This window comes from Capra hircus, chromosome 11, assembly GCF_001704415.2.
Source record: "Capra hircus breed San Clemente chromosome 11, ASM170441v1, whole genome shotgun sequence".
Classification (NCBI taxonomy): Eukaryota; Metazoa; Chordata; class Mammalia; order Artiodactyla; family Bovidae; genus Capra; species Capra hircus.
In genome coordinates, this window is record NC_030818.1 from 22,841,307 (window position 1) to 22,985,485 (window position 144,179).

Below are 144,179 nucleotides of genomic sequence, written 5' to 3' on the forward strand. Positions count from 1 at the left end.
GAATATCAGACCACCTAACCTGCCTCTTGAGAAATGTGTATGCAGGCCAGGAAGCAACAGTTAGAACTAGACATGGAACAGCAGACTGGTTCCAAATAGGAAAAGGAGTACGTCAAGGATGTATGTTGTCATCCTGCTTATTTCATTTATATGCAGAGTACATCATGAGAAATGCTGGGCTGGAGGAAGCATAAGCTGGAATCAAGATTGCTGGGAGAAATATCAATAACGTCTGGTATGCAGATGATACCACCCTTATGGCAGAAAGTGAAGAAGAGTTAAAGAGCCTCTTGATGAAAGTGAAAAAGAGTGAAAAAGTTGGCTTAAAGCTCAATATTCAGAAAACTAAGATCATGGCATCTGGTCTCATCGCTTCATGGCAAATAGATGGAAAAACATTGGAAACAGTGGCTGACTTTATTTTTGGGGGCTCCAAAATCACTGTAGATGGTGATTGCAGCCATGAAATTAAAAGACACTTACTCCTGGAAGTAAAGTCATGACCAACCTAGACAGCATATTAAAAAGCAGAGACAGTACTTTACCAAAAAAGGTCTGTCTAGTCAAGGCTGTAGTCATATATGGATGTGAGAGTTGGACTATAAAGAAAGCTAAGCACCAAAGAATTGATGCTTTTGAACTGTGGTGTTGGAGAAGACTCTTGAGAATCCCTTGGACTACAAGGAGATTCAAGCAGTCCATCCTAAAGGAGTTCATTGAAAGGACTGATATTGAAGCTGAAACTCCAATACTTTGGCTACCTGATGCAAAGAGCTGACTCATTTGAAAAACCCTGATGCTGGGAAAGATTGAAAGTGGGAGGAGATGGGGATGACAGAGGATGAGATGGTTGGATGGCATCATTGACTCAACGGACATGAGTTTGAGTAAACTCCGGGAATTGGTGATGGACAGGGAGGCTTGGCGTGCTGCAGTCCCTGAGGTCACAAAGAGTCAGACACAACTGAGTTAGTGAACTGAACTGAACTGTGTAAATGTAATCAGTATCTTCTCTGAAATGATTGAATTGTTTCAATTTAACAATTATTGAATTGTTAAATTCCTATTAAATTTATTAAATCCATGTGACAAGTTAATTCTCAAATTTATACTCACTAGAACATTTTATATAATTACATTCTTTTTATCTTTCATAGAATCTCTTTTTATAAGTTTTGCCAATGAAAATATGACTGTTCTTCTCAAATGCATGGTAAACATCTAATCAAATGGTTCAATACAAGAGATGGATATGCTAGTGGAAGCTATGCTTATTCAAGACAGACTTAAGCCAAATAAAGTAATACACTAAAAGTTAAAAAAATTAATGGCTTCTTTCATTTATTTATCTATGCATCCATCTAACCATCCACCATACCTTCCAGTAGGAGACATATTCATTATGTATTCAAATGTATTCACCTTTATTTTTTTGGTCACATGTCTTACAGAATCTTAGAACCCTGACCAGGAATTGAACCTAGGACCCCTGCAGTGGAAGTGCAGAGTTCTAATCACTGGACAGCCAGGGAAATCCCAACCCATACTTAAATATGTTTCTCATCCTGGCTCTTTTTGAACTTGGTAAATTTTTTGCCATTTTGTATTACCATGAACAGTACTACCTATGGATATTTTGTTTTGAGGTTGTGGTGGGAGGTGTCTTCTGAGAAAATGTGTGTTATTTTCTGTGTTATAGGCATACTGATTTCAGCTAATGATTAAGGTTTTGTTCAGATTTTTGTCTTTTGTCAGTTTGTATACTATACATTTTTCTTAAAATATGTGTTTCTTTTTCTATTAGCATCTGGTGTTAAATATCAGTTGTTATTTTCTTTTAATCTCTGCTATTTCTGTGATTATTACACTTTTGATATCTAACAGCTTATTTTCGGGTTTTAATCTTTTCTAATATAATCTATATTATAAAGTCTTTAAGCTTTCTTCTCTGGACAACTTTAGATGCATATCAAAAGTTTTGAGATATAATATTTTATTATTAATTATTTAGAAAGTTTGGCCTATCGGTTAGAATGTTTTTAAAATTTCTCAAGTGCATATTTTCATTTTTTTACATTTTTCATTCTCATATCTAACCCAACTTCATTCTTACTGCAACTCATATGATACTGGTGTTTGAAAAATGTTGAGACTTCTGTTAAGCTCTAGACTGTGACCAATATTTATTCATTTGCCTGCATGCCTGAAAAAAATATTTTCAAATTGTTTGGCACAAGATTTCATGTGTCTATTAGATCATGTTTGCTAATCATATAGTTCACATACTATGTACTATTCCTGGTTTTTCTGTGTACAGTGTCTATAATTGCTGAGATAAGTATAATAAAATCTCTGATCATACTGTTGTACTTTAAAATTTGCAGTTTAATATCTTGTAGCAGTTTTGAAATTATTTTTAATATGATTCTTATAAACCTCAGTATTCTTGTCTGGAAAGCTTCTTTGGACAAAGGAGCCTGACAGGGTACAGAACATGGGGTCACAAAGAGTCAGACATGACTGAGTGACTCACACACACACTTATAAACCTCATATCTCAGGAAAATATTCAGTCTGACAATTTTGTTTTGTTTTTCTCTGAACTGTATAAATTTGTTAAGATAAAATGGTACTGGATTTTTCTCTGTCTTCTTACTTCTCTCCTTTTATTTTTTTCTACTGTTTAACTTTTTTCTTTTTCGCATCTCTCTTTTTTTTTTTTGGCATGGTGTGCTTTTCTCTTTATTTGATTCATATATGCCTCTATTATTTTGGAAAAGTAAGACAATTTAAATTTTTTCAGTATTTATGCTGAAAATTTTACATGCATATAGAACAATATTTCATAGCTAAACTGACAGGGCAAAGACTAATAGAGTTTTGCCAAGAAAATGCACTGGTCATAGCAAACACCCTCTTCCAACAACACAAGAGAAGACTCTACACATGGACATCACCAGGTGGTCAACACCGAAATCAGATTGATTGTATTCTCTGCAGCAAAAGATGGAGAAGCTCTATACAGTCAACAAAAACAAGACCAGGAGCTGACTGTGGCTCAGATCATGAACTCCTTATTGCCAAATTCAGACTGAAATAGAAGAAAACAGGGAAAACCGGTAGACCATTCAAGTATGACCTCAATCAAATCCTTTATGATTATACAGTGGAAGTGAGAAATAGATTTAACGGCCTAGATCTGATAGATAGAGTGCCTGCTGAACTATGGAATGAGGTTCATGGCATTGTACAGGAGACAGGGATCAAGAAATGCATGGAAAAGAAATGCAAAAAGGCAAAATGGCTGTCTGGGGAGGCCTTACAAATAGCTGTGAAAAGAAGAGAGGCGAAAAGCAAAGGAGAAAAGGAAAGCTATAAATCTCTGAATGCAGAGTTCCAAAGAATAGCAAGAAGAGATAAGAAAGCCTTCTTCAGCGATCAATGCAAAGAAGTAGAGGAAACAACAGAATGGGAAAGACTAGAGATCTCTTCAAGAAAATTAGAGATACCAAGGGAACATTTCATGCAAAGATGGGCTCAATAAAGGACAGAAATGGTATGGACTTAACAGAAGCAGACGATATTAAGAAGAGATGGCAAGAATACACAGAAGAACTGTAGAAAAATGATCTTCATGACCCGGATAATCACGATGATGTGATCACTCATCTAGAGCCAGACATCTTGGAATGTGAAGTCAAGTGGGCCTTAGGAAGCATCACTACGAACAAAGCTAGTGGAGGTGATGGAATTCCAGTTGAGCTATTTCAAATCCTGAAAGATAATGCTGTGGAAGTGCTGCACTCAATATGCCAGCAAATTTGGAAAACTCAGCAGCGGCCACAGGACTGGAAAAGGTCAGTTTTCATTCCAATCCCAAAGAAATGCAATGCCAAAGAATGCTCAAACTACCACACAATTGCGCTCATCTCACACACTAGTAAAGTAATTCTCAAAATTCTCCAAGACAGGCTTCAGCAATACGTGAACTGTGAACTTCCTGATGTTCAAGCTGGTTTTAAAAAAGGCAGAAGAACCAGAGATCAAATTGCCAACATCTGCTGGATCATGGAAAAAGCAAGAGAGTTCCAGAAAAACATCTATTTCTGCTTTATTGACTATGCCAAAGCCTTTGACTGTGTGGATCACAATCAACTGTGGAAAAGTCTTCAAGAGATGGGAATAGCAGACCACCTGACCTGCCTCTTGAGAAATCTGTATGCAGGTCAGGAAGCAACAGTTAGAACTAGACATGGAACAACAGACTGGTTCCAAATAGGAAAAGGAGTACGTCAAGGCTGTATATTGTCACCCTGCTTATTTAACTTCTATGCAGAGTACATCATGAGAAACGCTGGACTGGAAGAAACCCAAGCTGGAATCAAGATTGCCGGGAGAAATATCAATAACCTCAGATATGCAGATGACACCACCCTTATGGCAGAAAGTGAAGAGGAACTCAAAAGCCTCTTGATGAAAGTAAAAGAGGAGAGTGAAAAAGTTGGCTTCAAGCTCAACATTCAGAAAACAAAGATCATGGCATCCGGTCCCATCACTGCATGGGAAATAGATGGGGAAACAGTGGAAACAGTGTCAGACTTTATTCTTTTGGGCTCCAAAATCACTGCAGATGGTGACTGCAGCCAAGAAATTAAAAGACGCTTACTCCTTGGAAGAACGAAGTGCCAGTCTGTGTTCGATACAGGATACAGGATGCTTGGGGCTGGTGCATGGGGATGATCCAGAGAGATGATATGGGGTGGGAGGTGGGAGGGGGATTCAGGATTGGGAGCTTGTATACACCTGTGGTGGATTCATGTCAATGTATGGCAAAACCAATACAGTATTATAAAGTAAAATAAAGTAAAAAAAAATAAAATAAAAGTTATGAGCAACCTAGATAGCATATTCAAAAGCAGAGACATTACTTTGCCGACTAAGATCCATCTAGTCAAGGCTATGGTTTTTCCAGTGGTCATGTATGGATGTGAGAGTTGGACTGTGAAGAAGGCTGAGCGCCGAAGAATTGATGTTTTGAAGTGTGGTGTTGGAGAAGACTCTTGAGAGTCCCTTGGACTGCAAGGAGATCCAACCAGTCCATTCTAAAGGAGATCAACCCAGGGATTTCTTTAGAAGGAATGATGCTAAAGCTGAAGCTCCAGTACTTTGGCCACCTCATGAGTCGGACAATCCTGAGTGACTGAACTGAACTGAAATGAAAGTAACAATTGTAATCTAACAGAACTTTGATAAATGAACTTACCTGCTATCTGTTAATCACTACATGTCTTCAGCATGGATCTAATCTGTCACTTTTTTTCAGGTTTGATTCATTCTTTTAACAAATATTCCATATAGATGAAATCTAGTGTGTCTTGCAAGTTGGTCCTAAACATTAGAAAATGCCAGACAGTGTTGAACTTAGGGCAGAATGATAATGGACTGCTAACTGAAACCATTTTTCCAAATAAACACTTATTTTAAGACTTCAAGTATAAAACAAATAAAAGTGTAATTGTAAACGTGTAATTGCTCTGTTTGAGGCGAATCCCCTGTAGTGCTGGAGCTCCAGAGAAAATTATTTGAAAAATTACCATGTATAACTCTTACCATGAATGTGTCCAGTGTAGCAAAACTTTTATTTTCTCCTCGTTTACTTTCCGTTTGACTAATTCCTAATTGATTCTGATTTAAAAGAATGTTTCAAATTTTTCACCAGAATGGTGACTGTTTAAAGCTAATTCTTCCTAGAAAATGGAAATTACATATTTTTAATAGTTCACCAAGAAGGAAAGAAAAAAAAGAAACTGGAAAGAATAGTAGGTTAAAGATGGAACAGTTGAAAGGAGAAAAAAAGACTCTACTGTGGTCTATTATAAAAATGTGAAACCACACAGCAAATCTGATTTATACCTATTGGACGAATGAGCAATTTTTTGAATTATTATTTTCAGGGATGCATTGCTAGGTTTTCAAAATCTGTCTTCTGAGAGGCACATCTAATGCATCTCTTCAGTCTTACTTCTCCAATAGAGGGTTTATGCTCCAATAAAGTAAAGTGATGCTTTCCCAACCTACCTTTGATCAGTTGACCTTGCACACCTGAGGTCTTTTTCTTTCTCCATTCCAATTATTCCTACCCTTCAAGAACTTGCCCAAGTCTCAGTTTCTCCATACGAATCTCACCTTCTTTGAATTCTCGTAACATTTCCAATTTGAATGACAAAGGAGAACGTTAAATAACAGAATGTCTTGTAAGGATTGCCACTGCTTTTTCATAGCAGATAGTGCTTTTCAGAGATGATGAATGTCAAAGTTTATCTCTATGGCCTTAGGGAAGTTTTCTGAAAGATTTGGCCACAGTTTACACATCTGTCAAATGAACTGGAGAAGAGGTTTTTTTTTTTTTTTATTCTACCCTGAGTATGGGAAGAACAGAAGTGGTGGTGGAAGATAGAAAGAGGGAATTAAGAGATGCAAACCACCATGTAAAAAAATCAATGAATTACAAGTATATAGTACATAGCACAAGGAATATAGCAAATATTTTTACAACAACTATAAATGGAATATATATATATTATTGAGGTATAGGTATTATGTAAGTTTCAGGTATACAGCATAGTGATTTACAATTTTTGAAGGTTATGTTCTTCCTACTGGTAATCTCTAGTTTGTTCTTTGTATCTGTGAGTCTGTTTTTGTCTTGTTATATTTATTTATTTATTTATTTATTTAATGTTTAGATTTCACATATACATGATATCATGCAGCATTTGTCTTTTTCTGACTTATTTTTTTCCTGGATTGAAAATCTTTGTTTTAAGATTCCGTTCTATTGCATTCTTTTTCCCATTTTTAGAACAAAGCAGACTTAGAAATATCAAATATAAATAATTGACACTGGCATTACATTGGTTGGAACAAAATGGTTTTGTCTGTTTAATGTATTTATTTCACATGAACACATACCTATAAACACTTTTACTCAATGAGAGAGAAATCAAGCCATACTGTACAGAAGGGGAAGACTTTAGATTGCACAGCTATTTAAGAATTGTGTTTGTGTTTGCTGAATTAACAAATACTGATTGATGTGGGTATGTGTGTGTGTATACTCTCTGTATATGTGCATATGTGTGTATGTGTATGTATCAGTTCAGTTCAGTTCAGTCACTCAGTCGTGTCCAACTCTTTGCAACCCCATGAATCGCAGCATGCCAGGCCTCCCTGTCCATCACCAACTTCTGGAGTTCACTCAGACTCACGTCCATCAAGTTAGTGATGCCATCCAGCCATCTCATCCTCTGTTGTCCCCTTCTCCTCCCGCCCCCAATCCCTCCCAGCATCAGAGTCTTTTCCAATGAGTCAACTCTTCGCATGAGGTGGCCAGTACACACTCTATTTCTGAATACCCCTGTGAAAGTCTAATTAGAAACTTCAGTGTTTTCTTTTGGGGCTTCCCTTGGAGCTTAGTTGGTAAAGAATCTGTCTGCAAGGCAAGAGACCCAGGTTTGATCCCTGGGTCGGGAAGATCCCATGGAGAAGGAAATGGCAACTCATTCCAGTATTCTTGCCTGGAGAATCCCATGGACAGAGGAGCCTGTCAGGCTACAGTCCATGGGGCCACAAGAGTTGGACATGACTTAATGACTAAACTACCACCAGCATTTTCTTTTTAGATTTTTTCTTTTTAAATCAGAGTATAGTTGCTTACAATGTTGTGTTACTTTCAGATGTACAGCTCAGTGAATCAGTTGTGCATATACATAGATCCACTCTTCTTTAGACTCTTTTTCCATGTAGGTCTTTACATAGAACTGAGTAGAGTTCCCTGTGCTATACACAGTAGGTCCTTACTAGTTATCTATTTTATATATAGTAACATGTATATGCCAATCCTAACCTCCCAGTTTATCCTTCCCTTTCCCCCTTGACAACCATAAGATTTTCCATGCCTGTAACTTTATTTCTGTTGTGTGAATAAGTTCATTGTACCATTTTTTTTTTAGATTACACAAATAAGCGATATCATACAATATTTACCCTTCTCTAACTCAACTACGTTCAGTATGACAATCTCTAGGTTCATCCATGGTCCTGTAAGTGGCATTATTTTGTTTTTGACTGAGTAATGTTTCATCGTATATATGTACCACATCGTCTTTATCCATTTCTCTGTTGATGAACATTTAGGTTGTTTCCAAGTTCTGCTATTGTAAATAGTGTTGCAGTGAATATTGGGATGCATGTATAGTTTTGAATTATGGTTTTCTCAGGATATATGATCACAAGTGAGGTTGCCAGCTCATATGGTAGTTCTCTTTTAATTTTTTAAGGAACCTCCATGCTGTTCTCTCCATAAACAATGTAGAAGGGTTCCCTTTTCTCCACACCCTCTCAAGCATTTGTTTGTAGATTTTTTGATGATGGCCATTCTGACCAGTGTGAAGTGATACCCCATTGTTTTGATTAGCTATTCTCTAATAATGAGTGATGCTGAGCATATTTTCATGTGCTTCTTGGGCATCTGTATGTCTTCTTTGGAGAAATGTCTGTTTAGGTTTTTGATTGAGTTGTTTGGTTTTTTGCTATTGAGCTTCTTGAGCTGTTTGTGTATTATAGAGATTAATCCCTGTTGATTGCTTCATTTGCAAATATTTTCTCCCATTCTTTGTATTGGTTTTTGTCTTGTTTATGATTTCCTTTGCTATGCAAAAGTTTTTTCATTCAATTTGGTTCTATTTGTTTATATCTGTTTCTATATTCATTACTCTAGGAAGTAGGCCAAAAGAGCTCTTGCTGCCTTTTATGTCAGAGAGTAAAAAGAAAATTAGTAAAAGAAGGTGTGATATATATAATAAAATATTACTCATACAAAAGCATGAAATAATGCCATTTTGTAGCAACATGGGTGGACTTGGAGGGCACTGTGCTTAGTGAAATAAGTCAGACAGAGAAAGACCAATATTTTATAATATCACTTACATGTGGAATCTAACATATACAATAATAACTATCTCAAGAAGCAGACTTGAGAGGTAGAAACTACTGTCTATAAAATAAGCTGTGAGGATATATTGTGCAACACAGGGAATATAGCCAATATTTTGTAAAAGCTATAAATGTTAAAGGTTATACTCCAATTTGTGAATCACTATATTGTACACCTGTAACAAATATTGTACAACTATAATTCAAAAAGATTAAAAAAAATAAAGACAAGCCCTCATCCCAACAACCCCTAAAAAAGAAACTTTAAGAATAATAGTGGAAGGGAATGGATGGATTTATCCAGACCAGTAAATCCTCATCTAAAATGCTTGACATCCCAGAGGTTTAGAACAATCCCTCAGTGATTTCAGACTGATATCATGGTTGCTGAATGATCTTTAGAAAGCTTCTAATGTGATGAATTGTACCTTTCATGGATGTGTTAAAAATCCGAAGACCATGTAGTGTGTTCATTCTCTAAGCTTTTCCTGGCAGGGATTGTGAAAACTGCATGGGCTATGGTTCTTCCCCAGAAAATAGACTAATACATGGACTAAATGTTTACAACTTCTAGAACAATACTTCATACTTATGATGAATTAATTAGTTTGGGCTTTCTACATTTTAGCTTATTTCAATTAGGGTGAGATTCATTTTAACCTGTTACTGTAAAATATTTAGAAATTAATATGATGAATTCATCTAACAGACTTTAGTCTTCAGATGACAATGGAAAATATATAGCCACTGAAATGTCAAAGTTATTTGTAGTTGCCTGTTAGAACACTACTGGAGAAGACTCTTGAGAGTCCCTTGGACTGCAAGGAGATCAGACCGCTCAATCCTAAAGGAAATCAAGTCTTAATATTCTATGGAAGTATTGTTGCTGAAGCTGAAGCTTCAGTACTTGGTCTACCTGATGCAAAGAGCCGACTCATTGGAAAAGACCCTGACGCTGGGAGAGATTGAAGGCAAAAGAGGAGATAACAGAGGGTGAGATGGTTTAGTTTAGTTCAGTTCAGTTGCTCAGTCATGTCCGACTATTTGCAACCCCATGAATCGCAGCACAGCTTCCCTGTCGATCACCATCTCCCGGAGTTCACTCAGACTCACGTCCATTGAGTCCCTGATGCCATCCAGTCATCTCATCCTCGGTCATCCCCTTATCCTCCTGCCCTCAATCCCTCCCAGCATCAGAGTCTTTTCCAATGAGTCAACTTTTCGCATCAGGTGGCCAAAGTACTGGAGCTTCAGCTTTAGCATCATTCCTTCCAAAGAAATCCCAGGGCTGATCTCCTTCAGAATGGACTGGTTGGATCTTGCAGTCCAAGGGATTCTCAAGAGTCTTCTCCAACACACACTTCAAAAGCATCGATTCTTCGGCGCTCAGCCTTCTTCACAGTCCAACTCTCACATCCATACATGACCACAGGAAAAAACATAGCCTTGACTAGATGGACCTTAGTCAGCAAAGTAATGTCTCTGCTTTTGAATATACCATCTAGGTTGGTCATAACTTTTCTTCCAAAGAGTAAGCGTCTTTTAATTTCATGGCTACAGTCACCATCAGCAGTGATTTTGGAGCCCCCCAAAATAAAGTCTGACACTGTTTCCACTGTTTCCCCATCTATTTCCCATGAAGTGATGGGACTGGATGCCATGATCTTCATTTTCTGAATGTTGAGCTTGAAGCCAACTTTTTCACTCTCCTCTTTCACTTTCATCAAGAGGCTTTTTAGTTCCTCTTCACTTTCTGCCATAAGGGTAGTGTCATCTGCATATCTGAGGTTATTGATATTTCTCCCGGCAATCTTGATTTCAGCTTGTGCTTCTTCCAGTCCAGTGTTTCTCATGATGTACTCTGCATATAAGTTAAATAAGCAGGGTGACAATATACAGCCTTGACGTACTCCTTTTCCTATTTGGAACCAGTCTGTTGTTTCATGTCCAGTTCTGACTGTTGCTTCCTGACCTGCATACAGATTTCTCAAGAGGCAGGTTAGGTGGTCTGGTATTCCCATCTCTTGAAGACTTTTCCACAGTTTATTGTGATCCACACAGTCAAAGGCTTTGGCATAGTCAATAAAGCAGAAATAGATGTTTTTCTGGAACTCTCTTGCTTTTTCCATGATCCAGCAGATGTTGGCAATTTGATCTCTGGTTCCTCTGCCTTTTCTAAAGCCAGCTTGAACATCAGAGAGTTCACGGTTCACGTATTGCTGAAGCCTGTCTTGGAGAATTTTGAGCATTACTTACTAGCATGTGAGATGAGTGCAGTTGTGCAGTAGTTTGAGCATTCTTTGGCATTGCATTTCTTTGGGATTGGAATGAAAACTGACCTTTTCTAGTCCTATGGCCACTGCTGAGTTTTCCAAATTTGCTGGCATATTGAGTGCAGCACTTCCACAGCATTATCTTTCAGGATTTGAAATAGCTCAACTGGAATTCCATCACCTCCACTAGCTTTGTTCGTAGTGATGCTTCCTAAGGCCCACTTGACTTCACATTCCAAGATGTCTGGCTCTAAATTAGTGATCACATCATCATGATTATCTGGGTCATGGAGATCTATTTTGTACAGTTCTTCCGTGTATTCTTGCCACCTCTTCTTAATATCTTCTGCTTCTGTTAGGTCCATACCATTTCTGTTCTTCACCGAGCCCATCTTTGCATGAAATGTTCCCTTGGTATCTCTAATTTTCTTGAAGAGATCTCTAGTCTTTCCCATTCTGTTGTTTTCCTCTATTTCTTTGCATTGATAGCTGAAGAAGGCTTTCTTATCTCTTCTTGCTATTCTTTGGAAGTCTGCATTCAGATGCTTATACCTTTCCTTTTCTCCTTTGCTTTTCGCCTCTCTTCTTTTCACAGCTATTTGTAAGGCCTCCCCAGACAACCATTTTGCTTTTTTGCATTTCTTTTCCATGGGGATGGTCTTGATCCCTGTCTCCTATACAATGTTATGAACCTCATTCCATAGTTCACACTAGGACCACAGCCTTGTCTAACTCAATGAAACCAAGCCATGCCTGCGGGGCAGCTCAAGACGGGTGGGTCATGGTGGAGAGATCTGACAGAGTGTGGTCCACTGGAGAAGGGAATGGCAAACCACTTCAGTATTCTTGCCTTGAGAACCCCATGAACAGTATGAAAAGGCAAAATGGTAGGATACTGAAAGAGGTACTCCCCAGGTCAGTAGGTGCCCAATATGCTACTGGAGGTTAGTGGAGAAATAATTCCAGAAAGAATGAGGGGATGGAGCCAAAGCAAAAACAATACCCAGCTGTGGATGTGACTGGTGATAGAAGCAAGATCTGATGCTGTAAAGAGCAATATTGCACAGGAACCTTGAATGTCAGGTCCATGAATCAAGGCAAATTGGAAGTGGTCAAACAGGAGATGGCAAGCGTGAACATTGACATTCTAGGAATCAGCGAACTTAAATGGACAGGAATGGGTGAATTTAACTCAGATGACCATTATATCTACTACTGCGGGCAGGAATCCCTCAGAAGAAATGGAGTAGCCATCATGGTCAACAAAAGAGGCTGAAATGCAGTACTTGGATGCAATCTCAAAAATGACAGAATGATCTCTGTTCGTCTCCAAGGCAAACCATTCAGTATCACAGTTATCCAAGTCTATGCCCCAACCAGTAATGCTGAAGAAGCTGAAGTTGAACAGTTCTATGAAGACCTACAAGACGTTTTAGAACTAACACCGAAAAAACACGTCCTTTTCATTCTAGGGGACTGGAATGCAAAAGTAGGAAGTCAAGAAACACCTGGAGTCACAGGCAAATTTGGCCTTGGAGTGCAGAATGAAGCAGGGCAAAGACTAATAGAGTTTTGCCAAGAAAATGCACTGGTCGTAGCAAACACCCTCTTCCAACAACACAAGAGAAGACTCTACACGTGGACATCACCAGATGGTCAACACCGAAATCAGATTGATTATATTCTTTGCAGCCGAAGTTGGAGAAGCTCTATACAGTCAACAAAAACAAGACCGGGAGCTGACTGTGGCTCAGATCATGAACTCCTTATTGCCAAATTCAGACTCAAATTGAAGAAAGTAGGGAAAACCGATAGATCATTCAGGTATGAGATGGTTAGGCAGTGTTATCTACTCAATGTACATGAATTTGATCAAACCATGGAAGATAGTAGAGAACAGAGGAGCTGGCATGCTGCGGTCCATGGGATCAGCGATGACTTAGCAACTGAACAGTTAGAACACTGGATTCTTGCTTACAAAGTGGCTGATAGTGAGGACAAGGGTCTTCCTGTTATGTGAGACTTGGGAGTATAGTTCACTAACCACCTCCCTGTAGAGCCTGGGCCTCTGAATTCCATTTACTGAATGTCATTTGGTTTAGAGTCTGGACTATTGTCAAATGTCAGATGTCAATGTGTGGGGAAAGGCTTGTGGAAATTTTCCACAGCCCCCACTGGTGGGCACCCATCCTTGCTGACACAGTTAATATATAGTATAGTGACTTCTGCACTAATTATATGACGTGGGGAAAGTTGTTTAATTTTCTGTGCCTCAGAAATTTTTTTTCATTGTGTTTTAATGGAGATAAAAATGAGATAGTGGATGTAAATTGCTTTTCCCAGAGCTCAATAAATTATACATATTTTACTTTATATATACATGTCATATATAGAGTGTTTATAAAAAGTTGAACATTTTCAAAAATATGTTGCTCAGGAAGAAAGTTATGTAAAAATGTGTAAACATGTGGCTAAAACCAATTTTAATACATTACCACCATTATTTCCATAATCTTATAAATAAATGCCCCTTAAGTTATTGTTATAAAGGTTGCCTCAGACTTGTGGCTTAAACCAACTAGAGAGGGGGAACTGTCACAAAATCATATAATGTCGTGTCTGGGATTTGGCTTGTCACTATCCCCAAGGCAGGGAAGTGTGTTTAATGTTTAGAACAGACTGTTGCACAGTAGAGCAGTGTGGAAAACATTCAGGAAGGAACTGTATAATGGGAACAAAGCAGCGTTTTTCTGCTACAAAATGAAACTATCAGAGACCCAGTGGTAGAGTGGAAGGGTATCATTCCACTAGTAGGTCTAAATATATTATCATTGTCACTAGGCCTTCAAAATAAAAAATAGAGCAATAATTTAAGTGTATAAAGACATTAAATTTTGCAAATCCCCTATGTGTTCTGTTGTCATAGAATGCAGTTTAATAAATTCCATCACAAGGTCAGAGATGATTAGAATTCTAAGGGTACTTCTATAGTTTGGTGCCTACTACCTATCCACATATAATATGAATTCTGAAAGTAATTTAAACATATATAATAATAACCATTTAGTTCAGACTAAATACCTAGTGTTCAAGGAGCATGTTTTTGAGATTATTTTCCTTTTGTTTTTGAAACACTAACAAGAAGAAATAGAAATCCATATAATCTGGTGAAGGTGCTGGGTCAAATTCTAAATTCTGAACCTAAACCTTGATTGTTGGGCAAAAACCGGGAAAGAAAACCTATGTTGGTTAATAGGAAAATAGATCTCTTTAGGAATCACAAATTAATTTGATCTAGTGATGCTGTGTCATCAGCTTGAGGAAGTTGATCAGCAAGGAAGGTCATGTTTAAGGTGGAGCATTTTGGATAAAAAATGAGTAAACCGAACTGGAAAGTTTGAAGATTCATGGAGCAGTTGGCCACTTAGAAGTAGGGCCAGGGAATTGGGAGGAAGTACACAAATGAGAACCACAGCTGGGGAATAGGGTATTTTCCTTCCTGTCTCATACAATCTGCTGCTGCTGCTAAGTCGCTTCAGTCGTGTCTGACTCTGTGTGACCCCATAGACGGCAGCCCACCAGGCTTCCCCATCCCTGGGATTCTCCAGGCAAGAATACTGGAGTGGGTTGCCATTTCCTTCTCCAGTGCATGAAAGTGAAAAGTGAAAGGGAAGTCGCTCAGTTGTGTCTGACTCTTTGCGACCCCATGGACCGTAGCCTACCAGGCTCCTCTGTCCATGGGATTTTCCAGGCAAGAGTACTGGAGTGGGGTGCCATCATACAATCTAGTTAGAATCTAATGGATATGTAGCAAAGAACAGCTACAGTTGTTATTACTGGTTCAGGAATATGATCTCTCCTCCCACTTCAGCATAGGTTGAAGAGGAAAAATTTCTTTTGAAACCCTAGTTCTATTTTCACACCCCCATTAAATCTACATCACATTTTTTCTCCCCTAGTTGATTACCTTGTATTTCTTAGTATCTTCCACAGGTTCCAGTTTCCTAGTCACAATTCACATTTCATAATGTTACATTCACAGGTTATTGGTAAAAATGAACTAAAGTGGGGCTTTGATCTTGCCCTGAGGGCTCCATGAACAATACCATTTACCCTCTTTCTTTGTTTAGAATCCCTCAGCCTCTGCTGCTTCAAATTTAGTTGTTACTTGTGTTAGTCTCTCAGTCGCTCAGTCGAGTCTAACTCTTTGTGACCCCATGGACTGCAGCCCACGAGGGTCTTCTATCCATGGAATTCTCCAAGCAAGAATACTGGAGTCGGTTGCCATTCTTTTCTTCAGGGGATCTTCCCGACCCAGGAATTGAACCCGAGTGTTCTGCACTGCAGGCAGATTCTTTACTGTCAGAGCTCAGGAAGCCCAACCTGAGGCCAGTTTGCTGTCACTGTCTGATTTGTACAATAATCCTTCAAGTGCTTATGAAAATGTGGATATTGCTTATTCTCACCAATTACAACATTCATAATCATATCTAAATAGCAATAAGAATTTCATCTTAGTTTGCTTTCAGTCCATGTGTTATAATTTCAATAATTGCCTCTCACCCTGTATTTAAGAGATTTTGTACTTAGTTTTGTTAGAATTTTCACATTTTTCATTCCTGAATTTCTGAGAGTTCTTGGTAGGCTGCTGCTTTGTTTTCCTCTGGGTCCACATAATAGGTTGTCATTAGCTTCAGAGGGAATTGAAATTATATTAAGTGTTTAGTATTCATTGCACTCTTAGTCTCAGCAACTGTGGACACTTCTCTAGTTTCTGTTCCACATAGTAGGACTATCAAATCTGTTCAGGCTAAGACATTTCCTCCAAACTCCATTCCTCTGAAAGTGTTTATCTCAATACTTTTTTTAAAATTACTCATCCATTCTTGGTTACAGTGACTGAATAATTCTCTTTTCAGTCATGGTTTAAAGAGAGTTAAATAGTTTTCTACCATATCACACTTAAGATTTATTTTGTCCAGATCATGATATCATCAGACACCCACAAAGGATTAAAATATCGATAGTCTCTGCTGATCTTTCTGACTAGAAAGGCAGCCCTCAAATTAAGAAAATGGGTTAAAGAAAAGATATTTTCTTCTAAGCTTCTCCCTCTCTCTCCTCCAGTTATTGTGAGTATGTAAGTCTTAGGGTTGCCAATTTACCCATTAGTACTTATCCTATGAAGACCCTAGAGAGTTGAACACACTAATAAAAGGAGGTCAACTTGGTATCAGTTACCCTAGGAGTATAAGAGAAACCAATGGAGAACTGTAAGCAGAGAGACCTGTTACTCTGATGTCTGAGCTTGAGCTGGTACAGGTTAAATGAAGTCTCTGCCCTGTGGACGGAGAAGGCAATGGCACCCCACTCCAGTACTCTTGTCTGGAAAATCCACGGACGGAGGAGCCTAGTAGGCTGCAGTCCATGGGGTCGCTAAGAGTCGAACACGACTGAGTGACTGAGTGACTTCACTTTTCACTTTCCTGCATTGGAGAAGGAAATGGCAACCCACTCCAGTGTTCTTGCCTGGAGAATCCCAGAGACAGGGGAGCCTGGTGGGCTGCCGTCTATGGGGTCTCACAGAATCAGACACGACTGAAGCAACTTAGCAGCGGCAGCAGCAGCCCTGTGGAAGCAGCTGCTTAGAAGGAGGAAGCCATGATAAACAAGACTGGAAATGAGCAAAATACACACTCCAAAACAGATGCTCTAGATTTATACCACCTTCTGTGTGTCTTTAGGCTTCCCAGGTGACTCAGTGGTAAATAATCCACCTGCCAGTGTAGGAGACACAGGAAATGTGGGTTTGATCCCTGGGTTGGGAAGATGCCCTGGAGTAGGAAATGACAACCCACTCCAGTGTCCTTGCCTGGGAAATTCCCTGGAGAGAGGAGCCTGGTGGCCCAAAGTCCACGGGGTCATAGAGTCAGACACAATTGAGTGATTGAGCACCCATGCACATGTGCAAAGTGTCTCTTTAACCTTGGCTATCCTTTAGCTTTCAGCAGATTCTTTGAATGATCCCTTTACTCCAACAAAGTTTCAGTTTGAATATATTTATTTCCAAACTTGGATTAACGTGTTTAAATTAAAGAAGAGGAATTAGAAGTCTGTGAGTGCCAGTAGGAATGAGTGAGTATTCACCAGGAGATGGTGAGTTTCCAGAAAGAAACTGGTTTTGGGAGGTGTAATTTTCAATTTCTACATAGCAATTCATTTCTAATGTGCAGTTTGAAAGTTCTGGGACTCATTTTTATTATGAAAAGAACTGTGATTTGCAGAAATACAGTTTTTTGAAGGAAGAAGACACCAGGTTAGAGAGACTGAGAGGCAGCAGGTTGAAATTGTTACAGACAGATGAATCCTTTCAATGAGGAATGCTATCTCAAAGTAAAACATTCAAAGAGCACTCTGTCAGCGTGTTTAGGCCAATCTGAAAAAAAAAATCAATATATAAAAGATAAAAAAAAAAAAACCTGTTTGGAGCACATGCACATTATTCTCACTCCTTTTATGCAGCTTCATCTTTTTTTTTTTTTTAAATTTTAAAATCTTTAATTCTTACATGCGTTCCCAAACATGAACCCCCCTCCCACCTCCCTCCCCACAACATCTCTCTGGGTCATCCCCATGCACCAGCCCCAAGCATGCTGCACCCTACGTCAGACATGGACTGGCGATTCAATTCTTACATGACAGTATACGTGTTAGAATTCCCATTCTCCCAAATCATCCCACCCTCTCCCTCTCCCTCTGAGTCCAAAAGTCCGTTATACACATCTGTGTCTTTTTTCCTGTCTTGCATACAGGGTCGTCATTGCCATCTTCCTAAATTCCATATATATGTGTTAGTATACTGTATTGGTGTTTTTCTTTCTGGCTTACTTCACTCTGTATAATTGGCTCCAGTTTCATCCATCTCATCAGAACTGATTCAAATGAATTCTTTTTAATGGCTGAGTAATACTCCATTGTGTATATGTACCACAGCTTTCTTATCCATTCATCTGCTGATGGACATCTAGGTTGTTTCCATGTCCTGGCTATTATAAACAGTGCTGCGATGAACATTGGGGTACATGTGTCTCTTTCAATTCTGGTTTCCTCAGTGTGTATGCCCAGCAGTGGGATTGCTGGGTCATAAGATAGTTCTATTTGCAATTTTTTAAGGAATCTCCACACTGTTCTCCATAGTGGCTGTACTAGGTTGCATTCCCACCAACAGTGTAGGAGGGTTCCCTTTTCTCCACACCCTCTCCAGCATTTATTGCTTGTAGATTTTTGGATCTCAGCCATTCTGACTGTTGTGAAGTGGTACCTCATTGTGGTTTTGATTTGCATTTCTCTAATAATGAGTGATGTTGAGCATCTTTTCATGTGTTTGTTAGCCATCTGTATGTCTTCTTTGGAGAAATGTCTATTTAGTTCTTTGGCCCATTTTTTGATTGGGTCGTTTATTTTTCTGGAATTGAGCTGCAGAAGTTGCTTGTATATTTTTGAGATTAGTTGTTTGTCAGTTGCTTCATTTGCTATTATTTTCTCCCATTCAGAAGGCTGTCAAGCTTCTGCACAACAAAGGAAACTATAAGCAAGGTGAAAAGGCAGCTTCATCTCTTAATAGTCCTGGAGTTCTATTAATTAACATTAGACTAGATACAAATGGTAATTTTTTATCTGGCTTAAATTAAACTAAAATCTTACTTTAAAACACTATTAAATACTTGAAATCATCATAGCATAGTGGTTAAAAATGCTGTTAGTCTTTCCTTTGCTCTTCGTTTCGACCTGTTTCCACTCTTTAATCACTGTTCTTTTGTGCAAGTTATTTAGACCTCTGTGATATGCTTCTTCTAGAGCTTAGATGGTGGGGAATCTGCTTGCAATGCAGGAGATCTGGGTTCAATCCCTGGGTTGGGAAGATCCTCTGGAGAAGGGAATGGCAACCCACTCCAGTATTCTTGCTTGGAGAATTCCATGGATAAAGGAGCCTGGCAGGCTACAGTCCATGGGGTCGCAAAGAGTCAGACATGACTGAGTGACTAACACTTTCACTTTCATTTTTTCAGAGCTTATTTCACACATCAATTTAAGTAAATGGGTTAGGAAAATGCCAGGTACTTGGTAAATGCTCAGTAGAAATTGGCTGATATTTTAATAGCAGTTTAATTATATTTTCCCTCATGTATGTGAGTTCATTGTGGCTCATCAGTAAAACTCTATGCATGAATAATTGTCAAATGAAAGACTTAAAACAATCTATTCCTATATTCTTCTTTAATATAAAGATATTCATTTAAATTTTAATGTATTGTGTATAATTACATGTGAAAAGGGATATATGAGGTTATTAAAAAAAATGGGCCACTGAGACTATGTGTAGTTTGATGTCCCTTAGACATCTCAGTTTTTCAGTGTCTGCTTTTGGAACAGTTGAAAGCGAGATATAGCAAGATGCTGCTTATTCAGAGAGATATTTACTAGAATGTAAGTTCTATGAAATCAGGATCCTTTTCTGTTTTTTTCTTTTTTTTCACTGCCCTATACCAATGCCTAGAGAAGTGGCTGGTACAGGAGAGTGATCACTGAATATGTGTTATATAAAGAAGATGTAGTATCTTTAAGACTGTGTACTGAAAAGACCATCAGTGATTTCAAATAAGAGCCATAAATCAAAGTCTTACAGGCAGATGCTTTGGCTATTTTGGAGATCTGTTTTTCAAAGGGGCAACTCTCAATTTAGCATATTCCAGGTGGAGCTGCAGTGGGTGGCAAATGTGTACACAATAGTGAATAGTGATTTTTCCAAAAGATACTATTTATAGAGAGTACAACCTTAAGGAGAGCTTCCCAGGTGGAATCTTTAGATGTGCTTACATTTCTTAGCACTGTCATCAGGAAAGGCAGAAAGAGATCCTTGAATTGTAAGGAATAGAATAATAAAAGTAGGGTAATATAGATATTTTGAGGTAGTAAAATATGAATACCAAATAAAGAAGTTTTTTTTATGCCAAAGAAAGAAATAATAAAAGTGGGGATGAATATCATAGCTACAGGGGATTTTTTTATGTTGAATGACTGGCTTCCTTAAGTTTTTCTCCTTATGAAAATGATTCAATATTATAGAAAAATAAAACTTGGAAAATAAGAACTTTAGAAAATTTCCTTTGTGCTTTTATTAGGTATTCAAAGAGAAGCATAAACAATCTTAGCAAATTCTTTATGCATTTGTAATTACTAATATTTTCTCAGAGTGTCATCTTTCATTTTGTTCTTTCTTTCATGACCCTCATCTGCAAAGCAAAAAAAAAAAAAAAACTTTAATAGAAAAAAAAAGGGCTTAAAACAAAAATTTCTGAGAATAGAGTCACAAATTGGTTACATATCACAAAAACTCAAAGAAATACTTAGTAATAATATATTTGCTGTTTATCAAATTAGCATGACTTCAGAAACTGCCATTTAATCATAAGTGTGATAATATAGGAGATTTTCCTGGTGGCTCAGACGGTAAAGCATCAGCCTACAATGTGGGAGATGTGGGTTTGATCCCTGGGTTGGGAAGATCCCCTGGAAAAGGAAATGGCAACCCAATCCAGTATTCTTGCCTAGAAAATACATGGACGGAGGAGCCTGGTAGGCTACAGTCCATGGGACCGCAAAGAGTCAGACACAACTGAGAGACTTCACTTTCACTTTCACTTTCATGATAATATAGAAGCATTTATAAATATTATGTAAGAGGGAAAGCTGATACATTTATTTTGGAAATCAGCATGAGGATATGTATGGAAAGTTTATAAAACAATGCTTCTTCATTGTTCTTTGTTTTTAAATTTTTTTAACACTAAATATATTTTGTATTGGGGTATAGCCAATTAATAATGTTGTGATAGTTTCAGGTGAACAGTAGAGGGACTCAGCCATATACATGTATCCATAGTTTCAGGTGAAAAGTGAAGGGACTCAGCCATATACATGTATCCATTTTTCTTCCATCTGGGCTGGCACATAACATTGACTTGCATTCCATGTGCTACACAATAGATTTTTGTTGATTATCCATTTTAAATTTAGTAGTGTGTACATGACCTTCCCAAAGCCCTTGACTATCCCTTTCCCCCAGAAACCATGAGTTCATTTTCTGTGAGTCTCTTTCTAAAACAATGCTTCTATTCTTCTAGAAAATTCATTTTTATTTATCCATATACTAAGGAAATAATCAGGGTGATGTCAAAGGTTTTGTACAAAGACATAATAACTTTATATGGGTGACTATTTCAATATAAGTTAAAGGGTAATGATTAAATGGTATATTCATTTAATATTTATTCTCAGATTATTTTCTTGTTGTTGTTCAGTTCCTAAGTCATGTCCAACTCTTTGCAACCCCATGGAGTGCAGCCCACCAGGCTCCTCTGTCCTTTACTATCTCCTGGAGTTTGCTCAAACTCATGCCCACTTGGTTGGTGATGCCATTCAACCATCCCATCATTTGTTGTCCCCTTCTTGTCCTGCCCTCATTGTTTTCCAGCATCAGGTTCTTTTCCAGTGAGCCAGAAGAACTTAAAGCAAATGATGATTAAATTAAATGTAGCTCATGCACATGGTGGATATTAGTGTATCTTGAAATGACTTTAAAATATATGTGTATTGATATTGGAAAATGCTTTTATTAACTGAAAACTTTAGGAATCATAGTTTGATGTATCATTAACTACAAAAAGAGGATAGAAGAAAATAATAGGTGGAGAACAGATTCTAGAATGGTAAAAGCTATTGCTTTAGGTGAAGAGATTAAGAATGATTCTCTAGAGAACACTCCATGCAACAATACCATGGGAGGAAAACAAGAAAAGTATATCGTGGGATGGATATATTAATTATCTTAATTTGTGATTATGTTTTATGGGTGCATACGTGTTAAAAACATAAAATTAACACTTTAAATATGAGATGTTTATTGTAACACAATTATGTTTCATTAAGTGGGTTAACATTTTTTTTTGTAAGTAGCTATAGGTGGCTTAGATGGTAAAGTGTCTGCCTGCAATGTGGGAGACCTGGGTTCAATCACTGGGTCAGAAAGATCCCCTGGAGAAGGAAATGGCAACCCACTCCAGTACTCTTGTCTTGGAAATTCCATGGACGGAGGAGCCTGGTAGGCTACAGTCCATGGGGTCGCAAAGAGTCGGACGTGACTTCACTTTCACTTTCATAATGTTCTTGGAGAGGAACAAAGTGAATGGGTTTTTTCTATCCAGAATTTTTATAATGCTACTCTAAATAAGACAGCATGATATTCATGTAAAGATAGACAAGTAAAGCAGTGGAATAAAGTAGAGATCCCAGAAAAAGACCCAAGCATATGTGGAGTCTTAATTTATAAATAGAGTGCTACTCCAGAGCTGGGAACAGAAAATATTTTTCAATAAATCATGCTGGGATACTTTATATCCATAAAAATAAAAATGAAATTTGGCTTCTACTTCATGTTATATAGAAAACTGTTTTTTATGTAAAACATAAATCAAAATACAAAAAGAAAAGCAACAAAAAAATCTGGAGAACAATAAAGGAAAATATTTTCATGATCTCAGATGAGTGAAATAAATATATATCTCAAACAAAACAAAAACTCTAAAACAGGAGATTACCCTGAATACATTTGAGTACATTAAGATTGTTCATCAAATGACTCCATTAAGACAGTGAAAAGGCAAGTTCTTATCTTGGTGAAGAAACTTTCAACACATAAAACATGGATATATCTGAAATCATTCAGAAAACATAGACAACTAAGCAGAAAATCAGTAACTGACTTTAAGAGGCACAGGAATATTAAAAATAGCCATAAATATTTGTAAAGTGGGCAAGCTCAATGGTAATCACGTAAAATGGAAAATAAGATCAAATTAACATACTATGGCATGCTCTCTTGGATGATTAAAATTACAGTTTGATACATAATGGGAACTCTCATGTAGTGTTGGTGAGGATATAAATTGGTCCTATTAAATTGGAAAACTATTTGGCATTATTTTCTAAAGTTGATCATGTACAAATTCTAAAATCTGGCAATTATATATAATACATTGTCACCCTGCTTATTTAACTTATATGCAGAGTACATCATGAGAAACTCTGGACTGGAAGAAACACAAGCTGGAATCAAGATTGCCGGGAGAAATATCAATAACCTCAGATATGCAGATGACACCACCCTTATGGCAGAAAGTGAAGAAGAACTAAAAAGCCTTTTGATGAAAGTGAAAGTGGAGAGCGAAAAATTTGGCTTAGAGTTCAACATTCAGAAAATGAAGATCATGGCATCTGGTCCCATCACTGCATGGGAAATAGATGGGGAAACAGTGGAAACAGTGTCAGACTTTATTTTTGGGGCTCCAAAATCACTGCAGATGGTGATTGCAGCCATGAAATTAAAAGACGCTTACTCCTTGGAAGAAAAGTTATGACCAACCTAGATAGTATATTCAAAAGCAGAGACATTACTTTGCCGACTAAGGTCCGTCTAGTCAAGGCTATGGTTTTTCCTGTGGTCATGTATGGATGTGAGAATTGGACTGTGAAGAAGGCTGAGCACCGAAGAATTGATGCTTTTGAACTGTGGTATTGAAGAAGACTCTTGAGAGTCCCTCGGACTGCAAGGAGATCCAACCAGTCCATTCTAAAGGAGATCAACCCTGGGATTTCTTTGGAAGGAATGATGCTAAAGCTGAAACTCCAGTAGTTTGGCCACCTCATGTGAAGAGTTGACTCATTGGAAAAGACTCTGATGCTGGGAGGGACTGGGGGCAGGAGGAGAAGGGGACGACTGAGGATGAGATGGCTGGATGGCCTCACAGACTTGATGGACGTGAGTCTGAGTGAACTCCGGGAGATGGTGATGAACAGGGAGGCCTGGCGTTCTGCGATTCACGGGGTCGCAAAGAGTCGGACACGACTGAGTGACTGAAATGAACTGAAAGTGATATATTTAATATATGTGCATATACATAATTACATATACATATCTTAGTATAAAAGTCTATGTGCTCAAATCAGCTATTATTAGCTCAGAGAGCCAGCAGTTAAATTTGTGATCTGACTTTTACACCAGTGGTAGCTTGAAACTGTTCGTTAGAATTTTGTTCAGTGCCATATATTGGGTTTCATTTTTCCCCATTAGAGAACCAATATATGATATGTACATAAAAGTACATATAAAGCAGTGCTTATAGTAGTTATTTGCAGTAGCCTAAAACTGAAAACAACTCAAATATCCATCTAAGGTAGAAATGATACGTAAGTTGTGGTATGTCTATAATATTAGGGGCTTCCGAGGTAGCTCAGGGTAAAGAATCCACCTGCCAATGCACGAGATGCAGCAGATGTGGGTTTGATCCCTGGGTCTGGAAGATCCTCTAGAGGAGGAAATGGCAACCCACTCCAGTATTCTTGCCTGGAAAATTCCACAGACAGAGGAGCCTGGCAGGCTACAGTCCACGAGGTTGCAAAGAGCTGGACATGACTGAGTGACTGAGTACACACACACACACACACGTCTGTACATTAGAATATTTTACGGCAATAAAATAAATTAACTATAGGTATGTATAATCATAGTAATTATTATAATTATAAGAAGTACAGACAATATATTTCATGTACACAAAGCCATATCTCTCTCTCTTTAAAATATTTATGTATGTGTGTTTATGTCCTTAGGAAAAATAACATGAATACCTATGAAATGCTATCTTTGTGTGATGGCATTATGTTTACACTTTCTTTTACACTGATAAAATATTACCTTTAATCAAGAAAAAACAATAAAATTAACTTTGTTTTAAAAATAAAATATAGGATAGTAGTCATGGTAGTGGCGTGTAATTGCTCAGGTAATACTGAAATAGAAGCTAGTGTCAGATTTTATTTGAAATCTGGTGTGTATCTTGCAAGGTGTGTAACTCTGTAGATGTTATTTAACTGTACTGATACATATTGTCTTCAACTACAAATTAGAATACAGATATTGACTAAGAGAATATTTATGAAGATGAAAATATCTGTGCCTTGATATTTAGCAGCACAGAGTAAGAGTATAGTTATGTTTTATCTAGTGTATTGGTTTTTTGTTATTTCCCATACCTTTAAACAGTTCTTAACCTATTAGAAGATCTAAAATCATTTATTTGGGCGGTGATAAAGATGGAAAACCTTTATAATTAATAATATACCATTGTTGTTCACCTTATGGACACAGGTGATAACACTTTAATAGTAGAATTTCAGAGTTCCTGAGGGAGTGTTTAGTTGAGTTGTTAACTTGTACTTGAGTTTATTTGAAGTATTTTTACCATTTTATGTGTGTGTTTGATTTATTTACCTGCTGTAAGTCCTTGAAATGTGAAAGCATTATGTTCACAGAAACTTTTATATATGACTTTGAGGAGTGACCCATTTCTTTATCAGCTCTCTCTTTATCAGCCAAGTCTCTTTTTATCTTCCCTCTATAGCTATTTGTTTTGAACAGACACACCCCATTCAGTGAGCTTAATTGAAGGGAGAATTCCCCATCACTGTCTGCAATTTAGGTTTTGTTTAAGTGTGAGCTCTGATTCATTAAATGTCACAGACTTGCTTCACCTGAGTTCATTTCTCTTTAATTCATCAGTGAATTGCTAACGAAACCTCCTTGATCTTTGTCATAGAAAAAAGATCTAATTTTGTAGTGCATCTTCTAATTTTGTAGTGTGTCTTAATGATCATTACCTTGAACTCTATATCACGTACATAGCTTATCTCCACTTTGTTTAGCTTTTTTTTTTGTCCTCTTCTTTCACTTGCAAAATATTCCTCTCTATACTCATTTTGCCTAATTCTTTGTGTTTATTTGTATGTATTAGATAGCTCAGCTCAGTCCCTCACTTCAGATCAGTTCAGTTCAGTCACTCAGTCATGTCCCACTCTTTGTGACCCCATGAATCGTAGCATGCCAGGCCTTCCTGTCCATCACCCACTCTCAGTTCAGTTCAGCTCAGTTGCTCGGTCGTGTCTGACTCTTTGCGACCCCATGAATCGCAGAACGCCAGGCATCCCTGTCTATCACCATCTCCCGGAGTTCACTCAGACTCACGTTCATCGAGTCCGTGATGCCATCCAGCCATCTCATTCTCTGTCGTCCCCTTCTCCTCCTGCCCCCAATCCCTCCCAGCATCAGAGTCTTTTCCAATGAGTCAACTCTTTGCATGAGGTGGCCAAAGTACTGGAGTTTCAGCTTTAGCATCATTCCTTCCAAAGAAATCCCAGGGTTGATCTCCTTCAGAATGGACTGGATGGATCTCCTTGCAGTCCAAGGGATTTTCAAGAGTCTTCTCCAACACCACAGTTCAAAAACATCAATTCTTCGGTGCTCAGCCTTCTTCACAGTCCAACTCTCACATCCATACATGACTACTGGAAAAACCATACCCTTGACTAGATGGACCTTAGTCAGCAAAGTAATGTCTCTGCTTTTGAATATACTATCTAGGTTGGTCATAACTTATCTTCCAAGGAGTAAGCATCTTTTAATTTCATGGCTGCAATCACCATCTGCAGTGATTCTGGAGCTCCAAAAATAAAGTCTGACACTGTTTCCACTGTTTCCCCATCTATTTCCCATGAAGTGATGGGACCGGACGCCATGATCTTCGTTTTCTGAATGTTGAGCTTGAAGCCAACTTTTTCACTCTCCTCTTTCACTTTCATCAAGAGGCTTTTTAGCTCCTCTTCACTTTCTGCCATAAGGGTGGTGTCATCTGCATATCTGAGGTTATTGATATTTCTCCCGGCAATCTTGATTCCAGCTTGTGTTTTTTCCAGTCCAGCGTTTCTCATGATGTACCCTGCGTATAAGTTAAATAAGCAGGGTGACAATATACAGCCTTGACGTACTCCTTTTCCTATTTGGAACCAGTCTGTTGTTCCATGTCCAGTTCTAACTGATTTCTCAAGAGGCAGGTCAGGTGGTCTGGTATTCCCATCTCTTGAAGACTTTTCCACAGTTTATTGTGATCCACACAGTCAAAGGCTTTGGCATAGTCAATAAAGCAGAAATAGATGTTTTTCTGGAACTCTCTTGCTTTTTCCATGATCCAGCCGATGTTGGCAATTTGATAGAGTTTACCCAAACTCATGTCCATTGAGTCGGTGAAGCCTTCCAGCCATCTCATCCTCTGTCGTCCCCTTCTCCTCCTGCCCCCAATTCCTCCCAGCATCAGGGTCTTTTCCAATGAGTCAACTCTTCCCATGAGGTGGCCAAAGTACTGGAGTTTCAGCTTCAGCATCAGTCCTTCCAATGAACACCCAGGACTGATCTCCTTTAGGATGGACTGGTTGTATCTCCTGCTGTCCAAGGGACTCTCAAGAGTCTTCTCCAACACCACAGTTCAAAAGCATCAATTCTTCGACATTCAGTTTTCTTCACAGTCCAACTCTCACATCCACATGACCACTGGAAAAACCATAGCCTTGACTAGACGGACCTTTGTTGGCAACGTAATGTCTCTGCTTCTGAATATGCTATCTAGGTTGGTCATAACTTTCCTTCCAAGGAGGGCAGCAGCTAAGAGGAGCTACCCCACGTCTGAGGTTAGGAGGGGTGACCTCGTCCAAGGTAAGGAGCAGCGGCTGCGATTTGCTGGAGCAGCTGTGAAGAGATACCCCACGTCCAAGGTAAGAGAAACCCAAGTAAGACAGTAGGTGTTGTGAGAGGGCATCAGAGGGCAGACATGCTGAAACATAATCACAGAAAACTAGCCAATCTGATCACACAGACCACAGCTTTGTTAATGAAACTAAGCCGTGCTGTGTGGGGCCACCCAAGATGGACGGGTCATGGTGGAGAGGTCTGACAGAATGTGGTCCACTGGAGAAGGGAATGGCAAACCACTTCAGTATTCTTGCCTTGAGAACCCCATGAACAGTATGAAAATGTCCCTCAGTCCTGTCCAATTCTTTGTGACCCCAAGGACTGCAGCACTCCAGGCTTTTCTTTCCATCACCAACTCCCGGAGCTTGTTAAAACTCACGTCCATCGAGTTGGTGATGCCATCCAACCATCTCATCTTCTGTCGTCCCCTTCTCCTCTCACCTTCAATCTTTGCCAGCATCAGGGTCTTTTCAAATGAGTCTGTTCTTCATGTCAGGTGGCCAAAGTATTGGAGTTTCAGCTTTAGCATCAGTTCTTCCAATGAATAATACTCAGGACTGATTTCCTTTAGGATTTACTGGTTGGATCTCCTTGCAGTCCAAGAGACTCTCAAGAGTCTTCTCCAACGCCACAGTTCAAAAGCAGTAATTCTTTGGCCTTCAACTTTCTTTATAGTCCAACTCTCACATCCATACATGACTACTGGAAAAACCCATAGCTTTGACTAGACAGACTTTTGCTGGCAAAGTAATGTCTCTGCTTTTTAAGAGTTTGTCTAGGTTGGTCATAGCTTTTCTTCCTGGAGCAAGCGTCTTTCAATTTCATGACTGCAGTCACCATCTGCAGTGATTTTGGAGCCCCCCAAAATAAACTCTGATACTTTCCACTTTTTCCCCATATATTTCCCATGAAATGATGGGACTGGATGCCATGATCTTAGTTTTCTGAGTATTGAGTTTTAAGCCAACCTTTTCACTCTCCTCTTTCACTTTCATCAAGAGACTCTTTAGTTCTTCTTCACTTTCTGCCATAAGGGTGGTGTCATCTGCATATCTGAGGTTATCGATATTTCTCCCAGCAATCTTGATTCCAGCTTGTGCTACATTCAGAGTGGCATTTCACATGATGTGCTCTGCATATAAGTTAAATAAGCATGGTGACAATATACAGCCTTGACGTACTCCTTTCCCAAATTGGAACCAGTCTGTTGTTCCATGTTCAGTTCTAACTGTTGCTTCATGATCTACAAACATATTTCTCAGGAGGCAGGTTAGGTGGTCTGTTATTCCCATCGCTTGAAGAATTTTTCATAGTTTGTTGTGATCCACACAGTCAAAGGCTTTAGCGTAGTCAATAATGCAGAAGTAGATGCTTTTTCAATGATTCAACACATGTTGGCAATTTGATCTCTGGTTCCTCTGCCTTTTTAAAATCCAGCTTGAACATCTGGAAGTTCATGGTTCACATACTATTGAAGCCTGGCTTGGAGAATTTTGAGCATTACTTTACTAGCATGTGAGAGGAGTGCAATTGTTTGGTAGTTTGAGCAATCTTTGGCATTGCCTTTCTTTGGGACTGGAATGAAAACTGACCTTTTCCAGTCCTGTGGCCACTGCCGAGTTTTCCAAATTTTCTGGCATATTGAGTGCAACACTTTCACAGCATCAACTTATAGGATTTGAAACAGCCCAACTGGAATTCCATCACCTCCACTAGCTTTGTTCCTAGTAATGCTTCTAAGGCCCACTTGACTTCGCACTCCAGAATGTCTGCCTCTAGGTGAGTGATCATACCATTGTGGTTATCTGGGTCATGAAGATACAGATAGCTGAGAAAAGAAGGGAAGGGAAGGCAAAGGAAGGCAAAGGGAAGGCAATATACCCATTTGAATGCAGAGTTCCAAAGAATAGCAAGAAGAGATAAGAAATCCTTCCTCAGCGATCAGTGCAAAGAAATAGAGGAAAACAATAGAATGGGAAAGACTAGAGATCTCTTCAAGAAAATTAGAGATACCGAGGGGATATTTCATGCAAAGATGGGTACAATTAAGGACAGAAATGGTATGAAACAGAAGCAGAACATGTTAAGAAGTGAAAGTGAAAGTGAAGTCGCTCAGTCGTGTCCAACTCTTTGCGACCCGTGGACTGTAGCCCACCAAGCTCCTCTGTCCGTGGGACTCTCTAGGCAAGAATACTGGAGTGGGTTGCCATTTCCTTCTCCAGGGGATCTTCCTGATCCAGGGATCGAACCCAGGTCTCCCACATTGCAGGCAGATGCTTTAACCTCTGCAACACCAGGGAAGCCCCTATGTTAAGAAGGGGTGGCACGAATACACAGAACTATACAAAAAAAGAATTTCAGATCTTCATGTATTAGATAGATCAGTCATGTTTTCCAGTCTTAGAGAAGTGACCTTATGTTGGCGACTTCCTATGGAGCCCAGCAGCACATTTCCCTCTGGTGACCAGTGCTGTATGCTGTAGGGTGAGCCCTCTGTGGGCTGTGTGGGCCCTCTGTTGTGGCGAGGTTGACTACTGTGGGCACACTAGTAGGTAGGGCTGGCCCCTGGCCTAATTGACTGCCAGTCCCTGCCTCATGTGGTGCCTGCCAGCCTGCTGGTGGGCAGGTCCGTGTCCCAGTGTGGCTGCCTGTCAGTCTTGGTCTCAGTGATCCCAGGGCTGGTCCTGAGCCACTGGTGGGTGGAGTCAGGATCAAGGGCAGCTAGCTGTGGGGCCTCATGGGCCTAGTGCTTGTGCCAACCTGCTGGAAGCAAGTAAATCTGACACTATTAAGCAAGATGGAAGATTCCAAAATGGTGTTTGCTAGCACCACAGTCCTAGTGGTGGAATGGGCTCTCACTAATGGCTGCCACCAGCATCTTTATCCCCAGGTTGCCTCCTGCCTTTCTGGGAGGCTCTCTAAGATCAGTAGGTTGGTCTGACTCAGGCTCCTTTCAAATGACTGCTTCAGTACTGGGTCTCAGAACTTGTGACATTTTACACATGTCTTGTAAGAATAGTCTCTGTTTCCTATAACCCTCTGGCTTTCCCATACACAAATGCTGCTGGCCTTCAAAGCCAGATGTTCTGGGGACATGTCTTCCCAATGTAGGACTCTTGGACTGGGGATCCTGATGTGGGACTTGAATCCCTTGTTCCTTGGGGAGAACCTCCACGATTGTGATCATCCTCCCCTTGTGGGTCACCTACCTGGGGGTTATGAATCTTGACTATATCGTGTCTCTGTCTCTCCTTCCTGTCTCATTGCAATTCCTTTTTATATCTTTAGTGTTGGGAAAACATTTTCTTCTAGACTTAATGTCATTTGCGTAGATAGCCACTCTGTAAATAGCTATAATATTTGTGTGCCCATGAGAGGAGGTGAGTTCAGGTCTTTCTTCTCTACCATATTGGCCACACATTATTTTTTAATGGGAGGAATTAGTACAGTATAATGGCTATAAGGCTACCTTCAGTTTCTTGATTATCTGTTCAAATTCCAATTTTACATTTGAGCAGAGTGACTTTGATAAAGTTATTTCATATCTTTGTGCCTCAGTTTTTTCATGTGTGTTAATTGTGAGGAACCAGTATAAAAAGCAATTTGGACAAATCAAAGAATAAATATAAAGCCGTTAGGACAAATCAAAGAAGAATAAATTGGCTTTCAGCCACAAACCTGCAAATGGAATATTAGTAATTTAGACATTCCAGATATTGACATTGTCTCCCTCCAAAACAAATTTGATCATATGCAACTTCTGTGTTTTTCTTTTCATTTTAGTTTTTCTATATATTGTGTACTTTTATTGCTGAGCTTGTGTGCTTTTGAAATTTATATAAATGGTATAATACTATAACTAATGTGTATCTTTCTTTTTACATCCAATGATATGTTTCTAATATTCATTCATTTGATGTATCTAGCAGATCACTCATTTTCACTATTATATAGTGTTCCCAAAACATATCTATCTATACATAAATATAGTATATGGTCATTTTGAGTTTTTTCAATTTGATGTCCGTTGATGCCAGAAATATTTTCTACAGGTCCCTTAAGACACAAGCTTAAGAGTTTTCTAAGATATTCATCCAGAAATGGCTTCCAAGTCCTGAATTTGCAAATATAGAACTCCATGAGATAACACTAAATTGTTTTCCAAGTACTGTATTAATTCAGTCTCCCACCAGTTAGCATGTGGCAGTATCAGAACTTCCTATTTTTTAAAAAAATGGTGGGTGTAAAATGTCATTTTACTTTGACTAAAATTTGCATTTTTAAAATTATTAATAAGGTAAAACTTTTCATTTTTGTTTTGGCCCTTCAAGTTTCCTTTTCTGTGAAATATCCTTTAGGTGATACTGGGATTGCATTTATATTCAATGTCTTCTCTGTTCTTTTAGTTTATATTTTAATATATACTAAATTAAAAGAACTCCAAATTAAAAATTTCTAAGTAACAAAGAAAAAAGATACACAAAAGTTGAGTATATTGTGGCTATTTTTATTACTAAAGGGTTTTTGCCATTGTATATTAATACTTTTAGGCAGAACATAAAATCTGACTTATAATTGAGTTATGAATACTTTATAGAAAGTTCATTCTTTGTAGGTGAGCTTCATGAGGAATCAACTTAAAATCATTGTAGGAACTGAAATAGAGCAGGAGCTCAATATAAATATTTTCAGATTAATCAACTGACTCAATTTAAAACATGAAGAGCTGTGAAATAATAAACATTAATGAAGTTAAGCTTAAACATTCTTCAATAATATCCACAAGTGGGACATTGTTTCTCAATTTATATAAATATTATGTTTAGGAGAAAGAGGTAATATTGTATAATATATAATACCCTGATGAAATAGATCTGTCTAGATATTTAGATGGACCATTTAACAGTGAATAAAAAATACTAGCTTTTCTCTGATTTCCCATCATGCCCACTGTAGAATATTTTCTGTATTGGAAATAGATGAGAATTTGACTTTAAATAGAAGTTTTCTTCCTTTTTTTAGTGTCATTAATGTAATTTCCTGGGCAGTGAGTTAATGAGATAGGCTTAGAATGACCAGGGAACCTATGTAAAAAGACACTTTCACGTACTTGGACAATAAAATCACTCTATTGAGAGAAAGAATAACTTTAGAATATCAAGATTCATATCCACAAGGCATCTGATTCACATATCCTCAGTTTTTCTTCTATTTGGCATGAATCAATGCAAAATAGTATTCAGTTATATTAAAGTTAATCTTTAAACTTTCATATTTAAACAATCTACTATTCCTTCTTAATCACATGATGTACCGGGATTTGGAAAAGAGATCTTGGCAATATCTGTTGGTACAAAGCCTATAGTCATAAATTACAATATTTCATACATTTATTGAAGCAATTTCTCCCTAGTACATTTTACTTATAGTTTGACAATGACATTTGTGTTTTGAGACTTAGCAGAAAACAATAGTTGGATTACCACCTACAACACTAAAAATCTTTAAATATTTGATGTGCCAATTAAAAATTTTTTTAAATTTAAGGATAATTTCTTTACATAATCTTATTGTTTGCTGTCAAACATCAACATGAATCAGCCATAGGTATACCTATGTCCCCTCCCTCTTGAATGTCCCTTCCCATCCCACTGCTCTAGGTTGATACAGAGCTCATATTTGAGTTTCCAGAGACATAAAGAAAATTCCCATTGGCTATTTACTTTACATTTGGTAATGTAAATTTCCGTGTTACTCTCTGCATAAATCTCACCCTCTCTCTCCTCTCTCCACGTCCATAAGTCTGTTCTCTATGTCTGTTTCTCCTTGCAAACATATTCATCCATACCGTCTCTCTAGAACCCATATATATACATTAGTATATGATATTTATCTTTCTCTTTCTGATTTACTTCACTCTGTATAATAGGCTCTAGGTTCATGCATCTCATTAGAACTGACTCAAACGTGTTTCTTTTTGTGGCTGAGTCGGCAGCAGCGTCCGGTGCACTAAGCACAGGCCAGCGGAGGTGGCTGGTGCACTAAGCGCAGGCCGGCAGCGGTGGCCAGCGCTCTAAGCGTGGCCGAGAGCTACCCCACTTCCGAGGTCAGGGGCGGTGGCTAAGGGGAGCTACCCTGTGTCCGAGGCCAGGGGCGAAGGCCGAGAGGAGATACCCTGCATCCAAGGCCAGGGACGGCGGTCGGAAGGAGCTACCCCACATCCGAGGCCAGGGGCGAAGGCTGAGAGGAGATACCCTGCACCTGAGGCCAGGGGTAGCGGCCAGGAGGAGCAACCCCACGCCCAAGGAGTGGTGGCTGTGCGGGTGCAGGAGGGCCTAGAGGAGCCATCCCACGTTGAAGGTCAGAAAGGGCAGCGGGAGGAGATAACCCTCATCCAAGGTAAGGCGCAGCAGCTGTGCTTTGCTGGAGCAGCCATGAAGAGATACCCCATACCCAAGGTAAGAGAAACCCAAGTAAGATGGTAGGTGTTGAAAGAGGGCATCAGAGGGCAGACACACTGAAACCATACCCACAGAAAACGAGTCATTCTAATCACACTAGGACCACAGCCTTGTCTAACTCAATGAAACTAAGCCATGTCCGTGGGACAACCCAAGACAGGTGGGTCATAGTGGAGAAGCCTGACAGAATGTGGTCCACTGGAGAAGGGAATGGCAAACCACTTCAGTATTCTTGCCTTGAGAACCCCATGAACAGTATGAAAAGGCAAAATGGTAGGATACTGAAAGAGGTACTCCCCAGGTCAGTAGGTGCCCAATATGCTACTGGAGGTCAGTGGAGAAATAACTCCAGAAAGAATGAAGGGATGGAGCCAAAGTAAAAACAATACCCAGCTGTGGATGTGACTGGTGATAGAAGCAAGATCCGATGCTGTAAAGAGCAATATTGCATAGGAACCTGGAATGTCAGGTCCCTAAATCAAGGCAAATTGGAAGTGGTCAAACAGGAGATGGCAAGAGTGAACATTGACATTCTAGGAATCAGTGAACTAAAATGGACTGGAATGGGTGAATTTAACTCAGATAACCATTATATCTACTACTGTGGGCAGGAATCCCTCAGAAGAAATGGAGTAGCCATCATGGTCATCAAAAGAGGCCAAAATGCAGTACTTGGATACAATCTCAAAAACAACAGAATGATCTCTGTTCGTTTCCAAGGCAAACCATTCAATAACATGGTAATCCAAGTCTATGCCCCAACCAGTAATGCTGAAGAAGCTGAAGTTGAACAGTTCTATGAAGACCTACAAGACCTTTTAGAACTAACATCCCAAAACACATGTCCTTTTCATTCTAGGGGACTGGAATGCAAAAGTAGGAAGTCAAGAAACACCTGGAGTCACAGGCAAATTTGGCCTTGGAATGCGGAATGAAGCAGGGCAAAGACTAATAGAGTTTTGCCAAGAAAATGCACTGGTCATAGCAAACACCCTCTTCCAACAACACAAGAGAAGACTCTACACATGGACATCACCAGATGGTCAATAGCGAAATCAGATTGATTATATTCTTTGCAGCCAAAGATGGAGAAGCTCTATACAGTCAACACAAACAAGACCAGGAGCTGACTTAGATCATGAACTCCTTATTACCAAATTCAGACTGAAATTGAAGAAAGCAGGGAAAACCTCTAGACCATTCAGGTATGACCTAAATCAAGTCCCTTATGATTATACAGTGGAAGTGAGAAATAGATTTAAGGGCCTAGATCTGATAGATAGAGTGCCTGATGAACTATGGAATGAGGTTCGTGGCATTGTACAGGAGACAGGGATCAAGACCATCCCCATGAAAAAGAAATGCAAAAAAGCAAAATGGTGTCTGGGGAAGCCTTACAAATAGCTGTGAAAAGAAGAGAGGCAAAAAGCCAAGGAGAAAAGGAAAAATATAAGCATCTGAATGCAGAGTTCCAAAGAATAGCAAGGAGAGATAAGAAAGCCTTCTTCAGTGATCAATGCAAAGAAATAGAGGAAAACAACAGAATGGGAAAGACTAGAGATCTCTTCAAGAAAATTAGAGATACCAAGGGAATGGGAAATAGATGGGGAAACAGTGGAAATAGTGTCAGACTTTATTTTTTTGGGGCTCCAAAATCACTGCAGAGGGTGACTGCAGCCATGAAATTAAAAGACGCTTACTCCTTGGAAGAAAAGTTATGACCAACCTAGATAGTATATTCAAAAGCAGAGACATTACTTTGCCGACTAAGGTCCGTCTAATCAAGGCTATGGTTTTTCCAGTAGTCATGTATGGATGTGAGATTTGGACTGTGAAGAAGGCTGAGCATCAAAGAATTGATGTTTTTGAACTGTGGTGTTGGAGAAGACTCTTGAGAGTACCTTGGACTGCAAGGAGATCCAACCAGTCCATTCTGAAGGAGATCAACCCTGGGATTTCTTTGGAAGGAATGATGCTAAAGCTGAAACTCCAGTAGTTTGGCCACCTCATGTGAAGAGTTGACTCATTGGAAAAGACTTTGATGCTGGGAGGGATTGGGGGCAGGAGGAGAAGGGGACGACAGAGGATGAGATGGCTGGATGGCATCACTGACTCGATGGATGTGAATCTGAGTGAACTCTGGGAGTTCACGATGAACAGGGAGGCCTGGCGTGCTGCGATTCATGGGGTCGCAAGGAGTCGGACAAGGCTGAGCTACTGAACTGAACTGAACTGACTATTCCATTGTGTATATGTACCACACTTCTTTATCAATTCATCTGTCAATGGACATCTAGGTTGCTTCCATGTTCTAGCTATTGTAAATACTGCTGCATTGAACACTGGGGTACATGTGTCTTTTTCAGTTTTGATTTCGTCAGGGTAAATGCCTGGAGTGGGATTGCTGGGTCCTATGGTGATTTTTTTCCCCTAGGTTTCTAAGGAATATCCATACCGTCTTCCGTAGTAACTGTATCAATTTACATTCCCACCAACAGTGCAAGAGGATTCCCTTTTCTCCACACCCTCTCCAGCATTTATTGTTTGTAGACTTTTTGATGATGGCCATTCTGACTGGTGTGAGGTGATATCTCGTTGTAGTTTTGACTTCCATTTGATGAATCAATTTTTATGTTCTTATTTTAGTTTCCACAAATGCACTATGGAAATAATATTACTCATCTCATAACTTCTTTTGTGAGATATTCAGAGGATAGACACATTTTTAAAACATCTGGAAGTAAGGTAGATGATGTGCAATTTAAGTTCACAGAGTAAGAGTAAAATAGTCACAGTAAAAGCTGCAACAAATTGCAAGTGGCTTTTCAATTTGCTCTCACTTAGAAAATTTTAAATTGGTGACAAAGAATTTCTTGGCAGTTTATAAAAGGGAAACTAATTGTAATGATTTGCTTCTTAAAGGTAATTTTCAATAATAAAACCAGCTGATAAACAAGTTTTTCCATCATGGTCTAGCTGCTAGAAAAATAGCTTAAGTAAGGTTTTTTTTCTGGTTCTTTTAGATGAGGTGACATTTCTTGTAGGTCTATGGAAACCTTTTGAATGTATCTGTTGCCAGAAACTCAAAATTATTTAGTTCTGACCGTAATTGCATCTTGGAGGAGATGACTGACAGCATGTTGACTCGTTTTGCCAAAAATAAACATTTTAGGTTTCCTGAGAACACGTTTTAAAATACTGGTGTTTGCTTGAAGATTATCTAGCTTGCCAAAGTATTCCCTTTTTAAAATATAAAATGTATTTCCAAATGTGAGATGTTTGTTGAATTTTCTTTAAAAAATTTCCAGTAATGGAAGCTAGGAAAATTAGAAGGAAAATGGTTTAAAAGGATTACCAGTTTGGTTAATCCTGAGATGTTAATTTTCTCTGAGCATCATTTGTAATTGTTTCTTTTGCAAACAAAAATTTCAAAGTCATCAGAATATTCAGATCTATGTAAATCCAAAAAAATGAAGGCAATTTTTTGGCACCTTATGTCCAATATGTTTTCCTGTACAATGGTAAGCATCATAATCTCTTTTTTTCCTGATGACTTGTATGTTTTTGTATCAGGGAAACCTACTGATATTAATGTCTTAATGTTAACTGTGTCATGTTTATAGTTTGCATTGTTTACCCATGTAGGAAAAAAGTGCATAATCTTTTAGATTTTATAGTGATTTATTTATTGTATTTAATTTTTGTTGACAAAGTCAATCATTCCCTAGGAACTGGGAAGAAATCAAGTCATCTATCATCATCATTTTCATTGAAATGAGTGTATTTTCATCTTGAATCCACTTATTCAATATAGCTGTGAGTCATCCTTGGTAATTTTTTGGTAGGTACAAAGTCACAGAGATAAATTTGGAAGCATAATTTTTCTTTAAAACCATGTTTAGACCTGGAAGCTAATCATAGAGAGCCATGTACAGACTATATTTCAGTACTTCAGATTCATATCAGGTGGTCAAATTTATTTTGTTTTACCATATCGGCTCTTTCCGCTACCTTATAATTGTATATAACTTATGTTTAAAATCATTACCAGAAGTAAGTAAAACATTTTTTTGACATTAGAGTTTTCTGAATTTCATATTATTTTTAGTACGTTATTAAAATCTAAAGACTGTTTGTTATTTTATGTCCTAACTAAACTTTAGACTATTACCATTTTGTCTTTAAAGATTTATTCAACATATGCCCACTTTTCTGCTTTTCCAAAAGCCCCAATATTGTATCCCAATTCTTTTCCAGTTTCTTACATACTGTTTCAAGTTCTTTTTCTGTCTTCTCGTATAAGATTCTAAGTGATTTCCTCAGAACTTCCTCCTAATTTTCTCTTCAGTTGAGCTTAATCTATTATTGAATTTAGAAGTATTTTATTTCAATTTTTATCTTTTATATCCACAGTTTCTAATTGGATCTTATACATTGCTAACTGGTCCTATTCACTTTTTCTTGCATTTGTACCATACTTTCTTTGGCTTTTGGGTGAATGTCACTCCTTCATTTATCTCTTATAGTGTCTGAAAGAGACTGATTTAAAAGCCTTTCTTCTCCCCAGGTTGTTCTATAAATGTGCTTTTAATCTGGAGTGACTAAGTGTGACATTTTTGTATTTACTTTTTTAATATTCCTTTGAATTTGTGAATTGTGCAAAGTAGTTCATACAGAAAATTGATTGCATTAAAGTCCAATGTACAGTTTAAAGAACATCTTTAAAGTAAATGCCCATGAAAACAATCAAGAAATGGAAATATAACTTGATTCTCTCTTCTATTAAGTCAGAGAGGAAAAGAAATTTCTTCAAAGTATGTGTAACTAAAGAAATATTCTTCTATGAGTTTGGGATTTTCTTGAAAGCCTGATATAGAATAAACATTTGAAAGTATTTCATGTGCCATTCAGAAAAACATGTTATAGAGTTCTATATATTGTTTTAAACTAAAATCTTAAAAATCCGTGTCCCCATCTCTTTTCTCTCTCATTATCTTTCCCTCCTGCTGATTTTAATCTAAGTTAATTGTGGGTGCTTTAGAATGAATGTTTATAGACTTAAAGGTTTAGACAAAATTATTAATTCAACAGATTGGAATCATAATTTTGTAATAGAGTGTGACCCTAAGCAGGCCTTAGCATGTGGCCATTGCTGTATGCCATTATCTCCCACCTCATCACCAGGTAGCAGTTACACAAGGCTACTAGTGATCCGACTCAGCCATGGGTCAGCACATCAGTGGGCCCCTCCACCAAGTGAGTAACTGTTAGTGAGTGATCCTTAGGGGGCCCATTCAGTCAATGGTCAGTGGAGTGGTGGTTGGTGGTCATCTGGCAGAGAGGTAAGAGGTGGATGGAACCTGGCCTTCTCTCTGGGGCCCCCAAACTCATTTGCTGGTCTGAGGCCAGGTGAACTGGGGGGCTAGGTCACAGGCTGGGTGCAGCGTCCTGCAGGGCTCCAGAGCCCTCATCAAGGCCACCACTGGCTTGGCTCAGGCCTTGAGGCAGGGGTGAACCTCTCCCCATCTCAGTCTCTGCAGCCTAATAGCAGTGGCAGTCTGCCTGGGTCACAGTCTGCGGGAACTGCCCTCTTCCATATGGGTGGCCTGAGGAGCCTAAGGGCCAATTGGGTTGGATACCTGGCTCCCTCAGTGATGACACCTGCACAGGATCTGGGATCCTGGCCCTGAGAGCACCACCAGCTGAGATCTGCCTCCTCTCAGCCAGGACATGGACCTCAGAGGGTATTAGTTGTGCTTTGGGACCTGGCCCTTTCTTCTCAGGATAGAGAATAACATTCATCTGATAGAGATTTACAGGAAGATGGTGATCTGACCATGACCTGACCTCAAGAATAAAGGATCTGACACCAAGAAGTTTGCAACAACTCACCATGCCCCTCTGTTACCTTTTTTATAAAAGGGTTTTGCTGAAAGTTTTCAGGGAGTTTGGGGTTTTTTAGGCATGAGCCACCCATCTCCTTGCATGGCCCTTAATAAACCTTTCTTTGTTCCAAATTCTGATGTTTTGATACTGTTTGATCTCACTATGTGTCATGCACATGAACTTGCATTTAGGTAACAGTTGGAAAACAAGCATGTAGTGAGAAGGATATAAGATAAAGTACTTGCTGGACATTCTTCACAGATAATACAAACAAATCATGTGGAATGATCTCTGTTCCTTGCCTCTGACAGTAGCTTCAAGACTGCAATCAGCTGCATTTGCTCATGTCCCAGAATCGCATGACAAACAAGGGGGTATGGTGGGGGGATGCCAACTCTGTATATAAATATGTACAGACCTGAATTAGGAGCAGGGCAGATATGCTGTATTTAGCTCAATCACAAACATAAAAAACACCTTATTTTGCATATTTGCACTGTTGTACCCTTTATCTTATTGGTGATTAACATGAAAGCTGCTCCAAGACCTTGGATTTCTTTCTAAAAGAATTAACTCTCCTCTCCTTCCTTGGCTCCCTTCTCATTATTTTAGAATTTTTTTTTTTTTTTTTTTTTTTTGAGCTTCAGTTTGGACTGTGGTCTGCATGCAGTTCCATTGCTGAGGGTACAAAGAGAAATTGGATATCTTGGCTATGGTGCTGAGCAGTTTTGGTTAGTGAGCTTGGTCTTTACTTTTCCTTCTGAAATTCTTTTTAAAACCTTGTGCTCGTTTTCAGTAGACCTATTTGTTGTGTTTGTATGGGTATCCCCAAGACCTCTGTAGTTCTTTCCAATTCAGTGTGGAATGCTTGGAACTTTCTCCAGACAGATAATCAGCTTCAGGTGTTGAATGTCCCTGTTCTACCTGCCCCCCACCCAGCAGCTCTTCCCAGTTAGGTGAGTGAAATGATAGGTAAGCACATGGGTTTTGGCTGTGACAGTGTTCTGCTGTAGTGGAGGATTTCCCTTGGTGCGGCTATGCTCGCAGTTCTCCACTCACTTCAGAGGATGTGATCTTATTCATCAGATACTCCCCTCCTTTCTTTCTGCTAAATCTTTAAAAAAAAAATCATTGGGGATTATTATTTCTATTAAGATTAATAGTTTTCCTCCCTCTACTTTGCTTCTCACTCTGGAAAAAGCCAGTGGTAAGCCATGGCAATTTTTTGACTCTAAGTTACTAAGTTGATCCAAGACTGCTTCTTCAATAAAGGAATTGTCTGCATAGTTTCTCCTAGCTTTCTACTTACCCTTCCATTAACAAACTGGAGAATTATTAATGAGGTTTTTAAATATATGTGCACTTATCCTCACCTCACCTATGTATTCTTTTTGAGAACAGATATGGGGAAAGAGTAGCAAACCCTGGAATCTTCTGCCCTTATTTCCCCCTAATGACCATTTTCCAAAGATTATAGTATGGAAATTTTTTTTTTAACTGCTAGTTCATAGTAACTAATACTTTTCATTTAAAAACTTTTGAGGAAGAGTCTTTGATTTAGCTTTACTTGATTATGTGAATTACCAGTTTTGAGTGGACTTTGAAAACGTGCTTTTGTGGCATTAAGCATAAATGTCTGACAGTACCCAATCATCCAAGTTCCAGAAGTGTGACAATCAGACATCTGAGAATGAACTTGATAGCACTTGCCATCATATAATTCTCTCATCTGTGATATGATGCTCTGCTGCTAAGCTGCTAAGTCATGTCAGTCATGTCCGACTCTGTGCGACCCCATAGATGGCAGCCCACCAGGCTCCCCCATCCCTGGGATTCTCCAGGCAAGAACCCTGGAATGGGTTGCCATTTCCTTCTCCAGTGCATGAAAGTGAAAAGTGAAAGTGAAGTTGCTCAGTCACGTCCGACTCTTAGCAACCCCATGGACTGCAGCCTACCAGGCTTCTCCGTCCATGGGATTTCCCAGGCAAGAGTACTGGAGTGGGGTGCCATTGCCTTCTCCACTGTGATATGATAGTACATGGCAAAAGAGAGTTACAGATGTAATTAAGGTTGCTAATCAGCTGACCTTTCTTAAGACAGGGAGGTAATCTGGGAGGCCAGGCCTAATAAGGTCGGCCTCTTTAAAAAACAAAAAGTTTTCTGTGGCTAGCGACAGAAGAAGTCAGAGAGATTTCAGGCTTGAAAAGGACTTCATGGACCATTGCTGATCAACAGCTAGAGTAGTCCAAGTGAGAAGGAATTCAGGTAGTATCCAGAAATCAAGAATGGCCCCTAGCTAACAGCCAGCAAGGATAAAGGAACTTCAGATCTACAACCACAGGAGCTGGATTTTACCAAGAATCTGAATGAGGCTGGAAGTGGATGCTTCCCCACAGCTTCCACAAAAGAGCCCAGTTTGGCCAAAACTTTGATTTCAGCATTGTGAGACTCTAAGCATGCAACCCATTGAGCTCACCTGGACATCTGACCTACAGTTTTGTGAGTGAATAAATGGGTTTTGTTTTCTGCCTCTAAGTTTGTGGCAATCTGTTCTGCAACTGTGAAATATGAATTCAAGGCACATTCAAAACAGCCTGCAGGGAAATATGCAAGGCACACACCTATCCTTGTAGAAATAGTTTAATGTCCAAAAGATGATGCCATTTACCACATTTAAGAACCTGTTCATTTTCCCATGTGATCACATTTACTTCTACTCCTCTCTAACTTCCAACTCTCTTTCTGAATCTGTTAAGAACTCCTCTGCCACTTAGCTCTCCACCAGTCTCTATTTCCATCAACCCTCTGAACAGATTTGTACCTCACTAGGATCTGGTCCCATTCTTTCTCCTCCCATTTTTGGCCCTGGTCATCCATCTGTCTTGCTTATTCTTTTTGTTTTTTTTTTCTGTGCCTTGGCTCTGTTAAATAAAAGGGAGTGCTAAGTTAATTTCATTCCTTTTCCATAAGTTTCATTCCTTTTAGAAATAATTAATCTTGTATTCTAACAGTATATACAAAACAACTGCAGATATTTAAAGAAAATGGCAATTGAGCCCAGCATGTACTACTTTTACAAACAAAGAAGAACTTTCTAGCTTAAAATAAATGTCTCAGTGACAGATCTATGTACAGTGAATTTTATTCAATAAGAAAGTACTTCAACATTTTCAATAGGTATTTAGGATGTTCCATGTTCCTAACATGCTTAGGATGTGTTCCACACATCCTTATCATTCTTCGTGTCTGTGCTATTTATTCATATTTCCATAGTTTCTTCTTTGATGCAGATATCATACTCCAAGAGAGTGTTTCTGAGTATGAAAGAAATTATAATTAAAATAAAGCAAAGTAAACATGAATTTATCACATATCTGATACTTTTCTTTCTGTTTCTTCCAGTATAGCCCAAAACATTTTAAATAGGATGTGTGAAGGCTAAAGATCACAGACAGATATATGGGAAAAGAAGAAAGAAGCTATAAGGAGAAAATATTTTTATTTAGTACCCAAAATTTGTCCTGCCAAGTTTAGAGATTGTATCCTTAAAGAAAAATTAAGATATCTAATAAATAATCAGGCATATGAGATAAAGTGAGGCTTCTGTTAGTCAACTAATTTTTGAACTCAGTTTGTGTAAACAAAGGTTATTTCATGTATATTTGACTCTTTAAAATTAATTCTATCTGATTCACACTCAGATAGATGTAGAAACATGGCTCATTTAAAATAGCATAATTATATCTTACAAAAATAGCATTCATTTATTCTTTGTTTTCCACGGTTATGATACTGTTAGAGTCACAGGATTATGTGAGGCTCTATGGGAAACATTTTATAGGGATGCATACGGACATTCTGGTTTCTCCCCAGTATGTCCTGTACTATCCCAACACCAATCTGTGATAAAAATTCAGAAAGACAGACTGTGTTGACAGAATAGTACTTAGGAAGGAAATTTAGACATGTGAAGTACAATTTGTGTGGAACAAAGACATTTTGCAAAGTAATTTTAGTTGGTACAAAAAATGAGAGAAATTGGCAAACTTCTCTAAAGACTTCTGTCTTATAACCATTGACTATGGAAGATGAGTAACTTAAAAATCACTAAGATGGTGCCTCGTATATGCAGTGCAGTCTAAATTACCTGCAGCAGACCTCCTACCGCACAACTGCACTCATCTCACATGCTAGCAAACTAATGCTCAAACTCTCCAAGCCAGGCTTCAGCAATATGTGAACCGTGAACTTCCAGATGTTCAAGCTGGTTTTAGAAAAGGTGGAGAAACCAGAGATCAAATTGCCAAAATCTGCTGGATTATCGAAAAAGCAAGAGAGTTCCAGAAAAACAGCTATTTCTGCTTTATTGACTATGCCAAAGCCTTTAACTGTGTGGATCACAATAAACTATGGAAAATTCTGAAAGAGATGGGAATACCAGACCACCTGACTTGCCTCTTGAGCAATCTGTATGCAGGTCAGGAAGCAACAGTTAGAACTGGACATGGAACAACAGACTGGTTCCAAATAGGAAAGGAATATGTCAAGGCTGTATATTGTCACTGTGCTTATTTAACGTATATGCAAAGTGCATCATGAGAAATGTTGGGCTGGATGAAGCACAAGTTGGAAGCAAGATCGCGGGGAGAAATATCAACAACCTCAGATATGCAGATGACACCACCCTTATGGCAGAAAGTGAAGAGGAACTAAAGAGCTTCTTGATGAAAGTGAAAGAGGAGAGTGAAAAAGTTGGCTTGAAACTCAACATTCAGAAAACTAAGATCATGGCATCCAGTCCCATCACTTCATGGCAAATAGATGGGGAAACAGTAGAAATAGTGCCTGACTTTATTTTTGGGGGCTCCAGAATCACTGCAGATGGTGACAGCAGCCATGAAATTAAAAGACACTTGATCCTTGGAAGAAAAGTTACCAACCTAGACAGCATATTAAAAAGCAGAGACATTACTTTGCCAACAAAGGTCCATCTAGTCAAGGCTTTGGTTTTTCCAGTAGTCATGTTATGGATGTGAGAGTTGAACTGTAAAGAAATCTGTGCATTGAATAGTTGATGCTTTTGAACTGTGGTGTTGGAGAAGACACTTGAGAGTCCCTTGGACTGCAAGGAGATCCAACCAGTCCATCCTAAAGGAGATTAGTCCTGAGTGTTCATTGGAAGGACTGATGTTGAAGCTGAAACTCCAATACTTTGGCCACCTGATGCAAAGAGCTGGCTCATTTGAAAAAACCCTGATGCTGGGAAAGGTTGAGGGCAGGCGGAGAAGAGGCCAACAGAGGATGAGATGGTTGGATGGCATCACAGACCCAATGCACATGAGTTTGGGTGAACTCTGGGAGTTGGTGATGGACAGCGAGCCCCGGCGTGCTGCAGGCCATGGGATTGCAAAGAGTCAGACACGACTGAGTGACTAAACTGAACTGAACTGAGACCTCCTACAAATCCAAAGTACTGTGACCTATCACACACTACTTCCTAGTAACCTTGAAAGTCTTTTTCAAAATTTTAAATGTAGGCACTCTTTCCTTACCTAGGGTACACCGAAGAGGAAGATTCAGTGTGGTTATACCTGAATCAAAATAGAGCAAAAGCACTTAAGAATCTACAAGAAATAAGTCATGTATTAATTAATGCCTTCATTTATTTAGCACTCCATCAGGCATCCTGATTACATGGGTAGTTCTGTCATCAGGAATTCATGAATATAGCTGAAAAATGTGTTTTATTTTCCTCTTATATTATAATCTCTACAAAGATCAGTTGATTCAGGTTTGTCCAGATATAAAGCTCAGCAGGAGTGTTCAGTGTATATGTGTGTGTGTTACTCTGTGTTACATTTTAAATTTTTTGCTTATATGTTGTTATTCACCATCAACTTTAATTTTCTAAAGGACAGAAAGGTGTCATGATGGAATGAAAACCCATTAAGTGATTTTCTTGTTTTTATTTATTTTATTATTTTTAGTAGCTTTGGGCATTTTAGAAGCAGAAAAATTATCAACTAATGAAGTTTTGATACTGTTGTCTTTAGATAACAGTCAAGCTTTTACATAAATGGTAGTCTATCTAATTAAATTCACTGAAGATCTTTCCAGAACAAATGTGTAGTCATATTTCTGGCATCTGGCATCTGGCATCTCTTCTCTGGTTGCCTCTGATGGCTAGAGACATAACAATAATTTCCTTATTTGAGGTCTGATTTATCTCTCCTAATGTATTTCTCTTTTAACTAAAACTGCATAAAGGTGAATAGAATATGCTTGCTGTTCTTGAAAATTGCATAGACCAGTGAGGGAAGACAAGTTACTATAATGGGCTTCTCTGGTAGTTCAGACTGTAAAGAATCTGCAGGCAATACAGGAGACCCAGTTTTGATCCATGGGTTGGAAATATCCCCTGAGGAAAGTGAAACTTGCTCAGTCGTGTCTGACTCTTTGTGACCCCATGGGCAGCCTTTCCCTCCACCAGGGGATCTTCCAGGGATTGAACCCAGATCTCCCGCATTGCAGGCAGATTCTTTACCAGCTGATCCACAAGAAAAGGCTAAGAATACTGGAGTGGGTAGCTTATCCCTTCTCCAGTGGATCTTCCTGACCCAGGAATTGAATTGGGGTCTCCTGCCTTGCAGGTGGATTCTTTACCAACTGGACTATCGAGGGAAGGAAATGGCAATCCACTCCTGTATTCTTGCCTGGAGAATTCCATGTACAGAGGAGCCTGGCAGGCTAAAATCTACGGGTCACAAAAAGTCGGGCATGCCTGAGCAAATAACACACATGAGCAAAATGAACACTAATCATGGGGGCCTTTAATCTTAATGCACTGTGACTAAAATATAAGCCACATGACTATTGGAGAAGAGAGTTAATTTTCCACATGCTTATATATTATTTCACTTATTTAGAAATTCCATATTGTTACCCTTTCACCAATGTCCCTTTCCTTGATTAAATTGAGATGATTTATCTTTATTCCTTTTAGAATTGGCATTCACTTTTAATGCATGTCAAAGTTTTTATTGAAAATATTCTATTTCTCAGAAAAATCGAAGCACCCAATGATACATTCTGAAAATATCCTCATTTATTTTAAGTTTAGAGATATTCTTCAAATTAAAGAATTAAGTCAAAAATATTATAGCAGAACAAATAAACATTTTATTTATTCATGTAAAATGATAGATCTCATCTGGATGGTGTTTTATCATTCATCATATTACTTTGATACTTTCTCTAAGAAGCAAACTTCTTGGAAAACTGTGATGCAATTTTTGGTAATGAGTTTGAGGTCAAAGAAATAAATCAAATGCTTATTTTCTCTTTCATTCTCTTCCTTTATTTCTCTTTCTCTCTTTATGACCAGGTTTCTCTCTTTAAAGCTTTTAGCTTTTCCTGCCTTCATATATCTCAGGCACCCCTATTTTTCTTTTAACATTATTATATAAATTAGACAACTTTATCTTTCTCTATTATAAGAGAGATTTAAAGCACCTGAGATGAGAAGGAGATAAAACTTGGTTGAAAGAACTGGATTTAAATCACAACTTGGTCACTCTTTTCCTCTATGGAACAGTGAACTGTTTGAGTCTGTACTCTCCAGTCAGACTGCTTGGATTTTAATTCTAGTCATGTAATCTCACTAACTAACTGATCTTGAGCAAATATTACCTCTGTGTTTCTCAGTTGTTCCATGAGTAAAATAATTAGAGTTCATACCAGCTAGAGTTTTTATGAGGACTAAATAAATACATAATATAAATTGCTTAGAATAATACCTAGCATAGAATAAAAAACACTGTCTTTGCTAGTATTATTAGGCTATTATTATTTGGTAAGTCATTGAATTTTTATATTTCAACAATGGCAGATATTGTGTTCTACATTGGAAGTCAACAATTCAATAAATTTTTATTGCAGGTAAAGCCAAACTGAAGGTATAAATGTAGTATAAACTGTAGGTTACTGATATTTTAGAAGTGTTACCAATAGAATAAACTGTATTTGAAGTTAAGATGAGGTTGCTGGGCTAAGTTCTTATTGTTCCCCAAGCTGAATTCATCCAGTGTTGCTGCATCTCCAGCTCATTTGTCTGAGAGCTAAGATGCAGAAAGGACAGACTTCTATCATGGGGAGGACTGGTTAATAGGCACAGCTCTGCTCCCCAGTTGTTACATGTTAAGTTGCCTGGCTTAGTAAAGGAGATATACCGAAGTCTGTAATTTAGGCTTCCTTTTGGAAGCTACTCTGGTTACCAGTCGTTCACTCAACAAACCATGTTCCAGTGCATCCTCTAGGCCCTTAGGAATAGAGCAAAAATATTAGAACTTATAATCTACCTGGGGAAGGCATATAATAAGCAAAAATAAATTATGAATTATTCAACTAGTGTAATAAATGGTAGAAATTCAGGGGAGGAGAGGAAGAAGCACCTGGAGCTGAGGGCTATAAATTTATGAATCTAGTGTTGGGAAAATCACTCTAACTTTTGGGCAGATACCTCTGAAGATAAAAACAGTGTTCCATTTGACTAAGGAATGGGCAGTTTCAAAAAGTACATGATGTGGGGTGAAAAAGCAAGAATTTGGTTAAGCTTGAAATACCTGTTAGACATCTGTGCAAAGATGTTGTATAAGCTACTAAGTATCTCAATATGGAGAAGTGGGGAACAGTCCCGGCTGGATATATAAATGTAATAGTTATTGACATATAACTAGTACTCAAAGCTATGAAACTAGATATGATTATATAGGGGGCAATGAAGTTAAAAAAGAGCATCAAAGAAGGAATAAGCAAAGATAAAATAGTTTATTTTTCTTATTCTTAATTGACTTAATAGACTATTTGTTTAAAATAATAATAGTCACAATGCTTTTGATTATTCATATGTATATTATATATATGTGCTTAAATATAAGAAATAAATGACAAAAGATAGTACAAGGGACAGAAAATAGGAGTATTTTGTTACTGTAAAATACTCATGCAAACTGTGAGTAGGATAGTGTTATGTGAAAGTTGATTTGAATTAGTCATGAATGTATATTAGCAAACTCCAGGGCAACTACAAAAAAATTTTTAAGTGCGATTAGTATGCAAAGAAAAGAGAGAAGGGGAATTATGTAAAATGTTCAATTAAAAACACAAAAGGAAGAAAAAGTAGAGGACAAACTGGGAGAAAGGAACAAGGTAAACAAATAAAGAATAAAAACAAATACGGTATATAGTAAGGGATTGTGGGATCTACGGTAGCTCTATTTTCAGTTTTGAAAGGAATCTCTATACTGTTCTCCTAGTGGCTGTATCAATGTACCTTCCCACCAATAATGTAGATGGGTTCCTTTTTTTCCATACCCTCTCTTGCATTTACAGTTTACAGACTTTTGTTGATGGCTGTTACCAGTGTGAAACGGATAGAGAAGATGTGGTGCATATATACAGAGGAATATTACTCAGCCATAAAAAGAAAAACTAACGCCATTTGCAGCAACATGGGTGAGCCTAGAGATTCTCATATTGAATAGAATAAGTCATACAGAGACAAATATATTATATTGCTTATATGTAGAATCTTAAAAAAGGCTATAAATCTACCAAACCAAAATAGAGTTACAGATTAGAAAACAAGCTTACTGTTGCAAGGGGGCATGGAGGAGGAAGTGATAAATTGGAAGATTGGGGTTGATACATACACACGACTATATATAAAATAGATGCCTAATAAGGACCAACTGTATAGCACAGGGAACTCTACTCCATACTCTATAATGGCCTGTGTGGGAAAATTACATAAAAACAGTGGTGTACGTATTTGTAAAACTGATACACTTTGCAGTATACCTGAAACTAACACAACATTGTAAATCAGTTATACCCCAATAAAAATTAAAGACCAAGAAATCCACTTTAAATGTAAAGAAACATAGATTAAAAGTTAAAGAATGGAGAAAACTGTACTGTGCTAACATTAATGAATAGAAAGCAGAAACAGCCTTATTAATTTCAGAGCAAGGAAAGTTATCAGGGATAAAGAGGAATGCAACATAATAATAAAAGTGTCATCTTCAAGAAGAGATAATTGTTAACATGTATTTATCTAACAATAGAGAATCAAACTAGATAAAGCCAAAATGGACAGGATTTTAAGTTGGATACCTCACTACCCCTCTCTCACAAATGGACAGATCAATTTAGCAGGCAGAAAAAGCAGTCTTTGCAGGAGTGCTGGACCAGTTGAATATCTACACACACATGAACATACATGAACACATGCACACATACAGAGAACCAGACACTTACCTTACATCCTTAACAAAAGTTAACTTGAAATGAAATGTAGATCGAAGTGTAAAACTCAAAGCTTCTTGAGGATAATATAAAAGAAAAGTTAGATGATTTTGGATATGGTGATGACTAAGATTCAGCACAGAAGGCCTGATCCATAATCTGGACTTCATTAAAATTAAAAATTTTATGTTCTGAAAAAGACATTGTTAAGAGAATAAGAAGATATTCAGATTTGAAAGAAATATTCTGAAAAGACACATCTGATAGAGAACTTTTATCCAAAATGCTCAAAACACTTAACATGTAACCATATGTAAATAAATAAACCAATTTAAAAATAGGTTAAAAATCTGAATGAACACTTCAGATATATAGAAAAGATACATAGATGGCAAGTAAGCGTGTGAAAACATGATCCCCATCATATGACATCAGGGAAATGCAAATTAAAATAATGCGGCACCACTACATACCTGTTCAACTGGACATAATTAAGAGCAACACCAAATGCTGACAAGGGTGTGAAGCAACAGCAACCCTCATTTACTGTTGTGGGAATACAAAATGATATAATGGTATTAGAAAGACCCTCATGGTGGGAAAGATTGAAGGCAGGAGGATAAGGGGACAACAGAGGGCAAGATGGCTGGAAGGTGTCACTGACTCAATGGACATGAGCTTGAGCAAGCTCTGGGAGACGGTGACGGACAGAGAAGCCTGGCGTGCTGCAGTCCATGGAGTCTCAAAGAGCTGGACATGACTGAGTGACTGAGCACAAATTAGGAGACAGTTTGGCAGTTTCCTACAAAACTGAACTTACCATGCCATCCAACAATTGCACTTCTTGGTATTTACCCAAAAGAGCAAATTCATTGAAAACTTAATGTCTACACAAACAACTATGCACAGATATTCATAGTAGCTTTATTCATAATTGTCAAAACTAGTTAGCCAAGTTGTTTGACAGTAGCTGAATGGTAGTACATGCAGATAATGGAATATTGGTCAGACCTGAAAAGAGATGAGCTATCAAGCCATGAAAAGACATGGAGAAATCATAAATGAATATTAGTGAATAAAAGAAGTCAATCTGAAAAGGCTAAATACTGTATGGTCCTAACTATTGGCATTCTGGAAAAGGCAAAACTATGGAAATAGTGAAAATATCAGGGGTTGCCATGGGTTAGGGGAGAAGGAAGCATAAATGCACAAAGCACAGAGGATTTTTAGGGCGGTGAGACTACTGTGTTTGATAGTAAAATGGTGGATTCGTGTTATTATGCATTGGACCAAATTCGTATAATGTACAATGCTAAGAGTGAAATGTATGGCAAACCGCGGCCTGTGGGTAATCATGGTTTGTCAAGGTAGGCTCCTAAATTGTAGCAATGTACCATTCCAGTGGGAAATATTCATAATGGGGAAGGATATGTATATGTGAGGATAGAAGGCTAATGAGATATCTTTGTACCTTCCACTTAATTTTCCTGTGAACGTAAAACTACTCTAGAAAATAAAATCAATTAAAAAAGCATACTAGATGGCCAAATATTTAGAGTCAAGGCACAGGGTATTCAAGTGATAGAATAGATATGAAACACTCATAGTTTTGTGAAAAATCCATTGAAAAGCATTCATTGACTATATTTGTATTGACTTTGTATGGTCATCCATGTTTTAATATTGAAAGCTTCATATTTTTGTATGGACAACATAAAATATGCTATTGACATAGACATTAATGAATAATATCTTTAATAGAATTCAACAAGTGCTTTAAAAAAAGAAAAAAAAAACTGCATAACTTTATAGCTTAAGGAACTAGAAAAAGAACAAACTAAGCCCATAGTTAGTAAAAGAAAGAATAAGGATCAAAATGGAAATAAATGAAATAGATATTAAAATGACAATATAAAAACAATGAAACTGAAGTGATTTTTTAAAAAATTAACAAAATAGACAATTAGCTAGACCTACCAAGAAAAATAGGACTCAAATGTATAAATGAAAGAAAATGTATTTCAACATACCACAGAAATACAGAAGTCATAAGAGACTATATGGCAACAAATTGCAAAATAGAGAAGAAATGGATAAATCCCTAGAAATATACAACCCGATCAAGATGGAATCATAAATAAATAGATCAATTCTAATAAAGAGAAGAGACTGAACCAGTAATCAAAAGCTTGGAACAATGAAAATATTAGGAACAGATGACTTCACTGGTCAATTCTATCAAACTTTTAAGAACTAATACCAGTTCTTCTCAAACTCTTAAAAAGATGTGGAGACACTTTATAGTTCATTTTAGAAGCTCATCATTACCCTGATACCTAAGTTAGGCAGAGACACTGTAAGAAGAGAAAATTACAGGTCAATATTCCTGATAAATATAGATTCAAAAATCCTCAACAAAATATTAGCAGAGTTTGAATTTAGTAATACATGAAAAGAATCATACACCACAATTTACTCTAGAGATTCAAGGATGGTTCATCATGTGCAAATCAATATAAATGATATATAATATTAACAAAATAAAAGGTAAAGATCCTATGATCATCTCAATAGATGGAGGAAAGCTATTTGACAGAATTTAACATCCATCATGATTTAAAACAAAAAAAACAAAAAACTCTCAACAAAGTGTATAAAGCAAGCATTTCTTGCTTGCAAGAGCCCGGCACATCATGCAAACCACTTCAGAACTGTAAGTTGAGGTTATTTCTTTGGTGTGTTTAAGGAATGAAATCTTACCCTGTTGCCGGTGACTGGTTCCTGCTCCTGAAAATCACTCTGCTGATTTCCTGCTAAAACTCAGTTCAAAATTCCAGTATTCTTTCAGAGTTTACTAAAATCAAGATTGTCCCAGTAGTTTGATATTTGTACATTCCCACATTTTTTGACAAGTCACATTTTTGTTCTGTGGCTGACAGATCACTGTGTTTAATATCTTCGCTAGACCTACTTTATCCTAATTAGGCCATCCTTGTGGCAAGACCCAAAGCACATGTCCAGCATCTATTACTAGGAGGATGTTATCTAGAAAAGAAAGGGAACATTTTTTTTTCACAAGCTTTCTATTGTTGGTTATTTTCTTCATTTTGGCTGCTAATGTCCTCAGTGAGGTGATATTGTTCAGTTCAGTTCAGTTGCTTAGTCATGTCTGACTCTTTGCAACCCCATGGACTGCAGCATGCCAGGCTTCCCTGTCCATTACCAACTCCTGGAGTTTACTCAAACTCAAGTCCATTGTGTCAGTGATGCCATCCAACAAGTAAAATTAACTTGAGGTCTTTATTTTGGCCTTATATGGTTCTCTTCTGAACTTTTTTTTTTTTTTCAAATAGATGTTTATCTTACTATATTTTATGAGTCTGTGATTTTGACAAGTGAGGGACAAAAACCCCACAAGCAAAATAAATTGCTGTAATATCATATTTCACAAGAGCAAAAAAAAAAAAAAACCCAATACACAACGTTTTAGAGTGTCTCTCTCTCTTTTTTTTTTGTCTTAGGACTTTAAATTTGTTCTTGCCTGGAAAATCCCATGGACGGAGAAGCCTGGTGGGCTACAGTCCATGGGGTCGCAAAAGAGCTGGCCATGACTTAGTGAATAAACAACAACAAAACATGGTTACCTTAAGGGTAAAGGATTTTGATGGGAATCTACTTTTTCCTACATCTATTTTTTTCCCCTCAAATCCTGTGGATTCAGTAATTATGTTTTGAAGAGAGGAGGTAGTTTCAGATATTATTTTAAGATAAACTTTTGCTCTATTTTGGCTTTTCTGGTGACTCAGATTGTAAAGAATCTGCCTGTAATGCAGGAGACCCAAGTTTGAGTTCTGGGTTGGGAAGATCCCCTGGAGGAGGAAATGGCAACCCACTCCAGTATTCTTGCCTGGAGAACTCCATGGACAGAAGAGTCTGGTAGGCTACAGTCCATAGGGTTGCAAAGAGTCAGACATGACTGAGCAACTAACTAACACTGTTCTGTTTTGTATATAATACTTTAATTAATTTAATTTTTAAAATTCTTCAAAATATCAAAACACTGGCCTAGTTCATGCACATTTTCTGACTCAGAAAGCCTTGCCCTGTGACAGTAATAACCTGCGCTGATAAAAGGACTTGCAGAAAACTTAACAAAACACTGCCATATGGTTAACCTGACCTCGTTTTATTTGATCTGAGGTTTCCCAAAGTAATACAATACATGTTTTCTATGATTCAAAACGACTCAAGGTTTATTCCTGACTTGGGTCCAGGTCATGCAAGACACTTAAAGAAGGGAAAGACAGATGAGCTACTTTCAAGATAATTATAAAATCTTTTAAAGCTTTGGATTCTCGTGTCATAATTTTACATTCTTTTATTTGCTATAGTTTTCAGAAGTATATGCTCTTGAGTTGCTGTTGTGCAGCCACTATTCCCACTCTTTCAGTGGTCATTAGCGAATTCCTTTAAAAATACAATTTCATCTGTTAATTACCTAGATAACCAATTAAATAAATACAATTATATATAATGAAATATACAGTAATTATTAAACAAACCATATCTGTGGATTAGGGTTATAGATAATTTTTATCTCTTCATTGTAAATTTTTATAGTTTCCAAATTATCAACAATTAGCATGTATTATTTTTGAGATCAGAAAGAAATGATGTTTTGAAACACACTTCATCATAAATATGGGACTTAGTATGTTTCTAAATATTCATATTTTCAAATAGTATTCAAGGACTATATAAGAAAATAATATGCAATTAATAAATTAAAAATAGTTTATTTAGCTCATATATTGTTATGGAGCCAGATTCTAGAAAGCTGTTCTTAGGTGTACATTTATATGATTTCTTTCTTTCTTACTCTTATAGTGATAATCACCAATATTTTACATAGAAAATTGAATAAATATATTTCAAGAAGAAATTATTGTCAAAAATTATCATAAAGCCAGCAGCACATTCACAACAGAATCAATCTTGTCATCACTTGTTTAAAAATCCTGCATCTTCACTGGTTAGAAAATAACATTCAGACCTTTTTTTTAATGCCATTTGCTGTCTGAATCTAAAATGTTTCCCCAGTACATCATCCCAAATGATCTCTTCGCACTGGCCTTCAATCCCATCACATTTCCCAGCAATTTATAAGCCCAAACTATAGAATCAAAAACTAGTAAATTAAATATCTATAATACAGAATATAACATTTCTTGCCTTCTCATCTCTCCTTAAAATGCCAACACTTTTCTCCTCTTTCCTCATTCTTATATGATGACTTCTCTGAGAAAATAGATGACTTCTCTGAGCAAATGATTTCTTTGAGCAAATAGAAACCATCAGAAGAGAATTTTTCAGTCTTTCCATTACCAAATCCTCTTAGGATCTGCATTGTTACCCTCCATATTTCTCAAGTAAAGGGTAAGCTCTCCTTACCCCTTTCTGCTTTTCACCTTTTGACTGGATCCTATCTATTTCTGGAGATAGAAACATTTCTCCTGCAACCATCCACTCCCTTTACATATACATCAGGGATCTTTCCTTCTTTATAGAATTGTTTTCACTGGAAACAAATAAAAATGTCTTTCATCTTTATATGTCTCTCTGGAGGGCATATCCCTCTCAGTTACTGCCCTATTGCTCTTGTCAAGGGAAAAAAAATAGTTTAGGTAACTCAAGTATCAGTTAAAGGTTTTATTCACCTGATGCATATCAAGGACTATCTGAAGACCAGGTAACTTGTTGAGTCAAAGCAGGATTTTATAGGGGGAGGAGCAGAAAGGGAGAATTGTGGTTTCACTCACATAGCAGTTTCCACCTCTTACTCTTGTGAAATTTGCTGTTGGTTCGGTTGAAAATTGTTCCACTTCTCCATTCCTTCTACTTGGTATTCTTGGCACAATGACATCCCAGTAACTGTCAGAACCATTTTTATCAACAGCTGCTTGCTAAGCCTGTGGTTTTTCAGTTAGACAAGGTTCAAGGGTGGGAGATTTAGCAAAACAGGAGGAAAAGGGGAAAAAAGGGAACAGAAGCAGTGGTTGAAGCAGAGGTAACTGGAGGCACTGTATCACATCTGTTTTAGTCCTTTATATTCTGCTTTCCTTTTAAAGGAAAATTCCATGAAATTGTTTTCCATACCCCTTATTAAGTGCCCATCTCCCATTCTCTCTAATCAAGCTATCTCCCCCACCTAATCAAGCTTTCTTCCCAGTACTCCAGTGAGTACCCTCTTGTCAAATGTTTTCAATGATTGTCATTTAAAAAATCAAATCCAATATTAAACACCAAGTTCTCATTTTACTTAAAATTTCAACATCACTTGATGTTGTACAATTTCTCCCTTGTTAATAGATTAACATCCCCCTGGAAGATAATCTTAGTTCAAATTATATATGCAAGCCACCCAAATAAATCTTTAGGTCACCAAGGAACTCATCACTGCTCAATCCAGTGATTGAGTCTTTATCTCACTTGATATATTTGACCCGGTCATCTGTCTTCACCTGCCTTGTGGGATTCCTCCCTGTCATGTTTTCCCTGGAGATTTTCTGAACTAACTGTCCACTTCTTCTCAGTCTCTTTACAGTAGCTCTGCTTTTTCCTCTAGACTTTGTATGTTATGCAATATCAAGGCTCACACTTTCTCTATTTCCTGTTTGCATTCTCTCGTTTCCTAGATGATCTTATTCGGCACTGCTGGTTTTCAAATGAAAATCTATAGATTTCTATAGATGTTTCTGTAGATGTTTCACTGTCAAAATTGTATCTCTAGACCCACAATTTACCTTGAAATCCAGTCTCTTTCACTTTAGAGGATAAGGGTTTCAATTGTCTGGTTCACCCAGCTCTGTTATTAATTAATGTCTGAAATAGTCCCTGACATATGGTTTATACATTTCATACATCAAAAGTATACTCTATACTTTTTGTTGAATCAATGAATGAATAAATTCTCTGTTATTCTTATAGCTGTGATGTGCTTAGTCGCTCAGTCATGTTAGACTGTTTGTGACCCCTGGACTGTAGTCCATCAGGCTCCTCTGTCCATGGGTTCTCCAAGCAAGAATACTCCTCCAGGGGATCTTCCCAACCCAGGTATTGAACCCAGGTCACCAGCATTGCAGGCAGATTCTTTACTGTCTGAGACACACAGCCTATTATCTATTCATAACAGTTTCATTGTGGAGCATCCTCTTACTCCTGGAGTGGTAATTTTAACTACTTCTTTTTGAGAGATCTTCTAGATCTTTCCCAAGCATGAGTCAGTTAATTGATCATGCCTTTGTCATTCTGTACCATTTTGCACATATCCACAATATCATTATTAGATTGGAGAACTTTATAGTAGTCACTTGTGTATGTATTGGTACATCCTGCTGCTGCTGCTAAGTTGCTTCAGTCGTGTCCGACTCTGTGTGACCCTATAGACAGCAGCCCACCAGGTTCCCCTGTCCCTGTGATTCTCCAGCCAAGAACACTGGAGTGGGTTGCCATTTCCTTCTCCAATGCATGAAAGTGAAAAGTGAAAGTGAAGTCCCTCAGTCATGTCCAACTCGTGGCCCTGTGGACTGCAGCCTACCAGGCTCCTTTGCCCATGGGATTGTCTAAGCAAGAGTACTGGAGTGGCTTGCCATTGCCTTCTCTGATTGGTACATCCTATTAGGATGTAAATTGAAGACAGGAATCATGTTTTGTGCACCTTTTTGTTCCCAACACCTAACATCGTGCTTGGCATTTTATGGATACAATGATATTTTTGTTGCAAACGTGAAACTATTTTCTTCAGTTTGCATAATCAGAAGTTAAATTTGTTTCAAAACTTCCTGAAGTTTCTCTTTTTTCCTGACTTATCCATGAAGTTATCTACCTATGTCTATAGATTCCACGGCCAATTCTTTTGTTTATAACAAAGATGCTCATTCCATCATCCTATTGGCCAAAAGTGTTCCATTATAGTCATTTATGTCTACTAATAAGAAAAGAATAATCATTTTGTCTTGGATTCAATCCTGATTTAAAGGCTTTTTAAGGCAGAAATAACCAAAGCAATCAGTCCATCCTAAAGGAAATCAGTCCTGAATATTCAGTGGAAGAAGTGATGCTGAAGCTGAGTCTCCAATACTTTGGCCACCTGATGTGAAGAACTGATTCATTTGAAAAGATCCTGATGCTGGGAAAGATTAAAGGTGGGAGGAGAAGGGGATGACAGAGGATGAGATGGATGGATGGCATCATTGACTCAACGGATATGAGTTTGAGTAAACTCTGGGAGTTGGTGATGGACAGGGAAGCCTGGCGTGCTGCAGACCATGGGGTCCCAAAGAGTCGGACATGACTGAGTGACTGAACTGCACTGAACTGAACTGCAGCAATCAAAATACAAGTGAGTGAAGTGAAGTTGCTCAGTCGTGTCCGACTCTTTGGGACCCCATGGACTGTAGCCTATCAGGCTTCTCCGTCCATGGGATTCTCCAGGCAAGAATACTGGAGTGGGTTACCATTTCCTTCTCCAGGGGATCTTCCCGACCCAGGGATCGAACCTGGGTCTCCCGCATTGGAGGCAGATGCTTTAACCTCTGAGCCACCAGGGAAGCCCTCAAAACACAATGTGGATGTGAATTTGGAGGTTTGGGACTTCTTTATAAATACAAATTAATTTCTTTTTATGTGTTTTTTATTATTTTTCATCATCAACTCAATGTTATTTACATATCTGTACATGTATGGATGTATAAATATATCCACACATACCTGTGATGGAAGAGTGAGAGTTCAAATTAGAAAGAATTACCTCAAAATAATAGTTTTCTCTGAGAGATGATTTTTATTTATATTTTTCTGTATTTTTCTTTTTTATATTTTCAAAATTAGTCCAATCATCTTATATATTTTGTCTCAAAAATATACTAGTCTAAAACAAAAGGAGACCTACAGAGTTCTCAAATCTTTTAATCAAGTAATAAAATTAGTTTTGAATATAATATAAAAATTTTCATTTTTTAAAGGAATTTTTCTCTTGTGTCTCAAAAGTGATAAAACTAGTAGAATATAGCAGTGGATGGAGTGGTAACCAGAAAATTCACTGACTCAGAAAACCCTGATCTTGGTTCTCACTTTTTCATAAATTAAGTGACATTTAGAAAAGACATCTTTTCTGACTGTAAGTACCTCCATCTCTGAACCTACAGGGCTGGGGCAGGTGACCTTTAAAACTCCTTCTCTGCACTCATGTGTTCGTTATCAAAATACTGTTCTAAAGACCCACTGGAGAAGACTCTGATGCTGGGAGGGGATTGGGGGCAGGAGGAGAAGGGAACGACAGAGGGTGAGATGGTTGGATGGCATCACCGACTCGATGAGTTTGAGTGAACTCCGGAAGTTGGTGATGGACATGGAGGCCTGGTGTGCTGCGATTCATGGGGTCACAGAGTCGGACACTACTGAGCTACTGAACTGAACTGAAGAACTATTTTGTACCAGGTTGCTTAATTTACATGAGACTAATTTCATGTGTTTCTGGGTGCTGTTTGAAATAATGATCTCAAAGTGTCTGAAATTTAGAAAATATCCAGTTCTGCAAACCACAGTGTGGTAAATATGGCAGAGTTCAACATCAATCTTGAATCTTCAATTGAGAATTTCTCATTTAAGTTTCTTGTGAGAACCAACCCTTGCCAACAGATTATTTTTCTATAACCATATATGGTTCCATTATGATTCTGAAATTTCCTAGGTGCAAGCTACACTTCTAACATCTGGGAGAATATTCATTTTGGACATCATAAGTGTAATTTCAAACACTTCCTTTAAAAAACAGGAAAAAAAGAATCTGAAAACATTTCTATAAAATGGGCTTCCTTGAATATGTAGAAGTTATATATGTGCCAAATTGTGCATGAATATATTAAGACAGGATACAATTGATAAATGCTTATCTCATAGCCCTAGGCAGGTGGTTAAGAAGCAGTTAAAGGAATTATAAGAATGCCTGAGGAAAAATTTAAACTCCTGCCAGCTGACACCTTGGGGCTCCTGCAATGTGTGGGAGAGATGTATGGTAATGAATGTGTGTGCCAGGCGAACTCTGTTTAAAAAAAAAGAGTTTTATCATGGGCTAAATCCAGCTATTTTTACTAAAATTGCTACCTTGATTTGTTCTTGGGAGATTTCCTGCCTGATTGCCTCCCTCCCTGGGGACTGACCTGTGAAGAGCAGGGATGGTAAGGTCCTTGAGAAAGCAAGGAAACTGGCCACTGTAGGACAGGGATACAGCATGGGGTGGAAAGCAAGGGGAGGCTAAGTGCCGGTGGGTGGAGGAGGGCGGGGAGCGGACAGTGTGTTGCGACCCACCCACTGCCTCCAGAAAGGCAGCAGCTCAAAACAAGGCTCAGTCTTAACAATAGCTTTAATAGTAGTAGTATTTATAAAACATATTTTTCTAAAGAACTCAAAGCACTTCCCACTTCCAATCTTACTGTGGCTGGGGAGGCCCAGTTACTCTACCCCAGTTAGTCAGGGAGTATAACAAAGATAATCTACTGGCTTTTGAGGACCATTGTTCTTTCCTGTAGCGTCTAGAGCCCAGGAAAGCAGGAACTATGGAAGCATCAGTACCTTTCTCTTCATGATTATTATTATTTTTGTTCATTGTACTCCTCAGGAACAGAAAGAAACATTAAAAAAAAATCACTTAGCTTTGCTAAAATTTTGCACTCATCTTGCAACTTTGCAGGAATAATTTTGTCATTTCTTAGCCTGTTTCTCCTCTTCTTAAAGTAACTTCTCTTTTCCTGGGTATGATTAGCCATCATTTCCTTTTTAATGGCCTCAGATACACAAGGCTCATTATTAAAAAAATCATTTGGATTTTTAAGCTAAATTTCTTGATTCTCATATACTGTATACTATATTGGCCACTTTTTAAGCATGATAGAACCAAAGGAAAAATCAGCCTTAAAAAAGTTCATAATAATCATAAGCAGTAGCACTAATATGGGGTTTCCCAGGTGGCACTAGTGGTAAACAGCCTGCCTGCCAATGCAAGAGATATAAGAGACCAGAGGTTTGACCCCTGGGTTCGAAACATCCCCTGGAGGAGGGCATGGCATCCTACTCCAGTATTCTTTCCTGAAGAATCCTGTGGACAGAAGAGCCTGGCAGGTTATAGTCCATAGGGTCACAGTCAGACAAGACGACAGTGACTTAGCATGGATGTATGACTTCTGAATACTTCAATATTCACATCATCTTTAAAAATGAAGTAACTGTTTAATATTCACTATCTGGATTGATCTCACTTTAGGATTGATCTCCTTTCGGTCCAAGGGACTCTCAAAAGTCTTCTCCAACAACACAGTCAGGAAACATCAATGCCTCAGTGCTCAGCCTTCTTTATGGTCCAACTCTCACATCCATACATGACTACTGGAGAAACTATACCTTTGACTATATGGACCTTTGTTGACAAAGTAATGTCTCTGCTTTTTAATATACTGTCTATGTTTGTCATAACTTGATTATCTTCTTTTCAAAACTTAGTATGTATACATCTTTCATGGGGGATACCCTCAATGGGTAGTTTGGAAAATAAATAATGACAATTATGGGACATGCTGAAGAATTGATGCTTTTGAATTCTGGTGTTGGAGAAGACTCTTAAGAGTCCCTTGGACTGCAAGGAGATCCAACCAATCCATCCAAAGGGAAATCAGTCCTGAATGTTCATTGGAAGGACTGATGCTGAAGCTGAAACTCCAATACTTTGGCCACCTGATGTGAAGAGCTGACTCATTTGAAAAGACCCTGATAACTGGGAAAGATTGAAGGCAGGAGGAGAAGGGGATGACAGAAGATGAGATGGATTGATGGCATCATGGACTCAATGGACATGAGTTTGAGTAAACTCCAGGAATTGGTGATGGACAGGGAGGCCTGGTGTGCTGCAGTCCATGGGGTCACAAAGAGTTGGACACAACTGAGTGACTGAACTGAACTGAACTGATGGGACATATCCTGACAGTGTCTTTTGTTCCAAGCTTGGAGGTAAAATATTAGAGAACACATAAAATAAATAACATTTGAAGATTTTCCCACTCACAAACAGCTCATGCCTATTACCTATTTTCAAATTATGTATACTGCCTGTAAATGTGATTTTTTTTATATTGAGCTAAATAAAAGAAACAAGGGCATATTGTTTTGGAACTAGAAGAGGTTTTGAAGAGCTTGTCAAAAGCCTTAATTTTATGGAAATTTAGATGTCTTGCACAGAAAATTGCTCTTCTGATAGAAATGTCTGTCTCACCACATGCCAAGATTCTCTACCCCCACAATGTTCTGTGGTTCATGTAGCCACAGGAATGTTGGTGTGAAAATATATAGTTGTATAATATATGTTGTACTGAGCCATCTTGGGAAATTTTAGTAACACAACATTTCTTTATCATGGGAAATAGATGGGGAAACAGTGGAAACAGTGTCAGATTTTATTTTTTGGGGCTCCAAAATCACTGCAGATGGTGACTGCAGCCATGAAATTAAAAGACACTTACTCCTTGGAAGAAAAGTTTGACCAACCTAGATAGCATATTCAAAAGCAGAGACATTACTTTGCCGACTAAGGTCCGTCTAGTCAAGGCTATGGTTTTTCCTGTGGTCATGTATGGATGTGAGAGTTGGACTGTGAAGAAGGCTGAGTGCCGAAAAATTGATGCTTTTGAACTGTGGTGTTGGAGAAGACTCTTGAGAGTCCCTTGGATGGCAAGGAGATCCAACCAGTCCATTCTAAAGGAGATCAGCCCTGGGATTTCTTTGGAAGGAATGATGCTGAAGCTGAAACTCCAGTACTTTGGCCACCTCATGCAAAGAGTTGACTCATTGGAAAAGACCCTGATGCTGGGAGGGATTGGGGGCAGGAGGAGAAGGGGATGACAGAGGGTGAGATGGCTTGATGGCATCACTGACTCGATGGATGTGAGTCTGAGTGAACTCTGGGAGTTGGTGATGGACAGGGAGGCCTGGTGTGCTGCGATTCATGGGGTCGCAAAGAGTCGGACATGACTGAGCGACTGAACTGAACTGAAACATTTTCTGGGATGCTTTTCAGAAGTCACCGCTGGAGCCAAAGTTGCCATTGTCTTTAGAGTTTTCCTGGTGTTCAGCAAATAATCCTCTGAATGTGAGCATGAGTTTTTATTCTAATACCCATTTCCTTGAGTCAATTTGGATGAAAAAGGAAAGAGAACAAAATTGTTCCAATATGTTATAAACACACTCGTCTTCATGTGGAAATTCTTATTTAAAAATCCTGGAGCCATAGTTTTGGCAAAAAAAATAAAAAGAGAGAGAGAGAGAAGATGTAAAAGAGAGAGAGAAAAGATAGCAGAATTCTTTCATCTTGATTATGATATTAGAAAATATAAGTAGCTTATTTTTTGTCAGAGCTTCAGATCATGATTCTTTAATTAGAATCAACAAAATGTATTTTCAGAGTTCATAAAAAAACATGATTGTTTTTCTCCTGAAAATAATGTGCAGTAATCAATATGATTTTCCAGACAAGATCACAATAATTTCTTGGCTTTCATCACATTAATCCCTCTGTGTCAATAACAGAAGCATGTTTCCAAGCACTTTTTACAGAAGGGCTTTTCCAAAATACTTGCTGTGCTAGTAAGTTAAAAGAGTACCTGTCTTACCTCTTCTTCTCTCCCACCCCATTTTCCTGGCTCTTGACACATAGCAAGAAAGACTTTTTACTAATATCTTTAATCTTTCTGTTTTGTTCTTTCTCTTTCTGTCTTTGTGTCTGCTCCCCAGATATATATATGTATATATAACTGTTGGGTTCCTCTGTCCATGGGATTTCCCTGGCAAGAATACTGGAGTGTTTGCCATTTCCTTCTCCAGGGGATCTTCCCAAACCAGGGATAGAATCAATGTCTCCTGTGTATATATATTATGTGGGCTATATGCAAATAGATCTATAATTGTTTAAATTACATTATAATTTACATATATTACCATGCAGCATGTTATATTAATTATTGAACAATGTTAAGACTATTTTAATTTTCTTGTCCAAGATGAATCATTTTTTTAGAAGTAAGTTGCCATGGCAATTTTGAAAGAGTTTGATTTATTCTATTGAAACACATAATTCTCATGCTTTCACAGTTGTTGATTTTCAGACAAAGCAGGTAAAATTTCAAAATTGAATTATGCATCTTACATGGAAGACAGATTTTTAGCTAAGACTAAGCTCCGCCCTGAAATTCAATGGCACAATCTATGCAGTTCATTGATTTAAATATGTATTAAAATTTTTTTATTGAAGGATAATTGTTTTATGGAATTTTGTTGTTTTTCTGTCAAACCTCAACATGAATCAACCATAGGTATACATATATCCTCTCCCTTCTGAACCTCCCTCCCATCTTCCTCCCCATCCCATCCCTCTAGGTTGATACAGAATCCCAGTTTGTTTTTCCTGAGCCATACAGTAAATTCCCGTTGGCTGTCTATTTTACATATGGTATTCTATGTATGTCTATTTTACATACATTCCATGCTACTGTTTCCATACATCTTACTCTCTCCTCCCCACTCCCCATGTCCATAAGTCTATCCTCTATGTCTGTTTCTCCATTGCTTCCCTGTAAATAAATTCTTCAGTACCATTTTTCTAGATTCTGTATATGTGCGTTAGAATACGATATTTATATTTCTCTTTCTGACTCACTTCACTCTGTATAATAGGTTCTAGGTTCATCCACCTCATCAGAACTGACTCAAATGTGTTCCTTTGTGTATATGTGCCACAATTTCTTTATCCATTCATCTGTCAATGGACATCTAGGTTGCTTCCATGTTCTAGCTGTTGTAAATAGTGCTTCAATGAACAATGAGATACATGTGTCTTTTTCAATCCTGGTCTCCTAAGGGTATATACCTAGGAGTGGGACTGCTGGGTCATATGGTTGTTTTATTCCTAGTTTTTTAAGGAATCTCTATATCATCTTCCATAGTGGCTGTATCAATTTACATTCCCACCAACAATGCAAGAGCATTCCCTTTTCTCCACACCCTCTCCAGCGTTTATTGTTTGTAGACTTTTTGATAATGGCCATTCTAACTGGTGTGAGGTGATATCTCATTATGGTTTTAATTTGCATTTCTCTAATGATGAGCAATGTTGAGCATCTTTTCATGTGTTTGTTAGCCATCTGTATGTCTTCTTTCTGACTCACTTCAAACTCACTTTTTCCCACTTTTTGGTTGGGTTGTTTGTTTTTCTGGCATTGAGTTGTATGAGCTGTTTGTATATTTTGGAAATTAATCCTTTGTCAGTTGTTTCATTTGCTATTATTTTCTCCCATTCTGAGGGTTGTCTTCTCACCTTGCTTATAGTTTCCTTTGCTGTGCAAAAACTTAAATTTAGTCAGGTCCCACTTGTTTAAATTTGTTTTATTTCAGTTACTCTAGGAGGTGGGTCATAGAGAATCTTGCTTTGATTTATGTCATCGATTGTTCTGCCTATGTTTTCCTCTAAGAGTTTTATAGTTTCTGGTCTTACATTTAGGCATTTAATACATTTTAAATTTATCTTTCTGTATGGTGTTAGGAAGTGTTCTAATTTCATTCTTTTACATGTAGCTGTCCAGTTTTCCCGGCACCATTTATTGAAGAGGCTGTCTTTACCCCATTGTATATTCTTGCCTCCTTTGTCAAAAATAAGGTACCCATAGGTGCATGGGTTTATTTCTTGGCTTTCTTTCTTGTCCTATTGGTCTATATTTCTGTTTTTATGCCAGTACCATACTGGCCTTATGACTGTAGCTTTGTAGTATAATCTGAAGTCAGGAAGGTTGATTTCTCCAGCTCCATTCTTTCTCAAAATTGCTTTGGCTATTCGGGTCTTTTGTGTTTCCATATGGATGGTGAAATTTTTTGTTCTGGCTCTGTGAAAAATCCCATTGGTAATTTAATAGGGGTCACTTTGAATCTGTAGGTTGCCTTTGGTAGTATAGTCATTTTCACAATATTGATTCTTCCTACCCAGGAACATGGAGTATCTCTCCATCTGTTTATATTCTGTTTGATTTCTTTTATCAGTGTCTTATAATTTTCTGTGTACAGTTCTTTTTTCTTCCTAGGTAAGTTTATTCCTAGATATTGAATTCATTTTGTTGCAATGGTGAATGGGGTTGATTCCTTAATTTCTCTTTCTGATTTTTCATTGTTAGTATATAGAAATGCAAGTGATTTCTGTGTATTGATTTTGTATCCTGCAACTTTGTTAAATTCACTGATACTTCTAGTGGTTTCCTGATACTATCTTTAGGGTTTTCTATGTACAGTATCATGTCACCTGCAAACAAGGAGAGCTTTCATCTTCTCTTCTGATCTGGATTCCTTTTATTTCTTTTTCTTCTCTGATTGCTGTAGCTAGGACTTCCAGAACTGTGTTGAATAATAGTGGTGAAAGTGGACACCCTTGTCTTGTTCCTGATCTTAAGGGGAATGCTTTCAGTTTTTCACCATTAAGAATATTTGCTGTAGGATTAATGTATATGGCCTTTACTATGTTGAGGTAGGTTCCTTCTATGCCCATTTTTTGAAGAGTTTTAATCGTAAATGGGTGCTGGATTTTTCAAAGGCTTTTTCTGCATCTATTGAGATGATCATATGGTTTTTATGTTTCAATTTGTCAATATGGTGTATCACAATCATTGATTTGCATATACTGAAGAATCCTGCATCCCTGGAATAAACCCAACTTGATCGTGGTGTATGAGCTTTTTGATGTGTTGCTGAATTCTGTTTGCTAAAATTTTGTTGAGGATTTTTGCGTCTATGTTCATCGGTGATATTGGCCTGTAGTTTTTCTTTGTGTATGTGTGTGTGTGTGTTGTCTTTTTCTGGTTTTGGTATCAGGGTGTATGTGGCCTCATAAAATGAGTTTGGAAGTGTTCCTTCCTCTGCAATTTTTTGAAAGAGTTTTAGAAGGATAGGCATTAGCTCTTCTCTAAATGTTTGATAGAATTCTCCTGTGAAGCCATCTGGCCCTGGGCTTTTGTTTTTTGGGAGATTTTTTTTTTTTTTAATCAGAGCTTCAGTTTCAGTGCTTGTAATTGGGTTGTTCATAATTTCTATTTCTTCCTGGTTCAGTCTTGGAAGATTGAACTTTTCTAACAATCTGTCTGTTTCTTCCAGGCTATCTATTTTATTGCCATATAATTTTTCATAATAGTCTCTTATAATCCTCTGTATTTCTGCATTGTCTGTTGTAACCTCTCCTTTTTCATGTCTAATTTTGTTGATTAGATTCTTCTCTCTTCTTTTCTTGATGAGTCTGGCTAAAGGTTTGTCGATTAGGTTTATCTTCTCAAAGAACCAGCTTTTAGTTTTATTAACTTTTACTATTGTTTCTTTCATTTCTTTTTCATTTATTTCTGCTCTAATCATTATGATTTCTTTCCTTCTACTAAATTAGTTTCTTTCTGTTGTTGTTGTTCTTCTTTTTCCAGTTGTTTTAGGTGTAAAGTTAAGCTATCTATGGGATATGCAGATGACACCACCCTTATGGCAGAAAGTGAAGAGGAACTAAAAAGCCTCTTGATGAAAGTGAAAGTGGAGAGTGAAAAAGTTGGTTTAAAGCTCAACATTCAGAAAATGATCATGGCATCTGGTCCCATCACTTCATGGTAAATAGATGGGGAAACAGTGGAAACAGTGTCAGACTTAAATTTTTTGGGCTCCAAAATCACTGCAGATGGTGATTGCAGCCATGAAATTAAAAGATGCTTACTCCTTGGAAGAAAAGTTATGACCAACCTAGATAGCATATTCAAAAGCAGAGACATTACTTTGTCAACCAAGTTCCGTTTAGTGAAGGCAATGGTTTTTCCAGTGGCCACGTATGGGTGTGAGAGTTGGACTGTGAAGAAAGCTGAGCACTGAAAAATTGATGCTTTTGAACTGTGGTGTTGGAGAAGACTCTTGAGAGTCCCTTGGACTGCAAGGAGATCCAACCAGTCCATTCTGAAGGAGATCAGCCCTGGGATTTCTTTGGAAGGAATGATGCTAAAGCTGAAGCTCCAGTACTTTGGCCACCTCATGCGAAGAGTTGACTCATTGGAAAAGACTCTGATGCTGGGAGGGATTGGGGCAGGAGTAAAAGGGGAAGACAGAGGATGAGATGGCTGGATGGCATCACTGCTTTGATGGACGTGAGTTTGAGTGAACTCTAGGAGTTGGTGATGGACAGGGAGGCCTGGCATGCTGCAATTCATGGGGTTGCAAAGAGTCAGACACGACTGATTGGCTGAATTGAACTGAAGCTACCTATTCAATATTTTTCTTGTTTCCTGGGGTAGGATTGTATTGCTATAAACTTCCCTCTTAGAACTGCTTTTGTTGTATCCCATAGGGTTTGAGTTGTCGCGTTATCATTGTCATCTGTTTCTAGACATTTTTTAATTTCCCTTGTGATTTATTCAGTAACTTGTTGGTTATTAAGAAACATGTTGTTTAATCTCCACATGTTTGTGTTTCTTACAGTTTTTTTTCCTTGTAATTGCTGTCTAGTCTCATAGTGTTGTAGTCAGAGAAGATGCTTGATACAATTTCAATTTTCTTAAATTTACTGAGGCTTGATTTGTGACCCAAGTTGTGGTCTATCCCAGGGCATGTTCCATGTGCACCTGAGGAGGTGTATTCGTCTTCATTTGGATGGAATGTCCTGAAGATATCAATGAGATCCATCTCATCTAACGTATCATTTAAGATTTGTGTTTCCTTATTAATTTTCTGTTTTGAGGATCTGTCCATTGGTGTGAGTGGGGTGTTAAAGTCTCCTACTGTTATTATGTTACTGTCAATTTCTCCTTTTCTGTTTGTTAGTGTTTGTCTTATGTATTGAGGTGCTCCTATGTTGGGTGGATATTTACAATGATCATGTCTTCCTCTTGGATTGATCCCTTGATCATTATGTAGTGTCCTTTTTTATCTCTTGTAATCTTCTTTATTTTAAGGTCTATTTTGTCTGATATGAGGATTGCTACTCCAGCTTTCTTTTGCTTCCTTTTGCTTCCTTTTGCTTCTTTTGCATGGAATATATTTTTCCATCCTCACACTTTCAGTGTGCTAATTGTAAATATCCATCCAACATAGGAGCACCTCAATACATAAGACAAACACTAACAAACAGAAAAGGAGAAATTGACAGTACCATAATAATAGTAGAAGATTTTAACACCCCACTCACACCAATGGACAGATCCTCAAAACAGAAAATTAATAAGGAAACACAAATCTTAAATGATACATATGTGTCTATATGTGTCTTGAGGTCTGAAGTGGGTTTCTTGTAGACAGCATATATATAGGTCTTGCTTTTGTAACTATTCAGCCAGTCTGAATATTTAATCCATTTACAATTAAAGTAATTCTTGATATGTGTTCCTATTGCCATTTTCTTAATTGTTTGGGGTTGATTTTGTAAATGTTTTTCTTCTCAGTATTTCTTGACTAAATAAGTCTCTTTAATGTTTGTTGTAACACTGGTTTGGTTGTACTGAATTCTCCTAAATTTTGCTTGGCTGAAGAGCTTTTTATTTCTCCATCAATTTTGAAGAAATTGCCAGGTACAATAATCCTTGCTGGGTACAGTAATCCTTGCTGGGTACAGTAATCTTGGGTGTAGAATTTTCCCTTTCAGTACTTTAATGATGCTAAAGCTGAAACTCCGGTACTTTGACCACCTCATGCAAAGAGTTGACTCATTGGAAAAGACTCTGATGCTGGGAGGTATTGGGGGCAGGAGGAGAAGGGGACGACAGAGGATGAGATGGCTGGATGGCATCATTGACTCGATGGACGTGAGTCTGAGTGAGCTCTGAGAGTTGGTGATGGACAGGGGGGCCTGGCATGCTGCGATTCATGGGGTTGCGAAGAGTCAGACACGACTGAGGGACTGAACTAACTGACTGATTTTAAATATATCCTGCCATTCCCTTCTGGCCTTCAGAGTTTCTGCTGAAATATTAGCTGTCAAATGTATGGGTGCCAGGGGCCAGCGTGAGGAACTCCGCCCATGGCAAAGGTCATGAGGAACGAGGCTTGGCATACGCAAAGGCGTGATCAAGCCTCAGGAAACCCCCTGTTCCCGAGCATCTAACCCCAAAACCAGAGTCTGTTTTATGCTCTCACCTACACCTCTGACTTTACGGGGGGCTCTCCCCCATAACCGTTTCTCTCGGAGAAGGAGTAAACGCGCAGCTCCAAGGCAATAAAAATTCTTGGGCGTGACAAGAGTGTTTCAGCTTACGGACTCCTCTGAAGGTTATCTAGCTCACCTGTATAGGTTCGTCCGGCCACATGTGATTGTTTATAGCCTCCCAACCTGAGAGGCATGAGATGTTTTAGGCTTACTAAAGGCAAATTCTTTTGGGGAGTTAGAAATTATTAATATAATGGGTTGGTTAGGAATTATATTGGTGAAGGGTTTTTCATTTGTTGTGTCAATAATTGCTGCTAATTCCCTGCTCTGGGTGGGACAAGGATGTCTCAGGTCAAACCTCTCTGCTAACAGACTAGCTGTGTGACAGGATTATCCATACTCCTGCCACATGATTGTTTACTACCTCTCAACCATAAACAGCACAGAGAATTTTGGAGTATTTTGAGAGTCTTAATTAGCATAGGGCTTTTTCTTCTTGTTGAATCAATGATTGCCGCCAGGCCTCCATATCCTTAGGCACCTGGGAATATATTAATCAATATATTTGGACTATAGAAAAGGAAATATAGTAGTTTTTGATGTTAGCAATACTAGACTTTTTGAGTTAATGGATTTTCTCTTTTGTAATAGATCACTGTACTTTGTTATAAATCACTGTGTCCTTGCTATGTAAGAATGTAACTTTATCATATCTTAGGACTAAATAGATCTTAAGGGGAGCATTGGTGAAAGGATTTTCATTTGTTGGGCTGATGTTTGCTGCTAAATCTCCATGTTCCCTACCCTTATAATGAATATAACTAACATATAGAAGAAATAAGTATTAACCTTTAAGCATATAGGAGAAATAAGTATTAACCTTTAAGACTAACCATGTTAACCTTGTGTTAAATAAATTCCTTTCTTGATTGTAACTCACTACACCCTCACCCTATAGGAATGCAACTTTATTTGGAGGGTGGTTCCTGGTTTAAGAGAAAACACCCTTGGAAAAAATAAGATTTTTGGTTATCAGAAAGAAAGAATCATAAAATGTCAGCAGGTCTCACTCATGGCCAGAAGATGATGTACCTTTTTTATACATTTATGTGAAGCACCTAATTTTGATAAAGGTCAGGACTGCTGACTCCCGCGTGACTCTGTATTCATCCCTATGTGTAACAAAAGGTATATAAGCAAACCCCAAAATAAAGAAATTGGATCAGTTTCCGGAAAGACTGATTCCCCCATGTCGCTTCTTTCTTGCTCCCGTTTTTCTGGCTGAATTCCCATCTGGAGCATGGATGCTATTCCACGTAATCCAAGTTATTCAGTCTCCTTTTCTCCACTAATCTTCCTACTACACTATCCATTTCTAATCTCTCTATATCTGTGATTAAATATGTATTTTTCTAAAGACGCCGACTCCGTCCCCACCTTCGAATCACCCTGGATCCACCGGGGCTGGACCCCAGCATATGGGGTTTCCCTTTTATGTTGTTACTTCTCCCTTACTGCTTTTAATATTCTTTTTGTGTCTAGTCTTTGTTAGTTTGATTAGTATGTGTCTTGGCTTGTTTCTCCTTGCGTTTATCCTGTATGGGACTCTTTGTGCCTCTTGGACTTGATTGACTATTTCCTTTTCCATGTTGGGGAAATTTTCAGCTGTAATCTCTTCAAAAAATTTCTCATACCCTTTCTTTTTCTCTTCTTCTTCTGGGACCACTATAATTAGAATGTTGGTGAGTCTGATATTGTCCCAAAGGTCTCTGAGACTATCCTCAGTTCTTTGCATTGTTTTCACTTTGTCCTGCTCTTCAGAAGTTATTTCCACCATTTTATCTTCCAGTTCACTGATTCGTTCTTCTGCTTCAGATAGTCTGCTATTGATTCCTTCTAGAGTATTTTTAATTTCAGTAATTGTGTTGTTTGTCTCTGTATGTTTATTCTTTAATTCTTTGAGGTCTTGGTTAATTGATTCTTGCAGTTTCTCCATTTTGCTTTCAAGGTTTTTGATCATCTTTACTATCATTATTATGAATTATTTTCCAGATAGTTTGCCTATTTCCTCTTCATTTATTTGGACTTCTGTGTTTCTAGTTTGTTCCTTCATTTGTGTAGTAGTTCTGTGACTTTTCTTTTCTTTTTTTTTTTACAACATCGTATTTGAGGTCTGCTTTTCCCAGGCTTCAAGGTTGAATTCTTTCTTCCTGTTGGTTTCTGCTAAGATTGGTCCAGTGATTTGTATAAATTTCTTATAGGGTGAGATCTAAGCTGAGTTTTTGTTTGTTTGTTTCGCCTCTGATGGGCAAGGCTGAGTGAGGTGGTAATCCTATCTGCTGATGATTGGGTTTGTATTTTTTGTTTGTTTGTTGTTTAGATGAGGTGTCCTGCACAGGGTGCTATTGGTGTTTGGGTGATCCTGGGTCTTGTATTCCAGTGGTTTCCTTTGTGTGAATTCTCACTATTTGATACCCCCTAGGGTTAGTTCTCTGGTAGTCTAGGGTCTTGGAGTCAGTGCTCCCAGTCCAAAGGCTCAGGGCTTGATTTTGAGTTGGGGCTTGGGTCTATATATTCATTGCTGGTCAGATACTCCTGTCCACTCTCAGATGGTGTTCTGCATGTACTTCCGTGTCTGAAGGTGTATTCCTGATGTATCCATGGAGAGAGACGTACTCTATGTCCACCTACTCCTCTGCCATATTATTCTCCTCCTAAATATGTATTTTTAAGCTGTGTGTTATTTCTGAGCTAGAATCACTTTCAAATATTTATATAGGAAAATAGTCTTAGGAAACAGTTTAGGAGAAATCCAAGAAAACCATAGAGTTAGATCACCAAATCACACATATACATCCCAGATTGGACCAAATAATATAACTGTGGACAATATATACTGATTGTTCCTTCAGTTGTCTACTTTTTTAAAAAAAATATTTTGACTCTTCTATCACAAACAAATATTTTAAAGGTTAAGAAGTTGTTATCCCATTCATTAATACCCACCATGAACATTTACTGAATACTATTTAGGATGGTTTAATCTTACTTCTTACAGCATTACTTTCTGTAGTATAACTTTATTTGTGATATTGAATGGGAAAGGTATAATATAAAATAAAGTGGTACTATATAGCAACTAATCCTTGACAGTTGAATATGCATGCCCTCTTTCTGACTTCCCCATTTAGGACTGAATTTTAATAACTTCAAAAATTAAGCAAGAAAAATAACTACACCAAAGAGTAGAAGAGCTAGACTGATTTAACTGTGAGGCAAACATTACAATCTGCATTGAATAGCAAATGCAACTGTAATATTAAAAACATATATTTTATCATAAATCTGAATTTTATGAAAAATATCTATTTTTGAATATTCTCACATATTTTATAATTTCAGACTTAAGATGACAGTTAGAACACAAACATTTATTCCTTTTAGATCACACTCAAATGTCAGACAGGGGAAGAATTTTTTACAAAGTGAGCAAATATTCTAAGACTGAATGAGAGGAATTATTAGAGTCACAAATTTCAGAAGCTAATAAGCAGGTGTACAAATGGGTCTTAACTGAAACCTGATCTCTAAGCCAGGGATGAAAGCCAAGAAGCAATCAGTTAAATACTAGCTAACAACCCAAACACACAAACGTTGATAGCACTTGTAGCTTTGGAAGTGGCAATAAAACTAGGACTAAAAAGAGAAGGATTGAACAAAAGATGGCCTGAGATGAAATTAAGAAGGAATATCTAGATCCTCTTTCATCCTGAGCAGTGAAGCCACCCCAGCGGAAAACTGAAAATTTAGTTTCGGGAAATTGTGAAGAGAACATCTGCCCTTGAGAACAGTAAATGGAGCTGAGAATAGAGACATTCTGAAAACTCAGGGATCAACTGAATGCTGAGATCCCCTGAGTTTTTTCTCCAGTTATTAAGGGCTGAATTGTGTTTCCTCATCACCAAATTCATATGTTGAAATCCTAACCTCCAGTATCTCAGAATATGACTGTATTTGGATATAGGACCTTAAAAGAGCTGATTAAGCCAAAATGCAGCCTTTGCAGTAGGGCCTAATCCAACCTGACTGGTGGCCTTATAAGAAGAGGAACTTGGGTGTATAGCTAGGGACACACACACAAGGGGAAGACCACATGCTGGGGGGACGGTGCACTTGAACTAGATAAGGAGAGAGGCCTCAGGGGAAAGTAAATTTACTGACACTTTGATCTTGGACTTCTAGCCCCTGGAACTGTGAGAAATACATTCCTGTTGCTTTAGCCACCCAGCAATAAACTAACATACCAGCTAACTTCAAGAATACTGGCAAATTTTGGGCCAGAAATTTAAAGAACGTCTCATGGAGACAGTGTTGATTGTTATAATTAAAAAAATCTTAGTTACAGTGAAAAAATCAGAGGAGTGATATATCTGTCAAAATTTGGATGGTATGTTTCAGTATTTTCAAAAAGGTAGATATATAATAAACATATTTGACTTGATAGAATTAGAAAATTGCAACTTTAATCAAATTGCTGATCACTAAATCACTGATTCTTTCATTATTTTCTAAACTCTTTTGATTGACGTATAGTTGATTTACAACATTGTGGTAGTTTCAGGTGTGCAATATAGTGATTTAATATTTCCTATTGAGTTATACTCTAAAGTTATTATAAAACACTAGCTATATTCTCTGTGTTATACATTCTTGTTGCTTATTTATTTTATACATAATAGGTTGTATTTCTTAAATCCCTATGTTTATAGGACTCTCCCTGGCTTCCTTCCCCACTGGTAACCACTAGTTTGTTGTCTGTATATGTGAATCTATTTGTTGTCATATTCATTTTTTAAGATTCCACTTATACATGATAACATAGAGTATTTATCTTTCTCTGTCTTACTTTTTCACTGCGCATGATACCCTCAAGGTCTATTCACATTGTCACAAATTGTAGACATTAATTCTTTTTCATGGCTGAGTAATATTCTATTTTATATATCTACTACATCTTTTTTATCCATTCATCTGTTGACTGACATTTAGGTTGTTTCCATTTCTCAGCTATTGTAAATAATGCTCTATGAACATTGGGAATGTATATCTTTTCAAATTAGCATTTAAAAATTTAAAGGATGTTTTCCCTAGAGTGGAATTGCTGTCTCATATGGTAGTTCTAATTTTAGTTTTTGAGGAACCTCCATGCTATTTTCCATGTATTTGGTTATCCAAATTTACATCCCTACCAACAGTGTACAAAGGTTTCCCTTTTCTCCACATCCTTTCTAACATTTGTTATGTGTGGTCTTTTTGATGATAGCCATTCTGATAGGTGTAATGTGATATCTCATTGTCTTTTTTTCATCATGATGCTGTCACTATTTTCAGATGGCATAGTACTATACATAGAAAATCCTAGTCTTCACCAAACAACTATTAGAATTAATAAGTGAATTCAGTTAAGTTGCAGGATACAAGATTATACAAAATATGTTGATGTTTGCAGAATATAAGATATACAAAAATATGTTGCTTTTCTACACACGAATAATGAACTATTAGAGAAAGTAAACAGTCTCATTTAAAATCACATCAAATGAAATGAAACATCTAGTAATAAACTTAATGAGTGAGGTGAAACATCTATAATCTAACAGCTATAAAACATTGATAAGGAAATTAAGATGATTCAAAGAAACTGAAAGATATCCCATGCTTGTGGATCATAAAAATAGTATGGACATGTAAAATGGACACAAAACAGTCTACATATTTAATGCAATCCCTTATCAAAATACCCATTTTCCACAGAACTATAACAGATAATACTAAAATTTATATAGAACCACAAAAGACCCTGAATTGCCAAAGCAATTCTAGGAAAAAGTAACAAAACTGGAGATATCATGGTCCTTAACATCAAGCTATACTACAAAACTACAGTAACCAGAACGACATTTTATTGACACAAAAGCAGATATATAGGCTAATAGAACAGAATAGATAGCCCAGGAATTAACCCAAGCACTTATGGTTAATTAATCTAAGACCAAGTAGGCAAAAATATACAATGGAAAAAAAATATCTTCAATAAGTGGTGATGTGAAAACTGGACAGATATATGTAAAAGAACGAAATTAGAATATTTCTTCACACCATATAGAAAAATGAACTAAAAATGGATTAAAGACCTAAATGTAGGACTTGAAACCATAGAACTCCTTGACGAGAACATGGGCAGAACATACTTTGAAATAAATTGTAGAAATATTTTTCTAGATCTGTCTCTAGAGGCAAAAGAACAAAGTAAAAATAAACAAATGAAACCTAAACAAACTGAAAGGTTTTGCACAGCAAAGGAAACCATCCACAAAATGAAAAGATAATTTACTGAATGGGAGAAAATATTTATAAGTCAATGATTGATAAGGGGTTACTATCTAAATTATATAAACAGCTTAATATAAAAAATGTAATATAAAAAATAAAAAAAATAACTCAGTTAAAAACTGTTTAGAATACCTGAATAGATATTTTTCCAGGAAATAAATACAGATGACCAATTGGTAAATAAAAATAGGCTCAACATATTAGCCATCAAAGACATTTTCTAAACTTTTTTGTGTTGCATATAAAATTTCTTGTGAAATTATTACATTATATCCATTTAAACATTTCACTACATACATTATTTTGGTGTGTGTTTTAGAAGTTAAATTTTGAAATATACTAGAACTTTAAGAACTCCATCTGTCTTTATAATCTGTCAAGTAGCAGATTGTATGATTAGCAATATTACTGAGACATATTTATAGATGATATTTTAAATCATCTAAATCAAAGTGCAACTGATGCATCATCTAGTCTAACCTCAACAATTTGACAATAAGAAAACTATGATCAAGAAGGACATGTGGGCAGAAAGTGTCAATGAAGTACATATTTATCAAGATAGCTCTTTGCCTTTTGTTGTATTTGGTCTAATGTAGATTTCACACATTTACATGATTTTGTTTTTAAAGATGTCTGATTTCATCAGAAAATGTTAAAAATAGAAGCGTACAAATATGCTAATGTTGAATAGTAATTCTCTGTACCTTAACACACAGCTTTTCACTATGTTAACATTCTTATGTGAATCTTCCAGAAATGTATAGATGCTTATGTCTCCATGTATTTTGCATATTGCTCTATTATACCTTTTTACTTTGTGTCATCTTCATTAAAATGCAATTATCTGAATGGATATCTTATTACATATACTGTAGTAAACACTTAATCAGTATAGATATCTAGTCTTATTCATAGACTCTCTTAACAATTAGTAATCTTTCACAGATGGTTTATATGATAGATTAGATAAAATTAAGAAGTAAACTGATAAGATTATTGAAGAGATATTGTGAACCAGATGAATGAATTCAAAGCCATTGGGTGAGGTAGTTGTAACTGTTAAATCCAGTGGTAGGATTCAATATGTCTTCAAGCAGCCAGATGAATGTCAGTTTTCCTTGTCTGAGATTAGTGGGTGTCTGAGAGATGCATCACCGGCAGGACCTTGGAGAGCTCTATGGTGCAGTTCATTTGCTCCAGGCTGCAGTTAGGTTGATTTCACCCTTATGGAGTTAAACTCAATAGGTTTAAAGATATTCCAACCAATTATTGGTATTACTGGACTATTGAAACAGGTAACAAATCTAGGCGTCTTAATATTTATGGGTTTCTCCAAAAATTACTCATTTTTACAGAGTTTAAGTACCTGTCAGTTTAGGGAGGTAGGGGGAGGCAGTCAAAATCAAGTAAATCTATTTAAAACCTTAAGACTGTGTGTGTATGTATAAAGTTTTTATTTAGGTAGAACAATAAAACAAAAAATAACATACTAAATAGAAATTTGTATCTAGAGATTAAAATAAAAGTAATATAAAATTCATTTTACTCCTTGCTTCTTAGAAGTTTTTGAATATTTCTTTTTTTTTTGAGTCAGAGGAGATAATTTAAATTTTTTTTGAACTGTGGGAAGTTTTGTATTATGAGCACTTGTATGTGTATTAAAGTCCTTCTTTTTCTACTCTAACCTTGACTGTCACCACTTTTCCTCTTTAGTTCTCAAAAAGCATAGAATTTTTATTAGAGAAAGCTCTATGCTACCTCTTGAAAAATGTATTTCCACTTGGCACCAGAAATAATTCTTAATGTCTCCCTTTCCATTACAGACGTTTATATGTTTATACATTTATGATATATGCCATTGCAGATAGATAGATTGACATAGATATATAGCCAGAAAACATAGGAAACTTGAAGCATATAGATGCCATTCTCTTTTACACACGACCTTTATTTGTGTGTGCTCAATGAGTGACTTGCTCAGATTCCAGTTCACAAAGCATTTAATGAAATCTGTTCCACTAATCCCTAAGAATAACAGCAATTGTTAAGTTGGGAAAGCACAATTATATTTATTAAATACTTGTATGCCTGACACTGTGCAAGATATACTCACTTTATTATATCCTTGTAAGGACTGGACTTTGTTAAAGTGAGATGGAAACTATAGGAGAATTTTAAGGAGAAGAATACAATATATAGTGCTAACTGTATAAGCCATAGAGTTACACTCTAGGTTTTAAACCTGATAGTTTAATTTGTACCACTATTTGATCTTTACATAGTTTAGTTTCTGCATATGTAAAATTAAAATGGGATCTAATGATAACGATGTTTTGAGGGAAAAAAGAAAATACTTATCCCAGTGTTCTCACATATTGAGTTGTCAACAACAATTTAATTTTAACATCCTAATATAAACTGTGGTGTTGGAGAAGACTCTTGAGAGGCCCTTGGACTGCAAGGAGATCCAACCAGTCCATTCTGAAGGAGATCAGTCCTGGGTGTTCTTTGGAAAGAATGATACTAAAGCTGAAACTCCAGTACTTTGGCCACCTCATGCGAAGAGTTGACTCATCGGAAAAGACTCTGATGCTGGGAGGGATTGGGGGCAGGAGGAGAAGGGGACGACAGAGAATGAGATGGCTGGATGGCATCACTGACTCAATGGACATGAGTTTGAGTGAACTCCAGGAGTTGGTGATGGACAGGGAGACCTGGTGTGCTGAGATTCATGGGGTCGCAAAGAGTCGGACATGACTGAGTGACTGAAATGAACTGAACTGAATACAATCTAAATTTTAATATATCATTCTGCCTTGTTAACCCACTCCAGTATTCTTGCCTGAAGAATCCCAGGGATGGGGGTGCCGGATGGGCTGCCGTCTATGGGGTCGCACAGAGTCTGACACGACTGAAGCGACTTAGCAGCAGCAGCAGCTGCCTTGTTGAGAATGAATTATGTGGGAAAAAGAGTAGAGCAGACAGATCAGTTCAGAAAAAAATTACAATAGCCCAACCCCAGGTGATAGTGACCTGGAAGCATAATGAAAATAAAAAGTGAACTGATTTAAAATATATCTTTGAAGTAGGGTTCATAAGATTTGCTAATAAACTAGACGTAGGTTGAGGAAATAACAGGGAGAGATCAACAAATTGACAAAAAAGCAGCCTATGGAGTGGGAGAAAATATTTGTAAACAGTATATCAAATAAGGGATCGATATTCAAAATTTTTAAAGAACTCATGCAACCTGTAGCAACCACCATCACAACTAAAAACACTGATTGAAAAATAGGGAGAGTAAATGAATAGAAATTTTCCAAAGAAGACATCCACATGGTCAACAGTTGCATGAGAAAAATGCTCACCTGCATTAAACACCACAGGATTGCAGATGAAAACCCCAAAGAGATAACACTTCAAACCTATAGGAATGGCTATCATCAAGAAGAGAAGAGAGACCAAGTGTTGACAAAAATTTGTGGAAAAGGGAATCTTGGTACACTGTTGTATACCAAGGATTGTAAATTGGCTCAGTCATTAGGAAAGACAGCACAGAAATTCTTCAAAACATTAAAAATAGAACCACCATGCAATCCAGCAATCCCACTTTTGGGTATATACTCAGAGAAAATGAAAATAGGTTATTAAAGACAGGTTATGCATTCTCATGTTTATTGCAGCATTATTCACAATAGCTAAGACATGGAGACAGCCTGTCCCCTTCAACAAAGGAGTAGACAAAGATAGCTAAGGGGAAAGCAAGTGCTACCTATACTGGTGATTTTTAAGGAATAGTTGTTTTCTGGTGAAAAATATACCGATGAAAGGTGTATACACACACCCACGCACATATATATAAGCATATATGTATATATGTAAAAGGTATATATACATATATCAGTTAAGTTCAGTCACTCAGTCATGTCTGACTCTTTGTGACCCCATGGACTGCAGCATACCAGGCTTCCCTGTCCATCACCAGCTCCCAGAGCTTACTCAAACCCAAATCCATCGAGTTGGTGATGCCATCCAACCATCTCATCCTCTATTGTCCCCTTCTTCTCCCACCTTCAATCTTTCCCAGCATCAGGGTCTTTTCCAATTAGTCAGTTCTTCTCAGTAGGTGGCCAAAGTATTGGAGTTTCAGCTTTAGAATCAGTCCTTCCAATGAATATTCAGGTTGGAATGACAGGTTGGATCAACAGGTTGGATCTCCTTGCAGTCCAAGGGACTCTCAAGAGTCTTCTTTAACACCACAGTTCAGAAACATCAATTCTTCGGCGCTCAGCTTTCTTTATAGTCCAACTCTCACATCCATACATGACTACTGGAAAAACCATAGCTTTGACTAGATGGACCTTTGTTGGTATACATACATATATATGTATATAATACACACACACACACACATTCCTCCCTCCATTACTGCACAACTTTGATCCTCTTCACTTTAATTTTCATTGCACTTAAAAAGTTCCAAAGTACTATATACTTTCTTATGTGAATTGTTTATTGTCCGTCTCCATCTAGTATTACAGAATGTCAGCTCCTTGAGGACAAAATATTTTTCACTGATGTATCCTAATAATATAAAATAGTACTTGGCACACAGAGTAGGTATTTAATACACGAGGGACTAAATTTAGAAATGAAACATAGAGACCAAATTTGACTACTATATCTTTGGCTGCAGGAACTCTGAATGATGGTTTTATTTTTTGCAAATAGGAGTCTGGGGAAGAAAGATTTAGGATGAAACAAAACTCTATTTTGGACATGTCAGTAAGTATAATACCACCGTCCAGAGATTTCAACTGCACAATTAATGTTTTACTAAACAAGAGCACTGAGAATATTTAAGTTTATAAAAAAGCTCAGAAGTCACTTTTTAAAGTTTATATCTCCTTGTCTACCTACAGATTTTTTGGCAGTAGGATGAGAAAAATGGTAACGCTTTCTTAACTTCATTATCACAATTAATATTTTTATAATTTTTAAAAATGTGCCTTTAAGAAAAGCTCAGCAAGAATTTTTTATATTAGCATACTACTGCTGCTGCTGCTAAGTCGCTTCAGTCATGTCTGATTCTGAGACCCCATAGATGGCAGCCCACCAGGCTCCCCCGTCCCTGGGATTCTCCAGGCAAGAACACTGGAGTGGGTTGCCATTTCCTTCTCCAATGCAGGAAAGGGAAAAATGAAAGGGAAGTTGCTCAGTCATGTCTGACTCTTACCAACCCCATGGACTACAGCCTACCAGGCTCCTCTGTCCATGGGATTTTCCAGGCAAGAGTACTGGAGTGGGGTGCCATTGCCTTCTCCATAGCATACTACTGCTAAGTCACTTCAGTCATGTCCGACTCTGTGCAACCCCATAGACAGCAGCCCACCAGACTCCCCCGTCCCTGAGATTCTCCAGGCAAGAATACTGGCGTGGGTTGCCATTTCCTTCTCCAATGCATGAAAGTGAAAAGTAAAGTGAAGTCGCTCAGTCGTGTCCAACTCTTAGCATCCCCATGGACTGCAGTCCACCAGGTTCCTCCATCGATGGGATTTTCCAGGCAAGAGTACTGGAGTGGGTTGCCATGACTATCTAACCATAATTATTTTTTCACAGAAATCATTATCTTATGATTTAGATAACTATTTTATGAATGTTCAGAGAAAAAGAAATGTACCACAAGAAAAATAAGTCTTATCTTTGGTTTTTTTAGGAGTGTGAGAACAGTAAGATCAAGGCAAAAAATTTTTAGAAAAGGTTGACTTCCATTCTTAAAGGCAACATTCATAATCTGATGTTATATTGTTTTTATAGTTGGAAGCTGATATGCTTTCTTCCTGGAATATGACATTCAAAAATAGGATATGAAAATCATGCCTATTTGAATGTTAATATCCCAATTGTTGTGCTAAGAACTTTTAGAATGTATAATTTGAATTCATCATAATTACTCAAGTAGTTATTTTTATTTTCCCTATTTTATGAGTAAGAGAACTGTGTCTCAAAGACAAGCTCTTAATGGAGCTAAGACTAGTAATAGAGATTCAAACCAAGGTCTATTGGAACCTAAGACTTGAAGTTTTCTTTACCAATCTTATAAATCTATGTTTGTGTTATTGTTCAGTTGCTAAATCATGTCCAACTCTTTGCTGTCTCATGGACTGCAGCATGTCAGGTTTCCCTGTCCATCACTATCTCTTCAAGTTTGCTCAAACTCATGTCCATTGAGTCAGTGATGCCATCCAACCATCTCATCCTCTGTCACCGCCTTTTCCTCTTGTCCTCAATTTTTCCCAGCATCAGGGTCTTTTCCAGTGAGTTGGCTCTTTGCCTCAGGTGGCCAAAGTATTGGAGCTTGAACATCAGTCCTTCCAATGAATATTCAGGGTTGATTTCCTTTAGAATCAACTGGTTTGATCTCCTTGCCGTCCAAGGGGCTCTCGAGAGTCACCTCAAGCACCACAGTTCAAAAGCGCAGAGTTTGTGTTAGAACCTATTTACTTAAATTCATAGTTCCCGGTTCTTCAGGATCAGTTCTCCCCAAAAGCTTATCAGTGTGTTTACAATAACATTGTACTAATTTAACTCAGAAATAACAGAATGCATCTGTCCATTCATTTATTTATCTGACAAATATATACATTTTAAGCACCTGTTCTCTGGATGTACTATTCTGGATACCACGAATAAAGTAGTGGAAAAACATGTCTTCCTGCTGTCATATTCGGGGAGATAAAAGCTTGATTACAAATAAATATTTAATACAATGTCAGATAATGGTAAGAGCTGTGAAAAAAAAGTAAATCAGCATAAGTTGTCAAGAGAGGAATAGAATGAGGTGGGGCAGTTGCCTTAAGAATAATTAGAGCAAAGATTGTCACACTTGAGTATACATCAGAATCACCTGGTGGACCTGGTAAATATGAATTTCTGAGCAGGATCTGCAGGGTTTCTGATTCAGTAGCTCTGCAGAGTAGCCTGAGAATTTGTATTTTTAACAAGATATTCCTAATGATGCTGGCTCAAGAACTACACTGTGAGAACCTCCATCCTAAAAAGTGACCTTTGCAGGGAGAGTGACCTGCAAGGAGAATATTTTGTGGTTTTGAGAAATAGTAAAGAATAGCAAAGAAATGAGAGTGATCTGAACTTGGTGATGAGCCAGATTACTGAGTTTATTGTAAGTACTTTGTAAACAATGTGAGAATGAGTATGTTAGATTTTTAGGGGAAACTTCTGAAGATTTTTGAGAAGAGAAAAGTATGTTAAAAAGAGTACTCTGCATTTTATGTGCAGAATGGTCAGCAGTGGGGCTATATAAGCTGGAAGACCAGTCAGGAAGCTATTTAAGTCCAGACAAGAGAAGATGGCAGCTTATACTAGTGGTGGAGGTGATGAAAATTATTCTTCAAAACTATAATAGTTATATTTCAAAAAAAGTTTGAAGTATACTTCTAGTTATATGTCAAAAGAAGAGTTGAAATGATCTGCTGAAATATTACAGTGGAAGATGAGAGGAGAGGAAGGTTGAATTGAGAATGGCTCCAAGACTGGGGATTCATGAGACATGAGTGAATAGTAATATATTTTAAAAACTTACAGAGATTCAAAAAGAAGTGTGGTTATGAATAACAAATAACAAAGAAAAAACCGCTTTGAATTTTAAATCAGGTTCTGTCATGTACAAGAACAGCATCACAGGACAGTAGGGGAAAGTGTACTAGCTGGTGGTTGGAAACCACTGCATCCCAGTTCTTAGCTCACCCAAATTACCACCTTTCTCTTAAAACTGATTTGCTCCAAGACCTGCCTTGTGATTGTGGGGGAAGAGAAGCCTCTTCAGAATATGCAGGAAAGATGTGATATCCTGATGATGCTCAGCATAGATGGGAAAAGTGGAACTAACACATTAATCAATTTCAGAGTCTTCAAAAGGAATACTGATAAGGTGTCTTTGCAAGAGGGTTAAACATTTAAAAGCAAGCAAAACTGGCAGCATTTAAATCACTGCAGATGGTGACTGCAGCCATGAAATTAAAAGATACTTGCTCCTTGGAAGAAAAGCTATGACCAACCTAGACAGCATATTAAAAACCAGAGACATTACTTTACAAACAAATGTCCATCTAGTCAAAGCTATAATTTTTCCAATAGTCATGTATGGATGTGAGAGTTGGACTATGAAGAAAACTGAGTGCAGCAGAATTGATGCTTTTGAACTGCGGTGTTGGGAAAGATTCTTGAGAGTCCCTTGGACTGCAAGGAGATCCAACCAGTCCATCCTAAAGGAGATCAGCCCTGAGTATTCATTGGAAGGACTGATGCAGAAACTCCAATACTTTGGCTACCTGATGCGAAGAACTGACTCATTGGAAAAGACCCTGCTGTTGGGAAAGAATGAAGGTGGGAGGAGAAGGGGACAACAGAGGATGAGATGGTTGGATGGCATCAGCGATGCAATGGACATGAGTTTGAGCAGGCTCTGGGAGTTGATGATGGACAGGAAAGTCTGGTATGCTGCAGCCCATGGGGTTGCAAAGAGTGGGACACGACTGAGCGACCAACTGAACTGAACAAGAAAATACTGAGAAAATTATATTGAATATTTCTTAAAAGGAAGATCTATGAAACAAATATTCATGTTTGTTTGAAGGAATACAACAGTAAAATTCACTTCAATTTTGGACTTTTAAATTGCATGATCTATTGATTAGAAAGACTGAATCCCTAAAACATACTACACATAGAGACTTTAAAAATATTTCCAAATTTTTTCATTATGAACTTTTTGGTAAGTGGACATTAAAATTTTTCTGTATGATTCAATATTTCCATATATTAATATAGTCTTTGTGGGAGGCCATGAGACAGTAATAAATAAATGTGGGTGTGTGAATCTGTGGTTCAAGGCAATAGGTAATATGGTGAACCCTGAGTTCTGCTATGCTTTTGTTCCTAACCATTCATATCATAGGTCATGAGAGGGAATTCTGCCCTTCTGACCTGGTGGATTTCACACTCAGGGTCAGAAGAATGGCCCACTGAACTGCAGACACATCTCCACAAGGAATCAAGGGCAATGATGCTAGGGCTGTATCCATACACTCTTTCCTTGAACTGAATCCAGACCAGCCCCTGAGGGCTCCCCAAGTTCATCTTTTCTGAGATCTACCTTTTTCTCAAAAGACTTTCAAAAGTTATACCTGCTGCTGCTGCTGCTAAGTCGTTTCAGTCATGTCCGACTCTGTGCGACCACACAGACGGCAGCCCCATAGGCTCCTCTGTCCCTGGGATTCTCCAGGGAAGACTACTGGAGTGGGTTGCCATTTCCTTCTCCAATGCATGAAAATGAAAAGTGAAAGGTAAGTCACTCAGTTGTGTTCGACTCTTAGCGACCCCATGGACTGTAGCCCACCAGGCTCCTCCATCCATGAGATTCTCCAGGCAAGAATACTAGAGTGGGTTGCCATTGCCTTCTCCAAGTTACATCTGCAGATTATATAATTACTCATGTTATCTTTGAAACTTTCATAGTTTTATTTTCTTAGTCTTTACATATTTTAACATCTCAGGAACTCCAATTTTGGTGTATAGTATAAATAACCTGTTTTTTTTTTAATGGATAGACAATCATCTAATGTGGTTTATTTAAAATTGATTCTTTTGCCTTTTATGTGAAATAATTTTAATTCTAAATCTGTATTCATTTTGAAAATATTGAGGATTTCATATTCTATCCCACTGATTCACCTATTTATTACATCTGTGCCATAAAGTTTTGGTTGTTACAGTTTTAATATACGTTAGGACAAAAACAAACTTTTAAAGATATTTTAAGTCCTGTAAGGACATTTATTGAACCCTTTATTGTAGAAAGAATCTTTTTAGCAAGAGGTTATTAGAAACTCCTGTTGTTTTCTTTTCTTGGTTGTATATTAATTTTTAACAAGCCTGAGTTGGTAGAAAAATGTGAACTACTTTGGTTAATTCCTATTAGAAGATTCTTCAGGAATATACATAAGTAATTTTAAAATATGTTAATTTAGGTTAAAATGCTTTGTCTCCTAATGCATCTAAGGTACTTTTATTATTTGTGATTTATTTAATCATGCCTCATAACTGGCATAATGAAAAAAACATTTATCAGCGATGTTTTCTGCTTTGCAAATTTTTAGCTTAACTTCCTTTTCATCTTATATAAATCTAGATGTAGAAGCAAATATGTAACACAAAAATTGAGGGAATACATTTTTTCAATTAGCTTTTGGTAATAATTTGATCAGTTACAACACAAGTCTAAAGTCTACTGACTAGAAATATATACAAGATCTGCTTTATTATAGAAAGAAATATGTACTTATTACCAATTCGCCTATAGGTAATTTGCAAGTACCTAATGAAGACATTTTATTTCTTGGGTGCTAGAGAATAAGATACAGCAAGGTTTAAATTTTTGTTCTTTATTATATTGGACAATTTTGTTAATTCCTCAGCCTAATTTTGGTCATCCACGAAATGAGGATACACATCCGCAACCTATGTAGTTATGTCATTGTTCTGTTGCTAAGTCGTGTCTGACTCTTTGAGATCCCATAGACTACAGCATGTCAAGTTTCTCTGTCCTTCACGATCTCCTGGAGTTTATTCAAACTTGTGTCCATTGAGATGGTGAGGCCATCCAACCATCGCATCCTGTGTTGCCTCCTTCTTGACCTGCCCTCAGTCTTTCCCAGCATCAGGTCTTTTTCCAGGGAGTCAGCTCTTCACATCAGATGGTCGAAGTATTGGAGCTTCAGCATCAGTCCTTCCAATGAATATTCAGCATTGATTTCCTTTAGGATTGGCTGGCTTGATTGCTTTGCTGTCTGAGGGACTCTCAAGAGTCTTCTCCAGCACCACATTGCAAAAGCATCAATTCTGTGCTCAGCCTTCTTTATGGTCCAGTTCTCATATCCATATATGACTACTGGAAAAAGCACAGCTTTGACTCTATGGACCTTTGTCAGCAAAGTGATGTCTCTGCTTTGTACTATGCTGTCTAGGTTTGTCATAACTTTCCTTCCAAGGTGCAAGCATCTTCTACCTTTATGGCTGCAGTTTCCATCCACAGTGATTTTGGAGTCAAAGAAAATAAAATCTGTCATTATTTTCACTTTTTCCTTATCTATTTGCTACTTTTTCCTGTTAGATGGGACCCGATTTCATGATCTTAGTTTTTTTAATGTTGTTTTAAGCCAGCTTTTTCGTTTTCCTCTTTCACCCTCATCAAGAGGCTCTTTAGTTCCTCTTTGCTTTCTGCCCTTAGAGTGGTATCATCTGCATATCTGAGGCTGTTAATATTTCTCCCAACAATGTTGATTCCAGGTTGTTATTCATCCAGTCTGGCATTTTGCATGATGTGTTCTGCAGGTAAATTAAATGAGCAAGGCGAAAAATACAGCCTTGATGTACTCCTTTGGAACCGAGTTGGGAACCGATCCATTATGTCTGGTTCTAACTGTCGCTTCTTGACCTGCATAGACATTTCTCAGGACGCAAGTAAGGTGGTCTGTTATTCCCACCTCTTTAAGAATTTTTCAGTTTGTTGTGATCCACAAAGTCAAAGGCTTTTGTGTAGTCAATGAAGAAGAAGTAGATGTTTTTCTGGAATTCCCTTGCTTTTTCTCTGATCCAAAGGATGTTGGCAGTTTGACCTCTGATTCCTCTGCCTTTTCTAAATCCAGCTTGTACATGTGGAAGTTCTCAGTTCATGTACTGTTGAAGCCTAGCTTAAAGGATTTTGAGCCATTACCTTGCTAGCATCTGAAATGAGTGCAATTGGGCAGTTGTTTGAATTCTTTGGCATTGCCCTTCTTTGGTATTAGAATGAAAACTGACCTTTTCCAGTTCTGTGACCACTGCTGAATTTTCCAAATTTGCTGGCATATTGAGTGCAGCAATTTAACAGCGTCATCTTTTAGGGTTTGAAATAGCTCAGCTGGAATTACATCACCTTCACTAGTCTTATTCATAGTAATTCTTTCTAAGGTCTACTTGACTTCACACTCCAGGATGTCTGGCTCTAGGTGAATGACCACACCATCATGATTATCTGGGTCATTAAGGCCTTTTTTATATAGTTCTTCTGTATATTCTTGACGCTTCTTAATCTCTTCTGCTTCTGTTATGTCCTTGTCATCTGTTCTATATTGTGCCCATCTTTGCATGAAATATTCCCTTGGTACCTTGAATTTTCTTGAAGAGATCTCTAGCCTTTCCCACTCTATTGTTTTCTTCTATTTCTTTGTACTGTTCACTGTAGAAAGCTTTCTTATCTCTCCTTGTTATACTCCGGAACTCTGCATTTAGTTGGATATATCTTTCCGTGTGGTATATCTTTAGTTGGGGTTTCTGTGGTGGCTCAGATGGTAAAGTGTCTGCTCACAATGCAGGAGACCCAGGTTTGATCTCTGGGTTAAGATCACCTGGAGAAGGAAATGGCAACCCACTCCAGTATACTTGCCTGAAAAATTCTGTGGACAGAGGGACCTGGTGGGCCACAGTCCATGGGGTCGCAAAAAAGTCGGACGTGACTGAGCGAATTCACTTTCTTTCTTTTCTTCTTTCCCTTTCTCCATTGCCTTTCACTTCTCTTCTCTTCTCAGCTATTTGTAATGCCTCCTCAGGCAACCACTTTGCCTTCTTGCATTTCTTTTTTGGAGGGATTGTTTTGGTTATCAGCACCTGTACAATGTTACAAACCTCAGTCTATAGTTCTTCAGGCAATCTGTCTACCAAATCTAATTCCTTACATCTGTTTGTCACCTCCACTGTATAATCATAAGAAATTTGATTTTGGTTCTACTTGGATGGTATAGTGATTTTCCCTAGTTTCTTCAATTTACATCTGAATTTTGCATTAAGGAGCTAATTATCTGAGCCACAGTCAGCTCCAGGTCTTGTTTTTTGCTGACTGTATAACTATGTACAGCTATAATGAAGATTAAAGGAGAAAATGTAAGTGAAATGATGCACTCCATAATAGAGTCTCACCACTTATAAATTAGATTTCTTGACACACTGTCTCACTCTTCCCAGTGATACATATCAGAAGAGGCCATAGTCTTTTTTGCAGTTCCCTCTAAGATAGTGCAAGTTACTGGGTGACTAGCCTTAGAGAATGCAGATGAGTCTTTCAGGGCACAGGTTTTGACTGGCCCTATAAAATGCTGTATAGTGGTATGTAGTGGAAAAAGTGCCTTCCATTTCCCTCCATATTCCACAACATCTGTGCCCTTACAAAGCACAATCTCTTCTTCCCTACTCAGGCAGCAACTGGTGAGCCCTCTTCTCCATCCCACCCTGATCTAATGAGTGTTTTATTGCAAAGTGATGAGAATAGACTGTCTCTAACTGTCTGTTATATGGAAATGCTAGTAAGGAACAAGTTGCTATGTTACTCTGCCTTCAGCTGATGCCTGTTATTCCCACTGGGCTGCAGTTTTCTCACTATTGGAATGATAAGAATACATAGTTGGAGTAGAGGCTCTAAATACTAGGCTGAGAAATTTTGGAGGACAGAGTTCTCTCACCTTTTGTAAATCAACTATATTTCAACAGGATAAATTAAAAAAAATAAAGTCACATGGTTGGAAATCACTCAAAGAACTTGCTTTTGTAAAGAAAAAAGTGGCTTGCTGAACCATTCCCAAATCCATCATCTAAGAAACATGATGTGAGCTCCATCTCACAACCCTCAGAATATGCTTCCCTCACCGTTATTTCCATTATGAATTTCCAGTTTTAATTTGTTTTCTCACATCAACATCTTAGAAATCTCAGCCTTGCTGTTATTTTGCCATTAAGCCTGTATTGATGCAATCTGCCTGTTCTTTTATGTGGCAGTAAAATCACCACATTTAGATTGCTATTAATTCATTTTAAGAGTTGAGGAGTGCCAAGGAGAACACTTTTGTCTCATTTAGTATGTGATTTGAGCCAAGGAATTTCTTGAATGTTTCTAGAGCAACATATTGCTCAAGAAAGAGGCATTGATGTAACCTTTGCCTCATACCATTGAGTTACTGCCTTGTTAAAATTGTTGCTTATTTGAAATTAGGTTCAAGTTCACAAAGACATTATTGTTATTCCTTTTAGAAAACTTCTTTGCAAGTAAAGACTACCCAAAGATAAGAAAATCGAAATTTATTAAGAAAGGTAATTTGTGAACTTGTCAGATTGATTCTTAAAAATATTATACTGAAATAATTCATCTACTGTATAGGTGTCTTTGAGTCAAAAATAATTTTTTTTGACTTGTAATTCATTTCAGTGCATTGAAAAAACTCAACAGTTTTGAAATTTTTACAAGAAAATTACCATTTATTTTAAGTGAGTCTAAGTCACTCAGTCATGTCCCACTCTTTACGACACCATGGACTATTAACCCACCAGACTCTTCTGCCCATGGAATTTTCCAGGCAAGAATACTGGAGTGGGTTGCCATTCATTTCTCGAGGGCATCTTCCTGACCCAGGCATCGAACATGGGTCTTCTGCATTGCAGGTAGATTCTTTACTATCTGAGCCACCAGGGAAGCTGGTAAAAGATATTTAAAATGTAAGATTATCTGAAAATAAGATATTAATTAAAGTTATTAAGGTGAAAATGTATCTGATTAAAAGTAAAAGATGTTGATTTTTGACTTGTATTAAATTATTACATATTATGTTAGGTATTAGAGTTATGGTATTATACAGTGAAGTTATTCAGGAAAGCTTTTACATAAATGTGAGCATTTTCAACTTAAGTTATTGATGTATGACAGTCAGGACAAGAGCTTGTTTGTGTGATTTTTATGTGCCTGTATTGTTAAGTCTGTCATGTATTTCACTCTATTTTTCATTAAATGTGTACATTATTTCTCCTGTGAGAAACATCTGTGGTCTATTAATTTTCTCCTTCAATTTTTTAAATACAGAAGATGGTTTAAAAAATAAAATAAATAATTTTCTTAAAACTTCTCTGCTTTTAATTTAAAGGAAGTATATTGGTGAAGATATCAGTTATGAGAACATTTTGAAATTAATAAACACAGTTTATGCCAAGTCTGTGGTTCTTTACTACATATAGAATTATAAAAACAAGTCAAGATAAAAAAAGTATTATTAATATTATTTTTGTTTTTATAAATAGGTTACTCTGGAGTAAGCCAGATTTATTGACGATTATAAAATCTTTTCATAATTTATTTTCATTTATTATTTATGCATTTTAAATTTTCACTTTTATCATGATAATTAACATACAGTATTATGTAGTTTCAGGTGTACAACAGTGATCTTATATTTTTATTTATTATGAGATGATCACCACAATAAGTCTAGTTACCATCTGTTACCATGTAATATTGTTTCAATATTACTGACTATATTCCCTGTGTGTATAATACATTCCCATTACTTATTTTATAACTGGAAATTTGTACCTCTTAATACTCTTCCCCTATTTTGTCCATCTTCCTACCCTCCTCCTTTCCGGCAGCCACCAGTTTGTTCTCTGTATCTATGTTTTGGTTTATGGTTTTTGTTGCTAGTTGTGGTTTTTAGTTTCAGTGTATAAATTAAATCATACGTTGTTTTTGTTTCTCTGTGAAACCTTGCTCACTGTTGGTAGGAATGTAAATTGGTGTAGCCACTATGGATTGCATTATAGAGTTTCCCTAAAACACTAAAAATAAAATTTTCATATGATCCAGAAGTTTCACTTCTGGGCTATTTATCCAAAGAAACTGAACATGCTAAATCAAAACATACATGTATGCTTACTTTCATAACAGCACTATTTACAGTAGTGAGGTATGGAAGCAAGCTAAGTGCCTGCAATAGATGACTGGATAAAGAGGATGTGGTATATATACACACTAAAGCAACACTGCATGCTAGGTCGCTTCAGTCGTGTCTGACTCTGTGCGACCCTATGGACAGCAGCCCTCCAGGCTCCACTGTCCACAGGATTCTCCAGGCAAGGATAATAGAGTAGGTTGCCATTTTCCTTCTCAGCCATAAAAAAAAAAAAAAAAAAAAAAGAAAAAGAATAGGAAACTTGCCATTTGTAGCAGCATAGATAGACCTGGAGGGTATTATGCTAAATGAAATCAATCAGACAATAGTATTTTCTTATTTCTAACCATGGCCTGTTCTTTTCCAGTTTGTAGCTACTGTTCTTTAGTTGCTAAGTCATATCTGACTGTTCTGCAACTCCACCGACTGTAGCCCACTAGGCTTCTCTGTCCATGAGATTTCCCAGACAAGAATACCAGAGTGAGTTACCCCTTCTCCAGGGGATCTATCTTTCTGACCCAACGATCCAACAAACCATGTCACCTGCATTGGCTGGACAGTTATCACTGGGCCACCAGGGAGGCCTCTTTCCCACTTAGAGAAGACCTTTTAACTTTTCTTTTATGGCTAATTTAGTGGTGATGAACTCTTTTAGCTTTGCTTGCTTGGGAAACTCCTCTCCTAACTTTTCTGAATGGCAATCTTGCTGAAAAGAGCGGTTTTTTTTTTTTCTTTTCTTTTCAGCACTTTGAAATACCCTGTCACTTTGTTCTAGCCTATAAACTTTGTGTTGAAAAATCTAATAATAGTCTTGTGGGGTTCCCTTTGTATGTGATTAGTTTTTTTTTTTTTCTTGCTGCCTTTAAGATTCTGTCTTTAAATTTTTTGCCTTTTGATTATGTCTTGGTGTGCTTCTCTTTGTTGATCTTATTTGAGACTCTCTTTGCTTTCTGTGCCTGGATGAGTTTCTTTCCCCAGGTTACAGAAGTTTTCTTTAAATAAGTTTTCTGTCCCTTTATGTCTCCCCTCTCCTGACCCCTTATAATGAGAATATTGGTATGCTTCATGTTTCCCTGGAGATCCCTTGAAGTTTTCTCATTTAAAAGCAACTTTTTCTTCTTTTTGGTTTTCTGATTGGGTGATTTCCACTATTCTGTCTTCGAAATTTGTTATCCATTCTTCTGTTATAATCTAACCTACTGTTGATTCCTTCTATTAGATATTAAGAAAAATTTTCTTTTAGTCATTGTATTCTTAAGTTCAGATTGGTTTCTCCTTATATTTTCCAAGTCTTTGTTGAAGTTCTCACTGAGTTCCTTCCTTCTCCAGAGATCAGTGATCATCCTTATAGCCACTTCTTTGAACTTTTAATTAGGTAAATATTTCATCTCTGTTTAACTGGAAATTTTTTCTGGGTTTTATTTTGTTCTTTCATTTGGAACATGTTCCTATTTCCTTATTTTGTTTGACTTTTGGTTTCTGTTTCTAGTAAGCAGGTGAAACCACTACCTTTCTTGATCTTGAAGACTGGACCTTGGGAAGATTGCTTCCACCTGCACAATTGGCAGGCTGGCTGGAGCTGTAGCGTCTGTAAACTGGAAGCAATTCCTGGGGAGGTGCTGCACTAGAAACCACTTTGATGGGGCCGCTGGAATTGGGAGACTCAATGCAGTTTGCTGCTACATGCAACCCGAGAGAGTTCCAGCAGTTTCCTGATGGAGTGCAGAAGCTCTAAGGTTAGTAGATGAATTTCCTTACAATATAGTGAAGAGTCTCTTTCAACTGCTGCTTCCTCACTGTATCCCAGCATGGGTGAATCTGTGCTCATACTGCAGGCTGCTGCAGCATGGATACATGTATACCCTTTCTCTGTCTTTCCTGTTTTTGCTTGGCCTTTCTCTGTGTGACTTCACTTTCACTTTTCCCTTTCCTGCATTGGAGAAGGAAATGGCAACCCACTCCAGTGTTCTTGCCTGGAGAATCCCAGGGACGGGGGAGCCTGGTGGGCTGCGTCTATGGGGTTGCACAGAGTCGGACACGACTGAAGTGGTTTAGCAGCAGCAGCAGCTGTGCAGTAGCTGTTCAGTCAGCCCTCAGGTCTTCTTCAGGAAGAATGGCTCTATTTGTAGTTTCAGTGTGTCCAGGGGAGAAGGTGAGCTCAAGGTCTTCTTTTACCACCATCTTGGATTACTCTTTCTACAAAGTCTTTGTTTCTTAGAAGACAAATTATCAATGTATTAATTAAAAATTTGTAAGGCCTTCATATTTTGAACATGTACCTTTCATATGAAAATATTGACATAAAATCTTTCAATCAGTATCATTTTGCTTCTACAAAGTATTATATATCCATAATGACCATAGTTAGAACGAAGATTCCTATAAATTATTAACTGAAAATTTATTTATAATAGAATATGTTAAAACAAAATAATAAAGCAAAATTTGTATATTTTTTTTTTATCACATTGATTGAATGGGTAGGGATACCTTGCTGCTGCTGCTAAGTCACATCAGTTCTGTCCGACTCTGTGTGACCCCATAGACGGCAGCCCACCAGGCTCCTGTCCCTGGCATTCTCCAGGCAAGAACACTGGAGTGGGTTGCCATTTCCTTCTCCAAAGCGTGAAAGTGAAAAGTGAAAGTGAAAAGTGAAAGTGAAGTCTCTCAGTCATGTCCTACCCTTCGCGACCCCATGGACTGCAGCCTACCAGGCTCCTCCATCAATAGGATTTTTCAGGCAAGAGTACTGGAGTGGGTCGCTAGTGCCTACTCCTTCACAATAAACTTCATATTTAAATGTTATCCCCAAAGTAGACTGTAATCTAGCATCTCTGGTCCATTTTAAGTCATGTTTTAAGTAAGATATAACTGGATATAAGAATGATAATATATAGTTTATTTTTTTCCTGTGATTCCTATGAAAAATTCAAATATCCCATTAAAAGGAACTTAAGGGCAAGCAAAGTGACTTGAAGGTGTTGGTAGAGGTGGAATAAATAGAGGAAAAACAAAGAAAGTGGAAACAGGACTCTCATGATGAGATGGAGATAATTTATTCAAAAGCACTTCCAGTATGATTACAGTGGACTGTGTGGCTAGAAGCTCTATCTCATGGTCATGGATCACATACAAAAATATTCTCTTTTGGTCTCTTCTTTGGTGGCCTTAGAGGCACACTTAAGTGTTTTCTGTATTGTGACCTCTTGTGCTGAGAAGAAGCTGGCAACAATACCATGTTATGTTGCAATCCAGGCCCTCCAGAATTAAAGCAATTACTTACAAAACCCCTTTATTCTCCTATGAAATATGTTGAAAGACACAAATATTGAAGTTTCTAGGAGAGGTCACATAAGATACATTGTTTCCTTAAGTTTAGTAAAATAAAGTTGAATTTTTATATATTCTGGGATGGGCTTAGAGAATACTTTGTTATCAGGTGATTTAATGAGAATTGGAGATGGTTTTCCACAGATGATTGATTATGGTTAGGATAAATCTAGCAAGTAAACATTTGGAATATATTATCTTAATTCTCTTACATTGTTCCTTGAAAATAGATGGGGACAAAATTCTACCATGCAGTTTTTTTTATTTTTATTTTTTTTTAATTTTTTAAATTTTTTACCATGCAGTTTTTAAGTGTTTTGTTCTAGAGAGTCTCTTACTTTATGGCCAAAAGACAGCTGTGCAATAGACATCTCTATTTATTGAAGGTGAATCTCTGGCCTGTGAATGCCTTATAAAGTTTGCAAACAACAAGCTAAGTGGGGATTTGGGCAAGAATGACTGACTTTCATCTGTGTGCGTGTGTGTGTCTGTGTCCCAACATTGGGAATTTTATTCCTAGTCAAGCTATGTTGTTCAAATTAATCACATTGATAAAACAGGTGCAATTGCAATTTGGAGGATTCCTCACTTAAGTATTTATGGATTTTGTTTTTAGTTCATATCTCAGGTTTTATCGTACTTCCAGGGAACACGGTGTTCCTCAGTTTCTAATTTTATTGTCTTTGGCCTTTATGATGCTTTTTGGTTGTCATTTTTGTTTTCTTTATATATAATTCCTGATTTCCAGTTCAGTCACTCAGTTGGGTACAACTCTTTGCAACCCCATGTATTGTAGCACGCCAGAGTACCCTTTCCATCACCAACTCCCATGGCTTGCTCAAGCTCATATCCGTTGAGTCAATGATGCCATCTAACCATCTCATCCTCTGGTGTCCATTTCTCCTGCCTTCAATCTTTCCCAGTGTCAGGGTCTTTTCCAGTGAATCAATTCTTCACATAAGGTGGCCAAAGTATTGGAGCTTCAGCTTCAGCATCAGTCCTTCCAATGAATATTCAGGACTGATTTCCTTTAGGATTGACTGGCTCGATCCCCTTGCTGTCCAAGGGACTTTTAAGTCTTCTCCAGCCCCACAGTTCAAACGCATCAGTTCTTTGGTGTTCACCCTTTTTTATGGTCCAACTCTCACACCCATACATGACCACTGGCAAAACCATAGCTTTCACTATATGGACCTTTGTCGGCAGAATGATGTCTCTGTTTTTTAATACGTTGTCCATATTTGTCATAGCTGTTCTTCCAAGGAGCAAGTGTCTTTTCATTTCATGGCCTCAGTTACCAACTGCAGTGATTTGGAGCACAAGGAATTAAAGTGTTTCACTGTTTCCATTGTTTCTCCATCCATATGCCATGTAGTGGTGGGACCAGATGCCATGATCTTAGTTTTCTGAATGTTGAGTTTTAAGCCAGCTTTTTCACTCTCCTCTTTCACCTTCATTAAGAGGCTCTTTAGTTCCTCTTAGCTTTCTGCCATAGGGGTGGTGTTATCTGCATATCTGAGGTTATTGATATTTCTCCTGGCAATCCTGAATCCAGCTTGTGAGTCCCCCCAGATATTCTGTTACTAGCTCATAAAGTTATAGCTTCAACCCAATGTGAAGGCTGATGCAAAACTATGAATTATCCGGGAAATTTTTTTTTGTCTTACGCAGGAAACAGGATCAGATTAATTGTCTTATTATTACTCCATGCATATGAGTAGATATCTCTTGTCCACACTTTCATTTCAGTCACAGCCTTTGAGTGGCCAGCCTTCATAAAGAATTTACTGCCCTCTGACTCTGGTCAGCACAAAGCCTCATATTTTCTCCCTGTGTAATTATTAAAACTCAATGCTCTTGATCACTCCTCTGTAATAACCACTCAGGACAGCCAAGGCATCCACTTAAGCTATTGCTCCGCCTTTCAGTTTCCTCTTTGATTTTGACCCCCTGGGGATTCTCTTTTCCAATTTAAGTCTGCATTTAAAAATCAATATTAATATGCTTCTTCCAGTTTGATAGCCAGAAGATTTTCATTTTATCTGTTTATGCCATAAACAATATCTGTTTATGCCTGCATCCATCTTTAAATTATAGGTTTTGATAAGGTTGCAGAAAAGCAGAGAAAGTTAAAAGCAATATAATAAATGAAACTATATTATAATTTTTGTTTTGAATTGAGAGGTGTCTGTACTGTGTTACATTTGTTTACCCAAAAGTTGTTGCAAATTTATTTAACTATGGAAACTATAAAATTAGGCAGTTTTATCAGGCTTGTGGTTTTGTTTAAAATCCAGATCTTCCTTTATTTGATTAAACTAATGAATTTTATTGAAATAGGTTTCATACAATATTAAGTTACTTTCAGGTATACTACATAGTTATTTAACATTAGGCTTGTGGATTTTTGGTTTATTACAGTTCACAAATTAAGAGTATAAAATTTTGTTTTCACTTTTGCATGTGAAATCTCTATGCAGTGATCATGGCAAATATAATATCTTTGTAATTATTTACTAATAATTAAATTATTATAATGGGTTAATAGTGCTTAATAGCATTATACTCAGATTTATTTCACTATTGTTAGATTTTAAATTGCCTCCAATTTTTAAATATCATACAAAAACCAAACCAAAATATACTTATGCCTGTGAACTCCATATTTGGATAATTTCTTAGGCTATGTCTTCAGAAGTGATTCTCATGTTGATTTGTTAATATGATAGTGGGAGCCTCTCTGGCTTCCTGTAAGTAGTGAATTACAGCTAGAGAAAAAAAAATCAAACACCTTTATTATTCAGAGTTATTGAGACTTCCTTCTCCTTTTCGAAGAGAAAGCCTGTTAAGTCCCTGTGGTCAGAAAGTTCACATAAGATACACTTCCTTTTATTTTCCAATCTAAACCTAGATTCTGCTGTCTTGGTAAAAATAAACCCCACCATTTGTGCATAGCTTTTCCTTTCATTTTAGAACAAATTGGCAAAAACAAATTGTAGTAATTTAAGCTGAGAATACAAAAAGAATGCTTCCTAAAGGAAGGCAGTTGGGTCTGAAAAAGGATCAAGAAACCATTTTCTCAGAAGATTGGAAAGACTGATCATTTTCAGTCTAAAAGAGAATAGGAGAGTTCTTAGCCCTTTCTGTTTGTTTTCCAAGTAGATGTACGATCAGGTCTGATAGTCCTATTCAGAAAGAATTCTTTCATTGAACCACAACAGCAGAAAAGTGACATTTTACACCTTTTGTTGAGGTTCTTTAATGGACCAGAACCTGGTGGTCTGGAGTCGACCAATGAGAAAGTAAAGGAGAGAGAAAGAGGCTGATATTCCTTGGTTTATGCAGAAAGCCAATAAAGCCCCTACACGGGGCTTGCTCTGTTCACGGAGGCCTCAGGTGCCCTCTCAATGGGGTGAAGGCACAGAGAGCCTTCTCGAGTGGGTCTTAGAAACCCAGGCAGGAAAGTGAACTCAGAGAGCCTCTGCGCTCCAGGGGATCAGCCTGAAGAAGAGAGAGAGGGGCAGGGAGAGACAGAGACAGAGAGAAAGCAAGACATGGGGACCAAAGCTCTGATGGAGCAAAGGTGTTTTATTCAACATTGTGTAGGTATTTATATTGTCTTACAAGATAGCTATTTTCAGCAGAGATAAAATCAAAACTTACAAGTTATCAAGGAAACATGAGGTCATCCACATGAAAGAGAGAGGGTTGTAAACAATCACTTGCCATATGGTTCATAAAAAGGAAGCAGGTACTTATCACCATATAGAAAAAACTAACAAAGGGAGTGCCTGGATTCCTCAGCCCCTGGGAGAGCCTTGCCTCTCCTCTTAATTCCTGAATATTCAGGAATTAATAAGGAACAGAGCATTCCTGACAGATCCAAAACAGCACGCTGGAAGCCCCCTGTTAAGTGCTTCCTGACACCCTTTGAACTGTATGGTTTCATAAATTTGCAAAGTGCAAGGATCCACGGATTCCACTGTGATTATCAAAACACAAGGTAAAACCTGGTTGACCACATGGTCACAGTGGCCCACAGTGTCCACCTCTTTGTCTCTCAGGCATTTCCTCAAAGGAATAGAAAGCGACTGAAGACTAGAGATAATTCCCTAAGGTCCTCTCCCTCACTCCTGCTCATTCATTCCTTCTCCAGCTAACCCAAGTTTATAGATAAAAGTCAATGAATACACTTTACATTCACTGCCATTAAAACCCCTTTTCTTGACTATTCCCCTTGCCAACTGAAAAAGTGCACAAACTAAGAGTTGAGAATTTTGCTCTATGCAGCAAACTTTCTGAGAAATTCATGCCTTTCTGAGAAATTCATGGAATGAACCAGTCCATTCAGCTATCTGAGGCAGTTTCTCAGATAGCTCTGCAGGACTGCTCAGAAGAGGTCAGGGAGGAGCCAGGATATATAGGAGTTTTTGCAACAAAGATCAGGTAGTTGGAACATCAAGAGGTTACAGTTAACTTAAAACCAGGTATCTTAAGTTAATGAGTTTAAGCACTTTTCTATATTTGGGAAGATGCAAGTCTGGGCTCATTGAAAGCATTCCTTTGATATGCACCTTACCTACCCAGGGCCAGTATTCTGTTCTTTCCCAGTCTGACACCACTCAGGGGGTACCCTTGGGGATGACTGAAGTGTCTGAGGGCTTGGCAGTGGGCAACATGTTCCTCTTCCTCATGAGTTCACTTAGGGTTCACTTCAAGGCTCACAGTAGTGGTTTGGTGGCTATAACATCTTTTGTTTGCTGACATGGCAGGCAACATTTTTCATTCACACCATATTGATGAGAAAATTTCCCGCAGTCTTTTTTTGGGAAATATTGAAAACTTCTGTGCTTTGTGAGTACCTATGTAAACCTCAGTAGTACTAATTTGAATAGGGTTAAAAAATATCTCTCAATTTGCTTGTATGTGGGACTTTTTATATGTGCATGCTAAGTCGCTTCAGTCAAGTCCAACTCTTTGTGATTCTATGGACCATAGACCTCCAGGCTCAGAATTCTGTCCAAGGGATTCTCCAGGCAACAATATCGAGTGGGTGGCCAGGCCCTCCTCCAGAGAATCTTCCCTGGAGGGAAGATCTTTTTATTCACTTGTATCTAATGACTTAGAAATACTAAATAGGTTGAGTTTTATTTCTCTATCTTTAAAGGGCCACTAACAATTTTCAAAGCCAAAGCCTTTGACTGTGTGGATCACAATAAACTGTGGAAAACTCTGAAAGAGATGGGAATACCAGACCACCTGACCTGCCTCTTGAGAAACCTATATGCACATCAGGAAGCAAGAGTTAGAACTGGACATGGAACAACAGACTGGTTCCAAGTAGGAAAAGGAGTATGCCAAGGCTGTATATTGTCACCCTGCTTATTTAACTTATATGCAGAGTACATCATGAGAAACGCTGGACTGGAAGAAACACAAGCTGGAATCAAGATTGCCGGGAGAAATATCAATAACCTCAGATAAGCAGATGACACCACCTTTATGGCAGAAAGTGAAGAGGAACTAAAAAGCCTCTTGATGAAAGTGAAAGAGGAGAGTGAAAAAGTTGGCTTAAAATTCAACATTCAGAAAATGAAGATCATGGTATCTGGTCTCATCACTAGATGGGGAAACAGTGTAAACAGTGTCAGACTTTATTCTTTTGGGCTCCAAAATCACTGCAGATGGTGATTGCAAGCCATGAAATTAAAAGATGCTTACTCCTTGGAAGGAAAGTTATGACCAACCTAGATAGCATATTGAAAAGCAGAGACATTACTTTGCCAACAAAGGTCCGTCTAGTCAAGGCTATGGTTTTTCCAGTGGTCATGTATGGATGTGAAAGTTGGACTGTGAAGAAAGCTGAGTGCCGAAGAACTGATGCTTTTGAACTGTGGTGTTGGGGAAGACTCTTGAGAGTCCCTTGGACTGCAAGGAGATCCAACCAGTCCATTCTAAAGGAGATCAACCCTGGGATTTCTTTGGAAGGACTGACGCTAAAGCTGAAACTCCAGTAGTTTGACCACCTCATGTGAAGAGTTGACTCATTGGAAAAGACTCTGATGCTGGGAAGGATTGAGGGCAGGAGGAGAAGGGGATGACAGAGGATGAGACGGCTGGATGGCATCACAACTAGATGAACACAAGTTTGGGTGAACTCCGGTTTTGGTGATGGACAGGGAGGCCTGGCGTGCTGTGATTCATGGGGTCGCAAAGAGTTGGACATGACTGAGTGACTGAACTGAACTGAATCATTTTCTGGGCTGGGAAAGGTGGTCTCCAGGTGACTTCAGGCTGACAGATTGGAAAATTACTTAAGAGTCTTACTAAAATGTAGAATTTGCTGTGGTAGTATTGGAGGGGGATCTGAGATTTTGTTTTACCCACATGCTCCCAGGTAATACAGATCATATGTGCTCCAAGGACTATGTTGTCAAGAAAAAAGCTGCTGTATGTCTGTCACTGGCAAATAAGGGGATGTTTAGTGGACCATTAAGTAAAAGTGGAAGCTATAATAAGACCATTATAAGGCCTTATTGCCTAAATGTGATGAAAACATTGAATCTAACTTTTCTACTATGATCAGTCCTTGATAGAGTTATAGGCATTAGAGTATGTGCATGCATGCAAAGTCACTTCAGTTGTGTTTGACTCTTTGTAATCCTTTGAATTGTAGCCTGCCAGCCAGGCTTCTCTGTCCATGAGAATCTCCAGGCAAGAATACTAGAGTAGGTTGCCATGTCCTTCTCCAGGGAATCTTCCTGACCCAGGGATCCAACCCTTGTCTCTGCATTGGCATGTGGGTCCTTTACCACTAGCACCACCTGGGAAGCCCAGGCAGTAGAGGATGTGTGTTTAAATCAAGATCAAAAGCTTTGGGAAAACAGTCCATCACCTTGAGATTCAACCTTCTCTGTTAAGTATTCAGATTATTTAGTAAGGTGGATGAGGTATTAATCATTCATGGGATTATTTCAATATTACCAAAACACCAGAAAACAACTCTTTATTCCTATCGTAGAAATATTTCAAAAAATTAAATAATTCATTGTTGAGCACTACTCTGGAATATACATTATGCTAAGGTGTTGGTAAATGGTAAATACCTTAAAGTCTTCAGAGAAGCGGTGTTCCTGCCCAAGCTGTCTATGAATTATCTGTTGCTGTGTAACAGGTGAACCCAACAGCTCAGTGAATGATTAGCTCATAACTCAGTGGTTGACAGTTTAGTCTGGACTCATTTGAGCAGTTCTGGTCCCAGGTACTCTGTATGCATCTTGGCAAGTCGGCTAGGTGGCTCTACTTTTGGAGGTTGGCTGGATAGCACCTGGAGGAACAGCTGAACTCTGTGTCTCTCATAGTCTGGTAAGAGAGCCTTGGCCTGTTCACACAACACCTCAGCCAGGAGAGTGGGAGCCATGGGCCTCTTGAAGCTCATGTTCAAAAATGGCCCAGTGATCCATTTGTCATATTCCTGTGGTCAAAGCAAGTCACAGGGCCAGTCCAATTCAGGTTATAGAACAACACACTACCTCTTGGCAAGGGGAGCTGGAAAACGAACGATTATATTACATTTGTGCAAGCAGTCTGCCACTAAAATGTTGCATGCTCTGGGTGACTTGTCATATTGTAACTGAAAGTGAGGTCTGGTTGCTCACTGTTCAAAAGCCAATAAAGAGGCCAGGTTGGCGGAATGGATAGTTTGCTTTATTTTGGCTGCCTGTAACTGGGGTTGGTGGCTGGGGGAGGGACAGATGCTTGTCCAAACGTCCACTCGCCCTGTGACAAGCAGTGGGCAAGAGCACTGATAGACAGAGGGAAGGGTCTACCATGTAGAAGCAGTTCAGACAGCTCTGACAGTCTTCATGAAATTGATCATCAGTGGTCTGACCATCATCATCTTGATTGTTTTAAATGCAGTTAATTTTCACTTCTGTAGTCAGAGTCTGTTCGTTTCCATTTCCTTGAGGCCAGTTCTTGAGATTGTGGCAGCTTAAGTCATGGCTCTAGTCTGGTCATCATGTAGCTAACTTCTCCAGTGGGTGGAGGTTTCAGTATCTGTAAGACAGCTCATAGTCTATGGCTAAGAATATTATCTATAGCCTGTGAGAAGGAACTAAAGGTCCTTGACTATGCTTACTGACTAAACCATTATCATTTGGTCTCCTTTGACTGTTTTCCTTTGTTTCTGCGTGTTTTCACTTCTCTGATTAAACTTATTATTTAGCTACAGTTTTTCCAGAGGCAAAAGGCAGGCAGAAGACATAAGGGACAAGGACCATAGTGTGCTACTGTTTCAATACTACTTCTTGGTGTATTTCTGAGATATGTAGAAATTGGGGTAACCATTTTTTAGCCTGTAAATTGGGGGAACAGTTCTCTTTAAACATTCACTGTGGGAAAGATGAAAAAACTTGTATCACAAGGCTAGCAAAATCAATTAGCTAGACCAACTGGATTCACTTTTCCAAATATTATATGTGATGAAACAATTCTGGGTAAAAATGATCAGCTAAGCTTTCTCTCTGTCAAGAGAACTCATCATTAGAATGTATACAACTTTAATACTAGCTCACTGAATACTGTTAATTAAGCCTGTTTGATTAACACACAGTAACTCAATTTTTTAAAATTATTGATTAATAACTCTTATTATATTTTGTTAAATAAGCTGAGTCTGAGTGAAGGATTGGCTAGTGGTTATAAACACAACCAAGGAAGGATATTGTCTTCAGTTTTTATACTTCAGAAATGAAAAAAGTATTAAATGTTAAACAAAACACTTTTGAAGAATGTAGCAACTTTCAGTAAGCTCCTTTATGATAAGATTGCATTAGAAGAAAGATTTCTGTATTTGTTGTTATCAAACTCAATTATATAAACATATTTAAAATATTTTATTTGAAATAAGATAAGACTGTTGAATGATAAATAATTTTCTTAGAATAGCAAAGGCATGCATGAAACTAACATCACAGATTGTAAATTTTTTGAGGCATTAAGATATATTTAATAGATAGCAAGGGTTTCCCTAGTGGCTCAGATGCTAAATAATCTGCCTGCAATGCAGGAGACCTTGGTTTGATCCCTGGGTCAGGAAGATCTCCTTTAGAAGGGAATAGCTACCCCCTCCAGTATTCCTGCCTGGAGAATCCCATGGACAGAGGAGCCTGGCGGGCTACAGCCCATGGGGTTGCAAAGAGTTGGACCCAGCTGAGCGACTAACGCTTTCACTTTTTCACATGAAAAATGTAGGAAGTATATGTTCTTACTCAGTAGGCCCATTATTAGCATTAGAGTGTAATAGTTTTGAAACGCATTGTTCATTTAAATACATATATTTTGACTTTGCCTTTTTCTAGACCCTAGGGAAACCATATCTGTATAACTACATTGAGAAGTTTCCTGAAATTGATGGATGTAAAATTTTATATGCCTGTTTGAAACGGTATCATTTACAGAATCTGCAGCTCACAGTGGTGCCAGTCACCTGTCAATGCTGACAGATCTTGGTGGAGAGTAATTACAGATGTTGGTCTGAGCAGTCTGAATTCATGTGAGACTCTAGAGTTGCTATTCATCTCTTATAGAAGCCTCTCAAGGGCATCCATTTGTAAAATATAGGCCTTAATAGCTTCTGTTTGAATTACATTTGTTAGTCATTTTCATTTTGTAGTTGTTAAACCAACAACTTAATATTTAAACAGATAAGCTTTCAAACCTATATGAAAAGCCTGTGTTGATGAATTGATGTATAGTCTATGCTTCTTCTCCATATCTTCTATGATTCTTCAAGACATTATCTGAAGGCAAGCAATGTGCATACTGTCTAAGCACAATCCCTGCAAATCCTGAAAATCAAGTGAGTCTTTCAGATCATGAAAAAATTGAGAAATAAAGTGAGTCACATTTGGTAGCTTCCTTACATAAGTATCACCACTCTTAAGTTTCGAGAATTTCAACTTCTTGGTTAAGCTAATATTTTTAAAACTTGCAAAATGGTTTTCTACTCAGTCATCCTTATTTTACCTTCATGTGAAAATACTCCTTTAGCATGGGTGATTGGATCAGCAGAAAGAGACAATTGGCATAGATAGACTCAACTGCATCAAAACCAAATCATTCCAATCTCAGAGTACCAATCAACCTTCAGATGCCCTTGAATTAACATGAGTAAAATGCTGTTTCAACTGCCAAAGATGTTAAAATGGAAAAAGAGCTATCAAATTAAGGCCAGGATCATTTTTTTCACACTTTGATTACCTTAAGTGTTTAAAATTCAGAGCTTACTACTTTTATGAAAGAATTGGAACCCAGAGAGGTTTTGAAAACCACATATCTCTTCAATCATCCCTATTGTTTATTTGACTGTATTTTAAAATAACAAATGAAAAGAGTTTGTAATCTTCTTGTACGAAAATTAAACAACATGTATAAAAGATATCTATTTATTGAAACAGAACTTTTTAACATATTGACTATACATTGCAATTGGAGGGCCATGTTCATAATAATAACTGTAGCTATAATTATGTTTCTTTCAAAGTATAACAAAATTAAAATACTGAAAATGAAGCACTGCAAAAGATAGGGAACTCTGCCTATTTTTATCTTTTGTTCTTGCCTTAGAGATGGTAATCTTAGGCCTTAGGGATTTGAGGATTTTTATTTTACCACATTCAAAGAATCCCAGCACTTCAAATTTTACATCTATCCAAGCAATACAGTATAATGGAAAGGGCATGGGTTTTGGAATCAGCAAAACAGTTTTAAGCCTTATCTTGCCCTGTAAATTTAGGCAACTTCTCTGTGCCTCAGTTTGCCTACTTTAAAATAGAATCTATCTTGTGAGGTTAATGTCACATTTGAAAATGATAATGCCTGTGAAGCATCCTGGACAGCAGTTGAGGCATAATAAATGATAACTAAATTTACTATTCCAGCTATGTGTGTGTTTGTGTGGGTGTGTTCTCTACAACAGTTTATTCTGCAGGAAACAAGAGTTTCTGGGATTGCATACACTCTTTCAAGTATGAATGCTTTTCTTCTTGTCATGGAATAACATGTACTTTGAATAAATGATACTTGTTTTTATCTTTCTTGTATCCGTAAATTTTATGAAGTGCCTAACTAGAATTGAGATGCTGTGTTAGGCCCTAGTACATGAAAACATGATCAACATCATTAGTCATTAGGAAAGTACAAGTGAAAACCACATTGAGGTGCCACCTCATGCTTGGCAGAATCAAAACAATGAGAGACCAAATGCTGCTGTGGACGTGGAGAAAAGGGACCTCTTGTGCACCATTGGTGGGAATGTAACTCGGGGTAGCCATTCTGGTAAACAGTATGGAGGCTCTTCAAAAAATTTAAAATAGAATCACCATACGATCCAGCATTTCCATTTCTGGGAATATATACAAAAGAAAAAAAAAAACACCGCTATATCAGAAACATATCTGCACCCGCATGTTCATAGCAACATTATTGACAGTAGCCAAGACATGGAAATAACCTAAGTGCTATCAGTGGATAAATGGATAAAGAAAATGTGGCATGGTTCATCCATAACAGACAGTGGAATCACTGTGCCATTTGTGACAACATGGATGAACCTTGAGGGCATTCTCAGTGAAATAAGTCAGACAAAGAAAGACAAATTACTGTGTGATCTCATTTATATGTGGACTCCAAATAAAATCACCAAACTCTCAGAAAAAGAGATCATATTAATGGTTACCGGAGGCTGGGAGTAAGAGGAGGAGCTATTTGAGAAAGATAGTCAAAAGGTAGTATAAATTTCCAGTTACAAGGAAGTTAAGTCTTAGGGATGGAATGTACAACCTGTTAACTGTAGTTAACACTGCTGTATGATATACTGGAAAAATGTTAAAAGAGTAAACCTTAAGGGTTCTCATCACAAGAAGTTTTTCTCTTTATTATATCTTTATGAGATGATAGATGTTAACTAAACTAATTGTGATAATCATTTTATATTATATGTAAATCAAACCATCATGCTGTATATCTTAAACTCCTAAATGTATACAGTGATATATGTCAATTATTTCTCAAAAATAAAAAACACCTGGGAAACAAAAGATGATGATTTAAGCACTGAGTCAGCCAGAGAAATGAGTTAGACTCAGACTACCCCTTAACAGAACTTAAAATTGGAGATGCAATATCTATACAAATATGGCTATGATACCAAATGTGAGATGATACACTTAGTCACCAGCAGGGTACCATATACTGAGAGCAGAGAGAAGGTACTTGCCATTTGGAGCAGGAAAAGGAGATGTCTGGGTGTGTGGATTAAGGCACATGAGGGTGACCTTGAAGTAAAGCTAAGTTTGAGCTTGTGTTATTGGAGATAGGGGGACTTCAAACAGTGAGCATAACGTGAGTAAAACAAAATAATGTACCTTTTACAGAGACTGAATAGTATGCTTAATTTATCTGGATACTAGAATACAAGAAAAAGATTAAAAACTTAGAAAGATGAAAGTTTGCGAAAGAGGATGGTGTCAAATCATAGAAAATCTTAAATATTGGGTAAGGACTGTTGATTTTTTTCTTTTCATGGACTAAACATAGTGCCTCTTTCTGTTTGTGTGGACTACTCTTTACATACTCAGCGTGGCTCAGCTTCTTCCCTGGGCCTTCTCCCTGGTGGAATATCATAAGGCTGGCTTAAGCTTAGCTTTCCTTTAAATGCCCTGAGTGTTGTCTCTCCTTTAGCTCACAGACTGAGGCCGTAGGTATAGAACCAAGGTTAGGGAGCAATATTGACCAGGTCTCTTGATCTCAGAATGAGTCAGGGCCTGTTTATCTTTTTCTCCAGACGTCTCATAAATGCCTTGTCAATGAATGTCCACTGAAAGACAGAAGGACAGAGATTCTGAAAGATGTCCGGGAACATGCTGTTCTCAGAACAGCAAGAGGTGGGGGAATGTGTGTCTGGAGAAATCAAAACAAAATGCATTTGTTCACCTCAGTGCTTTTGTTTAGAAGTGAATGCTCTAATATTTTTCCAGTTTCAAATACTTCCTGTCAGACTTCAGGTTAAAACAGAAAGACATTATTTTTTTTTTAAATATATATAACCAGAAACAGCAATGTCAGGAAAAAAATCACTTAGCTGTTCCATGTGCGCTTTTAAGAGCATGATAAATGTTATTCTTTTTGCATGAAAATTCAGAAGGTCACAAAAGATAGAGGAGAACATTGTGGGTACATGACACCACATCTGCTGAAGACAGGCTCAGCCTAAACTGCTTTTTCCCTGAAACTCCACAGAAGGCCTTCAAAACTACTGATGGTGGGCCCTCACATCAGAGGAGTTTCAGTGAATTTTTACCCCACACATCATAGGAAAATCCAGCCAGGGTTGAGAGCCATTCCAACGTTCCAAAGCCTCATTTTCCTGTTTAGAAACCTTAGCATCAGAGGTTGTAAAGAGACTTACTCTCACTGCTTATCACTACAAAAACTAGGATGAGAACACAATTCTCCAGAGTTTGTTGTTTTCTCATACATTGTGAAATTTGGGGGTTTATCATCTATTAACTTCCAGCATTAAATTATTAATTGAGGCAGTCAGCAAATTTTTGTCATCCATTATTCTAAGTAAAAGGAGTATAGCAGAAAACAACATCTCTGTACTCAGTGAGCTAGTCCTTGATGAGAGAAAGGAAGAAAGGATGCCTAAAATGAACATAAATAGGAAAGTGAGGAAATAACTCAAGAACAGTATGGTGTGTAGGGACGGTGAATTGGGGCAGCTGTATTAGATGCTTGATACTTGTAGACACTGAGGACACAGAATTAAAATAACTCCCCAATGCCAAATAACTGGATTTGAAATTTGAATAAAAACTGCCAGGAAATGAACATGGAAAGCAATCTCAAGCTGAAGTTTCAGTTTGTGCAAAGAAATGAATTTGTGACAGGAAATAGTAACTTCATAGGGTTACAAATCAGTTTAGTAGTGATGGAGGAAATAATGAATGTGATTATAGAAAATAGACTTCAATCAGACAAGGAAGGGCAGCATATGCCTTGCAAGTAGATTGGTTACTTCGCTCCCATGTGAGGGTCTCACAAACTGTAGTATGCATTCTGTAACTACATGGAGAGTTTATATAACTGAAGACTCCTGGCCTGTCTCTGGTGTTTCTGATCCACTGGTTCTGATGCTGATCATCAGCCCTGCTTTGAGAAGCACTTCTCAAGATAACAACACAACATTAAAGAAATTGAACGTGGAAAACATGAATGTATTTTCATATTGTTAACAGTTAACACGAGAAAAGTATAGAAGATATATCGGGGACAAAGTGATATATTTGCTTGTTAAGTTATGACAGTACTATAAGAGGGAGATAATAAAGGCCTTTCCTAGAGCTGCAGGGGCAATGAATAGGAAGTAGGAAATGGGCATTTAAAAAAATTTAACAGCTGGAATTGACAAGTGATAGTACTCTTGCCTGGAAAATCCCATGGACGGAGAAGCCTGGTAGGCTGCAGTCCATGGGGTCGCTAAGAGTTGGACATGACTGAGCGACTTCACTTTCACTTTTCACTTTCATGCCTTGGAGAAGGAAATGGCAACCCACTCCAGTGTTCTTGCCTGGAGAATCACAGGGACAGAGGAGCCTGGTGCGCTGCCGTCTATGGGGCCACACAGAGTCGGACACGACTGAAGCGACTTAGCAGCAGCAGCAGCAGCAGCAGCAGCAGCAGCAGGACTTAGGAGCTGAGTTATTAATAATAAAAATAAGGAGCAGAGTGGAATATACAGTTGCTTGCAGGCATTTCATTTGAGTAATTGGATGGAAGGTAGTAGCAAAAAGATGAGTTCAGACTTGGCATGTTCATTTGTAAATGAGGTTCAGCATCACCGCAGGAGTTAGCTGTACACATCAACTGCATCTCAGGAGGAAAAATGCCCAAAGACATTGATTTGAAAGTTGCCAATGTATGTGTAACCATTAAATTTTATGAAGACTATCAGGAAGAAATGATCAGAGAGGCAGAAAGCATGGAAATTGAGAGACCAGAGAATTTCAAGAAACAAATACTTGATTGTGATATGTACCCAAAAAAGTTGAGTAAAATATCTTGAAATTACAGTTTTAAAGCCATTGGTGAACTTAGTGAGAGCAGTAAGAGGAGTAACCTTAATTTTATAGATTGTCACTGAAAGGAAAAATTAGGGATGTGGGCAAACATGTACAATGCGTGTATATTGCAGATTGAAGGCTTTTCTCTCTCTCTCTCTTTCACACATACACGTACAAATACAACTTCCTGTTACCTATTAATAAAAATCATTCTTTTTTGTACATTCTTGACAAATTGAAATATGAAGAAAGCAAGCAGAATGAGAAAAATTCCAAATGATGGCACTAATCCTCATAAGCCAATAGAATAATAAATATTTGTGTAAGAATTAATTGACTCACAAAAGTAGCTTAATGTACTTCAAAAGAAAGACAGAAACTAATCTGAAAGTTTATTTTCAATATTCATGTTTCCAGCTTTTATTCTTGATAAAATGAGGATCTCAAAAATCTTACTGATTTCAGGTATACACATAGACCTCTGTCACAATATTTTTTGTAGTATCAGGTATTTCTAGAAGAGGTAAAGTAATATGGAAATATATATTGCAATTATTTCAGGAAGACCTAACATAAATATTCAGAATGTTTGTGATTCTAAATTTTTTGAAGAATGACCAAGTCTCCATAAAATTTAGCATCACAAACATTTTCACATCTTAGGAACAAAACCACAAGCATTTTCTAAAATTTCCCTATATTTCAGTAATAGAGTCTATCCTAAAAGGACTTAGGGACATGCCTGTTCAACAGAAATATAAAGTGTAATTTTAAATTTTCTAGGACACATGTGAAGAAGGCAAAAACAGATAAAATCCAGATAAAACGAATTTTAATAATGTATTTTATTTATCATAATATAGCCAAGATACTAACATTTCCTGTACCCTATAGCTCAGATGGCAAAGAATCTACCTGCAATGCAAAAGACCTGGGTTCAATCCCTCAGTCAGGAAGATGCCCTGGAGAAAGAAATGGCAACCCACTCCAGTATTCTTGCCTGGAGAATTCCAAGGACAGAGAGCCTGGTGGGCTGCAGTCCCTGGGGTCACAAAAGTCAGACATGACTGAGCGACTAACACACGCACTAGAATTTAAATATACAATTAATGTAAAATTTTAGGATATTTTACATTCTATCTTTTTTGCCAAAAATCTTCAAAATTTAATGTGTATTTTACACTTATGGCACATCTCAGTTTCGATTATCCACATTACAAGTGCTTAATGCACACCTGTGATAATGGATGCCATACTGGATAGTTTATACTTGACTATTTACTGTGTAGACTGCATCTGTTATGTATAACCCAAACAAAATTTTATAGTAATGCTAATTTTCACCCTTGTTAAAATATTTCTTTCTGTTCAGTTCAGTTCAGTCTCTCAGTTATGTCTGACTCTTTGTGACTCCATGGATTGCAGCATGCCAGGCCTCCCTGTCCATCACCAACTCCCAGAGTTTACCCAAACTCATATCCATTGAGTCGGTGATGCCATCCAACCATCTCATCCTCTGTTGTCCCCTTCTCTTCCTGCCCTCAATCTTTCCCAGCATCAGGGTCTTTTCTAATGAGTCAGCTTTTCGCATCAGGTGGCCAAAATATTGGAGTTTCAGCTTCCAATGAACACTCAGGACTGATCTCCTTTAGGATGGACTGGTTGGATCTCCTTGCAGTCCAAGGGACTCTCAAGAGTCTTCACCAACACCACAGTTCAAAAGCATCAATTATTCAGTGCTCAGCTTTCTTTATAGTACAACTCTCACAGCCATACATGACTACTGGAAAAACCATAGCCTTGACTAAACAGACTTTTGTTGGCAAAGTAAAGTCTCTGCTTTTTACTATGCTGTCTAGGTTGGTCATAACTTTCCTTCCAAGGAGCAAGTGTCTTTTAATTTCATGGCTGCAGTCACCATCTGCAGTAATTTTGGAGCTCCCCAAAATAAAGTCAGTCACTGTTTCCACTGTTTTGCCATCTATTTGCCATGAATTGATGGGACTGGATGCCATGTTCTTCGTTTTCTGAATGTTGAGCTTCAGGCCAACTTTTTCGCTCTCCTATTTCACTTTTCTCATGAGGTTCTTTAGTTCTTCTTCACTTTCTGCTATAAGGGTGGTGTCATCTGCATATCTAAGGTTATTGATATTTCTCCTGGCAATCTTGATTCCAGCTTGTGCTTCATCCAGCCTGGCATTTTGCATGATATACTCTGCATATAAGTTAAATAAGCAGGGTGACAATATACAGCCTTGACGTACTCCTTTTCCTATTTGGAACCAGTCTGTTGTTCCATGTCCAGTTCTAATTGTTGCTTCCTGACCTGCATACAGGTTTCTCAAGAGGCAGGTCAGGTGGTCTGGTATTCCCATCTCTTGAAGAATTTTCCACAGTTTATTGTGATCCACACAGTCAAAGGCATTGGTATAGTCAATAAAGCAGAAATAGATGTTTTTCTGGAACTCTCTTGCTTTTTTGATGATCCAGCAGATGTTGGCAATTTGATCTCTGGTTCCTCTGCCTTTTCTGAAACCAGCTTGAACATCTGGAAGTTCACGGTTCATGTATTACTGAAGCCTGGCTTGGAGAATTTGGAGCATTACTTTACTAGTGTGTGAGATAAGTGCAATTGTGCAGTAGTTTGAGCATTCCTTGTCATTGCCTTTCTTTGTGATTGGAATGAAAACTGACCTTTTCCAGCCCTGTGGCCACTGCTGAGTTTTCCAAATTTGCTGACATATTGAGTGCAACACTTTCACAGCATCATCTTTTAGGATTTGAAATAGCTCAACTGGAATTCCATCACCTCCACTAGCTTTGTTTGTAGTGATGCTTCCTAAAGGTCCACATGACTTCACATTCCAGGATGTCTGGCTCTAGGTGATCTTTCTATTATTTTACCATAAAATACTCCAATATGAGTAGCTAGTGTAATATGGTAAGTCTTTGATGATTATTTAAGTGTTTCCAAAATAGTTGCTTGGCACCTGTGATATTCTATATTCCTGCTAAGAGTTTGGAACATAGAGGTAAATATGAGAACCATGCCTACAAAAGTTCACTCATTCTAGCAAAGAAGATAAATCCTAGGTACAATACTTGACTTGAATGCAGGAAATTGAAAATGGCACTTAGTAGTCATTGCTTCCAAAATGACACGTAGCAGTTTAGCAAAGATATTTAGCAAAGAAAAATCTTAAACTTGGTAAGCATTAGAATAATGTCTGTGAAGATGACAGTCTTTGAACTAGGCTTCAAAGTCTGGGTAAGGTATGATTTGGTAGAAAATGCCAATCTAGAAAACCAAGATTCACGCAGCAAAACTAATAAAATCATGGAAATGAAAATGAGTGTGATAGGGAAGAAAACAGGAAAACAGGCAGCTGCATGGAAAACAGGGTTCTGTCTATTTGTTAATCGCTCAGTTGTGCCTGACTCTTTGCAACCGACTGTAGCCCACCAGGCTCCTCAGTCCATGGTATTTTCCAGGCAAGGATACTGCAGTGATTTGCCTTTTCCTTCTCCAGGAAAGGAGGGTTAATGAAAGGAAAATAAGATATAAAAAATGATTGGGGCTTGGACAAAGTAGGCATTTTCCCTTGCCTTGAATGGAAACCTATTGTAATACTGTTCCTAAAAGACTGTTATGTAGATGGTAATGTGGAAATTTTCACGCACCGTTGCCTTGAATAAACCTTTGATGGAAAAAATCTCATGCCAAAGGAAATATACTCTGATAAAACAAGTATCTTTCAGAGCTTCTTAGTACAGCATGAAATAACTCCATGTTTATCCTGACTCCTTTGGTTTTACATTATTGTACAGAAGATAACCCAAAGATGATAGCATAATCTTCACTAGCATCAGCTCTGTAGGGGGTAATTTGTTACTTATACCAAATATGAAGTTCCACACCAACAGTTTCTGAAAAATTCCTCTTAGTTTTAAATACATTCACTTCTCATATTTAGGGAAATAACTAGAGAGAACCACACTGAAGTAAGTATAGAGACATGCTGCATTTAAAGCAGTAACAAATTTGAGAAATTTTATGTCCAACATTTAGTCATTAGTTAAATATATTTGGTCCACTAATGCTATGTGATATTATGAAAATAAACATCATGTTTTCATGATGTAATTATTAACTTTTTGTTGAAATATAGGTATATAAAATATACAAACTCCAAGGTTACAAGTGGATGCATTTTTGATAACACTGTAAAGGGCATGTAACTAGCGCTCAAGTCAATCAGTAAAATAATGTCAGCTCACCAGAAGTTTCTCTAGTGTTCCCTTTACCTTCACTTCTAACAGCCTAAATTAGTTGTTTTTCTTTTTCAAGTTTCTCTAATTGAAATCATATAGAGTGTATTGTTTTGTGCCTGACCTTTTGCTCAATGTTATCTTTGACAGATTTAATTCACGCTATTGCATGTGGCTTAATTTCTTAACTATCATTGGAATATAGTGTTCCATTATATGAATATGCAAAACTTTGTTTACCCAGTCTCCCATCTAAGTACTAATCAGGCCTAGCCCTTCTTAGCTTCCAAGATCAGAAGGGATCAGGCACGTTCAGGGTGGTATGGCTGTAGACTATTTACCTAGTCTACTGTTGAAAGACAACTGGAATATTTTCAGGTTGAACTATTACAAATAGTGCTTTTAAGAACTTCTTTTTTTATAATTTTCATAAACTACACATTGTCATCAGTCATATCACTAGGAATAAAATTGATACGTCACAGTGGATGAATAGGGTGAACTTTCATATTGACAATAGTTTTTCAAAGAGATTGTATCAGTTTTATTTCCATTAGCAGTGCAATGGAACCCACTCCAGTACTCTTGCCTGGAAAATCCCATGGACGGAGAAGCCTGGTAGACTCCAGTCCATGGGGTCTCGAAGAGTCAGACATGACTGAGCGACTTTACTTTCACTTTTCACTTTCATGCCTTGGAGAAGGAAATGGCAACCCACTCCAGTGTTCTTGCCTGGAGAATCCCAGGGACGGGGAAGCCTGGTGGGCTGCCATTTCTGGGGTCATACAGAGTCGGACACGACTGAAATGACTTAGCAGCAGCAGCAGCAGCTGCAGTGCATTAGAGTCCTTGGTTGCCTCATATCCTTGATGTTTATTTGGTCTTATCTGAAATTTTCATGTGAGAAATTTGGTGACTAGGAAATAGTATTGCATTTTGATTTTATTTTGAACTTCTCCTAATGTTTTTACAACTTTGTCACTGTCAAATCAGCCATGCAAAATTCCTGTTCGAGTCCTCTGCCCATTTTTTAAAATTTAAGGATCTTAGTTTTTCTTATTGACATATATTCTGAATATTAATTATTTGTTGAATATACACTTAACAGTTTTTCCTTCTAGAGCTTGTTTTTTTACTTTAGTGGTATTCTTTTACATTGATTACAGAGGCATGGGTAATTGAAAGTACTCACAAGGCTCTTCAAGGGTTACTCATTTGAGCATTTAATGAAGGTAAAGGTTATAACTGAGTAGGAGAAAGAAAGCACAGTCAAGCCATGACATCCCAGGATATTTCAAGATGCAGCTTCTCAGGGTCCTTTCTGAATGACACAAGATAGAATTTAGATCATTTGCCAGTTTCTATATTCAGAGCTATAAATATAGCATCCATCAAAACAGGCAAACTCCTTACCTTCATGGAGCTTATTTTTGTTTCAGTTGGTGAGAGAGAAACAAATGAATAAGCAGATGAATACACAAACTATCAGATAGTAGTAATCACTGGAAAAAATGGTGTAAGCTTATGTGAATAGGGCATGTTTGTTATGGCAGGAAGGGGAGAAAGAAATAAAGTTTCCTTGATAACATGATAACTGAGTAGAGACCTTTAGAAAACGACAAAACAAGCAATGCAATTATAGTTATATGTGGAAAGGCATTTCCAGGTTGAATTAGTAGAAAATGAAAATTATCATGCAGAAGTTAAATATGGACTTCTTGAAGACTAGCAAATATGATTGAAATAGAATGAGTTGGGTAGAACAAGGAGAATCATGAGAGATAAGTCTGGAGGGACAGCAAAATCTAGTTAAGATGTAGTCATTGTGGTAATAGCTAATTGAGATGGAAAAAAATCATTGCCATGTACTAAACAGAAGGTGACATGATCAGACATATGCTTTGAAAATTTGCTCTAGCTGCTGTTTTGAGAGTAAATTTTAGGAAGGCGATGGGGGATGCAAAGTGTTTGCCTAGGATGTTACAGCAATAACCTAGGAGAGAGAGTTTGGTTGTTTAGATGAGAGAGGGATGGTAAGAATGTGTTTTGAAGAGAGAATATTTATGGTTTGATGGTGAATTGGAATCATGTAAGGGAGTAGTTAGTAATGTCCCCTAGGTTGTGTTCTATTCCACTGGTTCTGGAAGAATAGCATTGCCATTTCCCAAAATGGTTAAGGCTGTGGAATGAAGATGTTTTAGAAAGATGGGCTGGTTTGCTGGAAACTAATTAGAGAGTGAGAAAAATCCCACCACTTTAATTTAGCAGGTGGGCTATAAATTTGACAGTGTTCAAGACAACTTGGATTATCTTTATGAGGACTGAAGTTCAGGAAACTTCCTGAGAATAATTGATATTAATGTCACTTAGTATCGATTGTTGTTGTTTGGTGGCTAAGTTATATCTGACTCTTTGTGACCCCCGGACTAAGTGCATCAGGCTTCCCTGCCCTTCACTATTTCCTGGAATTTGCTCCAACTCATGTCCATTGAGTTGGTGATGCTATCCAACCATCTCATCCTCTGTTAGAAGGATTATATTTGTTTACTGTTTTCCTTGAAAATTTCCTCTCTTTTATATACTTAGAAATGGTTCTGAAATTGTATTTTTTCTCTTTGAAATGCAGTTACTTAGGCTTGTATTCATTTTAGTGTCTTTGACATTTTTAAAAAATATGTGGAAATTTTCTCACCTGTCATGTCTTATAGCTTATAATAATTAATATTTCATGAAAACACAGGTGCTTCTTTTTAGTTTCTTTTGCATGTCTCATATTTTATTTATACATTTTTAAAATTTTTCTAAATTTAGAACTTGGAAGAAAACTTTTACGGGATGGTATGGCTCTGATCTCTAAAATTTTTAATACATATCTGGCGGAAATGAAATCACTCATCTACCAAGTATTAACTACCATTCACTTTGTGAATGGTTAATCCTAATTGTAAGCAGAGTATTGAAATGGAAATCAATGAATAAAGTTATAATTGCAACAAAATAGTAAACTCAAATGTGATTCCATTATCTTCAGTTGCCAACAGAGTTGCCAACCAAGTCTCTATCCTGCATTATTTATTTTTAGAATTTCTCATAATTATTGTATACCTTTAAAGATATAGCAGTCCCTAAACTCCATTGAAATTATGGGTTAAATTAAATCAAAATGGAGAATGTATCTAGTTTACAGGATAATTCCAGTACCTAAAAATTTGGGGTCATATCTACAAAAACTAAAATCTTTCACTTATTTCCCCTTTACATTTGTTCATCTATCCTTGCAGCCATGCATTAAAGGGAACCCAGCCAGGCACTGATCTGGGTTTTGGGAGTACAACTAGCAAGGGTGCAGATAGATATTCATACGTGCATGGAACTTTCATCCTGGAGAAAGGGGTATAGAATAAAATGGTCAAATAAATAAGTTAAAATATAATATGTCTTTTATGATAAGTGCTATGTCAGTGGAAGGGAAATAGGAATTGGCATAATTGCACCCAGATGGGTATTATGTCTAATTTGCTTGGAAACAAATGAGGCATAGATTCCTAGAAATGAAAGATAATTTGAGATTAGTCCTGATGGTCTCCAGTGGAGAGCAGAGGTAAAGCCGTAATTGCTGAAGAAAAGGAAACATCTTGTCAGGAAATAGCAGAATTCTGAGGGTCTTCTCTTTTGCCAGAGATTGAGAGGCCAGAAAGATGTCCTCCTACTCAGAGCTTGCAGGGTTTCTCAGGTCACTCTTGACTCCTGTGAGGGGAAATATGGGGAAAACCAATATATTTTCCAATATCAAGACTGTTCTCACTTCATTTATGAAACCCTTCTTTTCTATCCATTATTTTTCCTTTTCTCTGTGTACATTAATGCGTGAGTTCATCTTTGCCTGGAGTTCTTCTCAAATCATAGCATGCAAGGGGCTTATGAGCTTTCAGTTCTTTGGGTAAAATATACTAGATACAATCAAAATCCTCAGATTAAAGTCTCTGTAGTGAACATTTTCGGAGAAGGCAATGGCACCCCACTCCAGTACTGTTGCCTGGAAAATCCCATGGAAGGAGGAGCCTGGTGGGTTGCAGTCCGTGGGGTCGCTACAAGTTGGACACAGCTGAGCGACTTCACTTTCATTTTTCACTTTCAGGCATTGGAGAAGGAAATGGCAACCCACTCCAGTGTTCTTGACTGGAGAATCCCAGGGATGGTGGAGCCTGGTGGGCTGCCATCTATGCGACTACACAGAGTTGGACATGATTGAAACGAATTAGCAGCAGCAGCAGTGAACATTTTCCCCTGTCCCTGATGACTTGACTAGAGACATATGGCTGGGGCCTCAGACAGAGGTGCTGGAATGGATTTTCAGTTCTTCCCCACCTGATGGCCAGACAGCTCTCTCTATCCATCCTCTCCATGTGTCCCACATGGGCTTCTTGTCTCACAGCAGTGACAGAGGTCAGAAATGTATAGGAACTGACTTCTGCCAGAATGAGCATTCCAAGAGTAGGAAACTGCCTATCTCTTAAAGGCTGGGCTTGGAGATTGGTATTGGTTCAGGGTCATTTCCTCATATTCTATTTATAAAGGTAGTCATAAAACCTACTCAGATTCAAAGAAAAGGATTATAGAACCATCTTCTCAAGGGAAAGAGACCCAAAAAATTTGTAGCCGTAGGATTACAATCTGACCTCCTGAGAACTGAATGAGTTCTTGCGACTAATTCTGATTTAATAAGTTGTAGGCAGAAGGATCTGTGTCACTTCCAGACTAGGGTATTTATTTCTCTTTCAAGAATTATGAAGTCTCTTTCCCTTAGATATAGAACCTGATAACATTTGAGAGATTAAACTGAGTCAAAAGTGAAGAGGCGTGGAGTAGAGACCTTCATCAACCTATAATGGACCTATGGTGTAAGCTGGAAATATACCTTAATTTAAGGTACTAAGATTTGGGAGTCATTTGTAAGTATGCAATAACTTAGTTCTTCCTGACGGATATGTAGGCTGGTTATCCACTTTCCTTATCACCTTCCCTGACTACTAAGATATGCCAACTTTATTATCATGTGGAAGTTCTGATAGTTTTTACATATGGGAAGAGATTTATTCAAATAAAATGATTATTGCCTCCTAGATATATCACATATGGCAAAACAACTGGAGAACAATTCAAATATTCCACCCTCTATTTCTTAAAGTTAAGTGGAGAAAAAATGTTTTAGCCAGTATTTAATGTTTCCTGAATAGATGAAAACATCTCAAGCAGAATTTATCTTTATTAAATTTGACTTGTTCTCTTGGCATTGTCATATTCCTGTCAGTGTCTGATAATTCCTTTTCCTTCTCATTTTTTTTTTCCACTTATTTCCTCTGTTTTTGTTTGCTTAGTACGGGAATTAATTTCTAATGATTTCTAATTCAGGACAACTTCATACACTCTTAGGAACAATAAATGACAAAGAACTTTCTTCAGTTTTACATTTAAAAGTCATTTGGTTAAATTAAATGAAAATAATATGTTTTTCAAAGTCATTTTTATAAGTATTTAGTTTCAGAGCGGAGAATTATATAGTGGTCCTTTCCCTCATATTTTTGCAGCTGGGTTGGTTTAAAATGTATCAGGTTGAAAGGGCACCCACTAGATGGCAACAATCATTGGATTTGATTCTTTTTAAAACCCTGGCTCAGGAAACTCAAACAGGGGCTCTGTATCAACCTAGAGAGGTGGGATGGGGAGGAAAACAGGAGGGAGTTCCAAAAGGGAGGGGATATATGTATAACTATGACTGATTCACGTTGAGGTTTGACAGAAAACAGCAAAATTCTGTAAAGCAATTATTTTTCAATAAAAATAAATTAATTTTTAAAAAATCTGGGCTTCAAATCCTGAGCAAGGTACACATGTCCCCAAGTAAATGCTCTGTGTTCTTATAACATGGAAAACACTGAGGATGAGTTCTATAGGTCAGTCAAGCATGTTTAGAAAAGAAACCTAGAATTACAAACTTATAGAATGTCAAAATTAGAATTTACAGAAGTCAAATCTCCACTCAAATCACACATTCTTTCCTTACTTCTCCTGAATAACGATCATCTGAATCTGGTTGAATTCTCACGTGATGGAAAGATAAAAGGACAAAAGAATGTAGCTCATTTCCTGGATGAATAGCTCTAAGTATTAGAAAGTACTTCTTTCATTGCCATGGAGTTTTCAATATATCATGTCATTCCATTCTGGCCTGTAGTTTCTGCAGAAAAATGAACTGATAGCCTTATGAGGTTCCTTTGTATATGAATGATTTTTTGTTTTTCTCTTACTAACTTCAGAATTCTCTCTTTATCTTCATTTTTACAGTTTTAAGTATTATATGTTTTGTTGTGCTTCTGTTTTGGTTAATCTTGTTTGAGACCCTCTGTGCTTCTTGCACCTGGGTATCTGTTTCTGTCTTCAGGTTTGGGAAGTTCTCAGTCACTATTTCATTAAATATAATTTATTTTTTTAATTGAAGTATAGTTGATTTACAGTGTTGTTACTTTTATATGCATAGCATAGTGGTTCAGAATTTTTATAGATTATTTTCCATTATATGATATTACAAAATAATGGGTATTCTTTGACCTCCTCTTTCTCTCTCTTCTCCTTCTGGGAGCCCTATAATTTGAATCTTGGTATGCTTAATATTATTCCAAAGATCCCTTAAGTTGTTTTCAGTTTTTAATTGTTTCTCTTTGTACTGTTGTAATTGGGTGACAGGTGTTATCCTGTCTTGCAGATCAGTTGCGTGTTCTGTATCACCTAGTCAGCTCTTCATTTCCTCTAGTGTGCTTTTCATTTTATTTATTGTATTTTTCAGTTCTGACTGTTTATTTTTTGTATTTTCTAGTTCCTTGTTAAAATTCTCACTATATTCATCTCTTTCCCTGATTTAGTTACCAATCTTATTACTAATGCTTTGAATTGTTAATCTAGTAAGTTGTGTATTTCTGTTTTATTTTTTGTCTTCACAGGGGCTTTTGCTTGCTTTCTCAGTTGAAACAAATTCTGTCTTTTCATTTTGCCTGTCCTTTTCTGTCTCTATGAAATGAGGTGAAGTAGTTACCTGTGGAGCTGTTGAAGGGGTACCCTTATGTGGGCATATTGGTTATGGTCTGTGCTGGTATATGGTCTGTGTTTGCCAAATGGCTTTGGTGGGAGAAAAGGATATAACATCATCTGTTCATGTCTGTTTTTGGAGTGGGCTTTCTCAGTCACTTCTTTTTTCAGAGCAGCCTGCCGGCTATTGCCTTGGTAGGGGGCGGGCTTGAAGGAGGAGGGGCTAGGGCGAGAACCAGGTTGAAGTGTGGCTTTCCCTCTGCCCAGGGGTTGTAGCTGCTCTGGCAGAGGAGGGGTCAGGTCCCAGGCTAGAGCAGAAGCTCTCAGGGCTGGGTGCCAGCTGGCTAAGTTCCCTTTCAATGTGTGCTTTTGCCCTTCCTAGCACTGCACCCTCAGTCCAAGAGATGAGCAGTGTTAGAACAGGAGACGTGGGAGGGCGTTTGGCAAGGATCGAATCGCAGTGTGTGGCATTTTCGCCACTGTCAGTGACCCCCTCTGCCTCTGCTGTGCTGCCTGAGCAATGGCGAGTAATGGCTGCCTCCTCAGCATCTCACGGGCAAGCTTTTCCACTGGTCAGGGCACCCATGCTCAGCGTGGAGTTTAGCATGAGGCAACAATGCTTAGCCTTCGTTCGGCTCAGGTTGGGGCGGGTGCCAGGGCAGTCAAAAGAAACAGGTCAGCCAGCTACAGGGTTCAATCCACCGTTTCAGCCCTGCTTTGAGAGCAAGCAGGTCCTTGCGTATTACTTACAGGAAGAGTTTAGGCTTCCCACGGCCCTCCAACCAGGTGAGCCGAGTGGGCTTTCCTTTGTCAGACCCCAGGGTTGGGACACTCACTGTGAGACCTGAGCCACTCGCTCCTCAGGGTAGGGTTCCATCAGCATAATTTACCTTTTTTCTCTGAGTTCCCTGTCAGGGGCACAGGTCCTGACCTATCACTTCTCTTATCTGCATACCCAATTCCACGTGTATCTTTCTTCCAGTTTTGGTTTTACAGGAGTCTTTCTGCTAGTCTCCAGTTAGTTTGCAGTGAAAATTGTTCCACGTGTAGATGTATTTTTGATGTGCTCATGGGGAGAGGTGATTTCTGTGTCCCCCTACTCCATCACTTTGTTCAGTTCCTTTGGCTTGGAATTTTTAAGAAACTACAAACCTAGGACAAGTTTTTCTGTTTTAATTTTTAGAGTCCACATACAAATTATAGTATTAGTGTTTATCTTTCTCTGGCTCATTTCACCAAGTGTATTACCCTCCAGTTTCATCCATGTTGAAAATGGTAAAATTTCATTCCTTTTTAGGGCTGATTAGTATTCCTGTGTGTGTGTGTGTGTTTGTGTGTGTGTGTGTGTGTGTGTGTGTGTGTGTGTGTGTATACCATACCTTCTTTATCCATTTATCTGTGATGAACATTTAGGGTATAAATTTTATATCCTAGTTTTATCTATTTTGAATTTTATTTAAATGGAATTTGTATTATTTTGTGCCCTGATTTTTATACTTAACTTTATAGTTGTTAAGACATGAGTAGTAATAGTTTATTCAATTTTGGTGCTTTATAATATGATTTTGTTAAATATATTGCCTCTATTTGGTATTTTTCCTCAACCCAGTAAACCCCATGGTAAACTGTGTCCTGGAAATATGAGTATATGCATTTATGTAGGATATATATCCAGCAGTTCAGTTTTTCCATGACAGGATGCATGCATCTTAAATGTTACTAGAAACTGCTGAAATCTCTAATTATTCCAATCTATACTCCAGCCAACAGTGAACAAAAGTTCCTTTTGCTCCATATCCTCCCCAAATTTATGCTATCAGATTTAAATTTTTTGCCTGATATGGTGGGTCTGATTGTGATTTGCATGTCTCTTATGATTACTGAAATTGAGCATATTTCCCTATGGTTATTGGCTGTTTGAATTTTCTTTTCTTGTAATATGCCTTATTTTCTTCTGTGTGACAGCATTTTAAAATGAAGACATGTTTCATATTTCTGCTTAGTTTTCTGTTCTTTCATGTTAAACTATATAGTTTCTTGGATTACTTTTCATGTATGTACTTTAGATTGGCCTTTTTCTTTTTATAACACAATATGAGAATGACACTCATTATTCTTTAAGTGATCTGAACAGTGCAGAATAAATCATAGTTCTCATTCTCTTCATCTGGAAGACTATACTTAGATTTGCATTAGAAATTTCAGCTCCTTTGTTAGCAAGTCATAATTAATCCCACAGTATTGAAAGCCAGCATTTTGTTGAGTCTGACATTTTTATAGAGTGATTGGACCAGGTAGGTTAATTTCTTCTATTCACCACAGTCAATTAATATGTGTTATAATCTACCTATACATTGAGCACAATCCCTTTCCCTTTTACTGGAAAAATATATTAGGGTGAATATTTTTTCTTCTTGGTCAAGAAGAGGTGTCAGATAGGAACATTTTTGTTGTGTATAAAAGTTGAGCAAATTCTACTAGGAAAATGAAAATTTCACAGGGTGATCTTTCATATGCCAAAAATAGCTGCATCATACAGAAATGATTATACTATGAACATAGTGTTTTCGTTTTCATTGAATATGTAACAAAAATATTGAGCAAATGTTTCATGGGATATAATTATAAGCAACTTAATTTTCAGTTCATCTTGTTTTAAGTTTATTCTCTAGAGTTAGTATCTTTTCTACCTCTCTCTGTCCCAATATGATTCTGCCAAGAGGAGGAAAGAGGTTCAGTGGAAGATTCTTTCTTTCCCCATGTTGTGACTTTTTTTTTTCTGTTTCTTCCCAATAGTGCTTTCTGACCCTTCTAGGATCAAAAAATGAGAGAAAATGAGAGAAGGAAATGGGCAGGGAAAATTCCTTATTTGGTTTACATTATTTTGAATGGTTGTAATGCTCTCTGAGCTTTGAAAATATTTCAAGCTGCCACAACCTTGTGCAACACTTTCATATGTTCTTAGAAGAGATTGCTGTTGCCTAACATCCCTCCCCTGCTGTTCCCTTGATGCACATGATAAGCTCCCCACTAGTTGGCTGCTTGGTGCTGCACTTCTGCACAGATCGTCTCTCTGTTGGGTCTCAGTTGACCCTCTTGGGCAAAATTCCTTTAAGGAGTTTCCAGCTCAATTTTTCTTTTATGAACACAATCTGCCTCTGAAATACTCACCTTTAGTTCTTTCATCAGGACTACAGGTATCAAACTGGTACCTCCTTCTGAGATGGAACAATACCTAAACCAACCTCTTAACCTCCAAGTTTCTAGGGTGTAAATTGGACCACTGCATATGTCAGTCAAACTCTCCAAAGTCCTATGGAGTCCTTTTTCTCTAGTCTTGAGGTGAAGAGTAGACATCCTTCCCTTCTTCCACTTTATAATGGGACTCACAGTACACCAACTCCCTTTGTCCAGAAATTCTTTGTTAACTATTAGGCTTCTAACTTTGTTTATACCCTTAGCATGGGGGAGAAAAGATTCTTCTTTGGCACATGGTATATAATATTTTAGAATTTAAACCAAAAATAAGGCTAAATAATTTTATTTAAAGAGAAATAAAAACACATTATATACTTCATTCTGAGTGTTTATTATTCCAGGCACGTTTTTAGGAGCTGGGATTACATTTTGGAAATAAAACCAAAAAATCCTTGTAATTATAAAGCTTGTATTCTAGCTTGAAAGGAGAATTAACACAAACAAGTAATGTATATAGCACATTAGATGATGCTAAATCCTAAGACAAGAAAACAGTAATGAAAAACATAAGGAAGGGGAAGCAGTCAATGCAAATGTTGTCATTTGAGGTAGAGTGGCCAGGAAAGATCTGGTAAGAGGCTGATGTTTGAATACAGACCTGCAGGAAATGAAGAAGTAAAACCATGCAGTTGCTATGTGAAGAGGATTCCAGGTAAAGTGGTCATATTAGGTCACTGCCCTGAAGTGGGAGCACAGCTGGTTCGCACGAGGAAACCAAGGAGGTGGATATGGTTGAAGGGAATCATCCAAGGGAAAAGTAGTAGGAGATGTGGTCACAGAGGAAAATAGCAGGAGGGGCTAGATTGTTCAAGGCCTGAAAACCACTGAGAAAACACCGGCTTTTGCCCCAAGTACACCTTAGAATCACTGGAGTATTTTGAGCAGAAGAAAGACAGCATCTGAGTTTTACTTTAGTAGGATTATTCTGCTTCCATGTAGAGAATAGAGTCTAGGGTGGGGACAATGGCAGAAGCCAGAGCCCACTGAGGGGGACTACTGTTATCATCCAGGCAAGAAATGATGGTGTCTTGAGAGGAGTCAATAGTGGGGAGAGTGGTAAAAGGTAGGTAGAAATTAGATGTACTTAAGAACTGACAGGAATTCATGATGGGTTGGATAAAGATTTGAAAAATAGAGATGAGGTAAGGGTAATACAGGTTTTGGCCTGAGAAATTGGAAGGGAAGTCTTGTCATTTACTGAAATAAAGCAGATTGAGAAAGAAGTACATTTGGAGGGGAAGATTAGGAATTCAGTTTTGCATATGTTAAGTTTGATATCTTATTAGCATTTAGGTAGGAACATCAGGGAAGCATTTGGTTACAAAGTCTGAGACTTAGGAGAGATTTCCAGGCTGGAAATATAAATGATATCCCTATTAGAGTAGAATAGCTTAGAGGCAGATGGTGAATCATGTTTCTCCTAAAGGGAGATATTGAATCCTGAAATATAAAAATACCTTAGAATTCCTAAGAGCTGGGACTAAAATCTTCCACTCAGTTGGTGCTTATTTAATATCGGTCTTCGGGGATGATGAGGAAATGTTTGGTCCTGATATCTCAGCCTTTCAGTGATGAGATCTTATGAAATCTCTGGGCTTAGTATGAGCATATTATGAAAGTCTAGCTGAATGGAGGTGGGGTAGATAACTTCGAGTAGAGACTGCTGTGTCCAACTCAGCTTTACCATGGAGTCAGGGAAGACAGTGTTCCTAACTTGGAATGTAGGATATCCTGTGGAACTCACTGTTGCTGATTCCCTTTCCAAGGTGGATAGAGTTGCATAATGCCCATAAAAATCAGTCAATAAAACATGCTTTCTAGCTAAGTCCTCAAGGCAGATCTTTGTTTCTGCCATTTTTATTTCTGAGTCAAATACCTTTCTTCTTGCCCTCAACCATTAACTTCATTGGCTTAAGAAGTGACTTTGAGACTTTCATAGACCTAAGCATGCTGCAGAGAGACTCTGGAATCAGACTGCTCTACATACCAGCTAGCCCTGATCCTTACAAATGATGTGACTGTCCATGGATCAATTCTTTTTTATGGACCTCAGTTTCCTTATATGTACAATGGATCTGATCATAGTAATCACCTCATATGCTTGCTGTGAAGGTTACATTAGGTAATCCACAGAAATCTTTAGCCTGTAGCTGAGTAAGTTGGAAATAAATGTTGGCCGTTACCTGCCTGCCACAAGTGCATCATTATTCAGCAGAGTGTTATGGGAGGAATGAAGAGGAAAATCCTCTTCACTATGTCCCCATTTAGTTCTTCCTTGATAACCTGAATGGAGGACTTAGTCAAAGGTTCATGCATGATCTCTTTATGGTGCTTGTTAAGTAAACTCCTAGTGGACCATGATATCCCCTGCTTCTTTTAAAATTGGCTTGAAGGGAATAATGAGGCTATAGAACACTTCTTTATTGTATCACATCCTTATAAGTCTCAGGGACCTTATAGATGCTGCAATTATGTCCCTCCAAGGTAGTCTGGATGAAAGGAGAAGTACAAGATAGGTATATAAAGTTGGGGCCTGGAAAGAGTAGAAAACTCCCAGGAAGCTTCTTGAGCACGATTTCCAAGCTAATTTGCACCTTCCTGTTTGAAACTAAGGCTTTCTGAGTGGTGAGCATTGGCTAGAATAAAGGCCTATGAGTTTCAAGGTGAAGTTCCACCGGGGTGAGAAACACACAGACACAAACACAAAACTCAGTAAACTCATGTCTCAAATTGTTAGTTCATTTTATTATTATTTACTTTTGAAATTCAGTTCAAGAATGGTATTTCTGGAAGTGAAATATTGATCCAAGATTGACTTAAGCTATATTTTCATTGAATAAGAAGTGTTTCAATTACTATATTAAATTGGTTTAGTTTATTTTTAAATTATTCTTTATTTAGTTTATTTGGAACATGTGGTTTGATAGATCATACATTAGAATTATCCCAAAGACAAATTGCCCTTATTAAGTATTTTTAGTTATCAGATCACTTAGTTTTTCCAACTGTAGGAAGAGATGGTAAAGAATCTGGCTGCAATGCAGGAGACCTGGGTTTGATCCCTGGTCCCAGAAAATCCCCTGGAGAAGGAAATGGCAACCTGTTCCAGTATTCTATCCTAGAAAATTCCATGGGCACAGGAGCCTGGTGGACTACAGTCCAGGAGGTTGCAAAGAGTTGGACACAACTGAGCGACTAAAGTTCACTTTTTCACTTTAAATAATAAAAAAGAGATGAAATTTTCTCTCTTTTTAAAATTTAAGGATCAGTTCAGTTCAGTTCAGTTGCTCAGTTGTGTCCGACTCTTTGCGACCCCGTGAATCGCAGCACGCCAGGCCTCCCTGTCCATCACCATCTCCCGGAGTTCACTCAGACTCACGTCCATTGAGTCCATGATGCCATCCAGCCATCTCATCCTCGGTCGTCCCCTTCCCCTCCTGCCCCCAATCCCTCCCAGCATCAGAGTCTTTTCCAATGAGTCAACTCTTCTCATGAGGTGGCCAAAGTACTGGAGCTTCAGCTTTAGCATCATTCCTTCCAAAGAAATCCCAGGGCTGATCCTCTTTAGAATGGACTGGATGGATCTCCTTGCAGTCCAAGGGACTCTCAAGAGTCTTCTCCAACACCACAGTTCAAAAGCATCAATTCTTCGGCGCTCAGCCTTCTTCACAGTCCAAGTCTCACATCCATACATGACCACTGGAAAAACCATAGCCTTGACTAGATGGACCTTAGTCAGCAAAGTAATGTCTCTGCTTTTGAATATAAATTTAAGGATAGTTGACAGCGAATACTCTTTTCAGGTGTACAGCATAACGATCCAACTTTTATATACATTACAAATTGATCTTGGTGATAAATCTAGTAACCATACACATTACAGTGTCATTCGCTATATTGACACAGGAAAGCTGTGCATCCCCATGACATATTTATTTTATAACTGAAAGTTCACAGCATCCCTTTTAAATTGAGAAGGCAGAGTTCCATTGCCATTATTATTTCCAAGATCACACCACTTTTTTGTTGTTTCAAAAAAGAGTGTACATACACACAGACACACACCTACACACGATTTCCCTTTTTATTGAAACAGTATACATTCATGAACACACAAGTGGACAGACAGCAGTAGTGTTTGGCCTCTGTTTGATTGTTTAAGCACTTTCTGAAGAAGAAATTTTCCCCAGAACAGTAGTGTAAAATATACCACTTATTCTAAATGTCATGTAGGCCACCCGTACTTCTTCATCTTTTTCTACATGGCAATTACTATTCAGCCCACATAATTCATGACTATTAATAAATCAAAAACAATGGAACCAGTCTTCTCCTCAGGCAACTTGTTCTCTCTCATGGAAGGGCTGTGTTTTCAGTAATCAAAGTACAAATTGTTCCTTCAGGGAAACGATGATGACAGGAAGACATAGCGTACGCAGAAAATTATGTGCTTGAGAAAGCAGAACTATACTAACCAGAACCTAAGAGAAGGACAAATCTGTATACACATTTCATCCATTGGTGGATGTGAAGGAATTATATCTTGTGGAGTCCTAGAATTTCATAGTTCAAAGATATACTAGAGGTCTTTCAGACCACAGATAAGAAAGTTGAAAAGGTAAGTCATTTTTACAGTTCCTCAGAACTTGTTTCCAGCTAAATGGAGAGTTACATGCTTTTTTCTGGTACTCCAAGTCAATTTTTTCTTAATAGTGATACACTAAACTGTCTTATCTCTCGAACTTGCAAATTCTAGGGTTCAGGGCACAAATCATCTGTACAAATGCACAATGACACGTATACACCATTATAGTATCTAAAGAATGGTTTTACTGGCCTTAAAACCCTTTGTGCTCCACCCATTCATCCATCCTTTCTAGCAAACACTGGCAACCATTGATATTTTTGCTATTGTTATAGGTTTACTTTTTCCAGAATGCCCTACTATTGAACTCATACAGCCAGTAGCCTTTTCAGATTGCTTTCTTTCACTTAAGTTATATGCACTTAAGGTTTTTAGTCTTTTCATAGTTTGATGACTTCTTTTTAGCACAGAATAATATTGCACTGTCTGGATATACCACAGATTATCTATCTATCAATCTATTAAAGAACATTGTGGTTGCATTTATACTTTGACAATATGAATAAGGCTGCTACAAACATGTGTGGAATAGTTTGTGTAGACATAAGTTTTATCTCCAAGGAGTGTGATTGCTAGTTCATAAGTTAAGAGTTTTCTTAGTTTTGTAAGAAATTACCAAACTTCTCCAAAGTGGCTGCACAACCATGCATTTTCACCAGCAATGAATCAGAGTTCATGTTGCTCCACATCCTCTCCAGCATTTTCTGGTGTTAGTATGCTGGATATTGGCCATCCTATTAGGCACGTAGTGGTATCTCATTGCTATTTTAGTCTCCATTTCCCTGATGGTATATGATGTAAAATATCTTTTCATGTGTTCTTTTTTTTTGTTTTTGCTGTGTGTTTAGTTTCTGTAGTGAAATGTCTGTTGAGATCTTTGGCCCATTTTTCAGTGGTGATGCTTAATTCTTTATGATTAAATTTTAAAAGTTCTTGGTCTGCTTTGGGTAACACACCTTTATTATTTGTGCCTTTTACAAAGATTTTATCTAAGTCTATGGGTTGTCCTCTTATTCTCTTAACATTTTCTTTTGCAAAGAAGTTTTAATTTTAATGAAGTTGTTTCTTTTATGGGTCTTGCTTTTGGTGTTGTCTAAAATGTCATATTCATACCCAAGGTCATCTTGATATTCTGTACTTTTGTTGCCTCAGAGTTTTGTAAGTTTGAATTTTATATTTAGGTCTCTTTTCCATTTGGGGTTAATTTCCATGAAGGGTGTAAGTTCTGTGTGTACACTCATGTTTTTTGCATGTGGTTGTTTAGTTGCTTTAGCATAATGTCTTGTAAAGACTACCTTTGCTCCATTATTTGGAGCAAGTACTTTACTCCAAAGTATTGCCTTTGCTCCCTCTTCAAAGATCAGTTGATATATCTATGTGATCTATTTCTGAGCTCTCTATTTTGTTTAATTAACCTATTGTCTATTCTTTCATCAAAACCAGATTGTCTTGATAACTATCTTTATGATAAGCCTTGAGCTGAAGTCATGTAAACAGTCCTCCAACTTTGTTCTTTTTGTTCAGTGTTGTATTAGCTCTTCTGGGCCTTTGGTTTTCTCATATAAATGTTAGAATCAGTTTGTCAGTATCTATTTGCTGAAATTTTCTTTGGAATTGCATTGAATTTATAGATCAAGTTGGGAAGAGCTGAATATTGAATCTTATTTTTAATCAATGAACATGAATATTTCTCCATTTATTTAGTTCTTTGATTTCATTAGCTGTTTTATGACTTTCCTCAAAGAAATCGTATATCTATTTTGTTAGATTTATATCTAAGTATTAAATTTTAGGAGTGGTAATATAAATGGTATTGCATTTTTAATTTGAACTCTTACTTGGTCATTGCTGGTATGTAGGAAAGCAGTTGATTTTTGTATATTAGCCTGTATTTTGCAACCTTGTATTCTGCAATGACCTATAATTGTTCATTAGTTTCAGGAAATTTTGTTGATTCTTTCAGTTTTCCTACCTCATTTTCAAACAAAGTTTTATTTCTTGCATTTTGATGTGAGTATGGGTGTTAAAATACTTCCTAATTCTTTCTATGAGGCCAGTTTTATCTCCATACCAAACCAGACAAATATATTACAAAATGCAGAAACTACACATCAATATCTCTTATGAACATGGATTCAAAATCTTGAAGAAAATATAAGTAAATTGAATCCAACAGTGTATAAAAGAATATACATTACCACAACTTAATAGTTGTTTTCTACTGTTCATTTAATGCTGGTAATGGTCAAAGCATGGTGACCGTAGGTTTTCCTCAGCCCTGGCACTCATAATGTTTTTTGGCTCCTTACCAGTAATGTGAAAGTTTATACCCAAGTAGAATTTCTAAGCACAATCTAAATTTAATCAACATATCATTTGTTAAAATAACATGTTTTAGCTCTCACTACATGCTTTCTAAATAGGCCTGGGTATGCTTATCAAACTTCCTTGGTGGTGATTATATACACTAAGTAGTGAAAAACTACTATATTTGTAGAAAATTCTGCTGCTTCCATAACTCTCTAGGCCAAACAATTTAAAAGTAATACTTGGAGAATTTTGTTGAGCAAGAACTAGCAGCCATAGAACTCCTCTGTGTTTTGGCCATAATTTTTCATGTAAAGGCAAATCTTGGTATAAAATTGTTTGAGGACTTTCTTCTCCCTTCATCTCTTTTTTAGTATGAATTTGTTTTTAGTGTAAATTCTCAGCAAAACAAGGATAAGGGCTAAGTTTTAGGGCCAAAGTTTTCTTGGTTACTTTAGCAATTCCTTAGACAGAACAGATTCAGTTACATTTCCAGGTTACCATGAGCTATAGAGACGCAGCAAACATGGAGAAAATAAGCTTCACATTGACTTGCAGTTCTTGACAGAGAGTTGAACACAATTTGATGTCTTCCTTAAATTTTAGGTCACTACACAAGCCAATAGAAACTAAGTTAAACTTTTAAATATGATTTAAAAGATTTAATCTTATTCCAAATAAGATTATTGCTTAATCAAGCATTTCTTGATCTTTACAAGTCTCTATGATATATCCATGGAGAAGGCAATGGCACCCCACTCCAGCACTCTTGCCTGGAAAATCCCATGGACAGAGGAGCCTGGTAGGCCACAGTCCACGGGGTCGCTAAGAGTCTGACAGGACTCAGCGATTTCACTTTCACTTTTCACTTTCCTGCATTGGAGAAGGAAATGGCAACCCACTCCAGTGTTCTTGCCTGGAGAATCCCAGGGACGGGGGAGCCTGGTGGGCTGCCGTCTCTGGGGTCACACAGAGTCGGACACGACTAAAGCGACTTGGCAGCAGCAGCAGCATGGTATATCCTATTTAGAGTTCTCAAAGTGTAGGCAGAATCAAAAGATTTGTTTTTGTCATTGTTAGGATGGCCATGATACTTTTTTTTCTGAACTACAACAGGTATAAAAACATTAACTAAGGGATACCATATTGAAAGAGCTTCCCTGATAGCTCAGTGATGAAGAATCCACCAGCCAATGCAGGAGATGCAGGTTCAGTCCCTGATCTGGAAGATCCCCTGAAGAAGGAAATGGCAACCCACTCCAGTATTCTTGCCTGGAACATCCCATGGACAGAAGAGTCTGGTGGGCTACAGTCCATGGGGTCACAAAGAATCAGTTGTGACTTAGCAACTAAACAATAACAACCCTATTGAAAAAATAGTTTGTCTAAAAGAAATTCAATTAATGTATTATTTTTCTTAAGTTTTTTTTTTGTTGTTAGAACTCACTGATTTATTGCATTTTTTATGAAGTCTCATACTTTTCCATCTTAGGCAGACAAAGAAAATGATGGATCAAGTGTAGCAAAAGATACAATCAGCATATTTAAATTTAAATGTTAGTGTGCAGCTGTTTATATTTAATTAAAATTAAATTTAAAATTTAGAACACTCAGTGGCACTAGTCACATTTCAAGTGCACAAAAGCTACATGGGCTTGTGTGCAAGATTTTGGACAGAACAGATACTGAATATTTCTGTCATTGGAGAAAGTTCTACTGGATAATATTTCTTTAGATTCTTGTTTCTTTTATGCATATGAGTATAATTGGCACTCCAATTATGTTCCAGAGTTTCAAAGACAGAAATGTACATTCTGGGTGTTTCATTTTAGAAGTTAAAGAAACATAGAACTCATTTTAAAACACTTATTCCAATTTAAAATATATGGAAAGTATAGAATGGCTGCGATCCAAAAATCTGCAAGCAATAAATGCTGGAGAGGGTGTGGAGAAAAGGGAACCCTCCTACACTGTTGGTGGGAATGCAAACTAGTACAGCCACTATGGAGAACAGTGTGGAGATTCCTTAAAAAATTGCAAATAGAACTACCTTATGACCCAGCAATCCCACTTCTGGGCATACACACTGAGGAAACCAGAATTGAAAGAGACACATGTACCCCAATGTTCATCGCAGCACTGCTTATAATAGCCAGGACATGGAAACAACCTAGATGTCCATCAGCAGATGAATGGATAAGAAAGCTGTGGTACATATACACAATGGAGTATTACTCAGCCGTTAAAAAGAATTCATTTGAATCAGTTCTGATGAGATGGATGAAACTGGAGCCAATTATACAGAGTGAAGTAAGCCAGAAAGAAAAACACCAATACAGTATACTAACACATATATATGGAATTTAGGAAGATGGCAATGATGACCCTGTATGCAAGACAGGAAAAAAGACACAGATGTGTATAACGGACTTTTGGACTCAGAGAGAGAGGGAGAGGGTGGGATGATTTGGGAGAATGGGAATTCTAACATGTATACTGTCATGTAAGAATTGAATCGCCAGTCCATGTCTGACGTAGGGTGCAGCTTGCTTGGGGCTGGTGCATGGGGATGACCCAGAGAGATGTTGTGGGGAGGGAGGTGGGAGGGGGGTTCATGTTTGGGAACGCATGTAAGAATTAAAGATTTTAAAATTTAAAAAAATAAAAAATAAAAAAATAAAGTGACTAAGAACACGTCCTTTTAAGGAAGGATTGAAATCCAAAAAAAAAAAAAAAATATATATATATGGAAAGTATAGGAATTTAAAGTGGTTAGTTAAGGTTTATCTACCTGAGTAATTTGTGATATAAATACTGGAATGTTGAATAATATTGTTTTATTGTTTCATATATTTTTAAAAGACTTACTTTGATGTTTTATGGTTTAGTGAAATATGAAGATTGTATCATGAAAAAGTGGTATAAAAAATAAAAGTAAAAACATGCTACCTAATTATCAGGTACATATCTTATCCACTATGTTATGAGTAAATAAAAGATGTCTCTATTTCCCATTCTAACGAGGAAAGTGATGGTATAAACAAAGTGTTCGTTGTGCTGGGTTAGGACTATTAAAAATGGTCTTGTTTCAGTTCCACATGTCGGTGAAATAAGAGAACATTTTAAATGTACCATTATAAGGTAGCAGTAGACTTATCAGATAAAATACAGGATACCTACCTGTGTAAGTTGGAATTTTAAATAAGCAACAGATATCTTTTTTAGTATGTCCTAAATACTGCATAGGAAATGCTTATACTAGTTTATATATATTTGCTGTTTATCTAAAACTCAAATTTAATTTGAATTCCTACATTTTGTTTTCTAAATGTAGCAACCCCAGGTAGAAGATTTGAAAGAGCTATGATTTGCCAACTAAGCATCTTTCCCACCTGGTTGCTTTGTGCAGTTGGATTGTCCTGTAAGGGAAAGATACCATTGACTACTTACTGCTTATGGATAACCAAGGAACCACTGAGCCAGGATCACTGAGAACATTTTTAGCATTCTTTTCAGAAGGTTCATATCTGAACCATACATAAAAATCTTTGACGGCTAACTGTCAACATATGTATGTACAACGTAGCCATAATTAAGGTTACTGTTATAACATGGCAGTTTGACAAAACAGGTACTGAAGACTTTCGCCCCTTGCTCCTCTTCCACTATTCTGAATGCCCACTCTGCAGCCTCAAATGTGGAGCTTCCTTCCACATATCTGGTACATTTGTGCCCTTAGAAATCACTGTGCTACCAGTACTGCTATTCACACAAGCTTCCCTTGCCTTTTCCAATCCAGGGAATAGACGCTTGATGATGAGCTGATTCCCCTCTTCCCATTCTCTAACAGGAGGTAACACTGTCAAAATGAAGCTAGAACAGACTGGAAATAAAAGTGACTTGAGATAACTTGTGTTTAAAGATATGGCAGTATATCATCTTTCTCCTCTGGTATTTCATTTTGTGAAGAGTACATCAGTGAAAATGGTAGGCAGGTATTACAAAACTGAGAGAGAGTCTTATGTATTGCAGAAGAAAGAAATTCTGAATTTCCCTCTTTCTTTAACAGAGATACCCTGTGATACTCATGTTCACTCATTATTCTCCTTTAGTGCAGTTAATGTATAGGAGCTAAATGATTTTGTTCATTCTTGCAGACATGACAAAGGATCCCAAATGGTAAGAAGTTCAGTAAAGTCTAGATCTCTGGGTGTTGGTGGTTGTTTTTGAAATACAAAGTTTCATAAAGAGGTGTTCAGAGACATACCTTTTATAGTCAATTTCCGATAGCAAATATAGCTGTATTCTGCTTCTCTTTGTAAAGGCTCCTCCAATCACCCCTCATCTTCTCTGCTTTCTGATCATATCATGTGGATATCTAGAACAATACAGAAGTGTGTGAGGTTATAAACAGAGTGAAAAAAAATCTTCTGAACTACTAACTCTAAGTTAAGTATTTAAGGGACTCTATTCTGGATCTCAGTATGGTGCAAGATTGATAAAAATCTGTGAAGTTACTGGAAGCCAAGATAGTGTTAAATATAAAGACATAACTATATAACATATCCAAGACCTCAATAAGTCCTTGAAATGAGAACCTTGAAATTGACAAATAAGAAAAATTGCAGTTTCTCCTCTCCCCTAATCCTTAAACCCACATACTCAGGCATTGCCAACAAACACATACACAGGGGTATTTTTATTGACTATGATCATAATGATCACAGTAAAGGTACACTGTTCATTACTGCACAGGAATCTGAGGCATGCAATGTTAACAAAAATTTTGATCAAAGCTTAAGGCTCATAATGCTGGAAAATCCAATAGTAAAAGAAAGCACTTAAATTTTGTTGGCTTCATAAGAAGTATACAAAAGAGACTGATGATACAGAGGAGAAATATAATACAAACAGAGAGAAATTTATTATCCAAAAACTAAATAAACTGGCTGAAAATGTAGGTTTTGTGGTAAATTCTGCTGCTGCTAAGTCGCTTCAGTCATGTCTGACTCTGTGCCATCCCATAGATGGCAGCTCACCAGGCTCCCCCATCCCTGGAATTCTCCAGGCAAGAACACTGGAGTGGGTTCCATTTCCTTCTCCAATGCATGAAAGGGAAAATGAAACTGAAGTCGCTCAGCTGTGTCCGACTTGTAGCGACCTCATGGACTGCACAGGCACCTCTATCCATGGGATTTTCCAGGCAAGAGTACCGGAGTGGGTTGCCATTGCCTTCTCTGTGTGGTAAATTCTGAATATATATTATTTTAAAGACTTGACTTTTGTTTTTTACTCAATGACCAATCTTTCTAAGAGTATTCTTACTATGATGCAAATGAAGTCACCTCCATGGTTGGGATTGAGTTTAGCAGCATATAATGCAAAATCCAGATTAAAGAGGCTTTAACTGATTGAAACTTAATTTTGTCTCATGGAAATTGGGAAGATAAGGGTGGAATGGCTGCTTCACTAATATTAGGAAATACTGTATTTTTATCTTTTTCTCTTCTTCCTTCCCTAGCACATGTTTTCCATCTTTGAAGTTGTCTCGGGCTACATGAGGACAATTGTACTTCCAGACAATATGTTTATATTCCAAGAAGGTAGAATAAGGAAGCCAGGAAAGCTAAAAGGGAAAAAAGTCCCACTTTTAAAAAATTTCCTTATCGCCTATCTGATGACTCCTACTTACACTTCATTGGATGCAAATAAGACTGTGAAATATAATTGTTTATAGTTAAACATAGTTAAACATAATTAAAATATAGTTATTTTGTTACACTGGATAAGATCAGCTTCTGTTAGTAAGGAGAAGTACAGAATTGATGTTGGGTGAGCAACTAGCAATACCTTCTTTCCTAACAGTTTACTACTGTAATAATAGTTTCAAAAAAAATCTTTGTTATTTTTCTAGTCTTTAACTCGCAGAGGATCTTAGGAGGTAGTCATCAAAATAGAACCTGAACATAATATAGGCAATCCCAGTAGAGCATTCTATGTGCTGGCCAGTGTTTCAAATGCTTTACATATTTAACATTTGAAAATGACCCATGAGAAATGTATTATGATCATCCTTTTAAGGAAAGGATTATGATCATCCTTTTAACAGATAAGGAAACTAAGTTACGGAGAGGTTCAGTAACTCAACCAATGACACACAACTAATGAACGTAGATTGAATGCTATATGAAACCATACTTGTCAGCAGTTGGCTATTCTCCCATTCAAGAGTCAGAAAAAATTTTTGATTTCAAGTTTTCAAATTTTATTACTGCTACTTAAAATTAAGCATCTTAAAGAACGTGAAATAAAGTACAACATTTTGGTTATATTTTTCAAATGCAATGATAGAACATAGGAAATGTGAAGGGAAGTTATTAGAAAATTCTCACCAAAGGATGACATAGTTGGTATAAGAACACAACACAGGATAAACCTTTGTTTTCCAAAATGAGGAGCAAAACATGGATCTTGGGGTCATACTTCTCTTGAAAAATTCCCTACTTTGAGGCCCCTGCCATCTGCTCGCTTTTATGTTAATTTGTTACTTGAATTCTTTCATCTTTTGAATATCTGTAGAACTGATCAATACATTTGCTTCTTAGAGATATCTTTCCCTCACTATAACTCATTACCCTTAAATATGGACCTTTCTCTCTTAGATAAATCATCTGCTTTTATTTCATCCCTGTTCTATCTTCAGATATTTTGGTTATAATAATTAGATCTTTTTTTTCTAAAATTTAGCTAGAGTTTGTGTTGTGTTTCTGATTTTTGTTCACTTTGGTGGTTTTGAGCAAATTTCAAAAAATGGTACAGGTAATATATCTGTTTTTATCATCTTATTTGAAAAGTCTATTCCTGTCACATTTGGAAGTTCTTAGAAGAAGGATTGGCCCTCAGCTGCACTCATCGGCCAGGCTGTTATTCACAGATGTGGAGCACCTAATATCTATACTCAGTCATTTAAGACAGCGGCAGTGCTGATACCCATGTTTACACGTTCCATAGTTCCATCATGTGGAGTGCCTATTTCTGCTCACCCATGAGTGGATACCAGTTTATTATGGTGTCTTCTAGTGTTTGGCCACTGAATGTTAGCAATACTATGAAAGAGACCATTGGTTAAAAAAAAAAAAGTACAATTTACTCTCTTAATTAACAATCATCAAAGGGTAAGTTTTGAATAGAATTGGAATAATATAAAGCAGTGTATACTAGCTCAAAAAAAAAAAAAAAAAACAAAAACAAAAACCTAATCAAACCTTACAATCTTGCAATCTTCTTTGGAACCCAGCATCTACTTTAGAAATTCTTGTCTCCATTTTTAATTTCTGTCTTGATACTAAAATGTTTTTCATTTCTGGTCACCAAAAGAAAATGACAAATGAACATATTTGCACGAGGGGTTTTGGTACTCATTATTTTTATAAAACAATTTGCATTTAAAAGATACATTGACGAGAAAAGGCAGTGATGAAATTACATGTTGAACTTCTAGCATGAGGAAAGGTGTGGAGATAGGCGGCTCTTCCAGGGTCTCAGTCATGCTATTCTCCATAAAGTCAGCCCCTATCACAAGGATTATGTTGCTATATCCTGGAAAATGAACAGTTCAAGGGTGGAGCTTAGAGATATTGCATTAGGAGGTCAGAGTTAAGAAATAACTTTTTCAAGACACTTAGGAAACTCATTCAGGGAAAAAAAATGCTTATTTTCAATAAGAAATGGGTTATTAATGATCAAAAGAAAAAGGGCAAAACAAGGATAACTCTGGGGGACTACTTAAATTCAGTCTATTTTTCACTTCTACATCTTTCTGAAATAGTTGTATTATACTCTTGAAGGACACAGTAAAACATTCAAAAGTAGAACTTATAAAGCTTATATATTTTCTGAGTTTATATTCAGTAGCATACAGATGAGCATGATTCTAAAAGTTTAAAATCCTATTCTGTTTACTTCAAGAATCCTGCATCAGCTATTCTATTTGACTTGTTTCCTATAAGGAGAGCATTTTTAGCTTTTTAAACTCAAATTATTAGGAAACAATTGTAAGATATTATTACACACATGATGGTACTGTGTGACATTACTGGAAACACGTTAACATTTTCCTCTGTGATCTGTGAATTGGTTAGGATTTTCAAATATAGTAAAAGTGAACAAATAACCCTTGCAACTTAAAATGATTAACTGTTTTATCAGTTTTGAACCCTAAAGTTAGGGGTCTTTTGTACATAGAGAAGCCATTTAATGGAACATGCTGTTCTCTATACTTTTAAGTTACTGTACTCCATTGTTCGTTGTAGCTTGAACCATCACTTCCAGTTGTAGTTTCCTGAATCTTGCATGCAGCTAAGGTATTGTGATCCTGGAACCTAAGGAATAGATGGCGATTTCCAGAACTCAGCAAAGCCAAAATTTCTCTTAGTGATCCAATTCTGAAGTGCTATTCTAGGAGTCATTTTGAAGGCCCAGCCTGGAACTTGTTCCTTAAGGCCTTCCAATAATTTTAGAAACACTCATTCATCCATATCAAATATTCTTTGCTTAAAATTGCTAGGGGATTTATTATCTGAAACTGAGTCCTTATGTTTAACCATTTTTTATTATAGTTAATTTACAATGCTGAGTTAGTTTGAAGTATACAGAAAAGTGGTTCAGTTTTTCACATTCGTTTCCATTAGCTATTGAACTTAGTTCCCTGTGCTATGCCGTAGGTTCTTGTTGTTTATCTCTTTTATGTATAATAATACACATATGCTAATCCCAAACTCCTAATTTATCTGAATGAAGCCAACTCTCTCTTGATAAAGTATTTGGCACTAAAAGTAGTTGCAGGCAACACATTCTTAAGGATGAAAATTGAATAGTTCCCTGCCATTGCTGGTTTAAAAGGAGAAAATATCTCTTCTTCTACTATAGAATTGTATCTTCATAGCATGGTTCCCAATGTGAAAAATATTACTAAAGGTTTTGTTGATGAATGTACAATTCTATCAGATTTAGTGATAGCTTCTGTAGTATACTATAACAACCACATAAAATTAAAAGCCTGTGAGATGGGCTGTATCTAATAACACTGAATAACAGAAAAATAAGAATAACAGAATCAGGGCTTTACATTCTTAGCATAAGGACCAATCATAGAAACAAAAATATCTGTGATCCTTGTAAATTAATGTCTTTCCTTAATTAGCTTGAGGGCTAAAATAAACAATGATCAAATAAAATCTGATCCTGTGAGATGATATCTTGCAAAATAGACTAAAGCCTACAGATTCCCTAGGTCCCTTATATGAACACTGATTATGGGAAAGAAAAAAAAAGAAAGATCCCCCTCTCCGCCTTCTCCAAAAATAAAATTTGATATTTGAATGATTTTGTAAGTGTAAGCATTCTAAATACCCAAGCCGAAAAGAGCCTCCCGAGCAAGCCAAAACCTCCCCTTAAACTTTGAATAGGCGCCTACTTTGTTGAAGAGATAACATGACCTCACAGGTCACCTTGGAAGAGAATAACAATTATCTTTTTGCTCTATCACTACTATCTAATTTCCTTCAGAGCTAAATTTAGTATCAGATCCCAGCATGGCACAGAGGCCACTTATAATGTCAAGCCAAGAAGTAGAAAATTAACATGCCAAAATAAGTCCTAGATACTGGTAGATGGTATTTTTGTTTTTAAAATATTTTCTGTGCTCTCCTCCTATAGCAAATTAGCACATCTCTATCTGATTGACTTAACGACTTGGCTATAAGACTTAAATGTGACAAATGAAATGTGAGTAGAACTGGTGTGTGCAAACTGACAAGTGTTCAAGCCTTTGTGTGGTTCACCAGCAGGTCTGCTGCTGCCACAACACCAGCAATTTGCAGAAAGGTCCTAATCTTTCAGGTTGGACTCTAGGATGCAGACAACATAAAATATACTGTGGCAACCCACAAAGGAGTCATAACAAAAAATAGTGTGTGTGTTTTGCCTTTGCTGGATTCTAGAAATGGCCATCCCAACTTTTGGTTTGGGGAACATACCTTAGGTGCATGCATAAGTCAGAAAACCACTGCTGAAACTTCTGGTTCAAGCTATGCTGCTAGAACCAGGAAAGAGTCTCCCTTTCCATCTTTTATTCCATTTAATGAGGTTATATGCATGTGTCCATTGATTCATGAGCTCAAAACTGCATCTGTAACTCTGAGAGAGAGTCTGAGAAATCTTATACTTTGAGTCTAATAAAGGAAGGAGTTTAAGAATAAATATTGGAAAAAATAATCAATGTAAGTAATAAAAATAGTAAGCATAAATAATTAAGGTATCAGTCAGTTCAGTTCAGTTCAGTCTCTCAGTCGTGTCCGACTCTTTGCGACCCCATGAATTGCAGCACGCCAGGCCTCCCTGTTCATCACCAACTCCCGGAGTTCACTCAAACTCATGTCCATCGAGTCGGTGATAACATCCAGCCATCTCATCCTCTCGTCCCCTTCTTCTCTTGCCCCCAATCTCTCCCAGCATCAAAGTCTTTTCCAATGAGTCATCTCTTTTCATGAGGTGGCCAAAGTACTGGAGTTTCAGCTTTAGCATCAGTCCTTCCAAAGAAATCCCAGGCTTGATCTCCTTCAGAATGAACTGGTTGGATCTCCTTGCAGTCCAAGGGACTCTCAAGAGTCTTCTCCAACACCACAGTTCAAAAGCATCAATTCTTCAGCGCTCAGCTTTCTTCAGAGTCCAACTCTCACATCCATACATGACTACTGGAAAAACCATAGCCTTCACTAAATGGAACTTGGTTGACAAAGTAATGTCTCTGCTTTTGAATATGCTATCCAGGTTGGTCATAACTTTTCTTCCAAGGAGTTAAGCGTCTTTTAATTTCATGGCTGCAGTCACCATCTGCAGTGATTTTGGAGCCCAGAAAATAAAGTCTGACACTGTTTCCACTGTTTCCCCATCTATTTACCATGAAGTGATGGGAACAGATGCCATGATCTTCGTTCTCTGAATGTTGAGCTTTAAGTCAACTCTCTCACTCTCTGTTTCACTTTCAACAAGAGGCTCTTTAGTTCCTCTTCACTCTCTGCCATA